Source organism: Labrus bergylta, chromosome 3, assembly GCF_963930695.1.
Source record: "Labrus bergylta chromosome 3, fLabBer1.1, whole genome shotgun sequence".
NCBI lineage: Eukaryota > Metazoa > Chordata > Actinopteri > Labriformes > Labridae > Labrus > Labrus bergylta.
The window spans coordinates 8,050,762-8,162,828 of NC_089197.1; the positions used below are offsets into that span (position 1 = coordinate 8,050,762).

The window sequence follows — 112,067 nt, forward strand, 5'->3', positions numbered from 1 at the left end:
CCATACAACATGAGATTGGATTGTAAATACTGTATTTAACATGTTTAATTCTTAAGAAATTGGGGCACCCCAGACGTCCTTCCAATCAGATCAGATCACTCTTACCACCGCTCACATCACAATCTGTCAAGATAATCTTTAGAACCATTCAGAAACCATTCTTTGCTTTGGATTGTCAATTGTAAGGTCCTGATTATCGGCTGTACCCGCTTTACCCAATCTTTTTCAGCTGCATGGTTCTGCTGTGGTAGAAAGTTCCTTATCTGCATCCTGGTTCCTTTCCCACATCTTGATTCCTTACCTGCAGCCTGATTTCCTTCTCGCAGCCTGGTTTAAATTTTTCAGGCAGGCTCAGCAGTGATACCTGATACCTGCAAAACCCTCTGGTCTCTCTTTGTGTTTTCCAAGGCAGACTTTATGTTCTACACGGGAACAGATTGTGAATCAGAACAGATGTTGGGATTTAGTGAAACACCTTCAGTGTGCAGAGTGATTCCAACCCACACTCCTCTGGATCGGTTTGAACTCTGACTGATATCAATCATGGTTTTTAGGAATGTTTGGGAATGTGCACCAGTGGAAAGTGGGTCAGGAATTCCAGGCTCGGCTTCACCAGAAACACGACCACCAAATATTAATGGAATTTCAACAGCGGCGGTGGAAACATTGCTGCCTGACTGACAGACGTATTTCAGCAGTAGGAGGAAAAAGAGAGGGGCGGGGTACTGACGGTTGACAGAGTTAAACATGCACATCCTCAGCTGCAGTGAAGACAGACACCCAGCAGAGGAGGAAGAACTGTGATCCTTTACTCAAATAAAAAGTCCTGCTTTTAAAATGTTATCATTAAAATGTTTCCTGTTAAACAAAGACAGTTACTTATACATGGCAATGCATCATTTTTTAAAAGCTCACCGCATGTTTTTTTTGTGTTTAATCAGAATTTGGGCGACTGTAACTGCTGTTGAATAAACTTTGTGAAGTATGGAGCTTTATATTTCCATCTAAATCACAAGAGAGTAGATGTAGGAAACAACATTAAATGTGAACACATCAGGGAAGTACAAGTCATCAAGTTTGTACTTAAGAAAAGTATTTTCTACAGGAACTTCCACTGAAGAAAAGCAATTAATGACACCATAGATTTACTGTAGCTATATCAAATTAAGTTGTGGTCTTTTTAACTGTCAGACTGAATTGTTGTGGATGTACAGAGAGAAAAGGATTTGCAGGAAACAAATAAAGTCTTATAAGATTTTGGACCTTAAGGCCCCCCACATACTTCTTTTAATATGCCTAAAGCATCAGTAAGGCATATAAGGACAAAAGAGAAAATTTAAATGCATGAAAATCGAGTTGTACTTTACTGATGGTTTGCCAAACAAAATAAGCACTACAAAATAAAATGAAATTTCTCCACAGAGATGAAATTGGCAACCATTCGTTGACAAAAAAAATGGTACTGGGCCCAGAATATATCCCTGGGGTGTGCCTGATGTAACCGCCTGTAATCTAAAGTGGGTTTTCCCCCCCTTACTAAGAGACTGTCTTCTGTCAAAGTGATTCAAAAACTAGTTTGAAACATCCCTTTCAAATCCAGGACTGAGCCATCATTCTGTAAGTGAACATATCTCCAGCTACATTCACTAAAATGTCTCTTTTGTTTTCAAATTATTGAACATTTCTACCTCTCCGGGGGGCTAGAATATAAAATTATAATGTAATTTTGATTTAATGTGATCACTAATTGGGCTTATTTTTGCTTAATATCATACTTATTTTTTTCTTTCAGATAACTTATTATATATTTGTTATAATCAATTAAATGTTTTTCTTAAAGTCACTCTTTTAACGCTCTTAATGTTCCTCATTTATTTAGTTTTAACGCTTTAAAGCACTTTGATTTGTTTGAATGGTGCTTTACACATGTCTTGGGTTGACGTAGTCATTCCCCTGTTTATGTAGAGGGTACTCTTTTTTTTATTTAGAGGGTGGATTGTTAAAAAGGGTTATAAACCCTTGAATCACCAAATTTAACTTTGGCAGCAGTGACAGGTGGTTAGGTGTAGGAATTCAGATGTCTCCAACAGAGTCCACATGTAGGTGAAAAACTTTGCATTGTGTTTTCATTCGAATGGTTTTCCCAGACTGCCACACTAGGTCGGTTTCTGTTGTATTTGGTCATCAGCTGGAGGTGTTTATAGAGTTCCCAGTCAGCTGTAGGTTTTATGTGAATGTGTTGGTCCATTTCAAGCTGATCTCCTTAAACAGAAACAGCTTCATATTTAGTCTGAGTCTGCTGCAGGGTAACTAATCTAAACCAAGTTTACTGTCGTTGGGGGTGGAGAACATACCTGGGGGCCGAGTTAACCCTCGCTCTGCTTTTTCCACTCAACTCTGTAACCTCCCCCATCCTCCCTGCTCTCCCTTTTGTTTATTTTACTTCCATCAGGATCTTTTCTTTCCACACACAGAAAGAGCTGCCGCTGCCGCTGCTGCTGCTGGTGAGGTTCAAAATCGCTGAAGTGCAAAAGCAAGACTAATAAACGGGTCTAAGACAAGAGGAGCATCCCCGCCATCTAATTAATCATTGTAATTATAAACTTGATTATCAGTATCTTCTTCTCAACTTAATCATCATTACCATCAGCACAATCATCTGCATCATCATCATCATCATGGTAACTACCATTATCAACACAACAGCTTCACCTTCATCACAAACACACTTGTCATCATCACCATCATGATCACATCATCGCATTCAATGTCATAGCTTTCATCATCACAATAATCATCCCCACCTTCAGCAATAGATCAGAATCTTTGCCATTATAGCCATCATAACTTTATCAACATGATCATCAACACTTTATCAACATTATCATCATAGAAATATAAAAACCTTTGCAAATCTATTTCATAAGACAGGTTTGCAGGAGAGCAATGTGTCCATCGAAAACTTCAAGGTAAACCTCCCGCACAGTGTTTAACTTGCAAACAAACATTTATTGGAAACGTTTCGGTTCTTGACCTAAATCAGGCAAATTGTTTGTCAAAATGGGCATGACATCTTAAATAGTAGTGGCTACAAGCCTGCAACCAGTCATGCTTATGACGTAAGCCCTGAATCAACAAATTAACAAACAAATGCTTCCTGGTTAAGATCACACACACCAAATGTTTTTTTTTAAACTGCCTAAAGCCTAAGAGGCAACTCTTAACAACCTCTCAATTCATCATCCTCCATCATCAACACATCGCCCCATTAGCATCATTGGCATAATTATCATCAAGACCATTATGACTATTATCAAAATTGACTTCCTAATTGCTGCATCATCAAAGTGATTCTGGTGATTCTCTTCATTGTATGTATCCATTTATTATCATCAGCACAACACTATCGTCTTATCACAAACATCATCATCACTGTCACCATTTCAATCATTATCACGTTTGTCTGTGTAGGTTCTCAGTCATCCAGGTCATGGTAAATATGGAGCTTGATCCAAGAGCAACTGGACTTGCTTGGAGATCTTGAATCATTCAAGAACAGATCCCTAAGCCATTCTGTCCTCCTCGCCATCCCACTTAATCTCAGTAACCTTTTTTATGGAATCACCAATCTTTGTTTACCTCTGTATCAGAAAAACCAAAACCTGACAAACGTCATCACGAGACCACCTTAGCTTGCCATCCTCCCCAAGGGGCTCCAACCTGGCACTGACCTCAACACATGACCAACACATCTCCCTGACCTCAAAACATACTGACCTCATCCCAAGATCAACAAAACCTCACTGACCTCATTTACCAGACCCTCCAATTACTCTCACTGGTTAGACCACTAGACCTTTCTGAACTCATTAATCAGATCAACAAACCCTCCTGGACTGCACCACTAGAACACCAAAAATCACTGACCTCATTTAGCATCACCCCAAACTTTCTGACCTCCTTACCAGGCTTCAACACTCTGCTGAATTTCTCATCAGACCACCAAATCTTGCTGGATTCATTAACCAAAACGTCAAGGACTTCACCCTCAGGTCACTAAACCTCACTAACCTGTATATGGAATCACCAAACCTTGCTGACATCCACATGGGAACTTGGCTGGCCTCCTAACCACTCATGAAACCTCATCACCAAGGCAACAGACCTTACTGACCTCACCTCCAGAGCAACAAAATTCGCTGATCTCCTCTCCTGTCCACCAAACCTTGCTAAACTCATTAACCAGAGCAACAAAACCTCAAGGAGCTCACAACTAGACCACCAAACCTCTCTGACCTCATCACTAGACACCCTAATCCTTGCCACTATCCCCACAGGGCACCAATTTTGCACTGACCTCGTCACAAGACCAACAAACTTTACATTCCTCCTCAAAAGCGTTCCACTTCCCCTGAACTCACCACCATACCGCCAAAATCCACTGATCTCACCACTGGATCACTAAATCTGACTTCATCATCAGACCCTCAAATCTCTCAAACCTCTTCAGCCAACCATCAGACCTCATTGACTTTGTTTACCAGATCCCCAAACCCTGCTGAATTTATTTACCAGACCAACAAAACTTTAATAACTTTATCAATTACTCCACCAAACCTCATCACTAGACCAATGGACTTAGCTTAACTCATTTACCAGACCAGCAAAACCAAAAAGGCTTAATCACCAGACCACCAAACCTCCCTGACCACATTTACACGACCCCAAACTTTTCCTAGCAGCCGTCCTCATCGGACCATCAAGGATGGCTACACTGGCTCATTAGCTAGACCCATCAAACCTCTCTGACCTCTTTGCCAGACCCATCAAACCTCTCTGACCTTTACACTGGATCACCAAACTTCGTCAACCCCGATATCAGAACACCAAAAGTCGCTGCTCTCCTCATATGACTCCATAAACCTCACTGGCCTCCACACTAGACCACCAAACCTTGCTCTAGTCATTTACCAAACCAACAAAACCTCAATAACCTCACCACCAGGCCACTAAACCCCTGACCTCATCACAAGGCCACAAAAACCTTAACATTGTTTGTTTGAATCTGGTGTGGAACAATCTAACTTCGGTTTGGGACGTTAAATGTTTTACAAGTTAAATTCAGCATGTCACAGTGTGTGTTTCTGAATGTGTAGAAATCAAACATCCCCTCTGCTCGGCCTCAGGCAGCTGGAAGTCATTACCACCACCCGCCCCCTCCCTCGCCTATGTCCCACTCTCCCTCCCCTCCCCTTCCCTCACACACAGCCTGACTGTGTTTTCACCACATTATAAATTCATTCAGAACTCTGAGCCAACTGTGTCGACTTTAACAATATGTTTACTGGTTAGTTGGATGATCCCAAACACACCCAACAGAAAACACTAAATCTGCAAGAACAGGGGGAATACTGTCTAAGAAAATAGTGAGAATACTTAGAGGGTGCTGTTAGGAAACCCGGACAACACTGTGAAAACACTTAGACAACACTGTGGGGACAATAAGAGAATGCGGAGTGACACTGACACTTTGACTGACCACCATTGGGGACACTGAGACGACGCTGTGAGATCAGAGTGAGAGACAACGAGAAGGCCCATAGGATGCTAACAACCCTAAAAGATCATCACGACAATAGGAGAGAATACTTCGAATACACCATAACTACACTCAGAGCACAATGTGGTTTCACTGGGAGAACTCTGAGAAGAGAAGAGAATGAGAAAACTGACAACACCAGATTGATTTAATTCATTATATTCGATTACATTTCTAAACATCGATCAGTCTCAGTGTTGCCACTGTTCTCTCTCGATGAGGAACATTCCCAGAAGGCAGTGTAACTTACAACATCGCTACAAATGGGGAAGGAAATCCAAAAACAAATTAAAAAAACGCTTCTCAGCATTCTCTTAGAGAGTTCCTGCTGCGTTTCCCCCAATAATCATGCAGTGTTTCACAAACTGTTTTCCCAATCTTCAAAAATAGTTTTACAGTGTTCCTCTATATTACTCATAGCAAACACAGTGAAATAAAACTGAAGACTCAATACAAAAACACTGATTCACAAAAATGGATTGAAGCTCCAAAAACTGGTACGCTATAAATGATGTTTAATGGACTTTTTTTTTTATACATTCTCAGTTTCCTGTTTTTACTTCATGAACTCTTGTATTTATGTATTTAATGTTGTCCATGGTGTATGTTGTTTCTGTTGTCTGAGTCTTTGTGCCTGTGTTTATATATGTTTCTTGTTTTAACCCAGCTGCAAAACAAATCTCCCCTCAGGGACAATAATGTTGAACTGCGCATAATTTTCTCCGGCCGTCTATTCCGTCTCAAAGTCCTGTTAAACAAAGCATGTAGCGCTAATGATAATCAGGTGCAAAGAGGCCCAAAAAAGTTATCCGGCTACGTGCAGTTTGCTCATTTTTTTGTATCTGAATGTAGAGAGAGGCAAAGAGCGACGCCGTCATGCTGACAGAGCAAAATTCTGTCCACATAAAGATGATCAGCAAGGAGGGTCGAGCCTCATAAAGAGCTGGAATTGTTCACTGGAGAGTTTGCACGTGACAATACTGATGCAGTCACCATCAACTAGACGGTAATGTTTTCACTTTAACTGTGTGTGGCTGTTAGCACCTCTGTTTGTGAATTAGACACTTAAATCAATAAAGGCCAATTCGAACAGAAAGGGGGAACATTTTTCTGCCAATGGCTGCATAATGGCTCTTTACAAATAAGTGCAAGCAGCAGCGGTGATGCTGTTTGCTCTGCAGCTCAGTCAGGGGTGCATTTAACACTAAACACTGGGTGTGTTTAAAGAAGTAGATTGTGTCTTTATGCACACATTTGCACAGGTTCAGTGTGCGCAAAAACACTCAAATCCTTTTGTGAATCAGGCCCTTGGTATGCTCTTATTGAGTTTGCTATGAGAACACTTCAAGGATGCTGTGGGGCAATATGAAAATATTACGAGAACAATACAGGGTACACTGTTGGAACATTAAGAGAATGCTGATTATTTAGTTAGTTAGTAGTTTTGGTAATTTCATGCTCTTACTGGGATGTTTGGTATCTGAATAAAGACTACATAGAGTACAGTCCAGACCTGCTTTGATGTGAAATTATCCAGAGATAACTTTTGTTGTGACTCAGGGCTGTATAAATAGACATTGATTGATTGTGAATAATTCCTTCCTTCCTTATTGTATAATTCACTGTCTCAGTTTGCAAAGTCTTCTGGGAAAGTTGTTCTACAACTCTGTTGATGACTCAACTTGAAGACAATTTGAAGACGGCCAACATACAGGGACTACAAAACCTAAATGATGATGACGATGATGATGATGGTTTTGTTTGACAATTGCGATTTTAGGATGGTTTTGAAGGTGATTAGAACTCTCAAGAACTGCCCTCAATGTTGTGCTTTGCCTCTGTTCACTTCCTGTCAGCACCTGTGTGTCCGATCGGACTTAAAGCCGTTCGTTTGCTCCTCATGACGTTGTTTCCTCCTCTCTTGATCTTCGCTTGTGTTGTTTTTCCTCTCACATCTTCGTCACTTTGGATAAAAGCGTCTGCTAAATGAAATAAATGGGACATCCTACCCTACACTGCAGGTTTCAAAACAAAGGGTCAGGCCTAGAGTTAAACGGTCAAAGGGTAATTGGTAATGGACCATAACAGAGCTGAGAGCGGTGCTAAGACTTGATACAGAAGCACCAATCTCAACTTAAACAACACCACTGAATGATGAAACAGGTGTCTGCAGATCTTCAGGTGTGGGTAATCCAGGCTCTCAGACAGAGGCGTGGCCGACCTCAGTCACACAGAGTCAAAGACAACTCCCTTTCAACAAGAGGCTCGAGTGACTCAGTGGACCCAACAGTTTAAACATCTTGCACATTATTCCTGTCAGGCTGTTTAAACATGGCGGTCGGTCTGTGGCCTCTGGTGAAGCTGACACTCGGTGGCTGTGAAACAAAAAGAGTGAAAATGATTTCCAGGTTTGTTTTCTGATGCTGAACGTGTGTCAGGATGTAAATTTTTACCTCCCACATGTCAAATTTAATGAGTTTAACTTCCAGCAGAGAACAAACACGGTGACTCAGTGCTGCTGTTCAAACAGTCGCCTGTTAAACTCAGGTTTATGCAGCTATAAAAGCTGCTGCACAAACAACAGGGGCCACATTAAAAAAGAAAGCTGCACTCAGGCAATCTGCATGCAGGGAGAAGATACCTCCGTTAGACTGGTTTAAGACCAGTTAAAAGCCAAATGAACCCAGTTTGACTGGACAAAGAACACTGACAGGCTGGAAACAATAGAAGAGATAAAAAGCAAACCACTGATATAAAGTTGGTATTTCTGGTGGTTTTTTATCACAGACAAAAGATAATCAGCACTTCCTCGACAAACTAAAGAATCAGGGTTCAAAACCCGGAAATGTCACACTCATATTTTCTGGAATTGATTGAACTCTGTTCCTGTTTCTCAGGAAAAGACGAAACAGGAAACATTGATTCACTCGGTGTGATGACACATGTTGGACAAAGGCACAAGACTATAATTCACCATCCAATCAAATGGTTTCTTTACATTTCCCCTCCGTCATTGTTCAACTTATTCCAGACCATTTTGAAACTGTGGACTGTTCATCTTTCTTTTAGTGTATGAATAATCTGCTGCCCAAAATTCTAATTGTCAAAGCGACTGATGGTAGAAGCTGCTATGTAATGAGACCATCAGAAGTAACTTATCCCATTCACAACATTTTTACGCCGCCGCCGCTGCCAATGCAGTGGGAGCAACTTGGGGTTAAGTGTCTTCCCCAAGGACACATCGGACATGTGGCTGCAGGAGCTGGGGATCAGACCCCCAGACCTTCCGGTTGAGAGACGATGGACTCTACCACTGAGCCACGGCCACCCCACATCTGGCATGTGATGCCAACCGTTTGAGCTGTGTTGAATCCATGGCTACATAATTCTTTTTTTCAGTTTTATCTGACTACTCAGAGCGCTTTTACACTTAATGTCACACCTACACATTCACACACTGATGGTAGTGCCTGAAACTTAGCTGAAAAGAAGGCTTATTTTGCATCATGTTTCACAAAATCAGACTTCTTTTTGCAACTAATTGAGTCTCCATCTGCTTGCCGTTGAAAATAATGCAGGTTAAAGGTCACATATTCTGCTCTTCAACCAGCTTCAACAAGTCTCAGAGCTCCTCAAAACATGTGTGTGAAGTTTCTTGTTCTAAATCCACTCTGATCCTGTATTTGATCATGCCTATAAACTCCTCTATTTCAGCCCTGCTCAGAACAGGCTGTTTCTGTATCTGTAGCTTTAAATAGGTAAATGAGCTGTGTCTGACCACGCCCCCTCTCTGGAAGGGCTTGGATGTCTCGGTGCTTTCTCGCTCCATGTCCTATTGTTTACGGTGAGAAGGCAGAACAAACACCTAGCTGTGGGAGTGTCACCCACCTGGGTGTCATGAAGGGAAAATCACGAAACAGCCTGTTTGAGCACACATTTTCTGAAAAGTGGAGCAGGTAAAAGACAGAGAGGATGGACTTTTCTAATCATTTGGGGGGTTTGTAGACAGACTAGAGACACACATTAGTGTTAGAAAACCACATGGATTTTGCATAGTGTGACCTTTAAGGAACTACTACATTGTCTTCACACTAAATCAGTGGTTACCTTATATGCAGTCAGTGAATACACCCTCAGAGCTGTAAAATAACAAACTGACCTCAGAGAGATTCACAGGGTCTCCACATCACAACAATCTGAAGTGTGAAGCTGCTGGAGTCTGAGCGTCTGAAGGAAACTGTGAGTCAAACGTTAACCTGAAGAGCAGAAGAAGAAGACGAGCGATCAACGTGCTGCACTTGTTTGAGTTAAATGAAACCTAAAGTAAACAGGAACCTCTCTGTCACTAAAGTTTGATTACAGTGAGCGCAGCTTGGCTGTAAACACGGCGTGAATTTAGCAGGTCAGTGAATGCCTCGCTGTCTGTCTGCTGATCCGTTTAAAGAGTGGACTCCTCTCGCTTTCTCAAGTTGAAAACCACATTCTGGTTTATTTATCTGAATCATTAAAGCACATTAATGAACTTCACTTTAATGTAACTCTAACCTCATCACTTTATCTAGTCACTTTAAATTGTTGTTACTGTTTTTCAGTCAAATTTGCTTTTTTTTTGGCTAATTTAACTATTTATAACCACCTTCTTGTCATTGCATTTAGTCTCATATTCCTACCTCGTGAGTCTTAATTTTTAATTCTCAATTGTCTCATGTAGCATCACGGTCCCAGAGGAACAAAACTAAATCATACTGTTTACTTTGTAAATGATTGAAATGACTATAAAAAGAACTGGACTTCATCTAAATGATGTTTGTTTTATTGAGAGTGTTTTCTAACATCCTACAGCACACATTTATTGAAAGGTATTTCTTTGTATTTCTTTTCTAGTTTTCCGATTACCCAAAGTGCTTTTACACTGCAGGTCACACCTACACATTCACACACTGATGGTAGAGGCTGCTCTGTAAAGTGACTAATGAGTAACTAATCCATTCATATGCCACCAACGAGGCAGGGAAAACAACTTTGGTCAAGTTGCTTGCTGCAGGAGAGCTGGGGATTGAACCCTCGAACTTCTGATTGAGAGATGACGACGACTTCCAACTGAGCCACATCCACCGCCCCCTTAGAGCACCTGGGCCTGTTGCTCTCAGGGCCTAAAGACACGACACGACTCCAGGGTCTCTCTCTCTCTCTCTCTCTCTCTATCTCTCTCTCACACACTCTCTCTCTCTCTCTCTCTCGCTCTCTCTCTCTCTGTCTCTGTCTCTGTCTCTCTCTCTCTCTCTCTCACACACTCTCTCTCTCTCTCTCTCTCGCTCTCTCTCTCTCTCTCTGTCTCTCTCTCTCTCTCTCACACTCTCTCTCTCTCTCTCTCTCTCTCACACACACTCTCTCTCTCTCTGTCTCTCTATCTCTCTCTGTCTCTCTCTCTCTCTCTCTCTCTCTCTCTCTGTCTCTCTCATGCCACATGGACTCACATCGCATTTACACTTTTCTTCACAACACCCCTCACTTGACGACGACTTCTAACTGAGCCACAGTTGCTCTCAGGGCCTAAAGACACGACTCCAGGGTCTCTCGCTCTCTCTCTCTCTCTCTGTCTCTCTATCTCTCTCTCTCGCTCTCTCTCTCTCTCTGTCTCTCTCATGCCACATGGACTCACATCGCATTTACACTTTTCTTCACAACACCCCTCACTTGACGACGACTTCTAACTGAGCCACAGTTGCTCTCAGGGCCTAAAGACACGACTCCAGGATCTCTCGCTCTCTCTCTCTCTCTCTGTCTCTCTATCTCTCTCTCTCTCTCTCTCTCTGTCTCTCTCTCTCTCTCTCTCTTCGCTCTCTCTCTCTGTCGTCTCTCTCTCTCTCTCTCTCTCTCTCGCTCTCTCTCTCTCTCTGTGTCTCTCTCTCTCTCGCTCGCTCTCTCTCTCTCTCTCTCTCTCTCTGTCTCTCTCTCTCTCTCTCTCTGTCTCTCTCTCTCTCTCTCTCTCTCTCTCTCTCTCTGTCTCTCTCTCTCTCTCTCTCTCTCTCTCGCTCTCTCTCTCTCTCTCTCTGTGTCTCTCTCTCTCTCTCTCTCTCTCTCTCTGTCTCTCTCTCTCTCTCTCTCATGCCACATGGACTCACATCGCACTTACACATTTTGGACACTGTTACACTTTTCTTCACAACACCCCTCACTTCATTTCTGCCACACATCCACCTTCACACTACTCTCCATACTGACGGGCACACTCCATGTTTGCTGTTCTCAGGTCATAAAATAAATCATTATTATCTGAAGTTAGCTGGAGTCCTTTCTCATATTTGTCATGGCCCTCCCTTGAGCCAGGCAATGACTCAGTTAACAGAGGAGCTCAAAGATTTAAACTGAAAACATCATTTAAGAAAGAGTCAAACAATACTTTTCTCTGAGCCACCCTCTGCTGAAACTGTTACACTTTTCACCGGGACAGGTCAGGAGTCAAATCCAGGACGCCTGGGCAACCTTCACAGGGGGTCTAAAGGAACCTCCTGGGTGGTTTCCAGGGGTCATTGAAAAAGCTTTTTAAGCTGAACTGTCTCCCTAAAGCCGTACAGGATGAGTCAGAGGTCGCTGAGTTTCTTCAGGATTTAAAGAAAGTTACAGGACTGGTCGGAGGGGGGAAAACATTTGAGTGCTTTCCAGGAGCCTTGAGAAAGAACTCCAAGGCGACATCTGACAGTAAACATTAAATTCAAGAGATGCTGAAACGTGTCGAAGAGGAGGCGGGGAACACGAGCACACACTGACTTTGATATCAGATCACTTTAATCTGTTCTCAGAGGTCAGGTCGAGTTTCTTCGGACTTGAATTCTTTGTTTTTGTTAGTTTTGATTTATTTTGATGAAAACTATCAAAGCTTCAGTCTGCTGCTCGGCTGCCTCTTAAAATAGACACTCGCAGTTTTCCAGACGCTTTTCATCTGGTAAAGTTGTTTTCATTGCTGAAACACTGACAGATCCGCCTGCTGGACTCCAGGATCCGTGAACAAGTTCCAGGAGGGCTGGAAGGATGGACGACCCCCCCCCGCCCCCCCCTTAAAGGGTCACTGAGGAGATTTCAGGACTCCTTGAAGTGGTTTCCGTTGGTTTCCTGAGTGAAGTTTCAGAACATTATTCCTGTAATGAGCAGCTCTGTGTTGGATTATATACTTTTATAAATACACAGCAGATAATAACATGGCCGACCTCTTCACAGGAATGTCCCCTCTTCTTCTTTTTTTTGTTCTTTAATTGTTGATTTGAGTTTCGCACTTTCCTCTCGGCCATTACACCATAACATCGGAAGCAGCTAGATTACAGGTGTGATTTATTCACCAGGTGTGTGTGTGTGTTGTTTAATGCGGCGTCCTCATACAGGTGATGATTATATCCTCCTGTACCAACAGGTTTTTATATTGTATACAGATGTGTTGAAACTGTTTTCTCTGCAGCTTGGCCCACGCTGACAGATTTTTAAAAACTTCACAGATTTTTAAAAAGAGAGCCACTCAGAAGGCAAAGGCCATCCTGGAAGGCCCTCAGCACCCCCTGCATGCAGAGTTTAGACAACTATCCACAAGGGAGGAGGTTTACTTATGTTAGGAGGGTCAAATCGAACAGATATCTGAGTTCATTTGTCCCATCGGCTGTTTGGTTTCTAAATAAGATGGATGCTGCAGGTGGACTTTGGTCTTTGTGGCCTTTGTCTCACTCACGTCCATCATGATGATACCCATGGTAGTTATGATTTATACCTATGTATTTCTATGATGTATATTGAGCTCTGTGAAAACCAAATTGCCCCTCAGGGACAATAAAGATGTCCCAATCCAATCCAATAGATTAAACAGTTTTGTTCCTATAGTCCGCTGTTTTGGTCAGATTCCATTCAACCAAAGTCTTGCCTCTTTAAAACTGGAAATCTTGCAAAGTTTCTCGGCGTCAAACGAGACTCTAGAGCAGTGATACTCAACCCGAGGCTCTGGAGCCACATGTGGCTAGTTGTGGCTCTTTTAGGTCCGACTTGGAGAAAAAAGAATCCAAAGTAATTATTTAAAAAAGGGAAACACTGTCAGCAGAAATGATTCTTTGCAAGTCATGTCACTGTGTTTCCCACACATATTTTAGGAAAGAAAGAGGTTTTTTAATTTTTTATTGTGGCTCTTGCAGAAATATGTTTTGGTCAGTGTGGCTCTTAAGTCTAACAAGGCTGAGTCTAGAGTAAACAAACATGGCGGATGACACGTAGGAAGAAATGGTGATAGTTTTTAGAATTCTTTCAGTCAAAATCCACAAAGAAAATAAAGGTTCAACTATGGATGAAGTATTGGAGACAGAGTGAACATGAGTTGTTTATATGTTACAGTGCGAGCTGGAGGTGAGTACTAACTGATTTGTTGTGGTTGTTGAGCTTCTTTCTTCAGTCAGCTCGCTTCCCAATCGTTTTGTTCCACATGACAACCCACAGAGTGCTCGGCTCTCCCCTCAGATTCCAGCAGATTGGATCATCAAGTTGAATAGACATATATTTTCTGACATAATTTCCAACAGATTTGATCCCTCTTACCACACAGGAAAATCTGTCAAGATAATCTTTAGAACCATTAAGATAACTGGAGTTTGCTTTGGATTTTCAGTAACGGGAACCAGATCCAAATCGTCCAGATTATCTTGTAGTGTGTACTCTGCTTTAGGATAGTCTTGTTCATGGATTTTTAACAACTCAAGGGCTGATAATCAAAGCAAGGAGTCTGATTCAAAAAATATTTTAAGGTTTATTTTTGGGATTTTCAGACCCACATGTGGACCCAGCACGGTGGATAGAGTTGGATATCTGGGAGTGAGAGAGAGAACAGGGGACGACATGCGGGAAAGGATCCACAGGCCGGACCTGAATCATATTTTATACAGTCTCTTGTTCATATGTCTCAGATTCTGACTTTCTCTTGTTCTTATTTTTTATACTTTTTTGCTCCCAATGCTTCCCCCTCCACATTACCCAAAAGTCCTTGTTCCCTCCCTCTTCTTTTGTTTTCTTGTCGTTCTCTGATCTCATTTTTTTTTTTATAAAACCGTCTCCTCCTTTGTCCAAACTGACCTTCACTCATCACAAACTCTGTTCCTGACACTGGCCCATCTCACACGCACGATGTCGACCCGCAGAGAGATGTGATGAGTCTTCACTTCCCCTCTCAGCTGCTCGGGAACAGGGAGTCGTCAAACGGTTGTCAAGGAAACGATAAATCACAGAAGGGTGTTTCCGAGGAGACAGGATAAGCGGTTTGTTAATCAGCTGACTGATGTCCTGAAGTGACTCCGTATTAATCAGAGAGGAAGCCGGACCTCCATCATCACCATGTTTGAACCCTGCGGAGACTTCAGGATGGAGCGCAGAGTTCTGTCCTCATGCAGCACCGTTAATGCTGCAGCGCTGCAGAGGGGGGGAAATGTGTGTGTGTGTGTTTCTTGTGATTTCAGATGAAATATCTTTGCAGAACTAGTATGTTTTTCAAGCAGGCATGTAAAGTCACACTTGGAACAACTCCTCTTTAAAGCCTCTACTGCAACTCCATAAATAGACAAATGTCAGTCCTCTAAAAACAAAGATGAGTAGGCCTATCGGCTGTCAATAAAAAGCTGATGGTCCTGTCAAGTTTGTCAACGCCTGAAGGTAACCAATCACAGCAATGTAGCAGCAGCCTCAATCGTCATGTCAGGTGAGTTACAGCCCTCTGTTCAGCCAGCTTTATGACGGACAACAGAGGTCCCATGCAAAGGAAAAATCAGTTCTAAGAGGATTGAATGCAAGTTTTTTTTTTTCCAAGAAAGTGAAGTGTGTAAGCCTCGTCTGAGGTACCACTCATATTTGCCAAGAGAAGCAACATGCAGTAACTTTGAACAGGACTTCCCTTTAGGCAACACTATATGAATACTAAAATAATAATAGACTTGATTTGGCATGGATACCACAGATACACGAACCAGATGCATCGTTTCAGTGTTTTAGCAAGCATGCTAGTTCTCAACACCTGGTCCACAGGAGGCTTTTGAAAGGAAAACAATAAAGATAGGAAGAAAAGGGATAAAACATACAACTTTAATAAGAGAATAAATCAATACACTTAAACTGTAGAGCAAATGCAGCAAGAGGCAACAGTAAAATACAACAGTCTCGTTTAAAGGAAGAATGTGTGACTTTTTGATCCAGTGGATGTCGCCCCTTGAGCACCAAAACAAACTGCTGTTTGGCCACACCTCCTCCATCCTGAAGCCTAGCTGCTCTCCTCCAGCGGCACACCTCCAACCCACCAAAGGAGTTTAGTACCGGTGGCGGACAAATGATTCCTTGGCTCGAGCTGCAATTGCCCAGGCGTACAGTCGGCATCATGCCGTGACCGTCTGGACAATTAAACAGGCATGGGTTACGGGTCACAATGTTACCCAACACTGACCAAAACCAAAGTAAAAGGAGAATTAGAGTCAACTGTCTTCTCATTCAGCTGATTCACAACTGAGTTACACAGACATGAAACCTGTCTTCTTATCATTCTTGGTGATTTCCTGAAGAAGACATTATCTCTGTTGTCTGTCTGGAAACATCAAGCATAAGGATGAATGTGGGTATCAAAGTTACTCACATGTTCATCAATCAGGAGAGAGCTGAGCCTCACCTGAACTAAGCTCCCTTGATTGGTGGCTGAAAAAGCAGCTTTGGCTCCCTCTGGTGGAGGACTGGTTCACTGCTCTCTTATGCAGAGAAAACTGGAAACATGTCAGTAAAACAGAAAGAATCATGAGCAGCACAGAAATATTAGACATGCAGTGGACAAATATGAGAACATATGTACTGACACACATTTGAACAAATGGATGAATGTCTTCTTGTGTGAGGGGCGGCTGTGGCTCAGTGGTACAGTCAGTCATCTGTCAACCGGAATGTCAGGGGTTTGATCCCCAGCTCCTGCAGCCACATGTCCGATGTGTCCTTGGGAAAGACACTTAACCCCAAGTTGCTCCCACTGTACACAGCCAATAAATTCAACAGAGAAGAAGAATGTGACACAGTAAACAAATATCAATGATTCCTAGGAAGGTCTGCACCTTTGAGGTCGTCCATGGGGCGGAGATACACACTGACAAAAGTTGCAAATAAAACAAAAAATCAAAACAGCCTTGAAATGACTCCAAATCCACAGGATATTTAAACATGATGCGTTTTGGTGTTTTTCCTTTATTACCACTGTTGCACAGGAAGTGATCATTCTTTCGACCAATCAACGGACTGCGGTGAGTCTAGCTCCAACAACCTCTAGGGTCTGATCGGCTAGGCACCCGGTATGCAGGGTACAAAAAACATAGGACGGTACAGATTAGTTATTATATATTTTATAATATTTATAATTATTTATATGTGTATTATACCCGAACCGGACCGCTCATTGGAAACGTGGCTATAGCAACTTCTACCATCAGTGTGTGAATGTGAAGGTGTGACCTGCAGTGTAAAAGCACTTTGAGTAGTCAGAAGACTAGAAAAAGGCTACACAAGCTGAAGTCTATTTACCATTAACTGATCAATGTGGAGGCATCATTAATGCTGAAGCATACATACCGGGCTTTGGAGCAACATGTGCTGCCAATTGGATGACTTCTCTTTCAGGGATTTGTTTACTTCAGCGAGGCGATGCCAAACCACATTCAGCGTGCACAGAGTCTGGGTGATAAAGTGGCCTGCACGCAGTCCCACATTATCACCCATTGAAAATATTTGGAGCATTATGAAGACCCTGAACTGTTGAGCAGCTGAAATCCTATATTGACCAAGAACGGTGAATCATTAAATTTACAGAAACTCAAGAGATGGGTAGTCTGTTTTTGATGCTCGTCCGCCTGAGGGCCTGACGAGCACAGCCGTCCATTATCGCTCATGGCTTTGTCTCTTCAGAGATTTCTTCAGATTCTGTGGCTATTTTATGATATAATGAACTTTAAATGATGAATTTATCAGATTCTTTGCAATTATGTTTTCTTGAATTGTTGCACCATTTTCAGCCCAGTTTTTTATGGAGGGACTTCAGAAAGACTCCGCCTCTCTGGGACGATCGTTTTTACACCCAATCATGTCTCTAACCCGTTGACAGTTCACCTTATTGACTGTGAGATGTTCAAGAAGAATTTTTTTTTTTTTAAGCATTTCACAACTTCTCCAGTCTTTTTTTGCCACTGTCCCAACTACATGTTGTTGGCGTTGAATTCAAAATGTGCATCCAACTTTCCATAAACAATGACATTTCTCAGTTTTGACACAACTCAGGCTCAGTGAGCTGGACAAAGAAGGAGATCACACAGTTTGAAATTAATTTAACGATCATTTATTGAAAACGTCATAAGAAAGGAATATGCAGTCTAAATGTGTCAGAAGTTGTGGAGGCAAAAGAAAGAGCACATACCAAAGTTAGTGTTGACAAGAGAGAGAGCGAGAGAAGCCAGTTTAAATAGCATGTCCAGGTGCATGAATTCAAATTAACTGGCTCCGCCCCTTTTAACCCGAGGTCAACCTGAATGAGACACAAGGCAACAGGAGGAATTCTTTTCTTTTTTTTCCGGGGATTTGTTTTCCAATGTCAACACATACATTTGGCTTCTTTTCTCGAGATCTCCACTTACTCACCTCGTTATCTTTGGATAACAACGCTGGACTTTTTCATGATACTGAGGTAATTTTTGAGTTCTTGAGAAATCAATTCATTATGATGGGAAATGCAACCCGGTTACCTCGAGATAGAGACATGAATAAGTCGAGAGAGAGAACAAACGTAAATTACTCGTAATAACAGATTGAATTCATAGTGCATTTCAATGAACTGAAGGATGTTTTGTCCCCTTATCTACAAAACACGTATACATTGTTTGCCTTTTGATTTTTTTATCGCCGTTTTAAGAGGAGAAAAACTGCCTTGCACTTGAGGCCTGCAGCACGATCAATACACTGATGTAAAGGTAACACAAGAGCTCTCTGTCGTACTGAGACATGCCACTGATTTTGATCATGTTTTTTATTATTTCTTCTTCTTCTTATTGTTATTATTCTTCCATCAACCACTAACCACATAAAACAAAAGAGAAACAGAAACAGTTGAATAAACTACAATCCCTCCAATTAGACAAAAAGCTTACAGTTTAATAAAAACCTGATATTGTAAATCAAACCTCCGAACCAATCAGCTCTCAGATCAGACATGTGATAAACATCAGCTCATCCTGTTTCATGCAGCCAGAAATCAGCTGTTTCTCTTTCTGTTCCAGATGTTTTCACCGACGGCAGCAGATCCCAGGTCAGATTACAGCAGGAGAATTGCCCATGATGCACCGAAGGGGGGGAGGGGGGGTCCTTTACACATGTCCAACCAATCACATCTTACTTCAGGCAGATATGGACCAATGAGAATACGGCTCTGTTTAAAAAATTAATAAGAAGTCAGCAAAACACCCCACATCTGGAAATCATCTGCATCCTTTTTTCTCTCTTTCTGTCGTTGACATGACAACAGAATTTAAAGCATTGGCACAATAGAGTGTGTGTGTGTGTGTGTGTGTGTGTGTGTGTGTGAGAGAGAGTGAAACCAGTAGAGTTTATACAGTATGTGGAGTGATCTGGACTGGATACCCTCTTCACACATTGAATCCAAATCCAGGTTCAGCGCGTCTCTGCCGCCCCCTGCTGGTAAGAAAAAACAACCTTAACCTCAAAACAAACCTGAAACATGAACACTCAGATGCAGGATTCATGGACAAGATCAATATTTATATGATAAAAATATCAAGTGGCCTGAGGATTATTGAATTACCGGTACATCTGCATTTAATTTGTTATACTGTTGATAGAAAGGAAATTGAGGTTGTAAACTCTTACAAATACTCTTGGTATTTTAATTGATGAGTCCCTTACTTTCAAACCACATGTACTGGGTCTGGTGAAAAAAACCTTTTAGAAACAAGTTGTGTTTTTCTGTTAATGTAAAAAAAAAAAGCGTCTTGTCGCTGTCTTACATTATGGTGATGTTTTTCTACATGCACGCCTCTGCTCAGTCTCCATATGGTTGACACATCCTACCAAGCATCCTTGAGGTTTTATTACAAACTGTGAAGATCATCTGACTCATTTTGAGTTGTACTCTCGGGTAGGATGGCGTGCTCTGTCAACCCGTAGGCACACACACTGTTTCACCTTTATATACTGAATTAGATCATTCTTAAAATTCTGCATCCAACTCTACCTCTGTGTTTTTATCATGCAGAAATGTACCAGTGTGTATTCTTTGTGCTCTCAGGACCTTTTTATAACAGAAAGTTGGAAAAGGGCTTTTTGGGTATCCCGCAACCCTCAGCCTGGAATCTGTCGCAGAACGACTTGAAACTCAAGGAGCTGGAGTCCTTCAAGGTTTTTTAAATCTCAAATGAAATACCTGGAAGCAGACTCCACAGGATGTCGATGTTTTCAGCTCGACTGCTTGAACTTCTGACCCCCAGATTTGACTCAGATGGTTTTTCTCTTAAATGCATATTGCAGTGTTTTGTAAATTGCACTTTGTCTCCCTTTGTGTCTCTGTCTGTGACGTCTCAGCCGGGTCTCTCTTGAAAAAGAGGTTCTTAATGTCATTGGGACCAACCTTGTTAAATAAATGTAAAAAAGAAAAAAAGATGAAAAAAAATGTAGGTGATGTCTACGGTTCAGCCAAGTTCAGTCACAACTGCAACAACTAAAAACCAGAACTTAAACATTTTTATATTAACACCCAATCAGCTCGTTAATAAATCTAAACTTTTAAAATCTGCAGCAGTGACGGTTCACACCAAGACAGCAGACATTACGAGTTCTTCGGAGATTTATTCAGGTCTTTTTTTTGTTTTTTAACACAAACATGAAGAACAATAAACAGATGTTTGGTTACAGCCAAGATATCAAATAAAAGAAGTGAGTCAAAGTCAGAAGGTATGAATCAAAGAGATTTAACATTCACAGGTAACCTCGTCACCTTCAGTTTTATTTCTTCAGTTAGTAAACAGAGAAAGATCCGATCTGATAGTTTTATTGCTTCTTCTGTGATCCACATGAATGAAACCCACACACACTGATTATTAGTATTGCACTTATCATTATTATTAGTGCTTCATGTTCTTTTCATGGCTTCTTTTTCCAAATGTGCGGCAGCGTGGCCTGCAGGCGAACAGCGGGGACGGAAACGCCGCGACACTCCACCTCAAAATAAAAACTAAATCAAATAAAAAAGTCCTCCAGCTGCCATGTTTTAACAAATACATCAGCTGATGTTCAACATGGTGTCATGATCCTTTAAGAAAACGTAACAATGAAAATAAAAAAAATATTTAAAAAGGGACAAAACTTAAAAGGAGAAGCGACAAGTCGGCGTGCAGTCCGCTTCTCCAGCTGAGCATGTTCAGACGAGGAACCAGAGACTGTATACAAATAAAACAACACGGCCGCTCTTTGAAAGTAAAGCCAGAGAGCTCCTCCTACTTGGAGCTCCTCCTACTGACCGGGGGCAAACTACATCATAAGCTCCGCCTCCTCAATGTGCAATATGTCAGCGCTTGTTGCTGGGGGATATTTAGGATACATTTTTATCAGGAGGAGGAGAAGATGTGTCGTCCATCTTTATAAACAGTCAAAGGGAGAAACAGAAAGTTGAACTTATCCACTGCTGAGTTTAGTGTGTTTGTCTCTTTCTTTCTTTTTCAGGGTTAAAGGAAGAATGTGCGACTTTAAACTCCAGAACGAAACCAAAACAAACTGCTGTTTGGCCACGCCTCCTCCATACTGAAGCCTCTGCTCTCCTCCAGAGACACACCTCCAACCCCTCTCAACTCGTAGCGCAAGCGGTGGACAAAATTTTGTGTTAGCATGCTAATGTTAGGGTATGAGTATGTTCTTCTTCTTCTCTCTAGTTCTTGACTTAAACAGCTTTTATACACAAGGGGAGGAGCCGGCCGTCCCGTCCATGTAAACACGGCTCTGACAACAACACAGCCAGCGGGACTCGAGCTTCTCCCTCATTGTAGACAGTCATGACTCAGAGACACATTTACACAGGAGAGACTTAATTTATGATATATTTACGTGGAACATGTCGCACATTCTTCCTTTAAGTAAATGTAAAAAACAAAACTGTTACATCTGCGTTCTACTGACCTGATCTTACTTCATTATGCCATCTATCCAATCAAAATGAGGCATCACTTGGCATTCAGGAAGTAAAAAAAATCTCAATTTGTGGTCTGGATGGAGACATTTCTGTTTCCAAAACCTCATCATGCCCCTCAGATTTAAATATCAGATTGTGTACGTTAAATGATGAGTCAGCTGTTTGGTCAGAAAGTGAAGAAGTGGTCAATTTAAAAAAAATAATTCAAGAACAGTGGAGAACAGAGGAAAACAGGGAAAAAGTGACAAAACATAAAGAAAAGTGCAAACAAAGAAATAAAAAACAAAAAGTGGCACTTCCTCTTCACAACATAACCATGGAGACAGCCAGCAGTGTAAACATAGTTATGGCAGGAGCTGTCTGATTAATACAGGTGTTTACATTACATTATTATTTTCTTTTATAAAGGTGCGGGGTGAGATGATTATAAATCAGCAGTCGACAGGAAGTGACCTCAGTGCTTGCTGTTCGGCTTCAGGAAGCGTTGCGACTTCTGTCTCGCCATGCGGTGCTGCTGCTGCGCCACCTGAGCCTCCGATATGGTCGCCTGCAGCTTCTGTTGGTAGTCATGGTAACAGAGGGGAGGGAGGGTGAAAAAAACCCAAAAAAACATGGCAACAGGAAATGTAAAGACACAAACATCCAGACAGAAACATGTGTGTACCTGAGCAGTGATTGTGTCTTGGAGCTGGATGTTCCTCACAGGCTCCTGATGGTCTTTCTTTGGTAACTTTAACTTCTGCTGCTCCTGAAACACAGACAGAAGCTCTTTTCACTCAGGTATACCTCGCCTGCACTCCCAGCTCAGCTGATCCCGTCTCTTTCTCTGTAACACCTCTGTTACTACCTCTGAAGATGATACAGAGGGGAATCACTTCGCCCCCCCCCCCCCCCCCATTACCAAACATCCCCCCTTACAGCTTTAGACTCAAACACATCCTGACATGAGAGGAGGGGGAGGGGCTTGTTAAAAGCTGCTCGTAGATTTAGCTTCTTTCTTTTTGGTACCTTGCAGTAGATCTTCAGCTCAGTCCCCGTCACAGCTGGAGGACGGTAGAAGTTCTCAAATAGACACTCCCACTCTTTGTTGAAATGACCTACAAAGTTGACCTCCTTCACACACATTACCCTCCTGCACAATGATGACAATAACAACAACAACACATTAAAACAATTCAATGAACATACTTAATGATGAATAAATAACACAGTCAAACACAAAAATAACAAAGACCATAATAAAAAAATAAAAAAAACTACAAACAGAAGAGAGTAGAAGGGAACTCTTGCAGGTTTTGGTTAACGGTTTTTACTTGTTTGTGACGATGATGTTTGTCTTTTTGTGTCCGGGGTACAGACAGTGATCTCTGAACACTTCACCATCCAGCTGTTTGATCTCGGAGCGCTGAAAGCAAAAACACAACATGTTCAAACACACACACATGGGACATCAAGGAGCTGTGGCTCAGAGCAAACCAGATCTGTGACCATGTCTAAAAGTCTATTTTTAGATACTTTAAGTTTGGGGACTTAAACACATCTATGTATCTAACCACAGTGCAATAGTATGTGCATACATGTCTGTGCATGCAAATTAGGTGCTTCTTCTCCTGAATCACATCGTTCACTCAGCCTGTGTTCCTCCGGGATGTTTTCAAATCTGCTGGCTTCAAGAGCGAGAAGGAAGGATTCCTGTTCTCACCTGAGCGACCAAACACCTCTTGTTGAAGTTTGCTTTAACGTAGGATTCAGCGATTTGAATATATGTCCGTCATTTTGGTTGCAACAAGATATCACTGAACCATTTCTCTTTATAACCAGCTACTCAATTCTTTCTGATTGTGTTCAAACTGCACGTTGGATTATTTCTATAGATGTAATTCAGCCTCCTCAAAGACAGCGTGAAGCTCTGCCGCCCATGAAGAACTTGACAGTTTACTACCAAAGAGAAACCTTCTTCTTGCTGGTCCTGTCATCTGACATATAAATGAAGCGATTCCAGAGTCTGACCATTCCTTCTTATTGATCGAGGAGAACATATCACCCTGAGCACCGTGTTTCCACTAAGCGGTCCAGTTAAGTTCGGTTCGGCTCGGTAGCCATTTGTTGGCGTTTCCACCTTCAAAAGTTGGTAATGGAACCAAGATACTGGATCTGTCCCGTCCTACTTTTTCGGTATCCTTCTGTTGGGGTGCCAAGGGTACCGATCTGACCCTAAAGGGTCCCTTTTGTTTACTTTGTCTCTGTTCTTCTTCTTCGTTGATAATTAATAGCCGGCTACACTGTGATGTCACACTATCACATAGCTGACGCGGCTAAATGTGAATACGTGTGAACCACCAACCAGTCAAGGCACTACATTTCTACATGATCCTGTATTTGATCATGTCTATAAACCCCTCTCTTTCAGCCCTGCTCAGAACAGGCTGTTTCTGTGTCTGTACCTTTAAATATGGAAATGAGCTGTGTCTGACCACGCCCCCTCTCTGGAAGGGCTCGGGTGTCTCAGCGCTTTCTCGCTCCATGCTCTATTGTTTATGGTGAGAAGGCAGACTCAGAGGGCAGAACAAACACCTAGCTGTGGGAGTGTCACCCACCTGGGGGAGGCGTTACTGCCCTTTGTGATGTCATGAAGGGAAAATCTCCAAACGGCCTGTTTGAGCACACATTTTCTGAAAAGAGGAGCAGGCAAAAGACGGAGAGGATGGACTTTTCTCATTATTGGGGGGTTTGTAAACAGACTAGGGACACATATTAGTGTTAGAGGAACATGGTGAAGTGTTTTTTACAGATTATATGACCTTTAAAAGAGACGAGGCAGGAAATGTAAAGTAAGAGGCAGTCTCTGCTCTGTGTCAGGATCCTGCTCATCACATTACACTTTTGAAGAAAGACGTCTGATGTATAGAAAAGTAGAAAAACGTTTGCAGGGTAAAGAAAGAGAGCGTGAGAATAAGGAGTGTAGTTTTATTAAAGATGTCACACTCGGTTACAGAGCTGCGGGAAACACACACAATGTTACAATTCACTCAGCAGATGCTTTTATCCAAAGCGACGTAAATCAGAGAGTAAGTACAACACTAATCCATTCATACACCGCCACTGAAGCAGCGGGATTAAGTGTCTTGCCCAAGGACACATCGGACATGTTGCTCAGCTGGCGACGACTCTACCAACTGAGCCACAGCCACCCACACACACAGTGACACACACGGTTACACACAGCACAACAGTGTGAGAGGTCATGCTGCATCACTGAAGATTATAATCAGTTCACACTTAAATATACAAAGAAATCACCACAGAGACAGAATCATTATATCATATACACGCTGGGAATGAAAAGGGGCGCTACGATTCGTTACAAAAATAGTGCTAAGCTCTATGAGAGAAGAAGATTTACAACGCCTCATTCATCAAATTATAAATGCTTATAAATAAAAACTAGAATACAAACTATCGTTAAGAAATGGTTAGAAACTGAAAAGAATCAGTCAGTTCGGTAAATCAGAAACAAAAAGCTGATTTCTGTGTTTAAAAAAATGTCATCAAACGGAGCTGAGTGTAAAAAATGTTTGAGGTATGAGAGGAAGATATTCGCTTGGCGTGCACAGAAATTAAAAGAGGACAGTATTTATAGGTGTATATACAACGATATTCATTGATTAAGGTAGACTGACAATGTTTATACAATACTGTAGAAATTACAAGTCATTATACATATATATATTTATTCTGTATTATTACACTTCAGATTTGTCTTATAAAGGATAAATATAATTTATGGTCCTTAAAGCACTTGAAGGGTTAAGTTGAGCGAAGCAAACCCTCTTTATTCCTCATCCAGCTGCATGTAAAATAAGAAGAAGAGGAAGTGGAAGAGGAAGAGGAAGAAGAAGAGGAAGAGGAAGAGGAAGAAGGAGAAGAAAGTGGTTAGAGGCAGACATAAGCAGAGTCGAAAAAGGACACCAAAACTGGTTATTATAACAGATTGTTGTTCAAAGGAAACATGCTGAAGATGCCTTGATACCCACTCTTCCTGCCAATTTGTAATGTAACACAATGTAAACTGTACCCCGACTGCTCTACCCTGTGGGCTGTACCTAGCTCAGTCACTCCATGCTAAGCGCTAATGTTAGTTCTTTAACTCAGTAGAACGCCAAATGGAGCAGCAAGAAATTCAGCCAGTCTCTCAGATGACTGGAGGAGATCCTGAAGTATGTATTCAAAATAGACTTTGAATCATGAATCCAGAATCGTTTTGAATGGAAAATAGATTCTGAATCGAATCATGACCCCAAGAATCGAAATCGAATCGTGAGACACCCAAAGATTCCTCGCTCTATCGGGGACGCTTCTGACTCGAGGCTGCTCCAAACTGATTATCTGCCCAGATGATCTTGTAGTGTGAGTCTTATAAAGATCCAATCTTAAAGCCCCCAGTCTGCTTGTCGATCGTCGGGGACGCACCCGATTTAAATAAAGAATGTTAGATATTTAGGATTTAAAATATTGACAATTACGTCATGAAAGAGTAGTGTGTGACTACAATCATCGAGAGAGACGAGGGAGGGCAGTAATAAGTGTAGTAGTCGCGACCGGCGGCAGGAGGCAACCCGCATATGTGAGCTGGTTAACTGAAATGCTCGAAGTTACAATCTGACCTCCAGCTCTTCATGAAGAATAAACCATCCATGTTGTCCACGTCTTTCAGACATTTCTTCACCCTAACTCGTTTTTTTCTCTCTCTGCACAAAGCATTAAAAACTAAAATTAAATTGCCGGCTCCATTGTTTACGAGAGGTCAGGTGAGGTGCTGCGTCCCTATTTCGGGCACGATTATCTTAGTCAAATCCTGTAGTAAGTGATGTGCTATGATTTTCATATCTTGTAGAGTGAGCATGTTTGAGATTATGCAGAAGGTGACCTGTTAAGATTCTCCTAAAGTGTGTGATGCTGCCCGAAGGATTTTAAAACTCCTGCAGTGTGAGCCAGGCTTTTGATTGTTGTACATATACATTGTTGAAAAAAATAGAGCATCATGGTGATCTTACATGGAAGAGGTCAAAACCCTGCGACTCTGTCAGGTCATACGGTCGGATGATCCCGTCCTCCCTGATCAGACGAACCGGCCTCAGTTTGGTCACTTCCTCTGTCGACTCCGCCACTCTGACATCACAAAAAAAACACACATGAACTTATTTACTTACCTAAGAAGAACCATGGAGAAGACAATCAGAAAAATGTTTTGTATATTTCTCTCAAATTAACACAGAGGGAGTTCCTCAGGGCTCTGTATGTGTTCTTCTTTATTTTATATCAGTATGTTTCTGATAATCACTAACTCCCGGTTAGGCTGTTTAAAGAGAGCAGTTTAATGTCGAGTGCACATGATGCGGTGAGGTGCTTCACGCTGCTCAATATCTCACCTTTCTTGGCCTCTACAGTGACAGCATGAAACAGTAATTTAAAACAGGTTATCAGGAACTGACTGATGTGTAACATGACAGATGGATGCCCCAAACAGAGGGAAGGGGAAGGGGAGGGGGAGGGGGGGGTGATGAAGATCACTGAGGCATTGAGGAAATGTTTCAGGAACAGAAGCAGGTCGTTGCAGAGTTCAGATTTGTGTTTTTTTTTGTTCAGTTTGGTCAGCTCATTAAATAGTCATCAGTACCTTTACCAAAACCTGACATAATGACGACAAATAACAGGTTTAGATTCCAACATGTTCACACAGTCACTGTTTCAGGTACTCCCAAAACATACCCGTACTTATACAAACTTAAACGTCTGTGTAGGCTCGATCATATCAACTTATTATTTTTAATATTTGTCACTACAGACACAATTACGGAGTCCCTCAAGTCCCAAAAAGTAACACTTTCTTATTTTACACATTTATTTATCTAATACTCACAAGATAAGGTATTGTTTCTGTTAAAATCAAAGGACAAACAGTGATTTAAAATTTAAATATCAGGGAGAGAAAGAGAGAGTGGGGAATGACATGCGGGAAACGAGCCACAGGTGGGATTCGAACCTGGGCCGCCCGCTTGGAGGACTACAGCCTCTATACGTGGGGCGTGCGCCACCAGCGTCCCAAATGAATAACACTTTTAATCAACATTAATCACGTTCATGTTTAAAATTCTATTATTTTACATTAAGAATAAAACTTGTCAGTCTTTTATTTTGAATTTTTGTACTGTCTTGAGCTGAGACTACTTAACTTGCTTTGTGCTTTTATTTTGAAATAAAGTAAGAAGTAGAATTCACCAATTCCACCCAAATCTTAACAGGTTTTACATCACAGAAAGTTTCCGCTAACCAGTTTCTTCAGGTGATGGTGGAATCCTATTTCCACCAAGAGTCATGTAAAGGTTCAACTTTGAACAACCTGTAGAAGCTCAGCGGGGTGTCTCCGTCAGTCAGGAGTTGGATTGATGACACAACTTGCAGAGTCAAAGTTTTACCAAACACACTGCTGTCCTTAAAAAGCTGTGGTTCACATTCAGCGTAGTGTGTACTTCCTGTGTCCGCATGCTGTTTCCTTTAGGGTTTGATTTTATTAAATAAATAACGTTTTGTTTGTTTTTGCCATTCATTTAGAGTCAGAGTGGACATATCCCTCAGGGGCGTGGCCTGTACGACTCAAGATGCCGCAGCAAGCTGAGGGAGCGGGGCTACGAGCATTGTTACAATGACGGATGCTGTGAGAATGAGGCGTGAAGATTCTATTTGTGACACGATGCAGCAACTTACCATCGGGCTGCTGCCAGACATCAATAACATGCATAGTCACACAAGAGCTGCCGCTGAAGCTCGTCTCCTTCATCTCACTCGTCAGTCTGACTCGAGTCGACGGGTTAGGTTTAATCATTGCAACACAAAAAAATTGCCCCGAGAAGTAACTTGTTTCTGAACCTGACCAGCAGACTTTGAGCAGTGCGATGAAGAAAACCGAGCTTTAACGATCTCAATGAGTAATACTCACACACCAAAATCACAAGGAAAAGAAAAAAACAAAAAACTCCAGGAAACAACGAGACGAGACAGAAAACAAAAGCAGAACATGTGAAAAATTAGTGGGCAGACAAGAAGAGAGACAGAGAAGCACACAGACAACACAGGAAGAATCTCACTGTGCCAAATACTGGAAACGATTTGTACTCTAAACACTGACGCTATCAGAGAAAATAAATACACACACAGCTTTAACTATCTAAAACAGGAAACACACAAATATTGGGAAGGTTTTCATGAAGTGCAGCGTACCTTTGGATGCCCTGGAAGGTGCTGCTGGCCATGTCAATGATGCCGCCCGTGGGCCGCGCGACCACGCCCACCAAGCCTTTCCCAATGCCCTTAAAGAAACCAGCTGCTCCCTCCTTCTTTGCGCCTGCACAAATACACAAATCATCATCAGTTTAATGGTCACACTTTACGCATAGCACACGTCACCATGTTGGTTTTCGCACACTAATATGTGTCCAAATTCTGTCTACAAACCCCCCAATGATGAGAAAAGTCTTTTCAGAAAATGTGTGCTCAAACAGGCCGTTTGGCGATTTTCCCTTCATGACATCACAAAGGGCAATAACCCCTCCCCCAGGTGGGTGACACTCCCACAGCTAGGTGTTTGTTCTGCCCTCTGAGTCTGCCTTCTCACCGTAAACAATAGGACATGGAGTGAGAATGCTAGAGACACCCAAGCCCTTCCAGAGAGGGGGCGTGGTCAGACACAGCTCATTTACATATTTAAAGGTACAGAAACAGCCTGTTCTGAGCAGGGCTGAAATAGAGGGGTTTATAGACATGATCAAATACAGGATCAGAGTGGATTAAGAACAAGAAACTTCACATACATGTTTTGGGGAGCTCTGAGACTTATTTAAAACTGGTTCAAGAGGAGGAGAATATGTGACCTTTAACACCAGATTAAGAAGGAACATGACCAAAACAAGCCAAATTTACAGACTTTTGCTCGTAATTTTTCTCTTTGCATCTTTGTTGTTGTTTTTAAAAGGATGTAAATGATCGTATGAAAACATTTTACACTCACCCTCCACAGGTTTGGTGACGATGCCTGTAACTCCGCCCACGACGCCCTGTGGAAACACCAGAGTGTTACAGACCTGCTGACCTCAGATCAGCTGATGACCTGATTTCAGAGTCGCTCTCCGTACCTTCAGCAGTCCTTTCCCTCCTTTAGCCAGACTCCCTCCAAAGTCTTTGGGCGTTCGGTTCATCTCCTCTCGTCGTTTCTGCTGGTACTCTTTGTCCATGGTGATGGCTGCAAGACCTTTACCCACCGACCCTGTGATCCTGGAGACCATACCTGCAGCGCCACCTGCAGGACACGGGTGAGACAACATATCCAGCTGACATCACTGACTCATCCGTCATTCAGACTACCATTCACAACATCATAGTATACAGTATAACAGGAGTTCTTAACTCAGATAAAAGCAGAGAAGTAGCAGAGAGAACTCCCATGATTCCCCGCCAACCTCAAGGTCATATTTTTGTTACTGTTTTAATGGGGAGCCCCCTGGCAGCTGATTTACAGGTACATACTGTGCGTTTCATTACTCCCACACGTGAACAGAAAGTTGATAATAGGTGGATTTCACCTCAAAAGTTTAAAGTTTAAACAATTCAAAGACGTGTTTTCAAACGGCAATAGATAAGAATATGCTGCTGGTCTTGTTTAGACGCAGTTTCTTACCGACAGTGTGACCCAGCAGGCTGCGGACTCCGATCACAAAACCTTCTGCAAACTCCTCTGGGCCCTGAACAGCTCCCTGATGGACACACAGCAGTCAGTTTAACATCAGATAAACACTAGTATCAATATGAAAAGGACCTTGATGTATCTATATGTACAAGGGGACTTCATGGATGACGTAGTTACTCAATGCTAGGCTATTTGTTAGCTAAGAAGGCCCATCAGCTTCTCTTCACTCTACATTTTGAGATAATAATGGAGGAGTGTGTAAGACATGATGTGTAAACTCTGCTCAGGACAGGTATGACGATATTAAACAGATAAAGAAAAGAAAAATGCTACAACTGGACGGTGATTAAACTTGGATATCTGGGCAGAATGCTCAGCAGTGAATCTGGTTGTGACGGACATTCAAGATGATATGTTGGACCCTGCTCTCTAAATCGGCCCTCCTGATCCCCCGAATGTTAGTCACTCTAGTCTGATTAGATTCCAATGTTTAAGGCAGAAGGAGCTCTTTGCTGCTGATATAAGCTGATCTTATTTTTGTGCATGTAGTGTTGGCAGTATTTTGTGTTTGTGTGTGTGTGCATGTTTTATTACCTGAAATGGTTCATAAAAGAAGGCCTCCACTCCCTCAGACAGACCTCGGATCAGTCCAAACGGGTTTCCCAGGACATCCAGACCCAAAACCAGGACGTACATCTGCTTCAGGAACTGCAACCACAAACAACAAACTCTGGTCTTCAATCAGGAATGAACTTATTTAAACTGAAGACACACAGAGATGTAACCCAGTTTGAATGTTGAATTAGGAGACGACAGCTGTGCCAAATTTAATAAGAACAATGTGACTTAAAAAGTATTTTATTTCTCCATGTAAGATTTTATAAATCTCATCCAGTGTGGCTGGAATCGAAGGATTCTCAAAACAGGAAGTACAAAAGGAAAGGCATCATTTTTGGTGGATGCCAAGAATGGTTTAATCCTTGTTCTCTAGTCCCTCTAATTTTTTTTTTTTAACAGTGTCTCCAAACCAGAAACATTTTTAATTGTTGGGGTTGGATGCCTTAAGACCTTTAAAGGCACGACTAGATAAAAGGAGAAGACAAATGGAATCTAAAAAAGATGCAAAACGTTACAGAGCTGCAAACATCATCCAGGTCTACACCGCCCTCTACGCTCCACCAATTAAAGGCTTCTGATCCAACCTTCACAACAGGGTCCTAAGTCTCTAACTAGACTCTTCTCCTCTGTCGCCCCCCCAGTGGTGGAACAAACCACCAGACTTCATTCTCTCCAGTCACTTAGCACCTTTAAGAAAAAGCTAAAGACCCAACTCTTTATTGAACATCTACGACCTTCATGATGATGATGATGATGTTGATGATGATATTTAGGATGGCTTTGATGCTGATTAGATCTCTCCAGAGATCAGTGTCAATGTTGTTGTTGTTGACAATATATTAACTATAAAAAAGTGCTCTGCCTCTGGTCACTTCCTGGTTGCACCTGTGTGTCTGATCAGACTTAAGCTGTTTGTTTGCACTTCCTGTTGTTGTTTCCTCCTCTCTAGATCCTCGCTTGTGTTGTACCTACTCTCTGATTTTTGTCACTTTGGATCAAAAGCGTCTGATAAATGAATTGTAGAACCAAGAAACCCACTGAGCCAGAGCCTGGTCCTCCTTAAATTTTCAGAGGCAGGTGGGCATATACACACTCCTTAACTCGAACATGATCAAACACAGGTGGGTCCTGATGTGCAGACAAACAGAAATCTGAAATACCTGCTCGCTGTAGTGTCGGCCCACCGCCCACATCAGCTTGTCTCTGCGGTAGAACTGGTACTTCACCTCAAAGAAGGCCAGCCTGACAGAGACGGACAGACGTCAGAGATTCAGTGTTTTATTTGGGATGTTTCCTTAAACTGACAGCCCAGAATGCATCTCCCCACATAAAAAAAAACAAATAAAAACACTCTGAGCAGCAGGAAGAGTCTCACTTGAAGATGAGGTCATCAACATCGGTCAGCGTAGCTCCGATACTTTTCAGCAGCAGGTTAAAGGACTTGATGGCCGCCACCTCCTCGGTCGTGTCGTCGTCGCCACTCGAGCCGAGAGACAGACTGAGGTGGAGCTGAAGTATCAGATATAGAAGAGGTATGCAAAAGCAGAGTTCAGGTCATGATGGATAATTCAGGAGATACTGAGTTAGTATATTCAGTTCAGCTCTGATTAAGTTTAAAGGTGAACTAAAAAGAAGTTAAACCCTGTGCCCGTCTCCTCACCTTGATGGGTGAGATGTGGAAATGTTCAAAGAAGCTGAGTCCCGACGTGTCGTTGAGCGACGCCTCCGTCAGCTCGACCTGAAGCACCTGCAGATCTTTCTCTATCAGCTGCGTCTGGAAACGAAAACAAACACATTAACCCTCTGTGTGCTGTCGATGTGTCGACGAGTTGAATCTCCAACATTAACTCCGCCTCTACCTTCTGTCTGTCCGTCAGGGGGTCAGCAGCCGGCGTAAAGAGAGACAAGATGGCTCCCAGGAAGCCCTGATCGATCTTCACCGCCATCTCCTGCACCAGAGCCATGAAGTACCTGACGTGCACACAAACATTAATATAAGTGACAGTTTTAGATTTACTCTTTCTTTTTTACTTTTGGCGCTTACTCACTTGAACTGCATGACGTTGCTGTGCTCATTGAATCTGGTGATGATGGACACGTCGATGAAAGGCTTCGGCTCTGCAGCGGCAGAAAGATGAAGAAACATAAACGGCTTCATCAAACATTCACTGTTAACTCTGCATGTTCTGTCTCTAACAGCTGATAGCAAGCGTGTTAATGTGACCTCTGCAGGAAGAGAAAGTTCATCATGGAGTGTCTATGTAAGATTTGTATATCTTAAATGTAATGGTTTCTTTAGCATCATTTTACACAAGAAGCATCCAGAAAAGGAGGACTAATGAGCGTTCTCACTGAAGTAGAGCTCCGTACGCTCAGTTTGGTTTGTGAGAAAACAGGATTAAAAGACAGAGACTCCACGAGATGGAAAAGCAGGTAACTAAAAAGATCACCTGAGTCCAGGGCGATGGATTTTGGAGGAGGAACTGGATGGAAGACAATGGGGAAGATGGCCCCAGGAAGCTGGTTATCAACCTGCAAATAGAAACATGTCCGTTTATTATTTGTTAGTAAGTAGTTCTGAGCATTTTGGGGTTGTAGAATACAATAGAAAATAAGAAATAAGACCTTTGTCGTGACTGTACGATGTACATGAATTATTTAGGAAATGCTTCTCCTTAAGTACAACATTCAGGTGTCACAGTAATGAAGCTGAATGTTTATTGCACTAGTAGAGAATTGATTATTACACAGTTATATAGAGGGGGATAGGAGGATAATGCACTGAATAAGGGGTGTGTGTGTGTGTGTGTGTGTCTGCATGTGTGTGTGTTTACCTGCAGCCAGTGCAGCTGGGCCCTCAGGCTGCGCTGGTGAAGTGACTGTTTGAACTCCACCTGGATCCCAGACAGGAAGTTCCTCCTAATCTGGCAGGATACTGGCTGTCGCATCATCATGTTGGCTGCGTTAAAGTTCACCTGTCGACCAGTGACATCACACACTGTCACTCACCTCATTTGGAGAAACAACTGAAATATGATTGAAGGTCAAGAAGGAATGCCGCGGAGTTTAGATCCACCTTTGTTTGTATAATACGTCAGCGTGTCAAAACTGAAACTAAGAAAACATATCTATAGAAACAAGACAACAGACTTGCAGGTTGTTGCATACCCTAACTGAAGTGCCAAGCAAACAGTGTCTCTGTTACAGTGCTGTTTGCATGACTGAAACAAGAGCACAAGCAGACATTTGGTGCAAAATCGGCCTCTTTCTATGCAAATAAGCGTCACTGTAAAATCAGTCCAATTCACAATTGCCAAAGAATCTGAAGAGCAGTAATTATGAGGTGTTTCACTGGAGATGCATTGACTTGACGATATTGGTCCTGTGTGCAAACATCAGTAAATAATGTGGCATGCACGGTTGTCAGGAATCAATATATATATCTGTTGTGTCGCTTCATTTTAAAGCTTGCATGCGAGTATACTTAACTGCTGATTCAGAAAGGAGATTTTTTGTTTTCATGGTCAAACCTGATGGAAACTGTTGGAAGTGCGAGAGTCTCGCACCCTCTCCGGAAAAAATCAGTGACATGCAGTTTGTACACGTATGTTCCGGTGACATTTCAAGAGGAAGGACTACTAGCAACAAGTGAAATATATCAACTCACATTGAATTTGGCCTTGAAAAACGTGGACGAAAATAATTAGGAAGTAGCCCTGATTTTCTGATTCGAAGCATCTCTAGGTTTAACATCCAGAACGTCTATTGCTTAAAGAGACAAATTTCCCCTTTCTGTGTGTCTAACCCTAACCCTACATCAGCAGGGAGTGGAAGAGCTGACAGTCAGACACATAACACATGGAATATCTTCAGCACCATTTCCAGTTGGACCTTAAGACGAGGCAGATAGCTGTTGCAAGGTGTTTAAGTGTTTAGTTTCCCTCTCATATATGTGAGAATGAGGTTGTCACATGTAGTGATCAGTGTGCGATCATGTGTGTCGATCTCTGACCTCCAGGTTGGGCTCCAGTTTGACCCAGCCTCCTTCGGTCTTCCCGTCCAGCTGACTCTGGTATGTTTTCTCCAGCAGGTTGATGTTTTTCTGACTGAAAGGCTTCCAGCGATTCTTTGGCTTCATCTCCCAAACCACACCGGAGCTGTAACGCACAAACACATTGTTCAGAGCCTGTCTACCTGCTGGTGTGTTGACCTGCTGATGTGACGGTGTTTACCTGGTGATGCCGATATAAGCGATCTCCTGTCGGCTCGTGTTATTGATCAGCGACAGTCCGAGGTTTTGCAGCGACACCTTTACTTCCTGTTGGAACTGTTCGAGCTCCTCTGCCTGTCGAGCCTTTGACACCACGGCGACGTCCTCGGTAAACAGCAGCACCCGCTGGCGTCCATCCAGGAAGGACACCCAGTGGACCTGAGAGAGGCTGTCATAGGCGAACTGACCAACATCGTCCTGAACCAGAGACCAGAAATCGACACAATGTCAGAGGAAGACTATGTTTGTTTTTTAATCTTTTCACTAAAGGTCCTTCCGGCTCTCATTAAAGAAAACAAAGACAGAAATACTGCTTAGTAGGTGACTATGAGATGCTTTAAAAAAGTTTAAACTGGGAGAGAAATGTGTGTTACTTACATATTTTAAAAGCTGTGCTGGTGGTTAGTAAAACTAGCTTAAAAAATACAACATTAGAAATATAAAAATCTTAATCTTTCTTGCAAGCTTGTTTCCCTCAATGGATACAGTTTTTAAATTTGGGCAAATAGGTAAAAATGTTATATTTTGGTCTAAAATTTTCCTCCAACCTTCACTTGTTGCCTGTTTTAACATACTATCGTGACAGAGAAATATTGCTGTGTCAGCGGGTTTTTTTTATTACTTGATTAATCACTTGTGGGATCCCTCAGGGTACTACACTTGGTCCTTTACATTTTACATTTGGTTGAAACTGCCCGAATTAATTTCATTTGCCACTTTTGGGGCATCAGACGAAGCTAAAAAAAACCTACTTAGTGTGAAAGATATTCCTAAATCAGTAAGAATATTTATATTTTTTTACAGGAAATAAGAGAGGCTCAGAAAAACTTGAAGTATAAGAAAACACAATATTGGAGCTCATTTTCACATATTTGTAAAGGACATTTTTAGGTAGTTTTCGATCCAACATTTCTTTGTTATCATGTCTTTTGAAATAAAAGCAACCCCCCAGTGTCCGACCTTCAGCAGGTCAAGCTCTCCAGAATGCTCCATGCAGTTCCAGCTGAGGGTTCGGACGCCGGCCGGGTCGTCCCAAACAAACCGCCGAGCCTCGCCAGGTTTCAACTGGTGAGCCACAGATGAGCCGCTGGAGAAGAAAAAGTGAGGAGTATGTTAGGTGTCATTTATAATGTCAAAAAGGTCAGAAGAAATTTTGCAGAAAGACATTTACTAAGACATTTCACTTATGACTTCAGCAGCATATTTAGTGTTGCGTACACCTTGGATGATCTTGCTTTCCTAAAGTTTCTATTAGTGTCAGACGTATGTTTGATATTTCTGGCTTTTTTTCCCCCCGAAATGAACTGAAAATGTGATGTTTCTCCTTCACTCCATGTGAGCACAGCACTTAAAGGATAGGTTATATTCAGTCTGAGCAGCAAAAATTACAGAGAGAAACATTACTTAATAAATGGGAATTATTTGAAAACTGAGAGAGTTGCTAAAAATGTGTGTGTGTGTGTGTAAACATCTGACCTTTGCTTGTAGCTGAGGGTGACCCAGGGTGTGTGGTTGAGCAGAAGGGCCGGTGCGGCTCCTTCATAGTAGTCATTGAAACTTATGAGGGTGGACAGATCAGACATGTTGACGTCCACAATGATCCCACCGCACTAAAAAAAAAAAATACACACAAACGCTTCACATCAAAAAGCCATGCAGAGTAATGAAATCTCTCATGTGATTGGTCCTGCAGAGACTCTCACCATGTCCAGGCTCAGCAGGGTGCCGTTATCCTGCTTGTTAAAGAAGAAGTACTTGGAGGTGGATTCAGATCCCACAACGCGGATGCACAACTTCCCTGAAGTGTTCTCCGGCCACAGAGGGAGGCACTGCGGTAAGCAACAATACAAAGATTCTTTGGTGTGGTCATGGTAAAAGTCTAAATAAAGATTCTGTGACATCAGGAGCAGCATCATAGTTAGATTCAAACTCTGCTCCTGTGTGGATTTAAAGTGATCACATAGTAAGCTTCCTGACAGGACGGTTCTTGGAGCAATGCTCCCTGAGAGTTGTAGTTTTTACTCAATCTCTTCTGGTCTATTGGCCATCTAAGAAGGCGCCGTGCTCACCTCGGTGGACGACATGTAGTGCCACTTGACAGAGTTGTGGTTGATGACCTCCCCCACCTCCAGCTCATACGACGACTTGTTGACGAGCGTGTAGAAGGGACTCATGGTGACGATCCTGGTCAGGTTGAAGCTGCTCATCTGGATGCTGACTCCCACCTGGACACACAAACAAAAACGTTGACGCACAAAGTGATGAAGCCCACGGAAAGACGCAGATGTCTCGTCAGTCACTTCCTTGTCTTGTCTATAAAAATTAGAAAAAGAGGTCAGACAGGATCGTAGAAAAAACAGATTTGTAAAGTTCTTGAGTCGGAGCAGCAGATTTTCAGTTCAGTAGCAAAATAAAAGTAAAGTAAAAAACAGGGTAGACATTTACATTTCTAAAGCTGAAGGAAAAAGGTAGTTTGCATTATTGTTCTGAAAATTAAGAAATTCTTTGTCAAAATTATTATCGGACTTTTGACTTGTCAATGGACATATTATAGTTAATGATGATCCTGAGGGAAGATTGGAGTTACCAGGAAGTCCATGTTGCTGGCGGGACAGCGAACGCAGCCATAACTCCCCACAGTGTCCAGAGAGAAACCATCAGACCAGGAGCTGGTGGAGACACACAGCTGGAGCTGAAACAACACACACAAGTCTGCTGTTAGAACAAACAACACAGTTAAAGGTCACATATGTAGAATTCACTTCTACATGATTCTCTGACACTAATATGTGTCTCTAGTCTGTCTACAAACCCCCCAATGATGAGAAAAGTCCATCCTCTCTGTCTTTTGCCTGCTCCACTTTTCAAAAAATGTGTGCTCAAACAGGCTGTTTGGAGATTTTCCCTTCATGACATCACAAAGGGCAGTAACCCCTCCCCCAGGTGGGTGACACTCCACAGCTAGGTGTTTGTTCTACCCTCTGAGTCTGCCTTCTCACCGTAAACAATAGGACATGGAGCGAGAAAGCCCGAGACACCCAAGCACTTCCAGAGAGGGGGCGTGGTCAGACACAGCTCATTTACATTTAAAGGTACAGACACAGAAACAGCCTGTTCTGAGCAGGGCTGAAATAGAGGAGTTTATAGGCATGATCAAATACAGGATCAGAGTGGATTTAGAACAAGAAACTTCACAGACATGTTTTGGGCAGCTCTGAGACTTATTTACACTGGTTGAAGAGGAGGAGAATATGTGACCTTTAAGCAGTTTAAAGTGTTAAAAATCACAACAGAACCTCTGGTCATCTTAAAGGTAAAACATGTAAACGCTCAAAATTTGAGAAAAGACACCAATAAGACCAGAATTAAGGAAATCTCAAAATAAAAAAAACTACTAAAGAGGTCTAACCTAAAGCACCAAGGCTGAGATTACATAGGTAGAAAACAATAAAGATAAAAGTAGGATAATATCTACTTGAGTATTTCTAGGATCATTAAAATATAAACCACCTGTCCCCCTGAAAGCCGAATGTTTTATGGATAAAAAGCAGTTTTTTAGAGGAGAAGAGGCAGACATCAGCTCACCTTGCTCTTGCTGAACAGGTTCTTCTTCCTGAAGGAGAACAGAATGATGTCTCTGAAGTCAGCCGGGTGTTTCACGCTGAGGTCCTCCGATTTGTACTGCAGCACTCGTGACGTCTTGTTGATGATCCAGTACGGGCTGAAGACGGAGAGGAGCACGCGGCCGCACGTCCTCGTCACGTGGATGCTCACGTCGATGGTGACGCTGGTGTCCGAGTCGCAGGTGAGGCACACGACGAAGAACTCGGAAATCTCCTGATCGATGCGGATGTGTCCGTGCCAGTCCCGGCCCTGATACCTCATCAGCACCAGGGACACGATCTCGCCGGCGACACGGGCGTTCAGGAGGTCGGACGTGCTGCCCTCCTGGAGCTCATAAGAGTCTGCAGAGTTCTGAGAAGACCAAACATTAAGGTTAGGGCGTTTTTGTGCCTTTTATTGGAGAGATAGGACAGTGGATAGAGTCAGAAATTGGGGAGAGAGAGAGTGGGGAATGACATGCGGGAAAGAAGCCACAGGTCGGATTCAAACCTGGGCCGCCCGCTTGGAGGACTACCGCCTCCATACATGGTGCGTGCACTCTAACAACCAGCGCTCCAAGTTTAGATTTCTTTAGCTCAGGATTTATCATCACCTATGTTTCACTCCTTTCATTCTTTACCTCCATCATGTAGCGCAGGGTGTAAGGCAGCAGGTTCCGCAGCATGGCCACAGGGTGGAGGTGGATGACGTAGGCCGGGTCCCAGTCCTCCTCTCCGTGGCTGGCGATGTGTCTGAGGTCGTCGGGGACAGCCAGTGTGCTGACCGTCAGCGGTATCAGGCTGCTGTCGGTGGCCGGACACTGCAGCATGGACTGCACCTCCGAGCTGCGGTGCACCTGCTCCTTCCACGCCACACAGGTGGAGGACGGGCGATACTGACCTTCGAGGCTTCCTGCTGGACGCACAAACAGCTGACACCTGGTGGGGGAACAGGGGGGGGGGATAAACATTTCAGTGTCTACATTCTCCTGAACACCTGGTGCAGCACCTGCAGCAGGAAACTCTCACAGACAGGCTGCACACACACGCTCCCTCTGTCTGCTGGATCAACCGTGCATAAAGGATGTTATCAGCGAGCTCCAGGGTTCTCAGTTTGACAAGTTAAGCTCTCGTTCAGGAACGAGAGGAAGTCAGAAGCTCAACTAGGAACCCAAAGACATCTGCAGAGCCGTAAAGAATAGTTTAAATAATAAAAATAAAGCCCAAAAGGAGGACACTTTTTGACTCTGAGATTTCAGCTTAAAGGAATAAATGGACAAAAGCAAAACACGCATAAATAAAAAAGATGCAGACACCAACAACAAAAAGATATGAGCATAGAAAGTTGGATTTCTCTCCTCTGTATTTGTTCTCTCTTTAATTCACCGACTAGCTCCCTCTATTAAAGCTTCACCCCTCTGTCTCATATTCCCTCCATTTCTCCTGCAGTCTTGCTCCTTCAAGAAGCACAAAGTGTAGCTTTTATTTTACTAATAAAAAATGACCAGTAATGCCCAACTGTGAGAGACAACAGTAGTCTGGATCAAACGTTACATTTGAATGTTGGCAGAGCTCATGCAGGACACTAAAGTCAAACTCCCCAGCTGTAACGGGCTGAATTATTTCTTCTTATCACAAACTAAACAACCTCAGCTCATTCTCACATCAAGGCGTTTCATCTCGATTTCCTACTCTCTAATCTCCACAACCCCCAGCCTCCACGTTTCAGGTCTAAAGGCTTTTGGTGCGCCCTCATGAGCGTAGCGCTCCCTGGAAAGCTGTGGCATGTCGCTCTTTAACAGAGCCATCAGTGAAAAGTTCAGCTGTATTTTCATTTGACAATAAATGGTCAAATCTATGAAAATAGTGTTTTAGAACCATGAGATCCTGATCACATATTGCAGCTTTTCTTTAATTATTATACTGTAAAACGTCTCTTCATAGCCCAGGCTTTTATTTCCTTCGGTCTATGAGATTACTCTGCCTTTATCTGGGACAGGCGTCAATACAGACGAGCATTATTCTGTCTTTCTTGGACACCTGTCTCTAATTTTTGTCTCGTGCTGATTTTCCTCCTTATTTTTGATCCACTCACTATTTCAGTCAGAGAAGACTCTAACTTAGAGCTGCCTTCATTAGTCCGAACATGTGGCAACAGCAGGCTAGTCAAAGGGACTGGGCCTTACACTGGGATGGGCTTTTATGTGAAGTTTTAGAGTATGTGTAAAAACAACACAAACACTCAGAGCAGCAGAGGGGATGTGATAACCTTCAGAGGGAGTATCTACCAGAATCATAAAACATTGATGGTGCTGCATGCTAACAAATGTGTCTTTGTGCAGCTGACCCAGGAAGTCAGTGTGGAGCTACCTGTATGTTTCTAATGGGATGTGGAACTCTGTCTCAGGTTGGGCCAGCCCGATGCTCTGCAGGCTCCTGGATGTGGGGCAGTACTTGAGGACGGTGAACGGCACAGAGAAGTGATTCTTTATCTGAGAAGGAAAAAACTAAAGTTAACACTGACGACATATTCAGACTTTAAGAGGTCTGTGTGGTGAAGTGTCCTGAGTGTGTGTGTGTGTGTGTGTGTGTGGGTTTCAGACCTGCAACGGTGAGCGGACAGTGATGACCTTGTTACCCTGGTCCGCGTCGATCTGCATCAGCACAGAAACCGCATCCTGCTCCATCGGGCCGCGGATGTTGTAGAGACGGCGACCCGGTTTGTCTACAGCAATGTTTGCGATCTCGCTGAAACCCGAGGGAACTGTTGGATAAAAGACAAATCATTAACGGTCTCTAACCTGTTATAGCATGCAGCCTGCTTCAAAACTACACGATAGGAAGTGAAGGTATCAGCACTTTAACATTAACTAAAGCATTGCAGATAATGAAGTGAAGGAGAGGGCGTCCTGACCGATGCTGAGGTTGAACAGGCAGCTCTCTTGCCGCTGCAGAGCTGACAGTTTTCCCCGTGAGGACAGCCGGATCATGGAGTACTCCAGGTCCATGCTCTGATCCACCTGCAGCTCGTGCAGCTTTCCCAGCGACGGCGAGGACACGGGCCTCAGGCTGGCGCCGTGCTGCACGATGAGAGGAATCCCCAGAGAGTTTCTGATGGTGAAGGGGGCCTTCTCCTTCAGAGAGAAGTCAAATGTGGAGGCTGTGCCCTCTGAGAAGGCCTGATCGGAAAACGCAAACACAGCAGATTTAAATACAACTCTTTTTGCAACAATACACTCAAACACAAGAGCACAAGACACAAGGTTCATGTACATGTTCTTATTAGTTATTTCTGCTGTGCAAACATTCATGTTTTCACTCTCTGAATAAAAGAAGAACTTTTTTTTCCAGATTGTAGGTCTTCTCTTGTTTGCTTGTTTGTAAGTTTAAGAAGCATTTATCACTGCGTTGCACCTTGGAGAGGTTCTGCAGGACGTTGAGGGTGCACTGGGAGACCGTGATGTTCATGGTGTCTTTGGAGCAGATGCTGATGGCCGTGCGAGGTTCAGGCAGAATGACAAAGTCGTCCCCGTGGACTGGACTCCTGTCCTTGACTGGGTTGTTCTTCATCTGCAGGATCAAAGACAATTAACATGGATTCTTATCAAGTTTATTTAACATGATAGTCATTTATGCAGATTTAATATCAACACCATCATAAGTAGAAAACCTGGGGAGCACAGCGGTCTGCATTGTCACATCACAGTAAAAAGTCCAGGAGTTAAATTCACCAGCAAGCTTTTTTTTCTCTTTGTAATTCAAAAAGGAAAATGTTTAACTTTTTCATTTTTGGTAAGTGCTGTAGCCTCAGACATCCCCCCCCCCAAGGAGGTCGGGTTTGCATGTTCTCCCTGAGCATGTGTGGGTTACTCCGGCTTCCTCCCACAGTTCAAACACATGCTCGTCAGGTTAACTTATGACTCTGAAGCCCAAACATGTGAACGCATGACGTCAGCCTTGCGTAACCTGCGGTGGTTTGGAGCGTTGGTTGTGCACGTCCACGTTCACAAAATGCAATATGGTGGTGCTCCCTCTAGAGGAATACTCCAGTAACACACGTTGTCCATAGGCCAGTAAGTCAACATTTACGTTCAGGAGGCAGCCGGTTGTCCGTGAGTATGAGTGGTTCAAAAGGAAGTATACTCGAACCTTAAATTGCATGTAGAGTTGGTAGGCATGTTTGTTTGTCTAGCGTGTGATTGACTGGCGACTTGTCCGAGGTTAACCCCGCCTCTTGCTCAATGTGAACTGGGATTGGCTCCAGCCCCAGACGGGATAAGCGGTATAGACAATCGATAGATAGGGAGATGATGAGAGATGGTTTTCAGTAGCTATCAACAGACAGATAACAGGTTTACCTCCAGCTCCAGGTTCCATCTGCGGCTGCCGCCGTCCACCCGTTCAATCAGAGGCTCCCACACTGCATGGGTCTCATTGAAGTAGTTCACCTGCATCAGCACACACACACACAACACATATCAGCACGATGCATCATACATCAGAATACTTTGTCATTTTGTTCATTTTCGTTTTGCATCTGCAGTAATGTGCATCATCAGCACTTTTCAGACGTTTTTTTCTTTTCTGCAAAAGTGCTGGCAGTACCGCTGTGACATCATCATGTTGTAATGTCACGACTTGAAATGACAGTCTGAATAGAGGCATTAATACTCAGAATTGAGATTTACCCTTCATGACATCACAAAGGGCAGTAGCCCCTCCCCCAGATGGGTGACACTCCCACTATATATTTCGGTAACCTTTCTTAGAATAAATTAATGACAAGTTTTAAATATATTTCAGCTCCTGGTGTTAAGTTTGTCTTTTTTTTTTTTTTTTGAAGAGTCTCAGTAATCAGCATCCATGTTAGAAATAAAGGATCAGGATTCACCTCCAGCGTCATGTCGGCGCTCAGCTGCATCAGAGATGACCAGTTTTTGGCCGATCCGCTGAAGGCAGACTCGGCCAGCAGCAGAGGGACGGTCCGGTGACCTAAACCGGACTCCATAGTCACCTGGACCACCTGTAGGGCAACAACAACTCATCAGCAGGATGCATAAAACGACACCCAGAGTGATGAAGTTTCAGAATAAACTCCATTATCAGAGAAGCCGACGTCTCTCCGACCTTGATCTCCGCTGCGAAGCTCTCGCCCTCGTTCCGTCCGTCCTGCACTGTGAAGCTCTCGGTGACCTCCATTGCCTGGTCCACGCCCAGGAACCAGTAGTTACAGCCGTAGATGTTCATGACAGACCAGAGGTCCGAGGTGTCCAGCTTGGACTCGGCGCTCTGCTCATCTTGCTGCTGCTTCGTCGTCGTCATGGCGGCCGTTATCGTCATCACCGTGTTGAGGATGAACGGAGAGATCTGCAGGAAAACAGAAGAACAGATGAGAGATTCAATGACCCTTTGTTGCTGTAAAAAGGAGTGACCTGGATTAGTTTTGGTTTCAATGTGCATATTGTTTCCACTCCGACGCTTAACCCTGAAGAACTCAGCAAAGTTGAACAATTTACATCTCAATTTGTTAACTCTGAGTATCAGAGGAGCACTTGAATGCAGGGTTATAATCAGGTGTGAGCCCAGAGTCCAGAAAATCGACAACAAATCCAGACAAACCCAGATGTTAAGAAGCCAGTTTGACCTCCTGGCTTCTGCAGGAGAAAACACTTTAAATCCATGATCGATCAACGAGCGTACCTTGACAATGACTTCCTCCACCACCACAGAGCCGCTCAGTGGTTGGCTTGGGTGGGTTTTGGTTTCCAAGGCGACGGAGCAGGGTCTCAGCACCTGATGGACAGAGTGGGACTGATCAGTCAAGAGAGCGTTCTTTTAGTTGTCTCCATGTGCGGGAAACAGGGACGATTCTGTTTCTGATGTGACTTAGGCTTGTTGTATTTTTGTTAAGAGATTGAATGAAAAAATACAACTTCTCCTTCAAACTCTTGATCTGCAGGCGCTGCTGCGTGCTGCAGTCACAGTGACCCCTGGTGTCGGTCACGTGACCTTACCGTTGTGACGGCCTTGTCCTCCTCGTTGCATCGCATGAAGGGGCAGGCGAGGACCTTCAGCTCCCTCAGGTTGGCTCTCATGTTCTGGGTGCCGTCCGCCTCGCCCTGCAGGGAGAAGTCGCACTGGAACGAGGCCACGAGGGCCGGGGCGTCTGCCTTCATCAAGCTGGCCACAAACACCACCTCCGGGTCCACCACCACCGCCCGGAGACGAGTCCTGACCGCCGAGGCTGCAGAGAGAACAGAGATCTGTCTGAAACTGCTTCTTGGATTAATGAATAACTCAAGACACTGTGTTTGTTTCTCGTTTTTCTTTGCTTTGTTCTTAATTTTCCTTTCCTATCGATATCCTGGTCTTACCCGTCTTCGGCTCGGCTCGCGGCTCAGCGGTCTGTTTCAGCGGCAGTCTGTCGCTCTGTGTGGAGGCGGCGGTCTGAGCCGGTGTCTGCGGCAGAGCCTTCAAGAAGAAATCGGCGACGGCCATGAGAAACTCCACGCTGGCACACAGGTAGAGTTTCTGCAGAACAGCCACCACCTCCCTCTCTGCGGCGCTCTGTCGATACGTCAAATCGATCATCGCCTCGGAGCTCTGCTCATCTCTGCGACCGAGCATCCTGCAGCCACAAGGGGCAAAAAAAAACCCCACAAAGGTTAGAGTTACCCACACAGGGGCTTACATCATCGAAATAATTAAATACTGACGCCGTGTTTTTACATGCAACAGGATTTTCCTTCTAGAGAAAAGTGCATGATATGATCAGAGCACAGCAACACATTGGGGCAGCAGAGGTTTGGAGCTGATTAACTTCTGAACAGAAATCTGAAGAAGAGAAAGTTTGTCTCATGCTGATCATCCTCTCAGTGAGACAGACCTGACAGACAGAATCCAGCGGTCATGTGACTCCTACCGTGATGTCACTCTCTCCATGCCGCTCCTCAGATCGTCCAGCGTGCAGTTGGTGAGGATGGTGGTCACCTCCATGCTGCCGCTGTTCATTGTCCTCCCTGAAGTCTTCAGCAGGTGCAGAGCGAATTCGCCCAGTCTGAGGTTCTCCTGGTGCCGGAGCTCAGAGGGCTGCAGGGGAAGAGGACCGACAATCACTCATAAGAGCCAACGACAAAGAGTGCTCACCGCTCACCACAGCTTATCAGTGACCCGCTGCTCCTGGACCAGCTGAACCTGAAACAGAGCCCTTTTCACACATGCACTACTACAAAGGTTCTGCCCCTGAAAACTTCCTGAAAGGCTCATTCACAAAGGTCACACATGGCGTGTAGTTTCCTCTGACGGACAGGAGGATGTAATGTTCATGCCATGACTTTAAAGATTTGTGTTATTAGACGTATTTACAGTATCAACGAATGAGGGGAAAATAACAAATTGTAGAGCAGAAATTAGTCCTTAATACACCCTCCCACTCGCTTGCAATGATTACCGGCACTCACACACGCCCCACCCCGACTTCTCTTGGGAATTTTAACAAGGGGGGCTGGACAGGAAAAAGTGGGTGAAAGTTGCAGCCGTTTGCGTTCAACATGAGAATTTCAGGACCTTTTTAAGGAGTTTTAGTGCATGTGTGAAAAGGCTACAGGTGACCAGCTGATCCTGACACGACTATTATTAAAACTTAAGCAGAACCAGCTGAGCCTGAATTCCTCGGTCAGATCACGTCACCACCATAGATTTCACATGATTAGCGTCATGACTTTTTTTTTTTTTTTTTTTTTTTTTGGTCCAGCAGCAGCGACAGACTCGAGCTCCTCTCACCTGTTTGGGGTCGCTGCTGTACAGAACCAGACCGAGAGACTCGATGCTGAAGTTGAACTTCATGGTCTCCAGAGGTTCCTCCTCGTCTTCATCGCTGCTCACTGTCTTTTTCCCAACATCGCCTGAACACAGGAAACAGAAATCACATCAACAGAACACAAAAAATCAAGAAAAATAATAGAAAAGGAAAATCAATTGTGTTCTCTTGTGAAACAGAATCTTTTAAATTAATATATATGTGTACTGTATGAACAATAAAGAAGATGATGTGTGCATGCTGGATAGATAGAGTCTGTCAGACCTGTGTCGGGGTCTCCTACTGCTCGAGCCTGCAGACTGGCCACCTGTTTGGGGGCAGCGGACTCCGGGCTGCTTGCCTCTCCCAGATTCTCCGTGAGGATCCTCAGCAGCACCTTCAGGTCGTCCTGACTCAGCTTCACCTTTAGACCGAGCACAGACACCAGCTCTAATTAAACAGCACCCTGCTGATCACACACAGCTGAATCAGCATATTTAAGGTCTACGTTCTGATCCTGATGGTGATGTCTAAGGGGACTCGGGTCACTACAGACCAGCTGATCTCAGTTTTCACTACACAGAGGACACTAGTAGTTCTACACACCAGCACTGGGGAAACCGGTTGTACCTTCGGTGGCGTACAAGTCAACTGATTGCATAAAAAAAAAAACAGACAGAGTCCGTCACAGTGTGGAAATCTAGTCAACCCTTTTCTACAAAACAATCTAAAAAAAGACTGACGATGAGGCTTTTTTAAAGCTGCAGGACAAACAAAGACAGTCACAGTCAGGTGTTAAGTTTATTTATGCTTCTTAATGGAGACTGTGTAGAAAAGAGGCGATGAAGTGATCCTGCTGCTTGAATTATTATCTTTGCTGACACGATTATGTTAAAAAAATGAATGCTTTGCTTACATTTTTTCCTCAGGATGAGTTGAGCTAAATATTTTCAAAACCCCCATCATCATCTCCTCCCTCTTTTCCTCCTACCTCTCCTCATCCTCGTCCTCTCTCTCTCCTCCTCCTCCTACCTCTCCTCCTCTCTTCCTCCTCCTACTCCTCCTCCTACCTTCATGGGCTTCAGATCTCCATCGATCTCCACGGCAACCATTTTCTTGTACCAGGAAGCTGCCAGGTTTCTCTTGATGTTTAGGTTCAGGTTTACGGGTTCAAGCAGCTCGATGCTGGGTTGACTCGTAGCCGGGTCGATGCAGGTCCTAATGAGATCACCAAAGTTTAGATTAGACCGTCAAAAGTGTGAAGAGAAGAACGATTACTCCAAATATGTTGAATTTCTCCTCCTGTTGTTTATAGCCGACTAACACAAAGACATCGACTGATATATCTGTATCTGATTTTTTTTTCTCTTCCTAATATGGGTATTGGTATCAGCCCCAAAAACTCCCTATCCGTCAGGCCCTACATGTTATTGCCTGTGATGTTTCTATCAGATCTGACCTGGACAGTTTCAGGTGCTTCAGCTGGATTTCCATGTTGTCGATGACAGCCGGCAGCGGGCATCCATCGGCAGGCAGCAGACTGAAGCTGTTTCCCACCGTGATCAGACCGAGGTCCATGACGAGTGCATCAAGGGAGGTGGACGACTGGGGGATGATGATGAGCGGGGCCTTCAGATTAATGGCCATGGACAGACGGAAGCTCTTTTGGGCGAAGTCTCGGACACTCGACGCCGCCTTCTCCGCAGCCTGAGCCGTCGCAGCGGTTAGAGCCTCTTTAGCCGTCTGGAAGTTGTTGGTGAAGTTCTGAAGAGAAAGACGTAAACAAGAACACAAAAGGAATATATTTAAAGAAAGAAACTCTAATAGCTCTTACTTCCAGTTATTAAAGTTCAGATTCTACTTCATCCTTCCTGACCGCCAGAGTCAATATCTTCAGGTGTCATCAGAGGATCAGAAGCTCTGGTGGTCATCCAGGATTCATAGAACCGTAGTTACATAAGTAACAGCAGGTTAAAACTAATCCAATGGTTTTTTTTAGTAAAGTAAGTATTTTGAACTCATTGTAACTTAAGTGTGTGGAACTCACCAGCATAGACATGATGAACTTGTGCAGGTAAACCACCTGGATGCAGCCCACATTCAGCTTCAGTCGGCCGTCAGTTTTGGAGGTGTCGGAGTATCCTGCACCCTCTGTGGCGTTGGGCGTCAAACTCATTGTGAAGCTGAACACCTCATCGCCCACGATGGAGATGGCCTAAAGGACGGATACATTACTTTACTTTAAATATAAATGGGTGTGAGACATCAAGGTAAAGAAAAGCAAACAAGACCCGCACACCAAGAAGCTCCCGTCTGAAGGATTTATTGATAAGTGACGTTTTGAGGAAGAGGTAGGCACCTGTTGGCACCTGCTCTATCGCAGGGATGGACAACTTTGGTCCCAGCAAGAGCCACATTCATTTAATTCTCACTGCCAGGGGGGCCAAATTGTAGGATACAAAAACGATTATAGGCAATTATGTTTCAAATTTAACTCAACATATACCAGTGATCAAATATTATTATGAACATATTTCTGGTTTTCATGAATTCATGGCAGATTTTGTCATGTTTTTTTCATGTTTCCAATTAATTGAAATGCAAAATTTTTCCTGAGGGCCACGTTGAGGGTTGATGGGGACCGCATGTGGACCCCAGGCCGCAAGTTGCCCACCCCTGCTCTATCGAGAAGGCATGCAGCTGAGCAGGCTGATGTAATTTCTGATTAAATGGGATCTTTTAAGAGCCACATTCACTGACCTTCTCGTGAACGGTCTTTGGATCGATGTCCAGGACGAGGAAATCCCTCAGACTGGCTGATATGTGAGTTTGTGGTCCTTGCATCAAAAGAGAGCCATTGATACCTGAAAGATAAGAGTTGGATACAATCAGGGTTAGTGTTGAATATTCACAGCAGACAACTGAGCAGGATGTGCGATGCGGTACCTTGGATCTTAATGTCGGCAATGTTGCAGCTCCGGTCGCACACCAGGACGTTGAAGGCTCCCAGGTTCATCATCACCTTCAGGTCGATGACCTCACTGTCTGCAGGCGACACCAGGGCAGCTGGACGGGAGAAAGTACAACACCATGAAAAACTCAGCTATCATCTTTCAAGTGATTTCACTACACTTACACTGGGATGCCATGTGATCTCATTGTATATATGTGTGTGATTTTGCTTACTGGACTTTGCTGACACAGTCTTGTCCTCTGTCTTTGGTCGGATCTCTCTTTCTGGAGACGAGACACTCGCAGACGACAGCGCCGCAGAAATAAAATTCATGGATGAGAGCAGAGCCTCAGTGTGGAGCATGAGGTCGAGAGAGGTGAAGGTCACCTACAGAGAGAGAGAGAAAGAGAGAGAAAATATGTGAAGTAATTATGTGTTAAAAGTCAAGGGCTGTGATTAAAGTGTATATATGTGTCCAGAAAGTGACTTCAGAGTTCAATCTGGGAAGTCCAAATTAATCAGTATATTTGGGGAATAAGACTACGAATGCAACGCTTATTTATGGTTCTGTAGTGAGACCTAGTGCTAAAGTTCCCCAGCAGATATTAAACCACCATCTGGAAAATAGATCGCCCTCACTAAGCTCCTGCAGTCCAAAATAGCCAAAAAGAACCGTCAACACTTGGCCTGCCGATAACGCGAACACAAGATGGAAACAGCCCCACAGCCACAGTTAGCAACAAACTACTGAGGGCTCAAATCGACTTGCTTACTTTCCCTTGTACAACGTGTGCTACTGGAGGATTCCTCTAGAGGGGGCTCCACATAAAACATATGGTGTAAAGACACCGAAGGAGAGATGATCTGTCTCCAGCTATTTTGGCAAACATTGCTTGTTGCTATGCAACAGCAATGACACATCATGGTGCGGGGTAGTTGTGGACTCGATGTATTAACTTTTCTACCAAATCTTTCCACCATTGTTGTAGCAGCTCTCTGGTGTCTCCGATGTTCTCATTTCTGGTCTCATCACCATACATCTCTACACTGCTCCTCGTGGTTAAATGCATATTGAATCTGGCGCACGGGTAGCGTAAATTTCTGAGTAGGAGCACAACCAACTGATGTCATGCATTCGCATACACAAAGTTAAAAGCAAGTTTACTCAGGGCCTTAAAGTTCCCTTTTCATGTGCTGCATTGTTTACAGTCCAGTTAGCAGCTTGAGAAGCAGCTGTTTTTTGTTTTGTTTCTTTCAGATAAAAAGTGAGATGAAATCCACCCCTCCAGATATTTCTGCAAAAATAAACAGTGTCATGTTTTGGTTACATCCCCCCAGAGGAGCGCTCCATGATCTGTATCAGGTGAGTCTCAGTTCAAATGTAAACAGTGAGTCGCACAGAGACTTCACTTTGGCTTACTTTGAAAAAAGAAACAGTTTCTTGTGATTTACTTTCATTCACAAGTTTGCAGATAAAAACATCATGATGCCGGTTTCCAAAAAGTAAAAATTGTAATCCTGCTGAAATGTGATTGGCCAACACTACTCTGACTAAGAAAGTACTACCAATAGAAACCAGAGCCTTTCCCAAACCACAGACTGTACATTTCTGTGGAGAATATGTGAGTGTAGACTGGATGAACTCACATTGATCATCTTCTCTGTGTTCTTGTAGATGGTTGAGAAGTTTGGTCCTGAGCGGTCGGCCTGAGGGAACAAAGAAACACAGAAAGGGTCAGGTAGTTTCAAAAGGTTTGACCTGTAATCCTCTCCTCTCTGCTCTGACAGGTGATGGCACATCTAAGTATTTGAACAGGTCGTGGTGTTAAAGGTGAGTTACGGCTGTCATCACCTGGAAATACTGCACTTTGAGAAGTTCAGTTCCTGATTCCACCGACGAGCTGATGAGACACAGCGGCTCGCCATTCCAGTCTGAAACCAATGGAAACAAAACAAATCACACGGTCAGATCTATCCTCACTGCACATGGCGATAGGTTTGACCACGTATAACAGAAGACTTCAAACAGAGAGTGGTAGAGAATCCACAGAAAGCTTCCTCTAATGAAACAGCCTGTAAATCACAGAGGAAGGATGGTTAAAAGTGACCTGCTGCTCTGGTCTTCTGAAAGTCTTTACCTTTAAACTCATGGCACTCCAAGGTGATCTTTTTAATGTACGTGGAGGCGCACATGTCGTACTTCCTGACTTTGGTGTCGATGCCAAGCTGAGCCACGTGAAACACCAGGAAAGGGGACTCCTTTTGCTCTTTGGGCTTCTTCAGGGTCAGCAACACCTTGGAAAGGGGGGTCAGAATCAGGGGTATCAGCGGGGGAGGTCAGAACTGCAGAAGCTACATCTACAGAATCATGAACGTTTACAGAAAGAACACGGGCAAAAAAAAAACAACATCACAAAAGGACATTTCAGGATGAGCGAATAACGTAGCATTAGCATTAGCATTCAATTTGGTGTTCATCCCGCAGCACCAATTCTGCTTACCAAAGGTGGCCCACCAGGGCGGCCAGGCTCCAAGCCAGCGAGCCGGGCTTCTTACCCGTTTAAAGTTTGAGAATAGGTTGAGTTCGTTCCGGCTTTAAGACCTCTAATCATTCGCTTTACCAGATAAAACTGCGAGACTCGGTGCGCCAGCTATCCTGAGGGAAACTTCAGAGGGAACCAGCTACTCGATGGTTCGATTAGTCTTTCGCCCCCATACCCAGGACGGACGACCGATTTGCACGTCAGGACGGCTACGACCTCCACCAGAGTTTCCTCTGGCTTCACCCCGCCCAGGCATAGTCCACCATCTTTCGGGCCCGATTGCATTTGGGGTTTGGTGTCAGTAACACAGAGATCTTTGAATGCAACTCATCCTGCCTTCGATGCTTTTCTGAGTGCATCAACTCCTTCAACAAAAGTTATTTTTAAAGAACTCCAGACTTTAGCGGCTGGACAAGCGGAGGACTGTGACCGTGACAAAGTATGAAACCTTCTTCTTCCTCATCATATCTGACGTCTAAACTAAACTTCTCCCAACTGTTGTACCTCTTTGAGTTCAAAGTTGAGGAGAACGTTGACGGTGTTTTCAGTCAGATCTCCGTTGGTGGTGACCAGAACTCTGTTAGATTCCGTCTCCAACGGCAACACGTCCACCTGCTGCTCGGCAAGCTCCGCCTTGTCTGAGGGAGTAAACAGTTCAATATATAAATACATTTCTCCGTCTTCAAACCTTGTTTCAGAGCCTCATGAAGAAGAACGAAACCAGAAAAAGCATCGTCGTTACATTTCCCATCATGCACTGAGAGTGAAGTTACCTTGAGCCACTTGTTTTTTAACGTCCATGCTGAGCTCTGCGCTGCCGTCGCCAATGTTCTCCACCATGATCTTCATCAGCACACCGAGGTCTTCCTCGCCCAGACTCATCTGATCAACACACCAAACACTTTCTCTAGTTCTTCTTCATAAAAACAAAACAAGCACACCTCAAACTAAAGCCGGGGACACGTGCAGCTTACATTGAGGGAGTGGATGACTCCCTGGACCTTGACTCCAGGTATCTTTGTGAACCAGGAAGCGGCCAGGTTCCTGGTGATGAGCAGCTCTAAGTTGATTGGCTTGAGGATCTCGATGTCCGGCTGTGAGGAGCCTTGTTTCAGTGTGGTCCTGAGAACACATTTAATCAAGACTGGATCAGACTTCTGATTCTGTCTGTGTGGACTTTATCTTGTCTGAATGCATTAGACATCAACAATGATTCTGGTAGTTGTTAAGAAGTATTGAGTCATTTTTTTCAAGCTAACATGTCAGCCCTGTGATTGACTGGCGACCAGTCCAGGATGTACCCCTCATCTCGCCCAATGACAGCTGGGATCGGCTCCAGTTCCCCACGACCCCGAATGGGAAAAGCGGTGTGAGATAATGGACAGATGGATGGATGATGAATTATGGACTACTCATCAATTATTTCAGTCAATAATACAAATGGAGTGGGAGAACTAACTACCTTGCTAACGGCGAGTTAACACCCTTGTGTTTGTTACGTTGGTTGAATGTTATATTTGTCGTAATTGATGTACATGTTTGTATGTTTGTTGTTTGTGGACCCCATCAAGAGCTGCTGCTGCATTTGTGGCAGCTAATGGTGAACTGAATAAAGGAATAACGACATATAGTAAAGTAGACTTTTTTATTGGTATGACCTTGGTCATGATAGTTATTATTTTCTGCGTCTGCATTATATTCTACTCGTATCAGTGGATGGGCGCCTGGGAGGGGTCATGTACCGATTGGTCACTCAATGAAAACCATTCTTTTTAAATGTTAGATAATTGAGATGTTGCTGACCTGGTACCCTTGTTGTTTCACTGTAGGTATCTGTCCAACAAGTAAAATGTTTCAAGGATGAGCTTCCAACTAGTGTTCTAGTTTTTCTCTATCCATGTGAGATGTTTAGGTTTGCTACATCTGGTTACAGGGGCAGCTGTGGACTCAGCTGGTAGAGTTGTTGTCTCTCAACCAAACGGTTGGGGGTTCGATCCCCAGCTCCTGCAGCCACATGTCTGATTTGTCATTGTCAGCAAAAGCAGGAAACTTTACCCCTAATTGCTCCTGCTGCTTCAACAGCGCAAATGAACGTGTATAAATGGGATTAGTTACTTCTGATGGTCACTTTACACAGCAGCCTCTACCATCAGTGTGTGAATGTGTAGGTGTGACCTGCGGGGTAAAAGTGCTTTGAGTAGTCAGAAGACGAGAAATGTGATAAACAAGCTCAAGTCGGCACCTTGTGAAAAGGTGTTAGGTGGTATCCTAGATGTGGGTGTAACAGTAAGAGCAGTCTGTGTTAAAATGCCTCTGCAGTTCAGAAGGTCATTTTCTGGTCGACGACCTTCAATAAACTAGAAAGTGAATTAACCCTCCATCCAATAAGAACTCAGTTTGTCTGCTTGTTTTGATTTCCTCCAATCAGGGCTCAGGAAGGATTTCTGACATCTGACACATAATGTCCCTGCTCACTCTGAATAATTGTTGATGATCGTCAGAGTGTGTTCAGAGGTGTTCATACCTGGAGAGCTTCAGATGAGTCAGCTTGACGTCCATCTTCTCCACCACCGCCGGGAGAGAAAAGCCGTCAGCCGGCAGCAGGGAGAAGCTGTTCCCCACCGTGATCAGACCCAGATCCACCACCACGGCGTTCTGCGAGGTGGACGACTGGGGGACGATGATGAGCGGAGCCTTCAGCTTGATGTCCATGGAGAGACGGAAACTCTTCTGAGCGAAGCCCCGAACGCTGGACGCCGCCTTCTCTGCCGCCTGAGCCGTGGCGGCGCTCAGAGCCTCTTTGGCTGTTTGGAAGTTATCGACGAACATCTGGAGGAGGAGAGCAAATCAGGAGTGAGATGGGGAAACGATGCGGCGTCACAGGATGAAGAGAAACACAGTTAAGGGAGTCAAAGGGAGTCAAAGGGAGTCATTGTGAGGCGTTCACTGCCTGGACAAAGCGTTCGGTCATTTCTGCTTCAAAAAGCTTCAAATGAACGATTGAACCTCAGATTTATAAAATCAGAATCACACATCTGACTCAACTTACCAACAACTGGGTGCTGAATCCTGAACGAGTGTAACTCTAAGGGCAGCACTCGTGAAGATATTAAAAATCTAATATTTTATTTATGACTCATAAGTCTAAGAAGAACATCTAGCAGAGGTTCAAAGGTTCAACAATGTTTTTGTGACAGAAATGAAGTTCAAAAAGTTAGAGACCTTTTTTCAGGGAGGGGGAGTGAGGTCACACAGGCAGGGGGGGGGAGGGGGCAGTGAGGGGGTCGATGATGGCAGCTGAGTGAGTTGCATAGCACTGATGGAGAATAACTGTCGTATGTTGTGCATGAAGAGCATGAGTTCCTGGATCGTGTCAAACAGGCCGTGGAAACTAAATCTCCCTCTGGATGAGAAACATCGACGTGCGCTGGATTTTTTTTGTCCCCCGAGTCAAACTGAGTGCAAACTGAATCAAAATGCTCTTATCAACCTCGAGTACACGGGGACATGTCCTACTGCTGATGACCTTGAACCAGATGATATTTTTAAGGTGGGCTGAAGGTGCGGTGGAGTCTCTTAGTGAAAGCTAAAGCAGCAGGTTTTGAATGCAGGTCAGAGGTCGATGCTGGAAGCTGTACCTCATCAGCAGACGCATACTGAAAGCTAAAAGAATCCTGGAGGAAGAAAAACACATCAAACAGAGCAGAAACATGAGACACACCAAGCTGTAGAGAGAAACATGCAACAGGAAACATGCTCACTGACACATTACAGTCACAAACACACACATTACTCTTTATAATCTTTAATATTCCTCCTGTTTCTACGTCTTTGAATATTTTTTACTCTATCTTACAACTTGCTGAGTGTCCTGAAATGAGATGTCTATATCTAAATAAGTCAGTGCATCTCATTTGAAGACTCTTTGTCAGATATTTGTACTTATTACAGTCCAGGCCTTATTTTCTGTCCAGGTGAATTTGTGTTTAAATAAGTCTAATAGAATATTTTTGGGTATACATTAGACGAGGGGTTCCAAAACTTTTCAGCCTACAACCCCCAAAATAAAGGTACTACAGACTGGAGACCCCCATCGTCTCCAGAACCTTTATGGAACGACTTTTTAGAATATATCTTTACAATAATGAGTATCATATCAAATAGAAACTAATTTTAAAAAATAATTTTGTATTTTTGAAAGGCATGTGCAGCCCCCCCACCCCCCCCCCCCAATATTGTCTCGCGATCCTCCCGACCCCCACTTTGGGAACAACTGCAATAGAAGAATACACTGGCTAAACCAGAACTTCCACCAGATACGTGAGCACTGTGTGTCCGCTCCGGTCTGTTACGGCTCTGTGCACTGCTCGTCCGTCAACAACCACAGGCTGTGTTCTCAGTTTGCAGCACGGCGAGCACGGCCGGACAGCTGGAGTGCAGAGACAATTGAATTCCTGCGGTAATTTTACAGATTTACTCGAGACAGAGCGAGTTGATTCGACGTGGTATGAAACTGTATTAAAACCATTTAAAACACATCAACAACAAACACACATACGGTCGTTGTTCTGAACCGTCAAAACTGAGTGTTTTATTCTGAAAATAAACCGCATGTTTTAATGTTGTATCGGTGTCTGACTTCCTGTCCCGTTTGTTCTTTTCTGTGCTAAATTGATGCGAAATAGGAGCCGTGCATATCTGCTGCGGACTGACGGAGCTGAGACGCAGCACAGCGGAGCCAGTGGAAGCACACACACATTAAATAAAATGAAAACCTATCAGCTCTGCTGCCATGACGGAGCGGAGACGGAGATCACACACATCTGGTGGAATTTAGGCTCATAATGTGAGTTTTTGCAGGGTGACCTCTCGGGTTCTTCTGGGTCACCGGTCTCCGGGATCTCCGCCTTTGTGTCGGCTTTTCTGAGGACGTGAACGTGCAGCTAGATTTTTAGAACAGCCAATAGGAGAGCCCTGCTCTGAAATGAGCTGTGATTGGCCGAAAACAGCGGCACTCAATCCCTACAGAATCTTGCTCCAAATGAAATCACAATATGGTGGCATCTTTCACGAGGGGTATCATCTTTCACTTTCATACAACAGGAGGCGGTGAAGACTCTCGCTCCACACATGGACAGAGAAATAGAAACTGAGCTTTAACTTAAGAACCAGAGTGCAGTTTTTGAATACTTCAGTCGTTTTCAAGAAACGTGCAAATTATTCTGAACTCCTGTTTGTTACTGTGGGACAGAAAGTGTTGATGAAACATGAGCTTTAACACACTTGGAGATTGTGAGGACTTTGTGAATGCACCGTGTGTTCAATCAGATCATATAGAATATGTTTGGATACAAAGAAGGCATGTAAAGTATCTGACCAGGAGGGACATGAGGAACTTGTGCAGGTAGACGATCTGGATGCAGCCCAGACGCAGGGTGACCTTCCCGTCCACCTTAGACATGTCGCTGTAACCCTCGCCCTCAGTCGCCCCCGTGTACAAGGACAGTTTGAAGCTGAACACCTCCTCACCCACGATGGACACCGCCTGTGAGGAGGGAACGGAGGGGGGGGGGGGGGGGGTTTAGTATCATCTGGTTATGTCATCCAGTTATTACCTGCTGAGCTCAACATCAGACTCGTCAAGACAGAAAAGAAGCAATGAGACAAAACAGTTCTTGACCTTTCTGTGGATGGTTTGGGGGTTGACGTCTGTGACCACGATGTCTCGGAGCCGAGCGAACACCTCCGTCTCCTTCGCCTGCACCAACACGGACGCATCGATTCCTGCAGGGCGGCGACAGCGAGGCGTCACCACATGATATTTAACCTACTTCCAACACGCTCAAAAAATGTAAAAATAGATAACTAATGAAGAAAGAAAATGTCAAAAACAAACAACATAATAAACTGAGATCTTCAACACAGACATAAAGTAATAACCTTTGAGAACGAGCAGGATGAAGAAGACGCTTATCTCCACTTTTTAATAACTTTAAGCTGAATACGCGCCGTGTGTCAACAGCTGCTCATATCATGTTTTCTCACCTTGGATTCTGATGTCGGCGATGCTGCAGCGGTCATCACACACCTCCACGCGGAAGCAGCCCAACATGGCAAACAGCTTGAAGCTGAACACGCCGCCATCTTTGACTGATTTAGACACTGCAGAGAGAGCAGAAGCCTCATGTGTCACTTCCTGTCAGGGGGGAGGTGGGGGGCGGGGACACACAGACACACACACACCTGTGAGCAGTCTGAACTCACCTGTCCTGCCCTGCTCGATCTTCTCCACTTCTTGTTTTTTGGCGTCCTGGTCGCGGGCGGCGCCGGGTTTCGACGGCATGGCGCTGTTCAGGTAGTTGATGGTCGACAGGAGAGCTTTAGTGTGGAGGAGGAAGTGCAGAGAGGAAAACTCCACCTGGAACAGAAAACAGGTAAACGGAGAGACACCAGTGGTCACCTTAGGATCACTTACTATCACACACACACATTTTAAATCTACTCCAACGTGTGGAAGAAAAATCTCAGTGAAACATTTTGGTCATTCTTTAAAATAAGCTGTTTTAACTTGGCACACTCACACTGACCCCAGTTGACCCGTACCGTGACAACGCTCAACTGTCCCCCCCCTCCCAAGTCCACCCCCCAGCCTAGCCCTAACCAGTAACCCAAAACAGAGCTTATGTCCCCGATGTAAGACTTCAGTGATCAGTAAACCTCGTCCACCCACCTTCAGCGTTTGCTCCGTGTTGTTGAACACAGTCTGGAAGCTGGGACCGTTTTGTTCAGCCTGCGGGACGACACACAGAAAAACATGTCAACAGCTAGAACTCCATCATGTCTGTGGGTTACCTCTGCTTTTAGGGTCGAATAACAGAAGCTTCATCATCTTTACAGAGTTCTTCATCTTCATCAATAAACATCTTGTCATCTCCACAGCCTCCACCAAACAGACTGACTGCTCCATCTTATTTTAAACACCCTTCTAGTTGTTGTTATGGTTCTTGAAATTTTCAGGGATATAACGTTCAAGAGTGGAATAATCTCCAGAAAAGTGTTCTATTTTTTCTCCTCATTATTTGGCGTCGCTGTACAGAACAGGTGAGCGTGTTTGTGCTCACCTTGATGAACTCCACCTTTAGCAGGTCGGAGCCCTGCTGCTCTGCGGAGCTGATCAGGTGGAGAGGACGGTTCTTGCCGTCTGAAGAGAAAACACAGAAACAACAGGTTACAAAGAAAACAGCACCTGAACAGGTAAAGGTCTCAGTCAGTTCAGTTTATCTTTTTATTCTTCTACAGGCTTCAAAAAGTTTGTGAATAAATCTTTTACTTCTAGGGTAAAGTCTTTCTGGATCTTGTTTATTGGTTTTTATCAAAGGAGCAATATGTAACTCTGACCCCTAGTGTTTAAAATGGGTACTGCAGTACAAATTTAAAACATTGTAGAGAGCTGTCTCCCCCTGCCCCCTCCTCTCTAGAATCGCTGAGCATGCAGGTTGCCATGTGGTGGACACTGAAGCTTCAGTGTTTAGCCAGCTCTGCATCGGTCTGTAAACATTTCTGCAGCCTGTTGAGTAACTTTTTTTTCCAGCCAATCCGGGATGAGCAGATCTATTTTTTTTTTTTAATTAAATCAGGGTGTGAAGTTGTTACCTGGGACGTCGCAGTAGTCCAGAGTGATCCTGCGCAGGTATGAGGTGACGCTCATGTCATACATCCGTTTCTTCCCCTCAGCTCCGAGCTGACAGACGCTGAAGTAGAGGACCGTCTTCTCTTGGTCCACCTGCCGGGTCAGCTCCAACAGCACCTGAACGCAGCACACACTCAACTCTTTAGCATGGACTCCATGTTTTTTTTTTTGTTTTTTTTTTGCACTTTTAAAAAGGCTGATGGTAGGCTCCGCCCCTCTGAGGTCACATGACGACCTCATCTAAGACAGAAACACACAAACCTCTTTGACTTCAAACTTGAACTGGAGGTCGGTGAGCTCCTCCAGAGCCAAGCGCTGCTGATCTTCATCGGTCGACTTCTCACTGGACTCTTCATCTGAATCTGAAACATGGAAGCACAAATACTTAAAACTAGAGCTGTCAGCATTAACGAGGGAAACGCCATTGATCATTACCCTGTAACTTGACATTAATCCCCTCATTTTAAAAAGTCATTAACATCTTTACAAAAGGCTTTAAACTTGTATATTTGTTTTTTTAGGAATTATTTAGCAGTTCTTTTTATTTTTTTATTGTGTCATTTAAGAGCCAATCAGGTGTGAGCAGCACCAACCTGAATCCATGGCACTGAGGAGGGAGGGGTGGAGGCTGAGCAGTTGTGCTCTGGCCCCGACCAATGGCAGCATCTACGACAGGAAACAAAGCCAAATACGGTCACATGGTTACATCAGCCCAGAGCTGCTCACTCCACTGAACACTTTTCATCACTCTCTTAAACTGCTCTGACACTTCTGTGAATGCTCAACTTCTCCAACACTCTTACAAACTATTCAACGACCCCTTGAACTCCTCCATCGCCCCCTCTGCTGCTAAATTACTTCATAAGCTCCTCCCTTCATCAACTACATCACATAAGAGAGTTTAAAAAGATGGACGACATGACAGCTCCCCCTGCTGACTGGCTGCAGAACAGGTAATAGAGCCCGCCTCCTCCATGTTAACAGATGATCCGATTCCATAACTGTGAGCGTCTGCTTCAAACCGACCTAAGAATCTGCTCTGCTGCGGCATGAACCCAACTGAGGTTTTATCGGTAAGGTAAATTTGTGTTCTGGTTAGCAGGAGGAGCAAGACATCAATACCAAGACTACAACATCTGATCTCTAATGCACTCTAGAGTCAGTCTCCAAATGAGCTAAATGTCAGTGTCCATCATGGGGTATCTTTTAAGGTGGAGGCACAGTTTCTACCTTTTCGCAAGTCAATGCCCTAATTCCTAAATAACAACTCAAATCACCTCCCTAAACTCTTTAACTCACTGTCCTTTAATCCTCCCCAGCTCACCTGAAAACTGAACTTCTCCATCTGTCCTCCAAACTTCTTCATCAATCCACTTATGTCCTTTATCCCTCCCTAAACTTTTAAGTAACCTCGTCGCGTCGCTTCCTCAACTCGTAAATCACTTCCCCAACTTCTCAATTACTTCCTGAACTCCAAACTAACTTCCTGCACGATTATGTATCTTCATTTACTCCTCCATCCCTCCCAACACCTCCTTCACAACTTCCTAAATTCCTGAATCCCTCCTTAAACTCCTTCTTCTCAAGCCTTACATCCTCCTTCACTGCTCTAAACTTTTTTCCCTGAGTGTGGCTATGGCATTGCTCCACCAGTCTCTATCAGTGTTTGACCGACCTTGGTACATAACCCTCATCTGTCTCTGAATGGTGTGTTTATTTCAGTGGGTATGGCTGAATTAACACCGGACTGTGCCATGTGTACCTTCTCAGTGGGGGTGGACGGGGGGGAGCTCTTGATGGGCAGAGGGATACTATCGATCAGCTCCAGCACGTTGTGGATCTTCTGGTCCGAGATCTTGACGTGCAGCAGCGGCAGCTCACCCGACACCTTCAACCTGACGCACAATAACATGACTCGATCATTGGCAAAGTGTACGGATGAGTCCACAGGTGAGGCTGCTCAGTGATTGGACACGTTACCTGGGCATCCTGGCGTCCTTCTCCACCATGCACTTGGCCAGCTGGACCGTTAAATCCATCGGTTTGAGAATGTGTTGGACTGAAGAGTCCTGCAGCCGAGCCGACTTCCACGCCTCGCCTGTGAGTCAAGTAGAGCTGATTTACTAAAACACAAACTTCCCCGCTGAAGAATCGTTATATTTAAGTGTGTTTGATAGCTGTGTACCTGACTTGCTGTGGAGCACCTGGACTCTTCTGAGCTCCACGTTGTATCTCTCATAGGCTCGATCCATGATTTCCTCCAGGGAGGAGAAGGACGATGAAGACGAATTCACACCGCTCTGCTCCACGCTGTTGAACTGCCATGTAAAATGTAATGTCAAATATCTGGCGCTGTACTCGCATCATCTTGAAATAAAACTTCAGAACTGACCTTTAAACTACCGAAGTCTACAATGATGAGGTCTGACGTGCTGCTGTACAGGCCCGACTTGGGTACCAGCAGGTAGGATGGCTTCAGGTCGATCCTCAGATCCAAGACCTTCCTGGTTTCTATCATGTGAGACAAACCTGCAGGAAGCATAACCAATCAGCAAAACATCACACTGTGAAGTGACAGATCTAAAACTGTGTTGATGTTACTGACCTGTGGCAGTTTTCGATTTGAACTCCTCCAGTTTGGAGAGCGTGGCTGAGGTCAGGACCTCCAGATCGACACCTTTCCCCGTTTTGAAGAACTCGGCCAAACTGTTCACCGTCAGCTGGAGGAGGGAAAGCAGAAAACACGTTTCACATAAAGGAAAAAGGAGGACAGAAGGACAGATGAAAGAGAAGAAAACCAGAGACCAGAGAGGATCAAATCTTTGTTTGACTCCATTTTTGGACCAGACTTCTGGTGGAAGAATCCGATTTGTGCGTTCATTATTCCCAATCAGAGGTCCAAATTTTGTGTTTTTAGAGCATTTCTGCTTAAGGGAGTGTGGAGCAGACAATGCCCTTTTTTTTAACATCTTGTCGATCAGTCAAGCCTTAGAGGTGTTCAATCTCAGAGACTCTGAATATGTCACTTGATTTCTTCTAATGTCAAGACCAAGGTCTCAATTAAAAGGACACATACCTTTAAAGGTTTTTTAAGTCCTCAAATAAAAAGGAATGACAAAATGCTGGCTTTCCTCCCACCATTAAAGGAGCAGTATGTAACTTTGACACCTAGTGTTTAAAATGTAAAAAAGAATACTGCAGTCTAAATTCTAAATATCATAGAGAGCTGTCTCCCCCCACCCCCCTTCTCTCTGGAGTTGATGCTCACACAGGTTGCCATGTGGTGGACACTGAAGCTTCAGTGTTTAGCCAGCTCTGCATCGGTCTGTAAACCTTTCTGTGTTCTAACCTCTCTCCATTTTTCAAAAGCATCTCCAATATTGATCCTAGTTTGAGCACGTTTCTGCTCGTGGAGCTTATTAGAAACATGCAGAGGCTTTTTAGGTCGGGTACAATCACCTCTATCTGAACCACTTCTCTTGCCCGCTTCCATCGCTGCAACACCTGTTGACCTGATAACTGCTCTCATATCTGACAAACTGAGGGGCCTCCAAAACGGCCGTGTGGGGGTGCCTTAAAACCGCCTACCTTTTCTGGTCCAAACAAATCCAGAGCATTCAGGACCAGAGTCTAAAGTTAGAAGGAGGACATACTGGCTGCTGCTTTGCTACTTTAAACTCTTTAAAACAATTATAAATTTTATTTTCAGAGTGGAGAAAAATGCTTTTACTCTACAGCTTCAAAAGTTAAAGGACACTGAAAACTTGGGAAAATGCGATTACTGGGATGATAAAGACTTTTTTTTTATTTTGCTCACCGCATCGTAGATGATCTCGACAGGCTGAGAGTGGACGCGGAGCAGCTGGTCAGCCGTGCTCTCCTCTGGGTTCGTCTCAAACAACACGCTGAGCAGAGACGAGGACGAGTCTCCCACTGTGGCAATGAGCGACGGTACCACCCCCTGCTGTTGTAAACCTGTAACGTACCAGTGCTGCAGCCCCGCCTCCACCCTGCAGGGGGACACAGAGAGCTTCCATTTGTAAACACACACTGAGAAAAGCCCTGGGGGAGGAGCTCCAACCAACTGATGATGGAGGAGGGGGGGCTCACCTGAAGGCCTGAGCTCCAGGTCTCTGAGATATTTTGGTGGTGAGGTCGATCATCTGGACTTTGAGGATTTCTGGGATGTCCGGGAGCTCTCTGACCGTCACGGAGGTCCTGAACAGCTGGAAGGTGACGACCACAGCCACATACTGCATGCAAAAAGCAAAAGGATTTATTGCAACACAAAATCTTTGACAGGATAAACACACGCCTGAAGAGATATGTACTGTTAGGAGAGCAGTAGAGATATACATGTTAATATTGTGATAAAGATGGTAAGAGGGAAAAAGTTATGGGGCTTTTCACAAACTTTCACTCTAAGCTGCTCGGTCCCTCCGCATACAACACTCATTGTGTCATAAACACAACAATGACTCTACCAACTGAGCCACATCCACTGCCCCGATCCTCCCTTTTAGACTGCACTCAATGTGGCAGAGTAGTTTTAGATGAAAATACATATGACTTTCCGTCACATTTAAGTCCAGTTTACCCTTCGTAGTTTTAGACAACGACAACTCAAAGTCTAGCTTTAGTAAACAAAGTTATGACATTTAGTCATTACTGTTAGTCAAAACATTTTGCGCAAAGAGTTTTATGATGTGGCAGTTAATATCTGTGCATGTGGAACAATACATTTGCTCGTGAAAAGTAAATGTAAGGTTTCGAGAAAGGCCTGTGGACAATGGTCTATGAAGGGGTAAATTGTCTGGGGAGCAGGAAGGAGATCTGTGTCTGGTATCAGTCCGTGAGATTCTAACATGTCTTGTCCTGATGGTGTCAAAGGAGGACAAAGCACAGATTTTCAGCCTGTGGAAAACATGAATACAACACGAAAGGTGAGCTCACCTCTTTGGGTAACAATGCCAGGTTGTGAGAGCTGCCGCTGTAGCCGATGGCAGTGTAGAGTTTGTTCTTCTCCTCTGATGTCATGATATCGTCCAACCCCGAAGCTGAAATAAAATACCAATCCTCAATAAAGAGACTCAACAAATTAACTTTAATCCAATCATTCGAGATCAGTAAGTATTCCAATAATAATTTTTGTTGTAAATCAACAATGACAATAAAGGCTTCCTGTTCTACTTAATTTATTAATTATATCAAAAAAGGAAGAAAAACCCCCCCTTTAATTCCACTTATAGTAACTTAGGTCACAGTAACATCTGCGCTTTCACCACCAAAATCTTATAAATGTATTATTGAGCAACCTGGAGTACCCCAAGGCTCAATCCTCGGGCCTCTTTTTTTTTTAACATCTACTTTCGCCCACCAGTTTGCAAATACCAAAAATTATTCAGACAATGGGTGTCTGTTCTTTGATGTCACTTACTCTCCGACTCTTTGCTGTCCTCTGGCTCCTGCTCCTGCTTCTTAGCCTTTCGACCGAACCAGCCGCTGAAGAAACCTCCTCCTCCCTGCTTCTGCCCCCCCGCTGCCTTCTTTGCCAACTCCTTCTGCCCGGACCTGATCACCTGGACCAAGAAGAGGTCTGGTTAAAACACTCTCTAACTGGAGTGGATGCAGGTCTGTTGCAGATTGGTCATATTTACCTCCATCTGTGCCTGCTGCCGGGCTAAAGTGATGTTGAAGACATCCAGAACATTCTCCAGATCCTGATGGAAACAAACACCAGGAAAACTGACTTTAATCAGCCGGTTAAACTGAGACACAAACCATCTGCAAGTCTGTTGATTGTATAGAGCAAAATGTGGATTATTTATAACCTGGCGCCTGCTTTTATTTACAATTATTCAGAATCAGGGCTGTAGCTCACATTATTTTCATTTGAAATTCTGTTAAAACCTTTGGCTGGAAAATCTGAAAGGAAATCAGTCTCACAAAGTCGACAGTGACTCCAGAGGGTGAAATTGGGGTTGTGCACAGGGACCCTGGATCAAGAATCTGACTGAAAACAATGTCTGTCATAATTCCTTAGAGTGGGGCACCAGTGGACAAGTGGTTAGTTAGCACACCCCATGTACAGATGCTGTGTTTCTGGAAGCGGGTGACGCAGGTTTGAATCCGACCTGTGGTTCCTTTTCCGCATGTCATACCCCACTCTCTCTCGTCCTAATTTCCAACTCTATCCACTATCCTGTCTCTCCAAGAGGCAAAAAAAGCCTCAGAGTACTTTCTTCATTGTTTTACAGCCCCGGGCGACGCTGATTTAGAGGCTGGTCTGTGCGTTTTGTGTACAGGAAACACTCAAGTTGATTTCTTAGAGGAGAAAAGTTGGCAGACGAGTCATCATTCCTCTCGGCAAACAGAAGATGTTGCCAGCTACTGGGATAGATTCTAGTTGTCATAAGTAAGTCATGCTTTTGAGAAATGATCCAGAGTTTTGTTTCTATGTGTTCATGTTTTACGGTCTTGTTTTGATTAAGACAAGGAACAATTTAAGTTATGCTTCCTCTGAGTTCTGCCTTGCCCACACCGACCACAAGAGTGCATTTCACCCAGCGAAATTCATGCCCATTTCAACCACTAGGGGGACACCTTAAGCTATCTGGTTTTATTACAAATCATGAACTACTGGAGTGATCTAGGCTTCCTCTGACTGCTGAAGAAATCCATCTATTTAGACAGACTCTGGCTTTTACTGATCAGTGTCGTGTTCTACATCTCGATGCACGTGTTTGCACCTGAATCTGTTGCTCGATGTCTGGGTTCGGCTTGTTTGACTGACTCAGCAGTTTGTTCTTGTAGGCGGTCTTGTAGGTCTTCAGGTTCTTTCTGTGCTCCATGATGTTGGACCAGGACCACATGCGACTGAAGCGTCGGATGTGGACCTCCAGGATGCTGTTGAAGCCGTACCTCCACCTGGCAGTCAAAGAAAGAAACAACACAGACTTCATGTCTCACTGTCTCACTTTGTTAGTCAAGCTCTAGCTGTCCTCTCAGGACAAATAGAGGAGGAAATAGAGGAAAATATCATTCTGACAGGATGTAATTTTAAAACTCCAATAATATATTTACTGAATTAAAAGATAAAGTGAGCTTACTATATCATCAGACATTAAGGAAAAGATGCTATGTATTCCGAGAAAAGACCGAGACCTTCAAAAAGTGGTCAAGACTGATTTTCAGTCCTACAACACAACCTCCTGTACAGAGGTAACTCGGGATCTGATTTAAGTGAAACTGACCAGAGTCTGGTATTGTTGTGGACTGAAACATCAGGTCTGAACTTCCTGTAGGGGGCGTTCTTGAACATGCAGTCGACGGACTCCAGCACCTCCACCATGGACAGGTACTGCAGAGGACCACAACAACACAGGATACCAAAACACATGAATAAAGTAATCAGGATAAAACGTCAGCAGAATTATATTGTACAATCAGAAGGTGGGACATCCAGGCGAGTTCAACACACCCTGGTGTAAGGATATGTACACATATGCATACCTGTGGTTTGGTCATCTCTATGGCGATGTTCTGAACCTCAAGGTGCAGGTTAGCCTTTGGAGTTTTCAGCTCCAGCTCAGCGTTTGGGTTGATGCACATTTTAGCCGAAGCAAAGATCGGCTTGAACACTAGAAACAAACACAACAGCCAATCAGTGAAGAGGATGTGTATATGATAAAACAGGAACGGGGATAGGGGACAATCATGCTTAAAGCATGGCACAGGACAACTTTGCCTAATGTGAGTGCGCCCTAAGTACTTCATAATATAAACTATAAAAACTTACTGTACTGATAATGGGGAAGCTCCTGATCCTTACTGCTGATCCCGAGCTTCAACTGATCCTGCAGGACGAGATAGAAAGAGTAAAACTCTGAGACTTTAGACGACAGTGAAGCAGTCTGAGTGTCACACATTCATTCATACTAATGTCTAATGTGTGCTGGGTTGTTTGTCGTGTGGCTGTAAAGGACGACTTTATCTTTGTTTAAAAAGACACAGAGCGTTGGTCTTACCACGATGTCTTCAAATGATCCTTTGTAGAAGATGGGACTGTCTACGTTCCAGTAGGCACAGAGACTCTCCAGACGCCCCAGCTGACATGATAAAAACACAGATAATCAAGTCAAAACCCTGAACAGTGAAGTCATCAAGCCCTGTTGTGTTGACTGGCTGTTATATGAACCATCAGTTATATGTGAAGGAACAGAAACAGGAGCAATAACACCGAGAACTTTCAGAGAACCAGACATCTAACTTCTGGTTAACTGGTTACGTTTATGGAGCTTTCTAGTCATGACATTTCTTTCCCGTTGGTTTCAAAAACATCGCTCACTGATTTTAACTGTACCGCTCAAATCGGGGTTTCTCAAATCCGCGTATCAGCGATTTTATCTGCATGTCAATGACGTCAAAGTCATGCTGAAAAGCCAAATAAACCCATATTATAGGGTTTAAGAGCAAGTACGATCTCTCACCTTATAGATGATTTTTGCTGCTTCATTCAGGATACAAGCCTTCCAGTTTTCATCCGTGGTCTGAAAGTTACAAAAAGATAAAAATTAGTCGATGTCAAACGCCAGGAGCGTGGTTATTTGTGTTTCATTGTGTGAGTGTGTGTGTGTGTGTGTGTGTGTGTGTGTGTGTGTGTGTGTGTGTGTGTGTGTGTGTGTTACCAGCAGGCTGAGCTCGGCAAGCGTTACTCCCACAGACAGAGGGTGCTGTGGGTCCGACACCTGAAACAAGCAGAAAGTCTCATTACAGGGATATTTTCAGGTAACATTAACTCCTGGACAATTGTAATTTATTTTATGTTGATACAGGTGCGATGACATCATACTGAAATGGTGTAATTTAGGTTGTAAAACACGTGTTTTCACACGATACAATCTCCGTCACTTTAATGATCTGTAGTATTAAAAAGTACCAAATCTTTCAAAGACGACAGTTTTCAGAAATATTAAATCAAAAGCTGCCTCGAGCAAAAGAGAGCGAGCAGGAGTGATCCATTCAAATTCACAGTGAGATTACATTGTGTCCAAATTTCACAACCACGTTGGCACTGTTTGACTCGTTGTCAATGTCAATTTGTGTAATTTAGACAGTGCTGGAGTATTGAAACAGATATCAATATTGTTACATTTTTACTTGTATCATATCAAAGGTTAAAGGAGCAATATGTAACTCTGACACCCAGTGTTTAAAATGGGTACTGCAGTCGAAGTCGTGCCACCCCCACACGGCCGTTTTGGACGGCCGTGTGGGGGTGGCACCTCTCTGTTCCAAACAAATCCAGAGCATTCAGGACCAGAATCTAAAGTTAGAAGGAGGACATACTGGCTGCTGCATTGTTGTCAGAGAAGCCAGCACTTCAACATAGCATGTCTCCTTAATGTCTGATCTTATAGTAAGCTCACTTTATCATTTCAGTCACTAGATATGTTACAGATTGCTCCTTTAACATTCTGGTATCGTGACAACTCTACTTTCCTGATGTCTCTCAGAGCTTCACACAAACAAAGAACCTGAACCTGACACCATTACTCACATCGTCCTCGTAGCGCAGGTGGATGTTGCTGATCTTGACCTGCAGGTTTTTGATCACCTGCGCTGCCAGTTTCTCAAAAAATGAGTCCTTCTTGTCCTCTTGAGGTTTCTCTGAAATCAAGAGTAAACTATGAAGACAGAGCAGAGAAGAGATCCAAGACCAGGACAGTCAGACCTGACAAGCCGATCCACAGCCAAAAGATCAGGCCAGGGTCAAAACCAACGGCATCCAAGAATCACATTTAAATATATACAAATATATATATACTCTCTCACAACCAAATAAGCAGAGTCAATTTGTAGTGTAGGAAAATTCAGAAGTGGACATAACATTTTTAAAGGCTAAATAAAAGTCTTGATTTGATGCAAATACACTGTGAAACAGGACCAACAGATTGAGATGATACGACAAAATATGGGACAGTAGGTTGAATGTTTGACATTATTTGATATCAGGTGTCAAAAGTATTTGTAATTTCCATGGTGCATGTTTTTTTACATATTTTATTTATTGCAGGAAAATGTTCCTAACCTGAAATCATTCTCTTAAACAGAAAGTTTATGTGAAGACTGCTGGGAAGTTTACTTAATCTTTTGTTCACAGCAGACGACAATTCAACTTCATAATCTTATATCTGCATATCAACATCCGATTTTTTCTCTCCATAATGTTGATATCGGTATCAGCCCTAAAAATCCCATATCAGTAGGGCCCTGATAAGAACCATAATAACAAATAAATAAACTATGTTTTGAGGTAGTTGTGATGAACTCTTGTGACCAAACTTTAAACAATAAACACTTTGAAACATTTATCACACGAGACAAAACCTGTGGACAAAACGAGTGAAACACGGTGTGCAGTGCCGGTAATCACTTAATCCTGATTGTCATGTTTTCATGATCTTGGGAAGAAATAATTTAAATGAAAACTTGATCATGTGCCCAGCCCTAATTAAGTCTATTTATGGATCTAGTCCATGCACTTGCTGACGGATCCTGCAGGATTTCAAACTGAAACTAAACTCGTTAACGTCTGGACTGTGTGAACGACAAGGGGATGAACATCTGCATCGAGTTCAGTCATTATGGTGTGATTTGATTCTGACTGACATCATCACTTTTGAGATGTCCTCATCACAAACTGGACTCCAGCAGGTGAAACTCAGTGAAATAAAATACAAACGTACCTGCTTTGTTGTCGTGTCGCTTCAGCTTCTTCAAGCCTTTTTTTGCTTTTTTATGTTTTTTAAATCCTTTGCGGACTTTGGCAGCGTTAAAGAGAGAGACAGCTGTTAGTGACAGAAAAGCCCGAAAACACACACAGGAAGAAGCAAGAAGCAGAAAGATTGTTCATCTCCTGGAGGTTAAATAAGCGTGATCGGTGTCACAGAGCGGCAGATTCAAACACATCAGGCGGACTGAGTTTAGTCCTAAAGGAGGCAGGTGAAGAGCCAATCACAGCGCAGAGACCAAAGACTTCATTTTAAATATGAAAGCAGCTGAGACAAACTGTTGATGCTAAATGTGCTGCTCAACAAATCAGTGGTTTAATGATCAACACTGACATGTTTTGAGTTGTCTAACTGTCTAATGTTGAATCAAATGAGACGAAGGAAACAATTTGTTTATAACAACCTTTTTATGTGTGGACACAAGAAAGGAAGTGTTGTCTAAGTCTAAACCTGTAAAGTAGTTTAGCTGCTGGCACTATCTGTAGGTTGTTTAATGTGGGTGACTGAGCATTTCTTAACTGACTTCATCGAGTACCCTCCGTCCTGTGTCATATAGGAACAGCCAGCCAATGAAATGTGAGGTAGAATCAGGAGCAATAAATCCTTTAAGGGTTCATAATCTACGAGCTGTAGGGATGGACGATACGATACAAGACGATACGATGACATGCGATGTGATGAGATGTGATACAATACGATGAGATACGATGCAATGCAATGATATATGATTGGAAGGGATAGGATACGATACAAGAAGATACTATAGTCGACGCTGATCATAATAATATCACAAAAGAATGATTCTGTCAAAACTTGTAAGGACAATCACATAATGTTATATTGGAAAGGAAATCTGTTTCCAATATTTTTCCCACCCCTAACCCGCATTGTGTATGCATTGGCCACTAACAGTCAGGTGTGATGCTGACGTGTGTGTGTGTTTAACAGTGTGGATTAGTTACCGTTCTGAGGCTCCTTGTAAACAACACTCTCCAGGCTGAACAGCAGGTCTCCAGTTTGAGACGCTGACAGCAAACGCAGCATGAATAGTACAGAGGGACATGTTAATACATCCAATTCCTCCAGCAGTCTGTCCATCATTCATTCAGCAGTCTGTCCATCATTCATCCAACAGTCTGTCCATCGTTCATTCAGCAGTCTGTCCATCGTTCATCCAGCATTCTGTCCATCGTTCATCCAACAGTCTGTCCATCGTTCATCCAACAGTCTGTCCATCGTTCATCCAACAGTCTGTCCATCATTCATTCAGCAGTCTGTCCATCATTCATCCAACAGTCTGTCCATCGTTCATTCAGCAGTCTGTCCATCGTTCATTCAGCAGTCTGTCCATCGTTCATCCAGCAGTCTGTCCATCGTTCATCCAACAGTCTGTCCATCGTTCATCCAGCAATCTGTCCATCGTTCATCCAACAATCTGTCCATCGTTCATCCAACAATCTGTCCATCGTTCATCCAGCAGTCTGTCCATCGTTCATCCAACAGTCTGTCCATCGTTCATCCAACAGTCTGTCCATCGTTCATCCAGCAATCTGTCCATCGTTCATCCAACAGTCTGTCCATCGTTCATCCAACAATCTGTCCATCGTTCATCCAACAGTCTGTCCATCGTTCATCCAGCAATCTGTCCATCGTTCATCCAACAGTCTGTCCATCATTCATCCAGCAGTCTGTCCATCGTTCATCCAACAGTCTGTCCATCGTTCATCCAACAGTCTGTCCATCGTTCATCCAACAATCTGTCCATCGTTCATCCAGCAGTCTGTCCATCATTCATCCAACAATCTGTCCATCGTTCATCCAACAGTCTGTCCATCGTTCATCCAGCAATCTGTCCATCGTTCATCCAACAGTCTGTCCATCATTCATCCAGCAGTCTGTCCATCGTTCATCCAACAGTCTGTCCATCGTTCATCCAACAGTCTGTCCATCGTTCATCCAACAATCTGTCCATCGTTCATCCAACAGTCTGTCCATCGTTCATCCAACAGTCTGTCCATCGTTCATCCAACAGTCTGTCCATCGTTCATCCAGCAGTCTGTCCATCATTCATCCAACAGTCTGTCCATCGTTCATCCAACAGTCTGTCCATCGTTCATCCAGCAGTCTGTCCATCATTCATCCAACAGTCTGTCCATCGTTCATCCAACAGTCTGTCCATCGTTCATCCAGCAATCTGTCCATCGTTCATCCAACAGTCTGTCCATCATTCATCCAGCAGTCTGTCCATCGTTCATCCAACAGTCTGTCCATCGTTCATCCAACAGTCTGTCCATCGTTCATCCAGCAATCTGTCCATCGTTCATCCAACAGTCTGTCCATCGTTCATCCAACAATCTGTCCATCATTCATCCAGCAGTCTGTCCATCGTTCATCCAACAATCTGTCCATCGTTCATCCAACAATCTGTCCATCGTTCATCCAACAGTCTGTCCATCGTTCATCCAACAATTTGTCCATCATTCACCCAACAGTCATGACTCAGAGAGACTAGCGGTTATATACTTGATTTCCGATATATTTTGGTGTAAAATGTTGCACATTCTTCCTTCAAGTCATCACTGGTTAGAATAAAAAAATAAAAAAACATATTGCTGGTTTGACTAGACTAAACTACAACACTAAACTGTATCTATATCTTAACTTCAGTGAAGTTCAGTATCTGCAGTGATGTACCTCAGCTCTCTGCGAGTTAGTGTGACTGTAGGAAAAGGAAGTTAAAATCACCAGAAAGCTTCACATCAGCTGTTTAAAAACAGCCACTGAGAGCAGAAAGGAAACAGAGAGCAGCAGCACAGCACACGCCAGGTGAGTCCTCAGGTGTTAAAAGGTCGGTCAGTGCTCAGAAGCCAGCCTGTCTCACCTCTGCGTGCAGCCATCTGTAGCGCCTCCTCGATGCGTTGCAGGTCTCTCTGCTTCGTTTCCAGCTGGTAACGCTCCTCCTTCGCAGCATCATACTTCATGGCTATGAAATAATTCAAAATCAGAGTCAAACAGATGAAAAGATTACATTTTTACTGACCTGTTCTACTAACTAAAGTTATACACGATATTTCCCACTGCACATAAGATGATGATTTTTCAGTGATATTTTTGGTCTCGACCCGGTTTCGACTTGGTCTTAATCCCTAAATATCTTGGTCTTGCCCTGCCTTGGTCTTGGTCTTGTCTTGGTCTTGATCCCTAAATGTCTTGGTCTTGTCTTGGACTCAGAGCACTCTGGTCTCTGGTATGTCTTGGTCTCAGTTAGTCTGGTCTTGATACAACACTCCTGGTACTTTTTTACATACCGTGATACTTTACTATCCTGAAACTAAGTGCTCAAATACTTTGTACCCTGTTACCTATTGAGTGCCCTTGTACCTTAAACCCTGATACAAAGTACTCTACATTGAGTACCCATGTACCCAATGCCTCGCTACAAATGGTGCGTTCCATTTACCTAGGAACTTGTAACTCTCTGAGCTGGGAATGACGTCACACTCGAGTTAACCGCGTTCCAGTTGCAAGTCGGATAAGCAACATGGACGCCTAACAACAGGGCGATAACAACACACTACTTGATAGTTTGCAAGTGAAAATGACATTACAACATGTCTACAGAGAGAACTTGCATGATACTTCTGGTGTAATAGATTTAACTTGACATAAAGAGGACTATGCTGCTAATGAATACTTTAATTAAAGATTAAACTGCACTGTTGATGCACAAAGCAGCCACGTTGGATTTTAACTCGGTTTCCTGAAGTTGCTTTGAGTTTCCGAGTCGGAATTTAGACTTCAGGGGGGCCTTCATAATGACGTCAGACCGCCAACTCGGAATTTCTGACTTCCAAGGTCAAATGAAACGCACCATTAGTCCCCTGAAATTTTGCACTATGATACATAGTACAAATCTAGGACCCAGAATCCCCGTACCCTTATACTTTGCTTTGTTAAATACATTCCTAACTTTGTTTCCAGGGCTGTCTTACGGCTCTGTTGTTTGTACGCCACCACCCGTATAAAGTTTGACATGTTAGCTCACAGTGTTTTTTCACAGAATTCAAATTTTGAGTCCAAAGATTACCAGACACCAAAAAATCCCCTCAAGGTCTCCAAGAAAAGTCACAGGATCAGTAGTAACTGGTAACGTTCAGATTTAGGAAGGAAATCCCAGATTAGAAAGCAGCTAAATCTACATGAAACCATCACAGCTCTGACATAAAAACTCGGTTAAAAGAATCAGAGGTAGACACAGACACAGGGCTGCATGATGTGGTCTAAGAGGGTTCCTCTCCAACAGTGAAAAATGTCAAAAGTCGGACCGAAACCTCGTTGTGCTGTTAGCATGTCTAGCCTTACAGATGTAGCTCCCATCCCTTCTGAGTAAAGGCTCTCCATCTTCAGGTGTCTGATAAAGAAAGCTTTTACTGGGAAGGAGAGAAGTACTTTAACATTGGATCACAAAATATTTTTTTATTATTAATTTGGTATCATGCAGCCCTAACAGAAATAAGGAACAAAAACCAGATCAGACCTGGACCTGAACCACCACCTATGAACCTCAACGTCTTCAACGTCTTACCGTTAAATGGACACATATCCAGCTTAGATCCAACTGGAACACATATACAGCAACTGAGAACTCCTCTTTCAGAATTTATGACTTTATCACTCAATATGTACAAGCTCCGCCTCCAGACCAAACCAGCCAATATGAAAATGTGTTCATTTGAAAGTTTATAAAACTAGGGACAATTCAGGAAATGTGTTAACTAACTACTATAAGAGGTAAAATGCAGATTTTAATTTGATGCTTGGCATGTTATAACACTCAAAAGGACTTTATAAGAGCTTTAAAAGCAGTGGAGATTCTGGAGTCTGTTGGGGTCCTCTGCAAAAATCAGTTCGGGGGCGGTCCAACCATCGTTCATGACCATCATGTCTGCCAGTGTCCTGACACTTCTTCCCTGTTCTTTGTTGGCTTTAATTGACAAACTTTGGTTTTCACAGCAACGCTTAGCAGGGAGTGAGTGCTGTTAGATGGTGCCCCTTTAGGGAGGTTTCCTACAGTTGTTTCAAAATTTGCACATTTCTTTGGTTTGAGTTTGTGAGCCGTCATCGCTCTTACTGGTCTGGGGCCTAACTCTGACACATTCTGTTTAACTGAGACACGATGGAGGTAGAGAAACCATCACTTACTGGCTCCAGGAACAACCAGCAGGTACAGCCCTTCCAACGTGGCGACCACAGCGTCATTGTAGAGATTCTTCCAGGGAATCTTCAACGTCAGCTTACCTGCAAACCCAAAGACGGACAGATATGTGCATGGATGCTGTGTGTGGTTTGTTTGTCAGGTGAGATGGTAAGTTGGGTTGAAGATACAGACATTGTTTTTGTATAATCAGAGAATTAAACTTTGGGTCATTTATCTATTTGTTGTTATTTCTTCAAGGGAGATATTTGGCTAAGATTGAAGCGTTGGTATAATCGTTTAGATATTTGAGTGTCTTGGAAGGCGTACCTTTTAAAAGATGGAAACATAAAGATCTACGAAGATGCCATCCCTCTTTGTTTGCCTCAAATACAGTAATAGTCAGCAAATACTCACACAGGAAGTGGATTTTTTCTTTTTTGATTGTGCCTTCCCATGTGCCTGAGATGACTTTAAGCTTGTTTGATTTTTTTAAGTCCCCACTGCACAGGTTTTAGAGATTTCAAGCAGTAAAGACAGAAAGTTTCCTGGTGTTCTTCGTTTGTCTATTTTGTTTGTTTTCTTCTTTTTTATTCAGATTTTATCCTCACTGTCTTTCCTTTTGTTTAATGGTTATTACTAACATCTTAAGATTTATTTTTGAAATGTAATTGATATTTCTCACATTAAGTGTTTATGGACTGATCTTTAAGAAGGGCTACTAAACTTTTTTATTTATTTTTTTTAATCACAATTAATCTAATTTTCATATGCATGTTTGAAATTCCCCCATTTTGCATTTCAAACACATTTTGATCAGTTTTTAATCTGGATTTTTACTTTCTTGAAATAAGGTTGTTTTTACTTCCTGTCTGGATAGGAACCTGCTTTTATTTTGAAAGAATTAAGGGTTTTCAGGTAGATGAAAAGATACAACATTGCCTTAACCACGGTTAAAGGATTTCTTTAAGGATAGAAAACTAAATGAAAACAGCAAAAAGGAATGTGATGTGTGTGATGTCATTAGGTGGATATCACCTTTTGACTCGTCAGCTGTCTGAGAGATTTTTTTAAATGAAATGAGACATTTAAAGATGCAGCCGTATCCATTATTTCCATCACTCTGGCTGCGGGAAAACGCTAAGGGGGCTTATCTACGGCATGCCAAAAGGGAAAAAGGTGATGAATGCAATCGAAATTATTGATGCATTAATTTTGGACCTTAATCACGTCATGATTAAACGCTTACAGCCTGAGTTTGAAGTCATCTATTGTTTATCTATTGTTGCTAAATTCATGATCATTTTTCACCCTCTGTCATTCCTGTCTTGGGTTTTATCTCATCGTTAACTAGCATGTGTATGATTTATGTTTTATTTCTGTTATTGCTGTTTTATCTCGGGCTTATTTAAAATGGATTTTGTTGTTGTGATTTCAGGAAGAACTCACCAATCTGTCCGGCCTTCACTTTGAACGGCACATTAAACTCGCTCTGAAACACACAATCGCTCGTTATAAAAACTGACACAATGAGTTTATTAAAGCATGTTTCAGTCCCTGTCATGCACATTCAGCCTTCAGACACACAGCACATGTATCAGAATCACAACCTGAGACTTACCAAAGCGTTCTCCTTCACCTTCAGGTTCTCAAGCACGACATTTCCTGCAGAGACACAGAAGAGAAAGACATCATCAGGGGGCGTGGACAGACTTTTTGGACTGGGGGGGCCCAACTGGGGCTTGAAGTTTGTGCACACATGAAGGAAGAGCGTTTATTTAACTCCTTCTGTCTGCTGAGGCGGGTTTTAAGCCCTCTTGATGAAGCGTTAGATCACGCCCACCTGTCAATCATGGCAGCTACACACCTAACTATGGATAACTTGTATTGTTCATGAAATCATATCGGAGCCTTTTAAAAAAAAAATGCACCCCCCTGTGTGCCTAATCAGACCTATTTCGTTTTTTGTACCAGGCTGTGAACGTGTTAATTTATGCTGTAAAAGCTGCTTTTTTTTGCCTGTTGTGTGTATGTGACTTCCAGTGTTCCTGGTGCAAGTGGACACTCGATGAACTGCAGGATTTTGCACTTCCGCATCGACTTCATTCTTCAAGACCGGAGGTTTCCGCTTGGTTGCAACACAAGGATTTTTTCACATAATTATATATCTGTATTTATGTTTCTATACCTTGTATGCTATAATTAGACCGGGCCAAGTGTGCCCAAACCCCACACTTTGTGATTGAAACACTCAGGGGCTTCATTCTCTGACAAGTGGAGAATGCTGCAGATCGAGCTCGACACTCAGAGAAATCTCCTGTTGCTTGAGGCCCTTCAGGTGAGGGGAAAGCAGATGACCTTGTTGTTTTTGTGCTGTTTGCTTTGTGTGTGCGACCTCGAAGGATGATGATGATGTCATTCCCCCTGAAGCGTGGGTTGTTCTTCTCTCAGGAGACAGCACAGTAAGCTGCATCACTTACCAGCAGGCACAGGATCACTGGATCCTCGGGGACATGACCTCGGCCGTGCTCGACTAGAGAGCAAAGGATCGCATTGATGTAAAGACCTCTTTTCACTTGATATCTGATGTGATGTTAGTTTAGCAGAAGTAGCATGTGTGAATTTCCTCAAAGTTCTCGGTGACTTCTACAGTTAATATTTGAATCACAAAGAATGAGTGAGTACGTTTAACAGCTCATAAAGTCATCGGCACAGAGTGGACGAGTCAGATCCATTACAGTGATGCATGCATCTTCTCAATGCCTCAAAGTCTTTACTTTATATCATCAGAGTGCGTCTTGAAATGAAGACAAGGAGTTTCAGGTTTCAGATACGCTGCTGCTGCAGCCTGGAGTCTCCTGCAGGATGATCTGCGTCTTCTTCAAATCTTTTTAAAAGTAGATTAAAGTCCTTGGGGTCGATGCATTGGGTTATAGATGCTCTAAATATGACTTATCTGCTCTGTGACTTCAGGATATGTTGATCTACGTCTATAATTGTTCTGTGTTTAAATGTGCTGCTGCTGCTTGTCTTGGCCAGGACAGTCCTGTAAATGAGATTATTTAAACTGCATGAGGTTTTCCTCGTTGATCCAACCATCCATCCATTTATTATGTTCTCCTTATCTGAGGCTGGGTCACGGTGGCAGCAGGCTAAGAAAGTTGCCCAAGAGGTCCTTCTCCCGAGCAACAATTTCCAGCTCCTCTTGGGGGATCCCGAAGGCGTTCCCAGACCAGAAGGGATATATAATCCCTCCAGTGAGATCTGGATCTACCCCGGGGTCTCCTCCCGGTTGGATGACCCCAGAAGACCTCCCAAAAGAGGCATCCAAACATCCTAATTAGATGGCTGAAGCACCTTCACTGGATCCTTTTGATGCAAAGGAGTAGCGGCTCTAATCCGAGTTTCCCATGAAAGTCTGAGCTCGCTTCTCACCCCATCTCTTCAGCTGAGCCCAGACCCCCTCCAGAGGAAACACCTGGATTCCCTTGTTAAAAAATATATACTACTTCCCTAATTTATTGTTAAATGTTTATTATGATGACCCTTTCCAATGTATTTCATGCGGGTTAATCATGTTTCTATAGATCCCTCAGGACTGGGTTGTTCCATCTTCAGGTTATTTTTATAACCGCAGTTTCAACATCTCTCAGTTAGTGGAACCTGTTTGTTTGGATTCCCTCACGTATGACTGTCTGACACCGACATGTGTGACGGAAACATGTGAGCAGGTATGAGGAGGCTGCGGTGATTTCAACAGGTGCAGGTCGAACTACTCTCGTCACAATGAACCCTGAATCAATATGCAACAATGCTGACTTGACTTTTAATCATTCAAGTCTTCTTCGACATAAATCTTTTAAAGCCACTGGTTCAGCTTCTCAATCTTTTATATTACATGTAGTTTGTGTGTCTAACGTCATATACTGGAATGTTTTGATATTTTCACAGGTATTCCAGTTTCTTTCCGCACATTTTACGTCAGACATTTAAAAAAAGCAGCAGCAGCTTCGTCCTGCTCCACCTCTAAGACAAGTCAGGCAGAATGTGCAACATTTTACACATAAATATATCAGAGAACAAGTCTCTCCTGTGTAAATGTGTCTCTGAGTCATGACTGTCTACAATGAGAGAGAAGCTCGAGTCCCGCTGGCTGTGTTGTTGTCAGAGTCGACAACAACAACCGACAACCTCCCTGTGAGCGCGAGGTGTGACCAAACAGCAGTTTGTTTTGGTTTCATGCGGGTGCTCAAGGACGACGTCTACAGGATCAAAAAGTCACACCTTCTTACTTCAAAGGAAGAGTATGCGACTTTTTGATCCAGCAGATGTCGCCCTTGAGCACCCGCATGAAACCAAAACAACTCGAGCTGCATTGTTGTGTTAGCATGCTAATGCTAGCGCCCTTTAGTTAGCTCGTAGCCTCACACTCCATGTCAACACGCTGTAGATACGGCTCGGAAAACATCACAGCCAGCGGGACTCGAGTGTCACCTTCATTGTAGACAATTTACTTTAAGATGGGTGCTGTAAATAAAGGTTTTTTTTCTGATTCATCATGCCGTTCTTTAGTGCGATGTGTTTTGAAGTTTGCTTTTAGTTTTTTGTAGTTTAAAAAGTGTTCTTAATGTTTTTTTCTTCTTATCTGCAATGAAAAAACAATAGAAGAACAAAAACAGGTATTATGTAAATTATGAAAAGAGCAGATAGACATACAGACTGTGAGATAGAGCCGGTGTGCACTCTGTAATATTTGTTTATTTATGGCGCTGTTGAACTGTGTAACCACACTTTGCATATTAGTCTCTGATAACGGCGATCTATGAGAGCCACCATGCAAAGGTTTCAGCTTTGACTTGAAGTTGATAGAAGGCGACTGTAGATCCGTTTATGTACACTTTGTTTTAAGTGCACAGTGTTTGTTATTTGTTGTTTTTTCATTATATAAAAAGTTTCAGAGACTTTGCAGGTCAGGGTCCAAAAGGAGATGTAACCAGTTTGACTCCAGAGCAGCTCAACACAAAACCACAATCCTTCCTGAAACTCTCTGAATTCTGCCTTTCAGAAACATTCCTAACACATGGGGAACTCTGTGAATTGAGTTTGCAGACGGGTTAACTTTAGAATACGATGGCGGTTTGTAATAAATGTATCTGGTTTTGGGTTTCACACGAGCGGTCTGCTGGGTGAGCGAGAGAGAGAGAGAGAGAGCGAGAGAGAGAGAGAGAGAGAGAGAGAGAGAGAGAGAGAGGAGTCCAATGTGTGAGACCTTTCACAAATCTAGTGTTACCACTTTTTTTCTTTTTTCTAACTTCCTGTTTTCATTTATCTGTGTCAAAGCAGCTTCTGTAGAATCATAATCTGGCAGCTTCAGACTTCCTGTTTGTATGTGCAGCCAGCACAAACGAACAGGAAGTGGCTCCCGTATCCTTCACAATAAACCTGTAAGGATCTATCACACAGAAATGAAATGAGTGTGAACCAAACTGTTTCATCTCGTATCAAGTGTGTCTGTATCACTTTCTGTGTTGTTGTCTTCATAGTCTTACTCCCGTTTTGTCTCAGTGTCTCTTGTTTTGTTTGTCATGTTGTTGCATCATCTGATTAAAAACAAAAAAGGAAGCAGTTCAAATGCATTTCTTTTTAAATTATTTGTATGCATTTTTATTTATTCATATTTTCTGCTCTTTCAATGAGCGTGCTGACTGATTTGTGTAGCCTTACACATAATACCAACAATAACACTATTAATTATGATTCAAATGTAGGAATCAGTATCTGTACAGAGTATCTGAATCGAATGAAAGCCAGAGTTTTGAGATGTCAAAGTGAGCCGAGGACACGAGCCAAACAAGGGTCGCGAACCACTGATTTCATCCCTAAAGGTTTTTGTTACTTTCATCATCTAACACAGAGCTCCCACAACCTTCAGCGAGGTGATCTTGCACTTCTACCACCCGATGTCCCTGACGCCCAGACACCGCCATCGGACTGTGTCGTCCCCACAACCACCGCCGTCCTCATTCATGCACGGCCTGCTCCGACCTCAGCGGTGAGGAAGTGTGGACAACAGGAACGAGAGGAATACAAAGGAGGAGAAATCCTTCCTGCATATTATCTAATATTATGCTCTTTTTGTAAAGCGTCTGGAGATAACACTGATGCAGACTCTGATTCTGATATTATGTGATTGCTCAGTTTTCCTAGAGGCAGCAGGTCGACGGCCACGAGTGAAAAACAACAAGACAAGACTCAATAAACAATGTGGGATGAATCCTAATCAGCAGTGTAATTGATGAGTCGATCAATCATCTGCGGATGTTTAGTCTGCCTCGTAGCAATAACAGCGATCAGGATCTGCTGGTTTCCACCCGCTCCAACACCTGCAGGTTATTATTCCTCAGTCGCACGATTGGCTGAACCTGTTTTTTTGGATTCCTCTCTCTCTCTCTCTCTCTCTCTCTCTCTCTCTCTCTAGTATGACGATCTGACACCTACATGCGTGACGGACACCTGTGAGCAGATATGAAGAATCAGCAGGTGCAGATTACACTACCGTGGTTATCTAAAAGGCAGCATCAGAAGTGTTTATGAAATTAATCTTATACCAGATCGAGTGATTGAAGTCATATTCTTACAATATTCAGCCTTTAACGAGGATGTTTTCTAGTCTCTGATTTATATCATGATAAACTGAATCATCGCTGTATTTCGACTGTTTTCTTGCTTCTTTCTCAAAGCTTTTCAGAGTTAATCCAGAGCGTTATTATCAGATGACTATTTCAGAACAATAGCTGGAATTAAACTTTATCCAGAGCTGCAGGAAACAAGAGGAAGGGGAGCGCATGTGACTCTCTGGTTTATGATCAGAAACACTGCTTTTTTTTTTTTTTTTTTCACTGCAGGCCGAGAGGAGTGGTGGACTTTGCGGTTCACTTGATGTAGTAGTAACATAAACATCAGAGCAGAAGAAGTCCTGTGAATGTGTGACGGAGAGCAAAATGTTCTCGTTAACCTCGTTTCATGTTTTACCCTCCTTCAGGTCAGGACCATCACGTGCTTTCTTTCTGAACTCCCATAATAAAGTCAAATAAAAGGTCTCCATTCACACAGAGGATAACTGTGTTAACTCTACGGGACAGACAGTGTGTGTGTGTGTGTGTGTGTGTGTGTGTGTGTGTGTGTGTGTGTGTCTGTGTGTTTTGAGCTGATAAGCAGCATGTTTTGGACTTTCAGCTAACTGAATTAAGCCTATTTACCAGTCAGTCAGATTAGCAGCAGAGTTGCAGTGGGACACACACACACACACACACACACACACACACACACACACACACACACACACACACACACACACACACACACACACACACACACACACACACACACACACACACACACACACACACACACACACACACACACACACACACACACACACACACACACACACAACCTGGACAGAGCGCAGAAAGGTGCAGACACCTGCCAGTCTACTATGAATTAACCGTGAGGATAAAACAACAACACACAACAATGGCTTGTGTACTATCAGCCGATTTTCACTTCGGCTGACATGTTAAGCCTTAGCAACAGTTCTGACTCACAAAACCTCAGATTCATGACCACAACAAAGACACTCTCTTCCGCTAACGCCTGGCACTGTTTAGACGGAGATGTTGAATTGACAGCTGACGAGGCGTTAATTAAAGACAAATTGGAATCGTGACATCAACGATTAGGTTGTGTATTTACAGCCGACTTGTAGGGTTCACCCAACTCTTAAAGATGTCGTCTTAAAACATTTGAAACTGCGTGATTAAATGTGTTTAAAACGCAGATTCTTCTAAAGTGGTGTATTTCTTTACGGAGTTTGGAACGTCTCCGTACGTCATCGCGTTAGCTGCTAGCCAGCTAGCTGCTGAGCTTACCTCCCCAGATCCCGATCTTGAGCTGGGACTTGTCCAGATTCTCCACATAGTCTCCGATGAACCTATTGAGCAGGTCGCTGACCAGAGACTCGAAGACCATGACTGAAAGCTCCGGGTCCGACCCTGTGTGAGGGTCTCCGAGAGAGCCTGCTGCACCTGAGTCCCCCGATCAGTTGATGTGATACAGAGTACACGAACGATCGACTCTCTCTGGAATCATGTGGTGTACGGGGATCGATTGGTGATGTCTGTGTGATGACAGTGGGGAAAGTGAAGTGTGAGAGAGAGAGAGAGCATCGATTCTGTAAGTCAGGTGACGGTGAGTCATTACGGGAGGGGCTGTATTTGCATTTATTATCTTTAATCCGTATATAGGTATAAGAATTAACAGATACTGAAGTGTGCAGGTATTATGTTACAGACTTGTTCTTAAATGTCCCTGTCCTCTTTTTCCTCTATTAGGAATCTCAAACAGGAAATCTTTATACACAGGTTTCAACAAATGAAGTTTCAGAACCCAGAAACAACAAATATTAGACAGAATTTATAAAAGAAATCAGTGTTTCTCATTAAAATATAAATGTATAAAAGGAAGTAAAACAACAAAGGGGAAATCTGCGCAAATATAGTGATGAAAATAATTAAAGAGGACATATTAAACCCCTTTTCCAGCTTCTCAAACAGTCCCCCTGTGGTCTAAATGAAACATCTGTGCTGTGCTTTGGTCAAAATATAACATGAATCAAGCACCAGAGGAGGTTTGTGACCCTGTATAATCCAGCTCTTTCAGAACGCTCCGTTTTGGTGTGTGTGTCTCTTTAAATCTCTGAGTTTTCCTGGTAGACATCACTCCTTCGCTAGCGGGAACAAAAATGGTGGACCTGCTCAAAAGTTTTGTTCTAGTCTGGGGGTGGAGTCCATGAGTGGAGATACCAGGAGAGTGGAGGGAATTTACCAGAATCCCACTTTGACCTCACAAGGAGAGCACATTTAAAACAGAGCATTTTTCTCTGTGTTGTAAGACTTATGTAGACCACAAACAAAGGACTAGATGGGTTTATTTCACATTTTGTGGGTCAGTAGACACTCAGGTTACCCAAATATATGTTCAAAAACACTGTCCTAGTGGATTTTTCATAATATGTCCCCTTTAAAATTCAATTTAAGTGCATCAAAAGGTAAAAGGTTTCTAATATAATGCAGAGCAGATTATATCAAATGTGTTATTTAATCACAATAGTTGATGCTGTAGTGTCTTTTTCTATTTCTATCACACATTGCTGTGCAGCAGTGTGTCCATGTGACCCCTAGAGGGTACCAGAGCTACAAGGTCACGTTCAGAGTTTATAGAAGCTCTGCAATGATGCAGAACATGATGTGTGTGTGTGATCTGTAGGACTGTGTGTGCAACAGAAATTGTCCCTGATAATGTATATTTATCTATGCAGGGATCACTCAACTGTCTCCCTATAGGGGAACATTTGTTTGAACTCTCTCCATGAAGGTTGCTTTTTTTATATTTCAAACCTTTCAAACTTAGACAACATCACTTATAAAGCCTTCCTGAAGAGCTGCATAAAACCTTCCTCTATAGGAGACTGACCCACTGAGTCTGCAATAATCCATCCATCATTTTTTATTTGTATAGCGCCAGGTCTACACCGAGCTCTGGATAAAATGTGTTTTAATATTGTGTCACTGCAGTTCTTTATATTTCTGCATCATGCTTTTGTTGGACAACAACTCTACACATATTAAAGGAAAAATACGCTGCTCATGTATTGCAGGTATGTGTCCCCATTATCCGTCTGAGACTTGCTGACAGTTTCCTGACGCCGGCCTGAGGCCCAGACCCAGTCTTGTCTCTGGATGCTGCAGTCAACATGGGACTGAACTACATCCTGAATCACCTCGACTCCCTGGGGAACTATACGCCAGGATCCTGTTTGTGGACTTCAGCTTTGCGTTCAACACCCACATCCCAGATATCCTCCACCAGAAACTCACCCTTGGTCTTGTCTTGTTCTTGATCCCAGTTAATGTCTCAGTTAATGTGGTCTTGATTACAAACCTAGAACACACCCAGAGTCAAATCTTTTAGCCATCTTTAAAATGTGTAAGACCGTTTTGAAATAGTTTACAGTTTTCTCTAACAGTGACATGTTAGAGCTGAAGTTTGAAATGTCTGTGTGGTTCAGGGGTGAAACATTGAAGATCATATACTGTGTTAAAGATCTCGGTAAACACAGTCTGTATAACAAAGAGTCGACAAAGTGTTGATAGATCAAGAATGAATTCAGTGTAATGCTTGTAGTGTTCAAAATGCATCATTACATTTTTTCAGACCTCTTCTTGTTGGTTTGTGTGAAACAGCGCCCTCCAGTGTTGAAAACTGAAATCACTGCAGAAGTGCAAAAGCTGCAGTTCCTTGAGTGTCCACTTGAGGGCGGCTACACGCACTAGTGAATCCCCATTAGGTCCCATATTACAGTTTCTCTCATTTAGTTAGGCTCAATTCTCAAATGAGACTTATTTGGTTCAAAACATGAAGTTCAAATCTCTGAACAGTTACTTTGTGTTTCACAACAGAGTAGCATTTTTCATTCATTCAGGCCAGTTGTTGTTTTGGTACATGAGTGAAAAAGGTAAATTACACTCGTCTACAAATGTGCAGAATTACCTCTTCTGCCTTCCCACAGATCCAAACTGATCAGTCGATTCTCAGATCAAACTCTTCACAACTTGTTAACTTTCTTTCATCATTCGAGACGTCACAGACAAAATGGGTCCATTCAGTTATCAGAACGGATCAGACATACATAAATACATATCTATGACAGGGTATGTTTGTTTGAGGTGTCTGCTAAATGAGCTGTTCAGTAATGAACGAGGAAACTCATGGGTGTCCCTTTTTGGCAGATTTTCTGTATGTGACTTAACGTAAAAGACCAAAGGTGAATATTCTGAGACTGGGGCGTACAGGGCATTACACCTGGTTACACCTGGGTGCATGGATACTAGAGGAAATGTTATTTATTTAGATGTATTTATTGTTTAGTTGCAGAGCAGATACCCGCACACCAATTTACCTTTTTTTACTGCTTTTAAGTCCAGTTGAATTAGTGTGCAGGTACAATATCACCTCTGCATTTTTACAGTACATTTAGCACAGTGTTAAGCTCCGTGACACACCAAGGAAATCGTCGGCCGTCGGTCCTAGTTGGACCGTCAGTGAGTGGTCGTCCGGCTCCATCGCTACCCGTCGGCCCCCGTCTGCCTTTTATTTGGCCGATTCAACATGCTGAATCTGCTTCGGCGGTCGGTGAGATGAATCACTCTGATTGGCTGTTCTGAGGTTTCATTTATCTCCAGCTCTCCTCACAGGTTCAGGAAAACCCCTTGAGCATGCCGCTGTAGTATCCATGCTTTCACCCATTAGTGCGGTTTCTCCTTATTTGTCTCCTCCGCCTCTTTTTTTCTTTTTCCACTAAAAAAACCAAGGGCTGACAACGCCAACGCCATTTTCTACTTTTTATCAGACATTATTCTCCATTAGTACGCTACCTATATTACAAGTGTTGCACGAGAGTGGTGTGAAAATGGTCTTCTCGTATCATAACAACGGACTACCGCCACCTGCTGGCATGGAGAAGCAGAACGTACGAGGTGGTTGGCCGTCGGCTGTAGTCTCTGTGGTGTGTTCAAGTGCAACTTTTTGGCCAAGATGTGAGGCGACGCCACAGTCGGCCCTCATCGCCACTAGTTCTTTGCCATCTGCTTGGTGTGTCAGAGCCTTCATCGATGGTGTATGAATTTGTATGAATTGATGGACACTTTACACAGCAGCCTCTACCATCAGTGTGTGAATGTGTAGGTGTGACCTGCGGTGTAAAAACACTTTAAGTAGTCAGAGGACTAGAAAAGAAATATACAATCCATTGGTTTGGACAAGTCAAGTCCAAACCAATGGGTGACATCACTAAGACGTGCATGTTTTTTACAGTGTATTGTCTGGGACAGGCTTTTCTGAAAAAGAGCAGCGTTTGTTTTTGTGCGTGAGGAGGTGATGAATCTCCACTCTGACTTCCACGTCTCACCGGTAACATCCCACAGTGTTGCCTCAGTAACGGCTCGAGCTGAAGCGCACGACAGTTGTTGTTGATGAAGAGGTCTAACATGTTTTTATTAAGAACATTTCCTGCCGATGGACTGTAATCAGCGTACACCTGCTGAGTGCAGCTCTGATGTCATCAGCGGGTCACAGTTCAGAGAATCACTTTGAGTGGGACGACAAGAAGATAGAAGAGATTAATGAGGTCTTAATACTAATCAAATGTTCTCCAATCAAACACGCAGAGAAGATCATTTCTCGACAACACACAGATGATGAAAAGGCTCCTCTATGGGCAAGCACTGCTTAGGCTATAAATGCTGTTAGTGTGTGGCAGCAGTTCGCCTGATTGTTCCTATACACAGAAACATGAAGTGGACGGTCTCTTCAGGTCATCAGCCCGTTAAAGAACATTTCCAGAATTATCTGGAAACAATAAACGGATATTCAATCAAACACACAGAGAGCTGGATCATCAGTGAGACGACAGGTCTAAAAACATTGTTTATTTACGGTGGAAAAACAATTTCAATGAAATCCCTCCGTCTGAAATATCCTGACACAAACAAAACACATGTAAACAAACACAACTGGACACCAATGTCAAGGTTTTTCTAATTTTCTTTGGCTCTATTTTTTTTTATAAATAAATACAATAGTGTCATGATTTGGTTTTGAGTTTCCCTGTTTTATCCCAGTGTTGCTTATTTCCCTTGTGTGTTTATGTTCCCTAGTGTTGCTGGTTTTTCCCTTGTGTGTTTCCTAGTTTCGTCTTCAGTGTTTTCTATTCTATTTTGTCATTTATTATCCTCATGTATCTCTGTGTTCTAGTGTGTTTTGTTAGACTCTTGAGTTCTGTGTGTCTTTAGTGTTTCATGATTTATTTTGTATTGTCCTCAGTGTTTCTGGTCTTGTGTCTCTCCCTTCATTGATTGCCCTGATTGTCTTCACCTGTGTCGTTAGTCTCACCTGTGTTTGATTACGCCACGTCTATTTAGTCTCTGTGTTTCTTCCCTTCCCTGTTATGTCAGTGTCCTGGTGGCTCCCTGTTTTTGAGCCCTGTGTGTTTGTTGAACTTGTTGAAGTAAGTTTTTGTTTGGCTTTTTTTGTTAAAATAAATAGTTTAGTTAATTCTGCACTTGGGTCCACACATCCTTGTTTTCCAACTGTGATAGATGTATAGAGGGGTTGATGGATGGATAGATAAATGGAGGGATGGATAGATGGATGAATGGATACTGTAAATGGACCTAGACCTTAGTATACAAATTCAGGCACACAGTTTATAAATCTGTGCTCACAGTTTTCAAATAGTTGCCAACATAACAAATGCCAGTTAGTGAAACTGTGACTGCAGATTACCAATGAGTTCCCACAGTTTACAAATTCATGCCCACTCTCTGTGTACAGTCTGCATGATCTCCCCGAGCATTTGAGTTTGGCTTGTTGCCTGTCTCTAAATATCAGCCCTTTGATTGACTGATGAACAGCCCAGTGACAGCTGGGATCAGCTCCAGCATCCTTGCGACCCCAAACCGGTGAAGATAGTGGATGGATGGAGTTTACAATTTCATACCCACAGTTTACAATTTCATGCCCACAGTTTACAATTTCATTCCCACAATTTCATTCCCACAGTTTACAATTTCATACCCACAGTTTACAATTTCATTCCCACAGTTTACAATTTCATGCCCACAGTTTACAATTTCATGCCCACAGTTTACAATTTCATACCCACAGTTTACAATTTCATGCCCACAGTTTACAATTTCATTCCCACAATTTCATTCCCACAGTTTACAATTTCATACCCACAGTTTACAATTTCATTCCCACAGTTTACAATTTCATGCCCACAGTTTACAATTTCATTCCCACAGTTTACAAATCCATGCCCACAGTTTACAAATCCATACCCACAGTTTACAAATTCATACCCACAGTTTACAAATCCATACCCACAGTTTACAAATCCATACCCACAGTTTACTAATTAATGACCAAAATTTAAAAATGAATACACAAATTCCTAACCACAGTTTAAAAATCCATGCACCGTATATAAATTCATACCCACAGTTTGTGTGAATTTGTGCCGATAGTTTAGGAAACAGTTACAACAGTGTGAAAATATGCCCACAATTTGGTAAAAAAAACAAACATTTCCACAGGTTGCAAATCATTCAGCACAAATTTTGAATTTGTGGGCACGGATTCTAAACATACACACTCATTTGTAAACCAAGAGAACATGTTTTTTCAGCTGACACCAAGGGGCTGACTGACGCAAAGTGAAAACTATCTACTATCTACTTTTGTCCAAATATGATCACTTCTTGTTCCAGAAATTAAAATGCAAACACCAAAATGCTGAACCCAACATTCACAAACAAACAGGTGACATCACAGTGACCATGTGTCCACTTCATTTATGCAATCTATGACGCATACAACCACACACACACACATGCACATGCACACTTATGCATGCAGTTTAGATACACAACAGGCTCCATCTAATGGTCTCCACAAGGTTAGAACCCCCTCCTCCCCTCCCAAGTCATTACCCCCTGCTAGTCATGTGACCTCCCTCCTCTCTAGGGGCCTTTAAATCGCCCGTCTGCTCCCTGAGATAGAGAGAGACAGCAAGGAGTCACAGCGACAGGTTAGTAACCCATCTCTTTCTCTCTTTGTGTGTGTGTGTGTGTTTCAGGGTCTCTCATCCAATCTCTCTCTGATGGAGCTTCATTGACTGACATTTGAATTCTTACATAAATGTATATGGTAATATAAAATGAAATAATATTTTTAAATGAAATAATGCTTTTTGTTATTGTGTTATATATTTCAATATAAAAGGATAGAATTTGACTTTTATTGTAATGCTGCTTTACTCACTTACACTGTGTTAGATCATCTAAAATAAAGTTTTATTCATATATGAACACAAAGTAATTCGTTCATTTTATCATATTTTTGTGTTTTGCCGTTGAATCCTTTTAAACTAAAGTTTTATACAAATGTCTTCTGTCTGAATTTAAACTGATGTCATTTGTAATATTTGGCTGATGTTGCTGACAGATGTTTAGCTAATGTTTGAGAAGTGAGAAGTGTGACCTTGCAGTGTACAAAGTGCTTTGAGTCAGTCCATTTAACATTTTCCATTGGATGCTGAGCTTGCACATTTGTTTACGTATGCATGTATTTCATTGCCTATTTGTGTGTAGCATGTTCAATAACAAAGTGAAAAAGAAACTTTCCCCGCAGGGATTAATAAAACATTTCTTCTTTTTCTTCTGTCATGATTTGTTCTTGTTTGGTTTTGTACTCTTTTTACGTCAGTGTTTTGATATTATTTCCTGTTTGATAACATGGATATCCTTGTGTTTCTCCCTCCCTGTGGGTCTGCTCTTATTAGAATATTCCCAAGTTTAGTTTTTAGAGTTTCCCATTTTCCTTGTGTCTGTCTTCATGATAAAGTACGATTTGAACCTGCGCAATTTATGCACTTCTGCACTTTTACCCATGTGCCATTGTACCATGCATTTCCACATTGTATGTTTTACGTATTGTCTGTGTTTAAAATGTGATTCTCTCCTCAACCAAATTTACCTCAACCTGAACATGAAAGAAATCTAGTAAGAGCAGTTTTAGTTAAAAACTTCAACAACATGAAACCTTTCTGTGATGTCTCTTAGGCCCTAAAAAACTATCTGTGTATGTGTCCAAAAACAAGCATTTAATAGCCTACTTTGAGTGTGCACATTTTGAAGTTGCAGCAATTACAGCCAATTTTAAGAATGCACGTTGAAGCAATCCAATAGAGCAATATCCAAAAATATTGTGTGCTTTATCTACACCAAATCTGAAATAATTCTTCTAAAGTTGTAGAAATTGTATTTACTGAAATCAGAATTTTTCAAAGACACTAACCTTGACCTTTTCTTCCATACAGAGGCTCTTCTTTGAGAAGCTGAGTATTGTGGGAGTTGTAGTTCATCTCTCTGACAGCAGGATGTTTGGCTCTGTGTTACTCTGCTGTTGCTCCTTCAGTCTGCTGCATCTATCTTCCTCTCTGGTTCATGGAAACATCCCACTGGATGACGGTCCGGCAGCTGGGCGCCGAGCTGACACCTCCTACCTGTCTGACATCGGTAGGTAACATTAACACCAACTCAACCGTCACCCTGGTGTAGAGATCACGTCCTCAGGAGAGCAGGTGGAATTATTAAAGTGGAAACAGGTAACTTTTCAGCTCTGTTTTTTCTGTCTGATGTCCAGTAGAGAGAGGCCACGCCCAAGACCCTGTGCATGACCCCATCCTGCTACCTGTCGACTCGGTGGAGGACCGCTTCCTGATGGATGCAGACTCCTACGACGAGGTGGGTGTGGCTTATTTAAAGATACATGTTTATGGTTTATGCAGCCTATATGGTTCTATGAGATTTAGAATGCTTCCTTTGATATAAAGGACCACTAAACTCTTTGAGACATTGGTTACTCTGTGGGGAGTGTTTTAATTTGCTTTCATGTTTTCCTTTTTTTGGAAAGTTTTATACAGGATGGGAGAACATGAGTAACATTTTGGTGTTCCGCAGGGTAGCTGCCTCGGCCCTTATCTTTTTTTTAATGTTACATTCTTCTAAATATGGCTGCTGTTCGAACATTTAAGTTATTACCTCAGCTATGCAGCTATGCTGATAGCACTCTTCCGTATATTTTCTTTGACCCCAATGATTACTAGACCCTCTGTCATGTTTCAGCTGGTTTGCAGAAAAAACAAGGCACCAAATAGTCTGGCAGTCTATTAGAGAAAAAACATAGAGGTACAAACTAGTCATTTTTAAGCCACAGTTGAAAACATTGGTCTTTGCAGCTCTCTCAACTCTTCAGTATTTTGCTATAAAGCTCTGTGAATATTTGGAGTCAATCAGACAGATATGAATACAACATTTAAATAAAGATTTTGTTTTTACAAATTTCCCAAGTGAGCAGTCTGACAGTATTTCTGCCTTGTTTTCCAGGACTCGTCTGCGAGTTTGCAGCTGCAGGGTCGGGCCATGCGTTCCCCTCGTCGTTGTATCCCACACCAGCAGTCCTGTCTGGGTTACCCACTGCCTTGCTGTGACCACTGCGACACCTGCTACTGCCGATTCTTCAATGCCATTTGCTACTGCCGCCGGGTGGGACATGCCTGCCCACCAAGACGCACTTGACGACACACCTGACGACGAACCTGACAACACGCCTGATGTCACACCCGTTTAGAACCCGGTCTGCTGACAGGAACCATGTTGATGCTCTTTCTATAACACATTTTAAATGTGCTCTTTGTGAATAAACAACAGTGGGTAAAACGTATTTCCAGAAGACACAGTGAGATGTTTTATCAATCAATCATTATTATTTGTATAGCGCCAATTCATAACAAGTGTTATCTGGAGGAGCTTTACAAAAGAGCATATGGGATCTGTGAGTTATCTGTGGGTCCAGCATCTGAATAATTTTAATAACATCAGGTCCCCTCTCTCTCTGTCCTGCTTATACAGTTGGTTTTGAGCCTGATTTTAATGAAGGTCCCATTTTCATGTAATCGAGATTATTTTCTAAAAGCCCAACCTCCAAAAGCTTGTATAAGGACCACCAAAACCGTCAGTGTATGTGTATGATAAAAGCCAGTTCAGTGACGAGTGATGAGTCACTACTATATATTATAATTTGCAGTTGAGCACATAGCTCAATCCCGCCTTTCCTTTATAGAATCAATCTTTTTGGCCTTTTATAAAGCCTAGACATTTTAATTTAGTTTTTGGTTGTAATTCGGGAAAAACATATGGAGAAGGGTTTACTGCACAGACTCCATATAAACATGGACGAAGTCTCAGTGATGTCACCAATTGGTTTCTGAAGGGCTGTTTGGGAAGCCGTCCATGGTGGTTGCTATATTGGAAAAGCTAACTCTATCAGACTTTCGGTAAACCTAACGACAGAGAAAGAGTTGGAGCTAGGGCCTTAAGCCTCCCGACAAACAGCTACAATGCGGCCGCTTGCAGTCAGATCAGTCACACCCCTGCATGCATTTCTGGTATCCTTCATAGAACCAAAACGTTTGAGTAAAAAAAAAATAAGCCCCATAAAGTACAAACTGATAAAGAAATAAACTATTCATAACAAAATTGTTTTATGTACCAGGCTGTAAACTGACATATTTTAAAATGGGGTGTGTATGGGACTTCTGGTTCTTCTGCAGCCAGCCTCAAGTGGACACTCAAGGAACTGCAATAACACTTCAATTTTCAACACTGAGGCAGCCGCTTGATTTACCACCTCAACTCAGGCAGTCGACATGCAGCTAAGACAATGACACTGCAAGCTGGAGCCGTCGAGCAGCCAACACCCCGGTTATACGTTAGCCTATATGAATCTTTGAGCGAAGCAAGCTGTTTACTGCTGCTTGTAGCTGCTATTGTAAGGCAATACAAGAGAAGTGGCTGAAAAGAGAGCCATCATTTTTTTATACTGTTTTTTATGGGACATAAACAAAAACTAAATTTTATCAGATTACAAAAACTGGCACATAGCAAACACTACTGTTAGCTAGAAGTTTGTATCATGATGAGGCTCAATGCTAACATCAGCTGTTGTATGAGAGAGGCTAAAATGTTGTTCCCCTGAAAAAAGGTCTCATGTCACATCCAGCTCTAGACTTCAAAGGGTGTCAAAGCGGGCATCGTATGAACCAGCATCAGAGTTCAATGTGAACAAACGACAGATACAGATCAATTTAAGAGTTTTTATGTTTTATTGATGATGATTAAAACATTAAAGCTGTCCTTTGTGACAAGCTTAGTTGGCAGCGATGGTCTGGTCCATCCAGGAGCGGAGCTCGGTGACACGGGCGTACACACCGGGCATGGTGGGAGTGCAGGTTCCACTGCCCCAGGACACAATACCGACCAGGGTCCAAGCATTGGCCTTCTCGCAGACCAGGGGGCCACCAGAGTCACCCTGAAGAAAAAAAAAAGAAGATAAATAATTAAGAACACGGTATGAAAAACACAAGCTCATGAGTAGGTATCTGTCTGCATCACCCACCATGCAGGAAGAGGCGCCGGAGGCTCCAGCACAGATCATCAGGTTGCTGATTTTGCTTCCCCAGTACTGCTTGCACTGAGTGTTGGTCAGGAGGGGGAGGGCGGCCTGCTGCAGCAGGGCGGGGGTGTTAGCAGCTGCAAGAAAAACAATTGAATCATTTATACTGACACATAGTGAGAGGTGCAGGTCTACACGTAAGGGGTCGATATTAATTGACACATTATCAGTCTGATTATTCACTACGGTAGTCCAAATCTAAAATAAGACCCCGTTAAGCCCCCTGAGCTGGGTCTGTGTTAACAGACTGGTTGATACTCTGACTCTCAAAAAAGAAAGAAATGTAAAAAGAGCGCAGGTTCCTCTTCATGCATTTAGAGTTGTTCTTTAAAGCCCCTTTGAGGAGTTTTCTACTGGTTACCAGCCCCACCCCTGCTCTCCTCTGATTGGTCAGTTGATGCAGGTGGTCTCACCGTTGTGGCGGGTCAGGCCCCATCCGCTGGTCACACATCTCATGCCTCCGGCGAAGTTGTCTCCGGTCTCAGCAACGCACACGGGGGACACACGCAGGTTGAGCTGGGCGGGGCTGGACAGCTTGATCAGGGTGATGTCGTTGTTGATGGTGTAGCCGTTGTACTTGGGGTGCTTGAACACCTGACAGGAAATGACATCATTTGAGTGACTGATGGGGTAAATAATGATGATGGGGTAAAAGGTGATGTTTTTTTAGTCACTCACTTTGCCGATCTTCATGGTCTGGATGCTCTCAGAGTTGGAAGAGCGGTCGTGCTCGCCGAGAATCACTCTGTGGGAAGTCCTGCAGGAGAGAAACGAGAAGCATTAGGCGTCCATTTTGTGTCAAAACATCAGAGAACTTGTCGACAGTGACAGGAGGATGAGGGTGTTTACCTGATATTGCAGTGAGCAGCTGTCACCACCCAGTTCTCGCTGATGAGAGAGCCACCACAGAAGTGGAAGCCGGTGTAGTCCTGAAAAAACAAAAGCAAAGAGTGAGACGACTGTTGTTGTGTTGTGAATGTGTGTGTTAGTGTTTCTGTGGATTGTGTGTGTGGTTTTTACCTGCAGGGACACCTGCCAGGGCCAGGAGTGGGGCACAGCCTCCTCACCGTTCACAATACGGGAGTACCCGGTGATGACGGGGGGGATGGCGGGAGAGCCGCAACCTGACGACATCATTAAGACATCGTTAGCGACATAAACACTAATAATCTGTTTATTGTCGACCTTTTGGAACAGTGTGTGTCACAATAATCCTTCTACAACGAAGAGGCTCCACATAAAAAACAAGTAAGTGCGCTGTTTTTACGACCCATCACTGAATCTATTGAACTAAATAAAAGATCATCAGCTCAGTTTTCTTTTACCAAAGGAGGACACATACAGATAGTAATGTTAGACTCCTGATACTGAGATCTTTACTGAACCTTTCATGAGTTTTGGCTTCATTATAACGCTATTTTCCGACCATATTTTTGAGTTATTGGCCAAACTTTTATATATTTTGTACTCGTGTTCAGTTGACTGTTTTTCCTTTCTGAAGATTAGATTTTTTTTTTACAAGTTTTCACAGGTTGAGTAATGAAAAATGGAAGAAATCTCTGAAAGGTGTAAAAAGAAACAAAATGGACGACCTTCCTGCAGCAACAGAGCCCTGTCAAAAATCTTCTGAGGAGTAATGTACGTGAGCAAGCATCCTGCAGCTGAAGCTCTGTTCAGAACATCAGCTGCATGAAAGAAGTGGACATCTCCACTGTGTCGTCACTCATTGGTTTGAAGCCTCAAGTTTTGTATCTTGGACGCCATTGGGGTTACGGGTTGCTGCATCTCTATTCTACTTTATGTTGCAAACAGAGATGCATCATAGCTGATTTTCCCTTCTGAAACAAGTTCAAAAACCTAAACTGGGAGGTTGCCCCGGCTTGAGATCCCCTCTTAAACCAGTGCAATAAAAATACACACATATTAGTGATGTGAATGCTGAATGCTAAGGACTGTTGTGTTCACATGATGACTTCACATATCCATTACAGTATTGAAAATATTGACACATAAATATTTTGATCATCTCATTGCAAATGCAGCTGGACTTCTTTTTGCAACAAGTCGCCCCCTGCAGGACATTAGAAACAATGCAGGCTTAAGGCACTTTCACATTTTCATACAAAAAAGCGTAATAATCTCTTATATACAGTCTTAAGTAAGACCCAACTATCCTTTCTCTACCCAGCATGCTTTGCTGTCATGCCTCACTCTAAGTTGTAGTCTCAAAGAGTCTCTCTCACCGTAGGCGGCGCCGACGAAGGCGAGGCAGGAGAGGATCCACAGGAAGGCCATTGTTCGATCGTGTCGGGTCTGTCTCAGCGAGCTGCTTTTATACAGCCAGAGGTGTGACGGGATTGGCCGAAACGAGACGGGGCAGAACAGGACAGGAGGCAGCAAGGGCACATGTTATCAGAGGTGGTGGGAGTTTGGACAGGTGGAGCTGACGGAGAGTTTTCCAATCTGAGGAAGGTTCATGAGGAGAGTGATTGAATCCCAAATGCTCGAAATGTATGACTTGTAAGGAAAATTTCCACATGTTATTCATGATCATCGTCAACATCATGATTATTTATTTAACTCCTCAGAAATAACATTGAGGGAGAATCCTCGTTACAAAGGTGCAAAGATGCAGATCAGATTCGAGCAGGTATGGGAGGTAGCAACAAAGATAGAAAGAATGGATAAACAAAAGGAAGTCATGATATTCAAAGGTCACTTGAGAAGAAAAAAATCCTGCACTATTTTATTTTTTGAGTTATTGAGAGAAGTACTTCACACACACTTAGGCCTGAAACACACACATGCTCAAACAGGAGCTGTGGACATGCAATAGTGGAGAGATGTCAGAGTGGGGCTGCTACACAGTGAGCGCAGCTGAGCAGTTGGGGGTTTGGTGACTTGCTCAAGGGCGCCTCGGCAGTACTCAGGAAGTGCCCTGGCACCTCTCCAGCTACCAGACCAACTTCCATGTTTTGGTCCGCATCAGGACTCAGGAAAAAAAAAAACCTTTAAGCTCAACACGTGGAATAATTAAATATAAATATTCATATTAAGTTATTATAATAAAACCAAAATCAATAAGAACATCTAAAAGTTGGAATCATCTCAGTCAGAACATTTTTTAAGGTTTATTTTTGTCTTTTAATTGAGTGACAGGAGAGATAGAGTCAGAAATCCAAGAGCGAGAGAGAGAGAGAGAGAGTGGGGAATGATGTGAGAAAGGAACCACAGGTTGGATTTGAACCCGGTCACTGCTTGGAGGACTATAGCCTCTGTACATGGTGCGTGTGCACTAACCACTACGCTACGGACACCCTGTAAATCTGCAAAACTCAATCGTTAAATATAAATATTAATATGTGATGTTAAACACAAAATCAATCAGAACATCTAAACCTTGGAGCAATTATTGTGATTGTTTTGTGTTTTGTAAAGTTTTGTAATGTTTTGATATCTGCTGCATAAAAGTCATTATTATGATAAATATGATAATATATAACAGAAAGCAGATCTTTCTGAGTCTGTGTGACAGGTGAACATGTGGAAGCAAAGCGTTTCAGTTTAGCATTTGAGCTTTGGCTGTGCTGACTTTAGACAGTGAAGAGTTTAGAAAATGTATAGACATGTGACTAAGGATCAGTAAAACACCGGTATCTCTGCCACCCTGCTGTGGATCAGCGTGTTCATGTTCTGTCATCTGGTTTGTTTCCCAGCAGAGTTTTTGTCAGCAGCTCCACGTAAGCGTTACAGCATGACCTCGACCTGCACAGAAACACATATCACTCTGAAATTAAAAATGAAACTCGACACACAAGGAGCAGAAGGTCAGCCCAGATTTGCACAATTTTATGCAAAAACACAAGACACAGTTTTTTGACAGTGACAGCCTGTGTGGGATATGCTGCAAACTAAACTGCCTTTCCAAAAAAAAAAGTCGCCATCTGGATTTAACTAAGCAAATAGGTAAGAGCCTCCCATTAATAACTGCATGGGTGATTATCAACAAGTTATTTAACCCCAACTGATGCAATGAGTAGCTTCTCATTTCTTAAACTTCTATGTTGAAAGACCCATCCTGTGGTCGTGGAAAAGATGTTAAGTCTGTTTGAGAAGGGTCAAATCATTGGCATGCATCAAGCAGAGAAAATATCGAAGGAGATTGCAGAAACTACTAAAATTGGGTTAAGAACTGTCCAACACATCATTAAAAACTGGAAGGAAGATTTACCCTGTTCCAGAGTGATCAGGGTAAGAAGAGAGGCAGATGAAGTGATGCACCCATCATGCCTAGTGCCTACTGTACAAGCCTGTGGGGGGCACTGCTATGATCTGGGGTTGCTGCTGTTCAGGTCTAGGTTCAGCAACATTATGTGCCCAAAGAACGAGGTCAGCTGACTACCTAAATATACTGAATGACCAGGTTATTCCATCAATGGATTTGTTCTTCCCTGATGGCACGGGCATATTCCAAGATGACAATGCCAAGATTCATCGGGCTCAAATTGTGAAAGAGTGGTTCAGGGTGCATGAGACATCATTGTCACACATGGATTGGCCACCACAGAGTCCAGACCTTAACACCATTGAGAATCTTTGGGATGTCCTGGAGAAGACTTTGCGCAGTGGTCCGACTTTCTCATCATCAATACAATTTATTGGTGAAAAATGAATGCAACACTGGACGGAAATCAATCTTCTGACATTGCAGGAGCTTATCGAAACAATGCCAGGGCGAATGCATGGCGTAATCAAAGCTAAAGGCGATCCAATTAAATATTAGAGTGTGATCTTTTTTTTTTGGCCAGGCAGTGTATTTTGGAGATGCATACACAAATCTGTAAATGCTCACTCTCACTCAGATCCACAAATGTGTGCACAGATCTTTTTTTTTTTTAAAAGATTTATTTTTGGGCTTTTTCATGCCTTTAATGCAGAGAGAGGACAGTGGATAGAGTTGGAAACCAGGGAGAGGGAGCGGGGAATGACATGTGGAGGGGGGCCACGGGTGGAGGTGAACCCGGGCCTGCCGCTCGAGACGAGAGTCTCAATACATGGAACGTGCGCCCTAACCACTGCGCCACCAGCGCGCCCCAATGTGTGCACAGATCTGCAAATACGTAAACTCATTTTGAATTTTTGACTCGTTTGATAATGGCAGGAAAGTGAGCTTTTTATGCTGTGAGTCCTGAAAATACACAGAAATCATCGGTAACAACTGATGCAGACTCCTCATTGGCTGTCATTTTATGTGACTTTTGCAACACTGCTGCTGTGTAAGATCCACAAATGCGTACACATATCCTCAAATGTTTGAGTGTGTGGCTGCAGCCTGAGCCCTCTCGTTTCATGCCCTCTTGTCTTGTCTGAGCTTCTGATTATTGAAACGAGAGGATTAAAACCAGGAACCTTCTCCCTGTGAGGCAACAGCGCTAACCACTGCATCTCCGTGCAGCCCGATTTATGATTCCATTGTTTGTATTTTATGTTTTTAAAGAAGTTTGAATCCTTTGACGTTCCTGAAAATATTGAATTTTTACACACAGTTTGCCTTTGGTCTTTTTCTAGATGCAGTGATGAGCTTGTATTCTCTGTTTCAAGCTCTCTGTTGCCAAGGAAACACAAAAATCAGACTGATGATGTCATCAGCCATGCTTTTTGATAATTGAAGAGTTCAGAGGTCAAGGCTTTAACTGCTGCAGCATCCCACTTCTGAATGGTTATTTGTTGACATTTCAAATGTAACACGAGCCAAATGAGTCGGTGAGATGACTCCTAGCTGTCTGATACTGAGGAACAGACACACGACTGTATGAGAATGATGTGTAAAAACATCTGTACGTCTTTTGGTCCTGCACCCTGGGTCCAGTTGTTCAAAAAATACACAATGAAAACTTTCAGATGGGATTACATCCCAAAATCAGGATGTTCAAACGCCCCCCCCCACAAAAAATATATACTTTCACGATACCATTTGTCTATAAAAATTAGCATCAAGCTGTGAAGAAGACTTGAAGCTAAAGATTGAGACCATAAACTCATTCAGAAAATGTTCACAAGGTTATCAATTTAGTATGAAGTCGGCTGATTTTTCTCATAGACTTCTATGGCGGAGTATCAGGGCCACGTTAAAGGGAAAACAAATTATGCGCCAAGAGATGTTTAGTAAAAGTATTTCCTTTTCTGTGAAACCTTATCCAAAGAACAACTTCAAGAGATGCTCCACGTTCCTCATTTTCAAACAGGCAGCTGCTGCTCTTCTGATATAAGTAGATTAAAATAACGACTTTAATCTCGTAAATTTACGACTTTCATCTCTTAAGAATGTATTCTTGTAAATAGATGAGCGAAATATCTAAATATCTGATTTCCTCCCCTTAATGTGGCCCTAATACTCATTTGTAGATTTCTATTTAATTCACAATTTTTTTGTTGTAAGTGTTACTATCGTTTGTTGGGTTTCAATGGAATTGCAATGGATTGTGGGATGTGTAGTCCCTTCACTCCCAGAAAATAATTACAGTACACAGTTTTGTGCCTTTGCCATTTTTTCGGTTTTCTGACCGTTTTTTTGGCCAGATTAAATGTTTTACAGTCACAAGTATTCAGGTAGCTGGTTGGTTTGGTTCCAGGATTAGAATTATTGATATAAGGATATTGTGAAATATCAATAGAGGATTAATGGGCGCCCCCTGCTGACTGTGAGGGGTAACATTTAGAGGATTCTCTTCAGAGCACACAACACAAACCACAAACACATGAATACATTTAAATGTTTTTTTATTGTCATTCATTGTCCACGCACTCCAAAGTGTGACTGCCCACAGGTCAGGTGGGGTCGATGATAACGGCGTTGCCTGTGAGGATTTAGTTGGCAGCGAGGATCTGGTCAACCCAGCCACGGAGCTCGGTGACACGGGCGTAGACGGCGGGAGTGGAGGTGGAGCAACGGCTGCTTCCCCAGGACACGATACCGACCAGAGTCCAGACGTTGTCCTTCTGGCAGACCAGGGGACCGCCAGAGTCTCCCTGAAAAAAAGAGCAAATTATTAGAAATACTGCAAAGAGCAAAGGGAAAAGAGAGACCAAAAAGTGGGCGGGGCCTCACCATGCAGGAGGTGGCTCCAGCTCCACCAGCGCAGATCATCACGTCGGAGATGTTGCTACCCCAGTGGGACTTGCACTGAGTGTTGGAGAGCAGGGGAAGAGCGGCCTGCTGCAGCTGGTTGGGAGTGCTGGGAGCTGTGGGAGGAGAACAAAACACTCAAACACATCCTCCACTTTCAGAATAAAGTCTGACTCAAAACCTTAAGAATCAAGAACACAATCAGAGAGGTTGTTCAGCCTCACCGTTGTAGCGCATCAGACCCCATCCGGAGGTGACGCAGGTCATGCCAGCGGGGAAGTTGTCAGAGGAGTCGGCGAGGCAGACGGGAGACACGTTGGATCCCAGGCGAGCGGGGCTGGACAGCTTGATCAGGCTGATGTCGTTGTTGATGGTTGATGGGTTCCAGCCGGGGTGGGTGAACACCTGAAGAGAGCGGAGGAAGGATGAGTGGTGGGGGAATAGTCAGGGGCGGATCCAGAGTTTTCTGACTAGGGTGGCACAGCTGGGGAAATGACTTGTGCAGGGGTGGCCTGAAGTATGTAACATTTATTTACCTTTCTGTCTCCAATAATCATATCTACTTTAACCACTAACATTTCAGAATCAAAGTGTTATCTTCCTGAATAGCTTAATTAGTAGCTGAATTCTTTACCACCCCTGGATCAACTGCTAAAACAATATGTCCTGGAAGCTGATTTGCCGATTGGTTGATTGGCTGAGTGACAGATTGACTGATTGGCTGTTCTCACCTTGGCGGGCTTCAGTTTCTGAATAGCCTCATTAGAGCCGTATCCCTTGTTGTGCTCTCCAAGGACCACGTTGTGGTAGGTCCTGACAGGAACAGCAGAAAGCAACGATTTAAAGGGCCAGTACACACATCTTCTATATGTTTGCAATTTGCTCTCGTCTCTTTTACTGCTTTAATTTTCTGATTCAAACACATCCCTGAGCTTGTACCTACAGACCATGACCATTAACAAACATACTATCTTTTCATCCGATTCAATCTAACATGAGTTGCAGCTAGCTGGCATTTTAAGCATGTTATAACTATCTGTGAGGTGAAGGAACCATTAGGACTGAAGCTGACAGCCACAGGTGGAGTCGTGAGGTGATGAACTGACCTGACGTTGCAGTGAGCAGCGGTAACAACCCAGTTCTCGTTGATCAGAGATCCTCCACAGAAGTGGAAGCCGCTGGATTGCTGAGAGTAGAAACAAGCTGAAGTCAGTCACAGGAAGAGAAAACAGTAAGAGAGCAGTTTGTGTTGGTGGTGTTCAGCTGACTCACCTGCAGGGACACCTGCCAGGGCCAGGAGTGAGGCACGGCCTCCTCACCGTTGACGATGCGGGCGTAGCCAGACACCTGGGGAGGGATGGCGGGGGTGCCGCAGCCTGACAGGACGACAGAAGACAGAAGTTAAAGGGATATTCTGCCTGAGTGAAGGTCTTTGACTCAACGTGATGAAACATCGAGCATTCCTCACTTCTTAAAAAACGTAGCAAATACGGTATCAGATGGGTGGCACATCAGTGGGTAGCAAATTAGTTAGAGAACAGAAAACAGTTTGTTCAGATAAATAATATAAAATCAGATCTGTACAATATTAATATTGGGGTACCTCAGGGGTCAGTCCTAGGACCAAAACTGTTTATTTTGTGCATCAATGATTTTGTTAATATTTCCAAACTGCTCAAGTGTATTCTATTTGCAAATGATACCATCTTATTTTATTCTGGGAATAAAACATCACAGATGTTGGATGTAGTCATAAAATAAAATAAAAGAATGGTTTATTATAAATAAATTATCACTGAATCTTGAAAAAACAAATGTCATGATATTTAGTAGGGGAAAGCATTGATGCTTCAATTAATGTAGAAGGCATTGAAATTCAGAGTAAAGGAAACTAAGTTTTCAGGTGTCATGTTTGATTCAAATCTGAACTGGAAATAACATATAAATGATATAAAAATGAAAATGTCAAAAGTACTTGCTCTGCTACACAAAGTTAAAGATTCATTAGATAATAAAGCATTTTACACTTTATAAAACTCACTGATTCTTCCATATCTCACATATTGTGTTGAAGTATGGGGAAGTGCTTGTAAAACATTCACCCATTCAATTTACATTTAGCAAAAAAGAGCCATGAGAATCATCAGTAGAAGTCGGTATTGAGATCCATCAAACCTGCTATTCATTCAGTTAAAGTTGTTGAAATTTCATGAATTAGTTGATTACAGTATTCTGCAAACAGTACAGTACACGTTGCCAAAAAAACATCAAAAACAGATTAGAAAAAAAAGGAAAGCCGTTATAATTTAAAAGGAACAGAGACCTATGACTCCATGTTCTTAATGTGTGTGAGTGTAAAGAGTTGTGGGAGTGTGTCTCACCGTAGGCGGCGCTGACGAAGGCGAGGCAGGAAACGATCCAGAGGAAGGCCATGGTGTCGATGACAATGATGATTTGTTGGAGGAGCGAGCCGCTCCTATATACCTGAACCTGCCCGGCCCTCAACCAATCAGAGCAGCCGCTGATTTGTCCAGCTGCTTATCAGAGACGAGGCAATGCAAACTTCTCATGAGTTACACGCCCTGACCTGTTCAAACACCCCCCAAAAAATGAATACTTAGATGGTCACATGTGTTTTTAAAAATGAGCATCAAGCTGTGAAGAAGACTTGAAGCTAAAGATTGAGACCATAAACTAATTCAAAAAACGTTTACAAGGTTATCAATTTAGCATGAAGTTGGCTGATTTTTCTCATAGACTTTTATGGCGGCGTATCAATGCCACGTTAAAGGGAAAACAAATTATCTGCCAAAAGATGTTTAGTGTTTTTTTTCACAGCTACCATAAGAGTCAGCCCTAAGTGTCCAACGACACTTAAATGCCTATTGGATAATCATTTTATCTGCACCTTTAATGTTTGCACTGACTGTTGTTTAAAATCTTTTTTCATACATTTTGCACTACCTTCATTTAAGTCACTGCTGTGCATACAGTGCATAAACAACACAAACTTCGGTAGGTCTACACTTTTTATTTTCATGTACAGGTCTAATTTTACCAATGTTCCTTAAACTGTTTATAGGGTCCATTTAAATTGCATGTATATTTTTAATTCCTGCACGGGGTTATGTTCAATTTTCTTTGTATTAGTCTGTTTTTACTTGCACAGCTTTCATTTTAATTAATGTACGGGCTTACTTAAATCTTTGTTTTGGGTTAATATATATGTGTATGGGAGGAGGGGAAAGCGGTTGCTTGTTTTATTTGTAACAAATGTTTCATGTTGTGCATGTCTTTGTAAACTGCTACTGGATGCTTTGAAAATCCCTCAGGATCAATAAACTATCTATCTATCTATCTATCATATATATATATAGATATATATATATCTGTCTATCTAGTAAATGTATTTCCTGATCTGTGAAACCTTTACTGAAGTATAACTTCATGAGATGCTCCATGTTCCTCATTTTCAAACAGGCAGCTGCTGCTCTTCTGATATAAGTAGACTAAAATAACGACTTTAATTTCGTAAATTTACGACTTTCTTCTCTTACAAATGTATTCTTGTGAATGGATGATCTAATATCTAAATCTCTGATGGGATTAGTTACTTCTGATGGATACTACACAGCAGTCTCTACCATCAGTGTTTGAATGTGTAGGTGTGACCTGCGGTGTAAAAGCACTTTGAGTAGTCAGAAGACCAGGAAAGAAATACACGCTCATGTCATTTTACCATTTTTCCCCGAGTCGCTGTAAGAAAGAAAGCAAGTTGAAAGCCCTTCTTTGTTTGCTTAGACCTCGCACCCCAAAACAACATCATTGTTATAAATGATCTATAATTGGGACACAATAGAGCGCCCCCTGTGGTTGAGATTTATCATAATCAACCTTGATATTTCACTCAAGCTAACTTTTCCATATTTCTCTCAAAATCCAACCAGTGAAAAATAGTTTCAGTTAAAAGTTAAAAGAAACAATTGAGCTCAACAGAAGTAAAACACCCATTAATTTTCTCCAGGTGGATTTGATAATCAGCCATGATGTCATAACCATCCAAGGTACACTGACCACGAGCTACATGAGTGTGAGACGATGCTGTGCTCCTGTAGAAGACACAAGTCTGTATGATATCAACCTCATTTTAAGAAAAACTAGTGCAGTGCCTGCTCAGAATGTGCTTGTTTTTAATGTCTTTGGTGAGAACGTGGCTGCATGGTTAGGATTGCGCTTGGGGCAACGTGTAGTTCTGTGGTCAGCCAAGGTGCCCAAATGAGCTCTGGAGCGAGGGATTTCATCCGACTTTTGTAAACGACGGTTAGCTAACGAGTGACTAAACAACATTGCCTCGGGCGAGTGTCCTTCTGCCCGTGCGCCGTGGTGTGTTGTTTCCGCTCTTCTCATATTTCCAGTAGGTTTTGATTCCATCGCATTGCGCGGCACAGCAAAATAATTTTAAATGTTTTAGCAAAAATATGAGCTCATTTTAAATTAAGAATCAGCACTGCTCTTCCTTGGGTCCAGAGCAATACACCCGCCAAGTCTGACGAATGGTTGTGTAGAACCTAAACCAACAAACACACACACACACACACACACACACACACACACACACACACACACACACACACACACACACAGATTCCTGTATTTAGAGATAGATATGGTTTATTTACGATCTATGGGGACAGAACTACACTACCCACAATCCTAGAGTGTCACAGCAATGTCTCTGATTGGTGGAGCCTGCTGTTACCATGACAATGTTTCCCGCCTGAGTGAACATTGGCTGTCGCCTGCTACCACTGAAGTTCACCACGATATATAAACACAAACTATAAAATATGACGACATGATTATCAACAATATAAACTCTACGATGAAGACAAATGTAGAAAGACGGTCTGTGTACAATCAGATAGAAGAGTGCTAAACTACTGTTTGTTGGGTTTCAATGGAATCGCAATGGATCGTGGAATGTGTAGTTCCTTCACTCCCAGAAAACAAATGAAGTACGCAGTCTTCATTTGCCTTTTTTTCTTAGTTTTCCAGCTGTTAATTTGGCAAAACAAATGTTTTATAGTCATGAGTATTCGAGAAGCCGGTTGGTTTGGTTCCAGGATTTGAAATATTGATATTTTGGGACTTTTTGAAATGTCAATGGAGGATTTAAATGGGGCAATTTACTCCGAAGCAGAGCCGCCAAAAAAAAGTGGGCGGTCATTGTTGAGTTGTATTTCAGCCACTTATCTTTAAGTAGAGGCTGTGATTGAGGGCGCCCCCTGCTGACTGTGAGGGGTAACATTTAGAGGATTCTCTTCAGTGCACACAACACAAACCACAAACACATGAATACATTTAAATGTTTTTTTATTGTCATTCATTGTCCACACACTCCAAAGTGTGACTGCCCACGGTCAGGTGGGGTCGGTGATAACGGCGTTGCCTGTGAGGATTTAGTTGGCAGCAAGGATCTGGTCAACCCAGCCACGGAGCTCGGTGACACGGGCGTAGACGGCGGGAGTGGAGGTGGAGCAACGGCTGCTTCCCCAGGACACGATACCGACCAGAGTCCAGACGTTGTCCTTCTGGCAGACCAGGGGACCGCCAGAGTCTCCCTGAAAAAAAGAGCAAATTATTAGAAATAATGCAAAGAGCAAAGGGAAAAGAGAGACCAAAAAGTGGGCGGGGCCTCACCATGCAGGAGGTGGCTCCAGCTCCACCAGCGCAGATCATCACGTCGGAGATGTTGCTACCCCAGTGGGACTTGCACTGAGTGTTGGAGAGCAGGGGAAGAGCGGCCTGCTGCAGCTGGTTGGGAGTGCTGGGAGCTGTGGGAGGAGAACAAAACACTCAAACACATCCTCCACTTTCAGAATAAAAGTCTGACTCAAAACCTTAAGAATTAAGAACACAATCAGAGAGGTTGTTCAGCCTCACCGTTGTAGCGCATCAGACCCCATCCGGAGGTGACGCAGGTCATGCCAGCGGGGAAGTTGTCAGAGGAGTCGGCGAGGCAGACGGGAGACACGTTGGATCCCAGGCGAGCGGGGCTGGACAGCTTGATCAGGCTGATGTCGTTGTTGATGGTTGATGGGTTCCAGCCGGGGTGGGTGAACACCTGAAGAGAGCAGAGGAAGGATGAGTGGTGGGGGAATAGTCAGGGGCGGATCCAGAGTTTTCTGACTAGGGTGGCACAGCTGGGGAAATGACTTGTGCAGGGGTGGCCTGAAGTATGTAGCATTTATTTACCTTTCTGTCTCCAATAATCATATCTACTTTAACCACTAACATTTCAGAATCAAAGTGTTATCTTCCTGAATAGCTTAAGTAGTAGCTGAATTCTTTACCACCCCTGGATCAACTGCTAAAACAATATGTCCTGGAAGCTGATTTGCCGATTGGTTGATTGGCTGAGTGACAGATTGACTGATTGGCTGTTCTCACCTTGGCGGGCCTCAGTTTCTGAATAGCCTCATTAGAGCCGTATCCCTTGTTGTGCTCTCCAAGGACCACGTTGTGGTAGGTCCTGACAGGAACAGCAGAAAGCAGCGATTTAAAGGGCCAGTACACACATCTTCTATATGTTTGCAATTTGCTCTCGTCTCTTTTACTGCTTTAATTTTCTGATTCAAACACATCCCTGAGCTTGTACCTACAGACCATGACCATTAACAAACATACTATCTTTTCATCCGATTCAATCTAACATGAGTTGCAGCTAACTGGCATTTTAAGCATGTTATAAATATCTGTGAGGTGAAGGAACCATTAGGACTGAAGCTGACAGCCACAGGTGGAGTCGTGAGGTGATGAACTGACCTGACGTTGCAGTGAGCAGCGGTAACAACCCAGTTCTCGTTGATCAGAGATCCTCCACAGAAGTGGAAGCCGCTGGATTGCTGAGAGTAGAAACAAGCTGAAGTCAGTCACAGGAAGAGAAAACAGTAAGAGAGCAGTTTGTGTTGGTGGTGTTCAGCTGACTCACCTGCAGGGACACCTGCCAGGGCCAGGAGTGAGGCACGGCCTCCTCACCGTTGACGATGCGGGCGTAGCCAGACACCTGGGGAGGGATGGCGGGGGTGCCGCAGCCTGACAGGACGACAGAAGACAGAAGTTAAAGGGATATTCTGCCTGAGTGAAGGTCTTTGACTCAACGTGATGAAGCCGAACTTCCAGTTGTGGATTCTTTTGAAAGCTGACTCAGAAACAATGAACTTCACTCCTTAAATTTTGTCTGATAAAGATCTATGACTCGATGTTTTTTATGTGTGAGTGTAAAGAGTTGTGGGAGTGTGTCTCACCGTAGGCGGCGCTGACGAAGGCGAGGCAGGAAACGATCCAGAGGAAGGCCATGGTGTCGATGACGATGATGATTTGTTGGAGGAGCAAGCCGCTCTTATATACCTGAACCTGTCCGGCCATCAACCAATCAGAGCAGCCGCTGGTTTGTCCAGCTGCTTATCAGAGACGAGGTGACGCAAACTTCTCACGAGTTACACGCCCTGACCTCCAGCTCTCTGATTGGCTGGAAAAATCAAACCAGTCAGCAAATGTTTTGATGCAAACTGTAAATCCAGCTGAAAATGTCAAATTGATCACGTAGATTCTTCAGAGTGAATCTTCAATATTCTTATGAATACAATGTTGATGAAAGCACTTCCTGTACACCTGAAGAGGATATTAAAACATGTCAGAACTGTTGTGTAGCTGCAGTTTGATGTGAATACATTCATTCATTCAAGGTTGTGTGGTTTCTTCAACATTTTTAAGTTCTCAGAATGATGATTCATTTCATACAGTCGCTTATAAGAGCAGAAACAAAGAGAACAGTTCAGATAACCTGAAAGATTTACTCCACATCTTTACTGTGTTTCAAAATGAAACTATTGAATCAATAAATAAGTGTCCTCCAAAACAGCGCCTTCCTCTGATGTTACTTAAACTTAGGCGGTGAAAATGTTGAATGAATAGTTCTCAGACTTCAGGAGTTTGTTCAGTCGTATCCTTCTTGTTCTTCAGTGATGCACCGGACTGCGTCTTTGACCAGATTCTATTGTGTATCGACTCCTTATTCCACTTCATAAAGCCGCAGAGAACATCTTTTCAAACTTCTCCGAGGACAAACTATTTCATTTTTCTTTCTTTGGAGGCACCCGAGCCGGTAGAAAAAACATGTCCTCAATCATCGATGTATTAAATACTGTATGGCCTTCTTTCTGCTCTGCTTTATACACTCATAAACTAAAGCGACAAAGAAGTTAAAGGGCTGTGACATGAGTTTATGTGTTTCACTAAATTACAGCTGCTGATGTCTAACGCTGACTTTTGGCCACCTGCTGCTGCTGCAAACGCTCTTTGCTCATTAAAACAATCGTGAAAAGACGCTGAGCCTTGGACTCTTAGACGGGCTCCTCTTCTTCTGCATGGGATGACTCACACTGTTTTTAACAAGTCTAACTTTTCACTGGACAAAAAAATAAACTAAATCTTGTTTCATCACAAAATAGAAAAAGCATTTATTGTTGACATTTTGGACAGTTGTTCTCCGTAAAGTTATAAATTCAAAGAATTGAGACAAAGCAACAAAGACAAACTTTAATATGGGTAACATCTGGTCTACCTTTTGTGTGAAAGGGACGTACAGAAGACCTGTCTAGTGTTGTAGTCAAGGCCACACTGACCGAGACCAAGACTTACCCGAGACCAGAGCGCTCTGAGACAAGACCGAGACTTTTAGGGATCGAGACCGAGTCAAGACCAAGACATTTAGGGATCTGTCCACCATCCTGTCTCTACAGTGGAGGCATAGAAAGCCCCCAAAAAAGATCTATATAAAACAGCTGAAATGTACTTCTTATTGTTGGGTGAAATTAAATGTATAGTTGTATTTCTAATTATGGCTGTCTTATACTTAAAAAGTATTAAAAGTTAACAGAAATAAAGCAAAACAGAAAAAGTCATATCTTGGTACTTTTCCACTCTCACACTGAATGAGTAATTTATTTGCACCATGAATGAAACATATCTAAATATAGACGCAGAACATCCAGTCAGCAGCTGTGCGAGCATGAGGGTGTTTTTTTTGTTAATGTGTGACACACTGATAACACACACACACACACACACACACACACACACACACACACACACACACACACACACACACACACACACACACACACACACACACACACACACTGTACAGTCAGCAGAGTGTTTAATGAAACATGGCGACAGATATAACTCATGAGGAACTTCTACTGGATTCATTCAGTTTGGGCTAAAGAGGTCAATTTAACTGAAACATCATCAGACAGATGTTACTGTCATACACACACACACACACACACACACACACACACACACACACACACACACACACACACACACACACTCACACACTCAAACTGAAAACACTGAATCAAGGACCTGCATGGTCGACTTTCAAACCATCAAAATCATGGAACATGAGAGAAAGTAAGCTCGACCTCAGAGGAATATATATGTTCCAAAAACCAGCAGTAAGGACCAACATGAAACTACACTGCATCACAACAGAGGGGGTTCATTTATGGAACAGCTGCAGTGCAGCTGATAAATAAGTTGATAAATAAGGAATGTCTTTGTCCATTTCAAATTTTTTCCATTTCCACAAAAATATTCCAGACAAGGTGGAAATAGTTTGAATATGACGTCCCGGGTTTATAGGGCGG

At 43.1% G+C, this 112,067-nt stretch overlaps 4 protein-coding genes across 10 annotated transcripts; 1 reads left to right on the forward strand and 3 right to left on the reverse strand.

The window, feature by feature from the left end:
- Nucleotides 1-20,473: 20,473 nt before the first annotated feature.
- vps13c (vacuolar protein sorting 13 homolog C) lies at nucleotides 20,474-84,149 on the reverse strand. Of its 6 annotated transcripts, XM_065952593.1 has the most exons (88): nucleotides 83,957-84,149; nucleotides 77,647-77,690; nucleotides 77,475-77,517; nucleotides 76,034-76,129; nucleotides 75,417-75,449; nucleotides 73,713-73,814; nucleotides 71,794-71,856; nucleotides 70,787-70,861; nucleotides 69,598-69,707; nucleotides 68,726-68,785; nucleotides 68,528-68,587; nucleotides 68,066-68,146; nucleotides 67,837-67,894; nucleotides 67,551-67,678; nucleotides 67,292-67,398; nucleotides 66,788-66,965; nucleotides 65,696-65,758; nucleotides 65,476-65,617; nucleotides 64,992-65,095; nucleotides 64,149-64,291; nucleotides 63,856-64,048; nucleotides 62,644-62,758; nucleotides 62,431-62,567; nucleotides 62,224-62,356; nucleotides 62,019-62,136; nucleotides 61,801-61,933; nucleotides 60,632-60,704; nucleotides 60,300-60,400; nucleotides 60,002-60,155; nucleotides 59,470-59,549; nucleotides 59,079-59,138; nucleotides 58,613-58,766; nucleotides 58,394-58,510; nucleotides 58,029-58,132; nucleotides 57,726-57,893; nucleotides 55,987-56,022; nucleotides 54,873-55,177; nucleotides 53,323-53,470; nucleotides 53,122-53,230; nucleotides 52,853-52,986; nucleotides 51,944-52,100; nucleotides 51,658-51,737; nucleotides 51,453-51,512; nucleotides 50,039-50,192; nucleotides 49,799-49,918; nucleotides 49,613-49,716; nucleotides 48,900-49,067; nucleotides 48,312-48,616; nucleotides 47,923-48,070; nucleotides 47,138-47,276; nucleotides 46,837-46,958; nucleotides 45,977-46,143; nucleotides 45,429-45,682; nucleotides 45,069-45,298; nucleotides 44,755-44,847; nucleotides 44,182-44,421; nucleotides 43,946-44,077; nucleotides 43,413-43,502; nucleotides 42,469-42,624; nucleotides 41,969-42,233; nucleotides 41,658-41,818; nucleotides 41,425-41,546; nucleotides 39,696-39,993; nucleotides 39,038-39,427; nucleotides 38,040-38,144; nucleotides 37,522-37,677; nucleotides 37,156-37,281; nucleotides 36,929-37,062; nucleotides 36,413-36,539; nucleotides 35,415-35,650; nucleotides 35,195-35,339; nucleotides 34,017-34,157; nucleotides 33,633-33,714; nucleotides 33,231-33,300; nucleotides 33,042-33,153; nucleotides 32,843-32,956; nucleotides 32,558-32,691; nucleotides 32,343-32,424; nucleotides 31,159-31,272; nucleotides 30,556-30,631; nucleotides 30,014-30,177; nucleotides 29,890-29,935; nucleotides 29,103-29,226; nucleotides 26,879-26,993; nucleotides 23,138-23,229; nucleotides 22,833-22,956; nucleotides 22,489-22,572; nucleotides 20,474-22,380 (listed from the first exon to the last, which is right to left on the reverse strand). In XM_065952593.1, exons 1-88 carry the CDS (start codon nucleotides 84,054-84,056, stop codon nucleotides 22,279-22,281), a joined length of 11,322 nt encoding a protein of 3,773 aa, XP_065808665.1. In that variant the 5' UTR covers nucleotides 84,057-84,149; the 3' UTR covers nucleotides 20,474-22,278. The 6 variants fall into 6 exon arrangements, with proteins under 6 accessions (XP_065808665.1, XP_065808667.1, XP_065808670.1 ...); XM_065952595.1 differs by lacking the exon at nucleotides 75,417-75,449; XM_065952598.1 differs by lacking the exons at nucleotides 55,987-56,022; nucleotides 75,417-75,449.
- A 6,554-nt stretch (nucleotides 84,150-90,703) lies between these two features.
- Nucleotides 90,704-93,431, forward strand: agrp (agouti related neuropeptide). Of its 2 annotated transcripts, none has more exons than XM_020656485.3 (4): nucleotides 90,704-90,735; nucleotides 92,026-92,224; nucleotides 92,352-92,452; nucleotides 93,095-93,431. In XM_020656485.3, exons 2-4 carry the CDS (start codon nucleotides 92,086-92,088, stop codon nucleotides 93,284-93,286), a joined length of 432 nt encoding a protein of 143 aa, XP_020512141.1. In that variant the 5' UTR covers nucleotides 90,704-90,735; nucleotides 92,026-92,085; the 3' UTR covers nucleotides 93,287-93,431. The 2 variants fall into 2 exon arrangements, with proteins under 2 accessions (XP_020512141.1, XP_065808454.1); XM_065952382.1 differs by having other exon boundaries at nucleotides 92,355-92,452.
- Nucleotides 93,432-94,853: 1,422 nt separating this feature from the next.
- Nucleotides 94,854-97,608, reverse strand: LOC110001063 (chymotrypsin A). Its single transcript, XM_020656483.3, has 7 exons — nucleotides 97,466-97,608; nucleotides 96,243-96,346; nucleotides 96,072-96,151; nucleotides 95,901-95,979; nucleotides 95,636-95,816; nucleotides 95,166-95,299; nucleotides 94,854-95,078 (listed from the first exon to the last, which is right to left on the reverse strand). The coding sequence occupies exons 1-7, from the start codon at nucleotides 97,515-97,517 to the stop codon at nucleotides 94,917-94,919; spliced, it is 792 nt and encodes a 263-aa protein (XP_020512139.2). The 5' UTR covers nucleotides 97,518-97,608; the 3' UTR covers nucleotides 94,854-94,916.
- Nucleotides 97,609-102,089: 4,481 nt separating this feature from the next.
- On the reverse strand, nucleotides 102,090-109,808 carry LOC110001058 (transmembrane protease serine 9-like). Its single transcript, XM_065953252.1, has 14 exons — nucleotides 109,656-109,808; nucleotides 109,340-109,443; nucleotides 109,174-109,253; nucleotides 108,799-108,880; nucleotides 108,292-108,472; nucleotides 108,049-108,182; nucleotides 107,810-107,969; nucleotides 104,730-104,882; nucleotides 103,621-103,724; nucleotides 103,455-103,534; nucleotides 103,080-103,161; nucleotides 102,573-102,753; nucleotides 102,331-102,464; nucleotides 102,090-102,251 (listed from the first exon to the last, which is right to left on the reverse strand). The coding sequence occupies exons 1-14, from the start codon at nucleotides 109,774-109,776 to the stop codon at nucleotides 102,090-102,092; spliced, it is 1,758 nt and encodes a 585-aa protein (XP_065809324.1). The 5' UTR covers nucleotides 109,777-109,808.
- Nucleotides 109,809-112,067: the final 2,259 nt, after the last annotated feature.

Coding starts and splice junctions, on each gene's coding strand:
- vps13c (XM_065952593.1), bottom strand. CDS start 84,056: ATGGTCTTCGAGTCTCTGGTCAGCGACCTGCTCAATAGGTTCATCGGA. Junction 64,049..64,148: donor CCTGGAGCTCAGGCCTTCAG/GTGAGCCCCCCC, acceptor GTCCCCCTGCAG/GGTGGAGGCGGGGCTGCAGC. Junction 59,550..60,001: donor GGACTACTGCGACGTCCCAG/GTAACAACTTCA, acceptor TTTTCTCTTCAG/ACGGCAAGAACCGTCCTCTC.
- agrp (XM_020656485.3), top strand. CDS start 92,086: ATGTTTGGCTCTGTGTTACTCTGCTGTTGCTCCTTCAGTCTGCTGCAT. Junction 92,225..92,351: donor CTCCTACCTGTCTGACATCG/GTAGGTAACATT, acceptor TCTGATGTCCAG/TAGAGAGAGGCCACGCCCAA. Junction 92,453..93,094: donor ATGCAGACTCCTACGACGAG/GTGGGTGTGGCT, acceptor CTTGTTTTCCAG/GACTCGTCTGCGAGTTTGCA.
- LOC110001063 (XM_020656483.3), bottom strand. CDS start 97,517: ATGGCCTTCCTGTGGATCCTCTCCTGCCTCGCCTTCGTCGGCGCCGCC. Junction 96,347..97,465: donor CTTCGTCGGCGCCGCCTACG/GTGAGAGAGACT, acceptor TGATGTCGTCAG/GTTGCGGCTCTCCCGCCATC. Junction 95,300..95,635: donor GGGCCTGACCCGCCACAACG/GTGAGACCACCT, acceptor TTTTTCTTGCAG/CTGCTAACACCCCCGCCCTG.
- LOC110001058 (XM_065953252.1), bottom strand. CDS start 109,776: ATGGCCGGACAGGTTCAGGTATATAAGAGCGGCTTGCTCCTCCAACAA. Junction 108,183..108,291: donor GGGTCTGATGCGCTACAACG/GTGAGGCTGAAC, acceptor CTCCTCCCACAG/CTCCCAGCACTCCCAACCAG. Junction 102,252..102,330: donor CTGGAGCCACCTCCTGCATG/GTGAGGCCCCGC, acceptor TCTTTTTTTCAG/GGAGACTCTGGCGGTCCCCT.